General features: G+C 37.9%; 2 protein-coding genes and 1 long non-coding RNA gene across 4 annotated transcripts; 1 reads left to right on the forward strand and 2 right to left on the reverse strand.

Annotated features, from left to right (window-relative positions):
- Positions 1 to 15,896: 15,896 nt before the first annotated feature.
- Positions 15,897 to 66,949, reverse strand: MOSPD2 (motile sperm domain containing 2). Its single transcript, XM_004435136.3, has 15 exons — positions 66,854 to 66,949; positions 66,624 to 66,693; positions 50,002 to 50,157; positions 47,988 to 48,074; positions 46,117 to 46,271; positions 42,859 to 42,919; positions 40,553 to 40,591; positions 35,551 to 35,675; positions 32,238 to 32,414; positions 31,188 to 31,300; positions 28,971 to 29,067; positions 27,741 to 27,837; positions 27,213 to 27,342; positions 18,084 to 18,186; positions 15,897 to 17,463 (listed from the first exon to the last, which is right to left on the reverse strand). Exons 1-15 carry the CDS (start codon positions 66,860 to 66,862, stop codon positions 17,326 to 17,328), a joined length of 1,557 nt encoding a protein of 518 aa, XP_004435193.2. The 5' UTR covers positions 66,863 to 66,949; the 3' UTR covers positions 15,897 to 17,325.
- A 310-nt stretch (positions 66,950 to 67,259) lies between these two features.
- Positions 67,260 to 96,723, forward strand: FANCB (FA complementation group B). 2 transcript variants are annotated; one of them, XM_087426407.1, is made up of 10 exons: positions 67,260 to 67,401; positions 80,185 to 81,187; positions 85,902 to 86,054; positions 87,079 to 87,171; positions 89,788 to 89,934; positions 91,835 to 91,963; positions 94,041 to 94,207; positions 94,863 to 95,299; positions 95,420 to 95,657; positions 96,184 to 96,723. In XM_087426407.1, the coding sequence occupies exons 2-10, from the start codon at positions 80,255 to 80,257 to the stop codon at positions 96,596 to 96,598; spliced, it is 2,712 nt and encodes a 903-aa protein (XP_087282533.1). In that variant the 5' UTR covers positions 67,260 to 67,401; positions 80,185 to 80,254; the 3' UTR covers positions 96,599 to 96,723. The 2 variants fall into 2 exon arrangements, with proteins under 2 accessions (XP_087282533.1, XP_087282534.1); XM_087426408.1 differs by lacking the exon at positions 89,788 to 89,934 and having other exon boundaries at positions 67,265 to 67,401.
- LOC147912013 (uncharacterized) lies at positions 71,361 to 73,243 on the reverse strand. The gene is made up of 2 exons (XR_015550354.1): positions 72,113 to 73,243; positions 71,361 to 71,956 (listed from the first exon to the last, which is right to left on the reverse strand). It is a non-coding gene; the product is annotated as an uncharacterized LOC147912013 (long non-coding RNA).
- Positions 96,724 to 144,179: the final 47,456 nt, after the last annotated feature.

A 144,179-nucleotide genomic window follows, 5' to 3' on the forward strand; every position in this document is an offset into this window, starting at 1 on the left:
CAAATAAGGAGCCCACAGGGAAATTATTTCCCAAAACCATGGCTCCCTGAGCACGGGACAGCAGAGACCTTTAATTTGTGATGGGGAATGAATATTCAAAAGAGAGAGGTAGATATTCACTTGTGCAGGCTCAGTTGGAAAACATGCTTCCACATACATTGCATGTTATAGTAATAAGGCCTAAGCTCCTCTTGGGGTGGCACTCTTAGCAGTAAAATGAGGCAAAGGTCATTCTTGGCCACCTTTTGGCCCATCTGTGCAGGCATTGCTCTTGCAGTGGGGTTTGGACTGGTTCAGGGTGGTTGGTGATTGCATCTTTTAGCATAACAAAAAACAAAAAACAATTTAGAGAAACAGTTAAATGCTTCCAAAACCTCCCTTGAGTTCCTCGGGGCAATTAGTCGGTGACACAAGGAGCTGTATAAAATGGAGGTCTTTTATAGGCAGAAGAGAGTGGAAAAAGAAAGTTTCTAGCAAAGAGTAGATTGTTTCAGGCAAGGTCACCTTCCCTTGGTGAAAGGTGGGGGTCTATCGGGCAGATTACCTCACTGGTACTGACCAGGCAGTTCCAGATTGACTGATTAAAGGTCATATTCCTGGGAGAGGCTGAAACTGCAATTAGGTTAGGTACTAAGTCTTGGTTTGCTGATGTGGGGCTTAGCATAAGTGACTCCATTTGGGGCCTGTTGTTTCCTTTTTAACACTGATTTAAGATTTCATTTCTGGGAGAGTTGAAGCTATAATTGTCTTGGTTTGGTAATGTGGGGCTTAGCATAAGTGACTGCATTTTGGGCCTGTTGTCTTGTTTTTAACAGTTAAAAACCATTCTGATGATTTATGGGAGGTGCCTGGATTTACAGAGACACATATGAATTTCAAAGGTCCCATACTTCCTTACGTGTAAAGAGAAATCCATGACATAATATCCTGACCATCTCACCATCTAATCAAAGGGTTTTTTGAGCCAAGAGCCCTTTCCAGTACAACCCAGCACTTTCCTCATTTGGGAAGAAGGAATCTAATCTTTGTGTTGGCAACAAAGCCTGAGCATTGCTGCTTTTGTTCAGTGGCTATTTGTGGAACCTATTTGTAGATGCAAACTTGTCCTTTCACTCTGGTCTCACGAGTGGCAGGCAGAGTTGCTATACTACACAAAATAACTGTTCTTTCCCCATCTGCCTCCCAGTGACATTTCTTTGGGCCTAATCATAATATAGAAGCCCTGCTCTTCTCTCCCATCCTGGGAATACTTGGTAGCTAGCCCTGGTTTCAGGAATCCTTTTTTTAATAGAAAGAATATAAAAAGAGAAAATTTAGTAGAGTTATGGTTTACCTATAGAAGCTAAACAAGAAACAGCGATTTCACAGATCCAGCAAAGCAAAATCCATTTAATTAACACCCAAATGAAACATCCTTACTTAACAGGAGTGATTGCCAAGAGAGAGTTTGTGTAGTATTTTCTGTTTCCAAGGACCATCTTATATGGTAGAAAGCTGTAAACAGCACCTGTTGAGGTGTCTATGTGCTCTGAAGAGCCTCAGAATGTTGAATAATTGGTCCCCAGAATAAGCTCTGTTTTGCTAATGGGTTTCAAACATTAAATGAATCTGTTAATTCTCAGTGGAGCATTAAACATCTGAATTCGTTTTTGCAAAGCTGAATATCAAAGTGATTTTTGAAATGAGAATAAACATAGAGCCATTTATTACTAGTGATCACACCAGCAGTTCTAACAATTGGACCCTGCCAAATAGAGGTCAGGGCACACCCTGTATTTTTAACTGTGCAAGATGAACCTTGCACAGGGGTATGCTCCCATCAGTGTGGAGGTGGGTTAATCATTAATGTCCTCAACACTAGCACAGGGATGTGTAATGGTTAGTGTTCTAAGCTGTTTGCCCTAAGGCAGATTTGCATTTCTATTCATTCAACAAATATTTATTGAGTGCCTCCCCTGCTTTAGATGCTGCATTTCCAGGATGAGTTTTGTTAGACTAGGGTCAGCTATTTTCCACATAAGCCTCTTAGAAATTTGTCTCTCCTGTCCTTCTGCCTCTGAAAAGCAAAGCCCACACTCTAAACTGTACACTGCATCAGCTAGCTCCTGGCATGACACATCTATGCAAGTGGGAAGGAAAGGGTTAACAGCTGATCTGCAATCTAGCTTTTTGCACCCTGGAAAACACCAGGGAGAAATGACCTGAGCAAATCTTGTAGATTTGCTAGTTGGGCTTCCTGACAGTATTTGCCAATGGAGAATCCTTACCTATAGAATGTTTTTGTCAGGATATACCAGGTTTGTATAGGATTACTTATGGTAAATGCATCTGGAATCTATGGATTTCTGGGGCATGGCCAGCTGGAAAATTTCAGTGTCATCCTTTTAATTATTAGAGTATAAAATGAAGAAGTTTCAAGACAAAAATAGCTCCTTTTGTGAAAGTGACACCCCATGTGTTAAATCTGGGCCAGGGCCACCCCACCCTAAGGCTGTAATTCCCTGAGGATAGAGACCACATCTTATTCTTCTTTGTAACGCTATGCCCAGCACAGTACACGGCACCTAGAGAACACTCAATAAATGTTGAATTCATTTTAAAGAATATACACATATAACATAACCCACTTATAAAAGGCCACAAACTATTTAGCTTGCAAAATCCACAAAAGATCATAACAGCTTCTAACCACAATTGTTGCAGCCAAGGGAATGATGAATAGTCAAATAAAATGGGAAGGCCCTTAGGAAACAGGACTTTGGAGTAAAAGGTAGGAGTCCTTTAGCTCAGTGCTTTTCAAACTTGAATGTGCATATGAACCACCTGGGGACCTGGGATCTTGTCTACATGCAGCTTCTGATGCAGCAGGTCTGGGGTGGGCCCTGAGATGGTCTTTCTAACATTTCTAAAGCCTTGTTAGTCAAAGTGTGGTCCACGCACTGCAGTATCACATGACTTAGGTGCTAGTTAGAAATGCAGAATCTTCGGCCCCACCCCAGTCTTTCTTAATCAGATTCTGGCTCCTTTTTCATTGATTCCTGATTCCTTCGAACACACTTTTTGAAAAGGTCCAAAGACTTTTTATTGATCTCTCTCTAAGGTTACCAGGCCCTACTTTCAGAAGTGATATTTTCTTTGTTGCCTCTATATCTCCATCATAATTGATTGGCTTTTCCAAGCTTATTGTTAAGGGGCAACAAAGCAGATTTCTATCCCTTGTACCTTTCTGAAACCATAGAACTTTGAACTTTCAGTTCATTTGATTCAGGCCATGTTTGTTTAGGAACTGCCTGGCAAACAGTCTAATACTATTACGCATGCTGTTTACTGGAGGGCAGGAAAATATAATATTGAATAATGAGTCCTGTGGGCAAGAAAAGGAATGCGGAAATTTCACCTATAGTAAAGTCAAAGAACATTAGATTCAATACATATAGAAAGATGTACTTGGGGTAAATAAAATCCATTTATATATAGGTAGCTCACAGATCACCTTTTCCCCCTGAACTTTTGATTAAAAAGTATATTGATTTTAAGCCATGAAATGGAAGGATTAATAGGTACAAGTACCAAAGATCAGTGCCAGAACCATTGAAATTCAAAGATGTAAGAGAAGAAGAAAATACTACTGGCATGAAGTGAAGTACTCAGCAGAATTTCTGTCTTCAGAGAAACATCAAGATGGAAAAGAAGACTCAGAAAGAAAATGCCATTAACACAGAAAGAGAGGCAGGCTGAGATGAAAGGATTATATGCAGTTATATCCAACTCTGCCAATTCTTAGAAAATGCTATTAACTTTAAACGTACTTACATTTAGTGTCTATAAGGAAATCTCCTACATTAGGATTCTCATAATGCCCTTGAGGTCTACTTGGATTTGCCCTTAGTGAAGGAAAGCCAACAAAGCCGGGTGTGTTTCCTGGAGGTAATAACTTCCTATGGGCCATGACCTCGGGCCCAAAGCCCTGTGTGGATTGGCTGAAATCCTGCGGAGCAGAGAGCAATAATGGCTGGCTCTCATGATGATCTTCCATCTTATGAGTTGCAAACATATTTCACATATTTAACTGATCCACAGAAAGATAACAGACAAATATTGATCCAGATACTTATTCCCAAAATATATTGCTTGAAAAGAGGATTCCATGGCTTTATAAATTTGGGAAATACATAATATTCTCAGAGATTTGTCATGCACATTAGCATACTAAAGATTCTGAAAAATTCTATGGGGGAAAACTTTAATTTTGTTTAATGCAGCATTTCTCAAAATTATATGATGATGGAAACCTTTTGGCCCAGAGTAAACTATGGAATTAGTGTTCTAATGGATCTCCTTGGGGAAATGCAGGCCTATAGAGATAGAGAACAGCACTTGAGAAACTGCTCTGGTGTGATAGTCGTCTCTGCTGTGATGTGAGTAGAGTAAGAAAGGCTGGGGGAACCCCTTCCAACTCACTCGATATGTGGGTGAGCCCCCACACTATCCTGCTCTAGTGAGTCCATGACCAATGACGGAAGGAATGCCTTTGTGAGGCTTGGAAAGACAATGGCCCTACTGACCTACAATTCCCATTAGGGCTGCAGACCAGCTATTCTAGGTTCTTTGAGAACAGCCACTGTGTCTTTTACTTGTTGTTTTTCCCACAGCACCAAGTTATATGCTTTGCCTAAACCTGTGCTTGGTAAATGTTAATTGATTGACATACCTGGGGGAAAAAGCCAGAAACAAGGAAGGGGAAGGCTAGCCTAGAACTTCAGAATAGTCTATTTCTTAAATCCCAGGAATTAATTCCTTCATCAGGTGGGCTCCACCCATGTGGCAGGTATATGTTGAGTGCTGGGGACTCAATGGTGAACACCACCCCTTCCCTTGTGAAGTTTATCGTCTAATGGGGAGAAAGGCATTAATAAAAATGACACAAATATCTAAATATAAGCTGTAATAAGTGCTATGAAGAAAACATGGTAGTGTCATGAGAACATCTAATAGCAGGACCTGACCACATCCTTGGGATGAGAGATAACTTTTCATTTTTTTGTTGAGGTATAATTGATATGTAACATTATATTAGTTTCAGGTGTACAATGTAATTATATGATATTTGTACATAGTGAGAAATGGTCACCACAATAAGTCTAGTTAACATCTGTCACCATACATAGTTACAAAAATTTTTTTTCTTGGGATGAGCACTTTTAATATCTACTCTCTTGGCAACTTTCAAATACACAGTACATTATTATTAACTGTAGTCACCATGTTCTACACTGCATTCCCATGACTTATCTATTTTATAACTGGAAGTTTGTGCCTTTTGACCCTTTTTACCCATTTTGCCCACCTCCCACCCTCCACCTCTGGCAATCATCAATCTGTTCTTTGTTCTATGAGCCCATTTTTGTTTGTTTGTTTGTTTTTTAGCTTCCACATATAAATGAGATCATATGAGATTTGTCTTTCTCTGCCTGACTTATTTCAGTTAGCATAATGCCCTCAAGGTCCATCCATGTTGTTGCAAATGACAAGATTTCATTCTTTTTTATGGCCAAATAATATTCCATTTGTGTGTGTATATGTGTGTGTGTGTGTGTGTGTGTGTGTGTGTGTATATCACATTTTCGTTATCCATTAATCCATTGACAGACACTTAGGTTGTTTTCATATCTTGGCTATTGTAAATAATGCTGCAGTGAATGTACGGATGCATACATGTTTTCGAGTTAGTGTTTTTGGTTTCTTCAGATAAATACCCAGATGTGGAATTGCTGGGTCATATGGTAATTCTATTTTTAATTTTAGAGGAACCTCCATACTATTTTCCATGGTGGTTGCACTAATTTACATTCACACCAACAGTGCACAAGTGTTCCCTTTTCTCCACATCCTCACCAATGCTGGTTATTTTTTGTCTTTTTTATAATAGCCATTCTAACAGGTGTGAGGTGATATATCATTGTGGTTTCGATTTGTATTTCACTAATGATTAATGATGTCAAGCACCTTTTCGTGTACCTGTTGGCCGTCTGTCTTCTTTGGAAAAATGTCCATTCAAGTCTTCTGCCCGTTTTTTAACTGGATTGTTTGTTTTTTTGCTATTGAGTTGTATGAGTTCTTTATATATTTTGAATATTAGCCTCTTATCAGATATATATATATGATTTGCAAATATTTTCTCCCATTCTATAGATTGCCTTTTCATTTTGTTGATGATCTCCTTTGCTGTGCAGAAGCTTTTTAGTTTGATGTAGTCCCACTTGTTTTTACTTTTTTTGCCTTTGTTTTTGGCATCAGATCTAAAAAATCATTGACAAGACCAATGTCAAAGAGCTTACCACCTATGTTTTCTTCTAGGAGTTTTATGGTTTCAGGTCTTACATTCAAGTCTTTAATCCATTTTGAGTTAATTTTTGTGAATGGTATAAGATAGTGGTCCAGTTTCATTCTTTTGCTTGTGGCTGTACAGTTTTCCCAACACCATTTATTGAAGAGACTGTCCTTTGCCCATTGTATAATCTTGGCTCCTTTGTTGTAAGTTAATTGACCACATATGTGTAGGTTTATTTCTGGGCTCTCAGTTCTGTTCCATTGATCTATGCATCTGTTTTTATGCCAATACCATACTGTTTTGATTACTACAGCTTTCTAACATAGGTTGAAACCAGGGAGCATGATGCCCCCAGCTTTGTTCTTCTTTCTCAAGACTACTTTGGCTATTCAGAGTCTTTTGTGGTTCCATACAAATTTTAGGATTGTTCGTTCTATTTTTGTGAAAAATGTCATTGGAATTTTGATAGGGATTGCATTGAATCTTTAGATTGTTTTGAGTAGTATGGACATTTTAATAATATTAATTCATCCAGTCCATGAGCATGGAATATCTTTCCTTTTATTCATGTCTTCAATTTCTTTCATTAATGTCTTACAGTTTTCACTGTACAAGTCTTTCACCTCCTTGGTTAAGTTTATTCCTAGGCATTTCACCCTTTTTGATACAATTGTAAATGAGATAGTTTTCTTAATTTCTCTGATAGTTCATTATTAATGTGTAGAAATGTAACAGATTATTTTTTGTGTGAGAAAGATAAGACCTGAGCTAACATCTGTTGCCAGTCTTCCTCTTTTTGGTGAAGACGATTAGCCCTGAGCTAACATCTGTGCCCATCTTCGTCTATTTTGTATGTGGGATGCCTGCCACAGCATGGCTTGATGAGTGGTGCATAGGTCCGCACTCAGGATCCGAACCTGCAAACCCCGGGCCGCTGAAGCGAAGCACACAAACTTAACTACTACACCACTGGGCCGGCCCCAACAGATTTTTATACACTGATTTTGTATCCTGCAACTTTACTGAATTCATCTATCAGTTCTAATAGTTTTTTCCTGTGGAGTCTTCAGGGTTTTCTATATATAATATCATATCTGAAAATAGTGACAGTTTTATTTCTTCCTTTCCAATTTATTCCATCCAATTTGGATGCCTTTTAATTCTTTTTCTCACCTAATTGCTCTGGCTAGGACTTTCAATACTATGTTGAATAAAAGTGGCGAGAGTTGGCAGAGAGATACCTTTTCTGAGCAAATGATGAGCTGAAAGCCACCATGAAGAGGCGAAGGTGGAAGGCTGAGATGGAGGACAATTCCAGGCAGACAGATGGGACCAGATCATAAAGAGGGGGAGAGGGGGAAAAATGATGCCAGGAAGGTAGGCAAGGGCCAGATCATTCAGGGGCCTGTAGGCCAAGTTAGGGAATTTAATCATGGGCTAAGAGCTGTGGAAGCCACTTGAAGATTTTAATTTGGGGAATGATATGATAGGTTGAGCATTTTCAATGGGTCCTGAATATTACTGGATGTAATATGGAGAAAGGATTCCAGAGAGTCAAAGGGGATGCCCAGACACTGCCTGAGATTATTGCTCAGGCGAGAGATGCTGTGAATTGAAGAAGGGGATGGCAGTGAAGAGGGAAAGAAGTAGAAAGGAGAGGGGCCGTGAATGAAGGTCAGGTTTCTTTCTGGTATAAATGGATGGAGAACGGTGCCATCCATTAAGATGGGGACTGGAAGACCAGGTCTGGGGGTAGATTATGAGTTGTTTTTGACATTTTGTGATGGACACCTGGAACTGCTGAGTTGATGGTGGGTATATATGTCTAGACTTAGAACAGGAAGTCTGGTTAGAATATCCCAGGGTTAATAGCTTACCAATGCTAATTGCAGCCCTGGGTGTAGAGGAGATCACACAAGGAGAGAAAGGACAGAGCCAAGTTCTAACTTTAACATCTTAAAGACTTGGTGGAGGAAGGTGAGCCAGTAAAGAACACTAAAGAGTGTCAGTGGGAGAAGAAAAGCAGGAGTTGTCTCAGAAACCTAGTGGTTGGTATAGCCAAATGCTACTGCAAAAACTCACTTCAAATTCAGGCTGAAGCAGGTCCACTGGATAAAGTGACAAGGAGATCATTGCTGGACCTTAGCAAGTACTGTTTTGCTGGAGTAATGGGAATAGACACTAGAATGGAGTGAGACAACAGAGAGAGAGATCCAAGTGGAGATGTGGTAAGAAGCCTTCCTCAAGAGGTTTGTCTAAGAGGAAGAGCAGATTTCAGTTCTGAGTTTGGCCTTAACTATGTGAGCAACCTCACTTATATCTGGCCTTCAAATCTTAGAATAAAGAAGGTCTATTCCATTCAATGTGTATAGAATGGTAAATATAATTGTTTTTCCTTTTTTCATTCATTCTCAAATCCCTTGTGCCTCTTAAGAGAATCTTGCTGAGGTGATTCTAGTTTTAAAGATATAATGCATGTATTTATTGTATTACATGACCCTCCCCCCAAAGATAAATAAAAGCAAACCAAATACTTTATTTGGTGTTAAAATGAAGGTTTGGATTCACCAAGATATGGGTGACACTCTATTGTGACACTTTCCTAATGAATTTTCTAGGGAAATTCTGACTATACTCAATTCTACCCTAAGCACAGACTTTAGAAGATAGCTCCTCTATAAGACATACCTCCACCTTTAATGACTAAGATCTTAAGTGCTTTAAGAGATTCCAGAGCAGTAAATACTAGATTTGCAAGGAAGCTTTGCTCTTGACATCAGTTTCCTTTTACCTTTTCTTTTTAGCAACCTATCAGTGCAGCCGCACTAAAAAAAATTATGAAATTTTGCTAGACTGTGTCATACTATTGTTATTGCCCCTAATAATAAAGTCCTCCCCCCGCCCCTGGAAAAAGGAAGTAGCTGGAGTCACAGAGGTAGAATATTGGAAAAGTACCCAAAATGCATTTTTGACACTTACTTTAATACTGAGAACAGTGCTTTGATATTTGACTCAAGTTACTCAAGCACATTTACATGTTAGTGGGCGAAAGCAGTTCAGGGCAAATTTAACGGCAAATACTATGTTCAACTGAGTGAATCGGTATGAAAGTATTAGAGTGAGGTCTTGGTGCAGAAAGGGAGGCGTATTGGACCGGGAAAGACAAATGACTCACTTCTTAGTTTGTTATAGTCCCAGATCCAGCAAAAGGGACAGGCATAATATTAGGAGTTTTTAAGTTTCTTGCAGTCAGAAACAAGAATATGTAAATACATAGAGAGAAGGTAAAATAGTGTCTGAGTTTGTGGGGCAATAGAATAGCAAGTTCATGCAGGACAGTTTTAGACGACTTCCAAAAACTAAGGAGATTTTTCAACACATATATACATGCAGAATTCTGGAATGACCTGAAAATGTGCAGGGGACTTTCTGGAATAATAGAATTCAAGGCACTGGAATTAGATCCAAAGTAAATTGGACAGTATAAATGCTGGGAATCATGATGCAAGTTTCTGTAAGAAAAGGATTTTGTTTGAATAACAAAAGACCCCGAATAGCTAAAGGAATCCTGAGAAAAAAGAACAAAGCTGGAGGTATCACACTCCCTGATTTCAAAATATACTACAAAGCTATAGTAACCAAAACAGCATGGTACTGACACAAAAACAGACACAGAGATCAATGGAATAGAATCGAAAGCCCAGAAATAAACCCACACATCTATGGACAGCTAATCTTTGACAAAGGAGCCAAGAACATACAATGGAGAAAAGAAAGTCTCTTCAACAAATGGTGTTGGAAAAACTGGATAGCCACATGCAAAAAAATGAAAGTAGACCCTTACCTTACACCATACACAAAAATTAACTCAAAATGGATTAAAGACGTGAATGTAAGACCTGAAACTATGAAACTTCTAGAAGAAAACATAGGCAGTACGCTCTTCGACATCGGTCTTAGCAACATATTTTCAAGCACCATGTCTGACCGGGCAAGAGAAACAATAGAAAAAATAAACAAATGGGACTACATCAAACTAAAAAGCTTCTGCACAGAAAAGGAAACCATCAACAAAACGAAAAGACAACCTAACAATTGGGAGAAGATATTTGCAAACCATATATCTGATAAGTGGTTAATCTCAAAAATATATAAAGAACTCATGCATCTCAACAACAAAAAAACTACCAACCCAATTAAAAAATGGGCAAAAGACCTAACAGACATTTCTCCAAAGAAGATATACAGATGGCCAACAGGCACATGAAAAGATGTTCAAAATCACTAACTATCAGGGAAATGCAAATCAAAACTACAATGAGATATCACCTCACGCCCGTCAGAATGGCTACAATTAACAAGACAGGAAACATGTGTTGGAGAGGATGTGGAGAGAAGGGAACTCTCATACACTGCTGGTGGGAGTGCAAACTGGTGCAGCCACTATGGAAAACAGTATGGAGATTCCTCAAAAAATCTAGGATAGAACTACCATATGATCCAGCTATTCCACTGCTGGGTATTTATCCAAAGAACTTGAAAACACCAGTGCGTAAAGATACATGCACCCCTGTGTTCATTGCAGCGTTATTCACAATAGCCAAGACTTGGAAGCAACCTAAGTGCCCATCAAGGGACGAATGGATAAAGAAGATGTGGTATATATACACAATGCAATACTACTCAGCCATGAGAAACGATGAAATCCAGCCATTTGTGACAACATGGATGGACATTGAGGGTATTATGCAAAGTGAAATAAGTCAGAGGTGGAAGGTCAAATACCATATGATTTCCTTCATTAAGTAGTAGATAATAACAACAATAAACAAACACATGGAGACAGAGATTGGATTGGTGGTTACCAGAGGGGAAGTGGGGAGGGAGGAGGGCGAAAGGGATAATTCGGCACATGTGTGTGGTGATGCGTTGTAATTAGTATTTGGGTGGTGAACATGATGTAATCTATGCAGAAATAGAAGTATAATGATGTACACCTGAAATTTATACAATGTTATAAACCAATGTTACTGTAATAAACCAAAAATTTTTTTTAAAAAAAGGAGTTTTTTCCTTTCTTACAGTTTTAACCTTTTCACATAACTACCTTCATAGAACATATTTATGTTCAAGAAAACTAATTTAACTGAAGTAAATGGATTATTCTGAAAGAAAAGGGAAAGTTAAATAAACTAATGGTTTTTCACTAGAGCTTTGTTTACAAAAGCACACAATTACTGGAAGTCCCCTTTGTCCAAGCACATTAACTCATGGTGAGAATGTTTCCAGAATGTTTTTTATGATTGAATAGATGTTTAAAATACTGGTGACATACTTTTCCTTAATAGCGTATTTATAAACGTTTGAATGTTTGAGTGCACTGAAGCTATGAGACTGGAGAAAGTCAAATGGAATAGAGACATACTGTTCCCACACCAGTCGTTCAGTGCCTAACACAGAAGTTCTAGCCTATTTTCTTTTATGTGCAAGACATCTGTGAATTCAAAGCAGTCAATTAGACTGGGTAAGATTGGGTTCAGCTTTCTGACCCTCTGTTTCCTGCTCTGTAAAATGGGGGGACCAGATTGGATGAGCTTGCAGGTCCCACCTAACACACACCCCACATAACACTCTCCCTTTGAGTGGGGCTGGGTCTAGTGAATGTGATGGGATAACACTCATATGATTTAGGTTAGCTTATACAACAGAAGGGATTTTGCAGATGTAATTAAGGTTCCTACATCAGTTACCTTTGAGTTCATCAGAAGGGAGATTGTTCTGGGTGGGCCTGACCTAATCAGGTGAGCCCTGAAACAGAAGTGGGCCCTTCCTGAAAGAAGAGATTTGAAGTGGGAACAGCTATGTTGTGAACTGCCTATGGAGGGGACCACATAGCAAAGACCCAGGAGTGGTGTCTAGGAGCTGACAGCTAATAGCCAGCAAGAAATTGAGGACCTCAGTCCTACCGCCACATGGAAAGGAATTCTGCCAACAACCTGAAGGCACTTGGAAGTGGATCTTTATCCAGTTGAGCCTCCAGGGAGCATGCAGTTGGCTGACAGCTTGATTTTAGTCTTGTGGGGCCTTGAGCAGAGGATCCAGCCATGCTGTGCTGGGTTCAACCCACACAAACTGAGATAATTTGTGTTAAGACACTAAGTTTGCAGTAATTTGTTACATGACAATAGAAACCTTACATACTCTGATTTTATTAAACATATGACTCCTTGAGGTCACTAGACTATGGCTGAGACAACTAGTAGCAACAGACTTTACTAGATGCCCTTCTACAGAGTGATGGATAAACCTCTCAGAAGGGTGATGCTGCACACAAAAACCCTCCATCAAAGTAAACACTACATTAACCCATATGTTTCAAAACTTTTTCAAAGTAAGGTCTGTCTGTAGGTTAGAATATCATGAAACTTACTTTTCCAGCCAACCGTCTTGAGTGCTATTGTGTTTTGCCACCTCTGCTTCTCCTTAAGTATTCTATCTTCTTTTCCTCTCTGCTGTTTAGTGAAGGTAAAGCTCTTAGACCTGTCTTTTCAACATTTTAACCTATTACTCACACATGGCAGTTCTGGGTGGTTGTGACAGACAAGCATTGGACTTGGGAGACTAGTTCAACTCTTGGCTCTGAAACCAACTAGCCACGTGACCTTGGGAAAGAGAATTACTTTTCGGGCCCTCGGTGTTCTCATCTGTAAAACACAAGATCTTATGATGTATTCCCAGACTGTTCAGGTCAAAGGAGTATGAAGAAACCGGTAGAATTTCAACGACCACTCACCATTCAAATTCTCCCTCTAGAAGGACGTGAAAACGGTCACGTATCTTGCCCCTGTGGGTCAGGGAGATGATCCTCTATATTCTTGCCAGTTGAACCAATTGTCTCAAATACTTTAACACATACAAGTGATTAGTCTTACTTTGCATGGCAGGGGACATGAGTGGGGTAGTGAAGGGAAGGGAATCTTTGGACATTACAGGGAGGTAGTTTTATGAAATGTAAGGACAAAATTATTATGAAGATGTGAAAGATCCTATGTAATATTTTATTGAATTGTTACAAATTTAAGGGGAAACTTTTATGGGTGGAATATTGCAAGATTGTGTGTGTGTGTGTATGTGTGTGTATACTGTGTTCTGAAGGAGTGTCCAGGCAGTGGTGGAAGGAAATATCCAGCCAAGTCTTCTTCACACTGGCAGGGATACTCCTTCACAAGACTCAAGGCAGCAGAGCATCACTGGCCTTCTAGGTGCGTCCATTGACCTGGGCACCAGAATTCAGAGTGAGGTGCCAAGAAAGCAAGGGTAGGAGTACAAAGCAGGGAAAAGTTTGGAGAACTGACATTTGGCTTTGAATGAGGTGGGATATTCAGGAAGATCAACCCAAGCGTGAAAAGTTCTAGGAAGCTGGAATGGCAGGTGGTGGAGGCAACATCAGCAAAACAAGGCCAGCCTCTCCAGGGCTGCTTGAAATGCATCATTTCCTCTCACTCGCACACTAACCCTGTGAAGTAGTACTATGATTATCAGACTCACTTAGGAACAAGGAAACTGAGGCTGAAAGAGGTCAATTAAGATTCCCAAGTCACACAGGTAGCAAGTGGCAGAGAGGGCACTTGAACCCAGGCAGGGTTACTTCACAGCCCTCACAGCCGTCACTCCTAACCACCACTGCCTCCTCAAATGGGAGGATTTCCATTCTGTCCTCTTGGGCCAGGGAGAGAAGGGGAGCCCTATGCTTCTAGGGGCCTGTGTTGCTCTGATGTCAGGAAACTTCGAGTTGCTGGTGAAAATTCAGGGGAGCTAGAGCTGAAGATCGATGTAAAGTAACCAATCCTTTCCTGGCTGGAGATTGCCCCACAGGAGCTCTTCTGTTTCCTAGAAAATTGTCTTTTAGGAAAGGAGACCATACACTCAGTCCTGGGTAGCTGTGGTGCTTCTCAGTAGGTTACCCTTTTGTCTTTGTAGTTCTGTTTTGAATTTCTCTGATGATTTTGTATCTCCACCTCTTTTTCAGTTTAGAGGATGGACTTGTCCTATTCGTTCTATTATTATGGAGTGGTAGCTGCCATTTGGGAGTTGTGCCTTCCAGTGACAAGGAGACCACATCAACAATCCCCAGGGCCCCTCCCCAACCACACCCACACCCTGTGCTCCCCTGCCTCCTAGCATGAACGGCCTTCCATGCACCTGGCAGCCAGGTACTACTTCTCATCAGCCTGCTTGCTGCTGGCTTTTGTCAGGCAGGAAGGTGTGTGGGTATTAGGATTGGGGTGGACATGTGGCAGCTGTAGCGATAGGTTCCAAGATGGAGACCCCCAGTCGCGACAGTGAGTCCAACACTAAGTCTGCGGAAAACAGAGAGCTCCACTGAAGAGCAGCCAGACCCTGACCGGGGTCGAGGAGAAATGGGACACACTAAGGACAGGTTCACCTGATAACACAATTGCACCTTTGGAAGCTTTCGGCACTGTCCTTATAAAAATGCAAAGCAGGTCCAAAAGAAATTAATGCGATCTTTAAAAGGTCAGAGTGACCCTGAACATTGATCTTAAGATGCTTTATCAATTAGAGACCAGAGGTTTTTCCTGATGATATTTATTTCATAAACGTAATTATTTTTCTAAAACATTAAAATAGAAAACATGTTCTTTTGATCAATTTATACAAAGAAAATACCAATATAGTAATAAAATACTGAAAATATATGAAAAGCACCAGAACATTAGAGAAATTACACTGGCAACAATTCTAGGAATATATTTTTGCAATTGTACAATAAAGTGCTATTAAATTCAGTCAAAATTAGTGTCAAGATATAAAAACAGTTACGGTATTACTATGAAATTTGAGGCTAGGTTTACCAGTAATTGCATTTTTAGGCTACCTGCAGATCAAGCTAATGATATTTCATTAATATTTTCATGGAAAATCTATTAATTTCCATTCCCAAGTGAAAACAATCTAAATCTAAATGTTGGTCCCTGGTAATTTGGTCATGAACAGGTAATGATATGATTAAAAATAAAATTATTATAGAGTACCAAAAATAATAACCATACAAATGTGATTAAATAGAATCAAATGAAGACAGTAAAATCAAATGTAAATACATGTGATTAATCAAGACAACTACAAAAGTTTAGATGCCTTTGATTTTATAGTTAATTTTCAGTAATTTGTCACATTTAATAGACAAATAAATGTTAACAAAAAATGTTAGTAAATTCAACTGGCCAGACATTGGGGAAGAACATTTTAGTGAGTCAATGTACTTGTCATCTGAAACATTAAAGGGACACCGTTAGGACAATACATTTCCAATTTTGACTATTTCCTTGTTTATTTGCCAAGGAACAAAAAACATACACATCTGCTTTGGGATTAGATTATATTAAAGCCAGGACTCTAACACAGAATGGGAAACCACTGTGCACACACACAGGGAGGTACTATGGACAGTACTTAGGGTGGACTGCAGTCAGTCACTTTCACGGCTGGAGTTGGCAAACTGAAACAGAAAAACCCAAATTAAGACAACATATCAGACCAGTGTCCTTTTAAGGTTTTATTTTCTAGGCCAGTTCTGAAGGGACTCTATTATATCATTCTTCACGACTCAATTTGGAATCATCAACTTCTCAAGATGAAAGCCACCAACAATGAACCTCAGAATAAAAAAAATCTCCAAACATGGCTCAATCAAAACTCAAAATTTATTTTACAGGCAGACTATTTTTTCTTTCATATAAAGTAGATTTACATGTGAACCAACATGGACTGAAACTGGTCATATTAATGAGGAAAACAAACTAATTTCATTAGCGTCTGCTTCTGCAAGGTGTTTCTTTTTAGGAATTTAGGAATCAGCCTCGATGTTACTGTGACAAAGGCAGAGAGTATCAAGCAAGTCACTTAGCCCTGGTCTGAAGGTTTCACAGTCGATCGCGAGTTATATTTTTCACTCTTAAACGGAGAACTGACACTTGAGTTTAGATTTTTCTTTTTTTCACCCTATAGACACTCTGGTCTTTTGTCAAATTTACTTCTCACAGCTGATTTTAACAAGGAATCGAAATGTAAACGAAATATACTGCTATGCATCTCAAAAATTAACTTCTCAAAAAATTTTATCTCCTTTCACTTAGAAAAGAAAGTGAAGATGGTGCAATGGAGGATCAGGCCCTTATAATAAATGAAGCAAAAGGGTCAGTGTCCAGCCATAGTGAGCAACGCGAAACTGTGTAAAAAAGACTTAGAAACAGGGACTGAAGACATTTTCCTTCTGGACATTACTAACAATTCAAAGAAAATCCAATCAAACTTAGTTTCCCAAATTCTACCTAAACGAGAGTGTTCATAAAAAAGTCCGAGATTAAGAAAAGGCAGGCTGTTAAGGAAGACAGATAAGAAACAAAGGCTAAAGGTGGTTTGGCATTAAATAGTTTTACATTCCAAGAGAATATTGACTAGCATCTGGAAGTAATTCTCCAAAATACAAAGTCATTATTACAGAAATTACTCTGTTTTTTTCAACATGTGTATTCTATATACATAGTATAGAAAAGCTAATAAGTTGGCTCAGCTATAATAATTCTGTTATAAAAAAAGCAAATTACATTTTTTGGCTGCAACAAAGCATATTACACTTTTCAGTTCAGCTAATGTTTATACACAATAAAACAAGCTTTAAAAGTATTCAATTCAAAAGGAAAAAAATAAATTATATCTAAACTATTAATTTACACAACAAATATGCCTTTTCTTACTTTACTAACTAGCTATAGTCTCTTATAATCAATTTCTTCAGTGTTTCCTTATTCTAACAGTTTATTTTCAAGACATGTATCTGTTCCATCGCACATTTCCTTTTAGGAAGCACAGATGTGTGACACTTGTAGTAGCGTGGTGGAGAAGTTCTGGGTCTTACTTTTTCCAACTAATGAACGAAAGAGCCATGTTTCCTACCGAGCACCACTTCTTTAACTGTACAACAAATAAAAGAAAGAGATGACAAAAGCAAGCAAGAGCACTGCTAGGGAAAGCAGTAGCTGCTGGAACCAGATACAACGCTGAACTTGGTCTTCAAGCTTCCTATTGCTTTCTAGTAAACGATTGAGCTAAAGAGGGAAAAAAGGATGAAAGATTTGTATCAATAAAACAGTATATTAATCATGTAAATGACGAACAGGAATATTAGAAATCTCACAAACAGGAATATTAGAAATCCAAAAATTCATGGGATGGGGTCCATCTACTCTGAAAGGCGGGGAGCTGGAAATGCAACGAGGAATTAGATTTGTTTGGTGAACAGACGTGTATCTGCTTACTCTCATTTTGAAAAGGTCTAATTTTCTAGTTGAGAAAGGAGCTAAGCAATCACTTCCTGGAGGTACCAAAACCCACTACTCAGAAAGAGAGCCCCTCTGTCTGTTTCCAATTTAAATGTACTACATGGTACCTTTTCTATGAGATCGAATTCTTTGATACTCCCCAATGCATCATGTGCTTTCCTATATGGTCCCTGGTCCAAATTAAAATGGCCAGAGCTGTTAAAAAGTTAGTCGATCTCCAAAAGTAAACTCACCACTTACCATTTCTGATTTTGCTTCCCTTAACAAAGAGAGCGTTTTTGTTGTGTCTATGCCAAAGGTTTTCCTTAAGTCAGTGGGAAAAAATGGATTTCCAACATTAATTAGCATTTACAACTTTGTTTTAGTTAGGAAGAAAGAACACTTACTTGTAGATATAGATCTTCACTGGTTTTATCTGATACATTGAAAGCATTGTCTTTTAATGTAAGAGTGGTTGGTTTACTGCTCTCAACAATATGGCATCTTAACCTAAGACAACCCAAAGGAAACATAACTTTTTAAAATTTTTAATGAATTTTTTTCATACAAGTAAAATATAAAATGAAAAAAGTTAAACATAGAAGTATATGTAACAGAGGTGATAGTACTCTTCCTCTCCCCAGATACACCTAAGGTAGCAGCTCACTGTGTATTTATCTTTGAAGGGGAGCAGCATAAACCACCCCAAAATATGTCTCTTTGGCATAAGGATTATCTTGAGCTGATTATTTTTAAGAAACAGCTGACACAGGAGCAGCTCTGAAAACCAAGTACAAGTTAACCTTTTGTAAGAGATATTTACATTTATAAGGGAAATCTCCATTTGTAAGGGGGTCTCCTTTTCTGTACCAGGAAGAGAATGACTCTAAATTGCTAGAAACTCTTATCAATGGAGAAGGCAGGACTTAAATCTGCATAACAACCTTACTCTTGTTTACTGTGCTTTGCCTGGTCACCTCCCATAACTGCCCCCACCAACACTTTCTTTTGTCTTTAGCTGGAGATGGTATTTAAGGTGGTGACTTGGGCCATTTCGGGGAGTCACTCAGTTTTCCTAGGTATCTCCCATGTATACAGGAGGTATACGTGTTATTAAACTCCTGTTTTTCTCCTGTTAACCTGTCTTTGATGACCAGGGGGTGGGGGTCTCAGTTAAGAACCTAGAAGGGTAAAGGGAAAAATTATTTTTCCTCCCCTACAGTTTCATAACCTACTATGGGACCTGCTAAGACACCATACTTGCTCAGGAACCTGCAGATGGAATCCTACAAAACTTGCAGAAGCCTGCGAAGGGTAAGAACTCTTACCAAAGTCGGTTCTCCTGGACCCTCACTCTACTGCCAGGACAAGAGAAGAAGGTAAAAATTTCACCTTGTCCCTTCCTTTCCAAATCTAGATTAGCAGGAGAAAATATTTATGTGAACTAATTCCTTGGGTATAGTGACTTTGGTAGAAAGTTTTGTTATGAGTATCCTTGTTTTCTATTGATCCTTATTCTTCCCAGAGATGGTCCTTGTTTTCTTTTGTGTCATTTGTCATGCAGAAAACTATAGGCCAGATGAGGTTTTCATTTCCTCTTGTTCTATGTCTTGAGAGCTTAGCTTTATGACCGGTGAGAATATTCTCTGGTCTCTGCCAACTGGAGGATGCATGTATGTCTACATACATCTGGTGGCCAGCCAAATAGGCTGGGGATCTCAGCCACAAAGTGACAAGCAGCATTCTCTTTGACCATACCAGCTTTCATGGGAATTTGTCATAAGCGGTCCCAGTCCATAAGAGGCCTTTGTTGTCTCAACCTTTGTTGTCTTGTTAGTGCTAGAAAAGTCTCTGAATGTAGTGCCTGCCCGGTGTCACAGATTAGCAGGTCTGTGACTGAAGGCATCTCACATTCCTGTGGGTAACTGGAGACAGTTTTCACTACACCATTCTTACTGTCTGTGACAATGAAGGTCTTTGCTTTCTTAGGCTAACTCTCAGAGTAAACTTTCTGGATCTCATGAGGGTTGCATATTTTGCACCCTCTTTTGGGACACCTCTTGCATTCATGGTTAAGCCATAAAAAGGCTTATTGGTTTGAGTTGCTAGTGAGATTAATATAAGATCCTACTTGTCAATGGCCAGATGATGGATCCTTTGAATTGGAAAAATTTCTATGTCTGAAAAATTTTTAAAGAGCTCTCATCCTAAACAATTGTCTTATTGGTATCTATGGAAAGACCAAATTGAGAGGAGGGCACGAAGGAGTATAGTGGCCAGCCTTAGGGACTTCCTTTGCAACAGAAATTACAAAGCCCTTTTTACTTCCACTTTCAGAATATATCTACCAAATTTAGAGAAGAGTTAAAAAGATCAGTGGCCATTCAGGCCCCACTCACAGGGATGCTGACTGGCTGCTAAGGGGTGTTCTTCCCACCCATGATTATACTACAAGCCAGACAGTCCCCTGGGGAAAACCCTCCTCACAGAAGAAACATGACCAGAATTTTTCCCAGGCCCTCCTACAACAGATCAGGAAATGGAGCAGCTCATAGAGGTTTTCTCCCCCTAAGGTGAATTGGTCCAATGTTGAATTGTGCACTCAGAAAAAGGTGAGCGTTTAAAGGCCTTTGTTGAACACTTTATACAGACTTTTTAAAGGCATACTGCATTAAACCCTGAAGCTCCAGAACACAGAAATCATTTGATTTCCATCTTAGTTGGAAATCTTGTCCCTGATATAAAGCAAATTGAAGAGAATGTAGGTGGATGGGTGAATCAGTCCCTTGATATCATTCAGGCTGCAATCCAATTCTTCTGAGGAATTAAAAGCAACTGTTTTTGTCCTGCAAATCTTTACAAAACCAGAAATGCAGCTCTAGAAGCAACTCAAAGTTCACCTATCCTTACTAATCCCAAAACCTCCCCTATTCATCTCAAAATACTTGTAGGTATTGTAAAAGATCAGGACATTGGAAACAGAACTGCCTTGCCCTTAAGAAAAAGAAAAATTTAAATAGTAATTACTCTAGACCTCTGATAATAGGCAAATACATCCTAAAACTCCTAGAAAAAAACCTGGATACTTTCTCTGTGCCCTTGAGATATAAATTTTCTACTCCATCTTCTCTAGAACCTGCTAGCCAGCTCTTTGAAATGCAAACTTTAGGAAATGATTCTCATCAGAAGGAAAACAAGGAGCAATTTGGAAATAGGGCAAATGAAAAAAAATTAAAATACAAATATTAGTAAAAAAGCTTTAGCCATCTGAGCAGGTAAACTTATTCCAATTGGCAGAAACACAATTTGGATCCAACTGGTCTTTTATAAACTAGTGAGCTTTTTGTTATTGTACCTGATTCATGGCTAAAATTTTAGAACTACAGCTATAAGGTCCCTGTTTGTGCCTGTCTGTATGTCTGTGTGTGTCTACAGATGTTACAGATGTGTGATGTTTTTCTACCTCTGCACGGCATTGCCAAAATTAATTTGTAAAACCTCTATTCAACTGGCTTAAAGAAAAATCAGCACTTATCAAATTAAGTATTACCAAAACTCTCAGAACTATAGGAACTAACTCAAATGTTTTTCAAGTTCATGTGATCTGGGATAATCTTTGGTAAATAAAAGGTAGTTAAGTTTGTTGGTTTAATTAACATATGCATGTCTTCAGAGTTATCAACATTAGATATAATCCAGACATGCAACTTTTATTCTACCTGGGTTTACTATTCAAATAAGTTCATGTTATCTCTTTTACAAAATTTGTCAGCAACAAAAATAGATTGGGATGTTGGTTGACTTTGTCGAACGTCTCATGAAGTTTTTGTGAGTAGTCTAAACATAATTTTTGGGAGCAAGTGATTGAGATAAATTTAAGCGGGATAAGAGTTTTTAGGTGAACTTTTCAGCAATGATTATGTGTTATGCTATGTCTACTTAAAAATCGTTTTCCAAATCTCTTTGGTAACTTGAAACTTTAGAGTTTTGCTAAGTTAAATGATGGGAAATTCACTGAATATCTAGATCATTTCCAAATAAGATAAAATACTGAAACATTAATTACTGAACATAGGTTTATCTACTTTTGGCTTCTTATTACAGAGGAACTAAAGTTATTTGGATCTTGTGCCACACTGAAAAACTGTACTATGAGGAAGTATACACTTCTAATTATGAAATGTATTCATAAATTTGCCAATCTAAAGAATGCTGATGTAACAGACCACAATGGCTTACTTTTTACTTTTCACTAGAAATTAAGGTTTCTAAGGGTTAAGAAGCCAGGTCTAGTGCTTAAGATTCGGTGCTTTCACCACCAGGCTCCAGGTTTGTTTCCTGGTCAGGGAACCACACCACCTGTCTGTCAGTTGTCATACTGTGGCAGCTGCATGCGGCTATGATGCTGAAAGCTATCCCACTGGTATTTCAGATACCAGCAGGGTCACCCAGGGTGGATAGGTTTTAGCAGAGCATCCAGACCAAGTCAGACTAGGAAGGAGGACCTGGCCACCCACTTCTGAAAAAATTGGCCATGAAAACCCTGTGAATAGCAGCGCAGCATTGTCTGACATAGTGCCACAAGGTAAGAGGATGGTGCAAAAACACCAGGCAAGGTCCTGCTCTGCTGTACACAGGGTAACTAAGAGTCGGAATTGACTCAATGGCACTAACAACACAGGGTTAAGAATTCTAATTAATATATGTCATTAAAGCTACTAGAAATAATAAGGGAAACAACTCTGTATGCAAGGAAAGTAGGATGTGTTTTTGACCAAGAAAAGGTATGAGGTATGGAGAAGCATTTTTGTTAAGGGAAATAAAAGTAATTTCCTAAAGTAAAGCTGGTTATTTCAGAATAGGAAAGACGAGAATAAAGGACAAACTAAATGGATATAGAAAGTTGGGAAGAGAGAGAAAATTTTACCTTGTGTAGTCAAGCTGGCTAAAATTGAATGAATTTGTTATAAGGGTTTTAAAAATAAGCTTTAATATCAATAGTGTACTTATGTAAAACTAAAACTTAATTTTCTTTCATCTGCTACAAGGACAAAGTTTTATTGGACTATTGGACTGCTCCTGATAAGAGATTATGAAAGTTTTTTACCTTTTAAGTAATCTGCCTAGAAGGCAAAGATTTTACGATTTATCAAAATAATTTCCTGTGCTTCATGTTATCTTTTCATCAGATCTTTGATTACTTAAGAAAACTGAGTCTTCTAAAGATTAAAAAAGGTAAGTTTTGCTCATAACTATGTAACCTTTTGTATTTGCCTTTGAAATCTTTTATTGTCACTCTGGTTACATCAATAATTAAGTATTGTTTCATAATGATCTATGATCCTATTTAGTCAAGTGTCTAAAACCTTTTGATATTTTTGACAAACTTTCCAAAATCAAATTCTAAATGAAGTCTTTTTGATCTCAAACTAACTTTGGGCTTTTCCAGAGGGCCCCTGGAACATCTCAAAAGATTTGTTCTCTCTCCTTATAAAAAAAGAGATATTAAACTAATTAGGCTTATTTGATATATTAAATTACATGGGAAGCCTTGTCAAATAAGAATACTAAACCTTCTTTAGATTATATTTGTATGGATATATGTTATTAATATAAGTGTTCCAGAAATTATATAAAATTCCTAGAAATCTGCTATGTCCTGGTATAATGTTATCACTTGTAATTCTAGTTATTATCTTAAACTGTTGTATGTCACAGAAATAACCAAATTTCCTTGTCAATAGCATTATAATGAACTCTCATCAGATCTTTAACCATGGCCATTTTTAAGTCTTTTTGTCATTTACAGAAGTTATTGTTTCACTCATGCTTTTACAAATGTGTCTCCCTCTTCAGAGAGATTCATGGAAAGGGCTCTGACAAGTATTCTAGAATACAGGGTTCTGATAACTTAAAGATCATAAAACTGAACTGGTTAAGAATTTCCAGAACTAATGGAAAAACTGGATTCAAGCAGAATAAGAATAACATGGGATGGAATGAACTGATTATAACCTTTATGACTTTTTGTTTGAAACAATGCTGCTTCTTTAATGTTTTGTTTTTCACAATTTAAGGAACACTTTTTCTCTTAAGCTACCTATGATTTACCACAATTTGGTAAATTATACCTTTGTAAGCAGAATTGAAATAATTTTTCTCCCTACCTCATCCCTCCAGAATTCAAAAACTCTTAGTGAGTATTCTTATTTTCATGGCAATATAGTTATCTGCATAAGTTCAATAAGAATCTGTTCTCCTTGTAACAGCACACAATTGGAAACATGGATATATTACCAAGGCTTTCACTGGAATGTCATACTTGAGAAAATGATAGGCATAAAATCAGATATGACCAGACAGCTTTAAGGAACTAAGGTTGACTTTATGGAGCCCATAAAGCCTCTTGGAAAAAACTGACCTGGTCTCTTGCTTACAGGGTTCTGGAGAGCCTTACCAGGTGAGTAATGAAAGTCACTTCCTGGCAGGCTCAGGATATTTTGGGGACCTCAAGAAGAGAGGAATACACCTAAAACTGTATAATAACCTTACCCTTGTTTACTGTACTTTTCCTGATAGCCGCCTATAACTGGCTCCCCCCACCAACATCTTTCTTTTGTCTTTAGCTGGAGTTGGTATTTAAGGTGGTGGCGTGGGCCATTTTGGGGAGTTTTACTCAGTTTTCCTGGGTATCTCCCATGTATACAGGAGGTATACATGTTTGAACTTATGTTTGTTCTTCTCTTGTTAATCTGTCTTTGATTACTAGGGGGGTGGGGGTCTCAGCCAAGAACCTAGAAGGGTAGAGGTAAAATTATTTTTCCTTCCCTACATCTTCCAGCTTATTAATGCATGTATAAATAACACAAGCAATTACAGATACTGCTCAATAACCTATGGAAAGTTTTTTATATGGCATTCATAGAATTCATCCGATCTTATGATTTGAAGGAAACCACTCTTTCTAGATGGGAGGCAGTGCTTTACTTGGGCTTTCAGTACCAAACCACCAAGTCTCCCTCTTTCTGTGAGAAAAGTGATTCCCTCTTGACAGTTTATATAAAAAAAAGAACAAAGCAACTTATACATAACCAAACCAAAAAACTCCATAATTTGATGGACTGTTTCATAAGAACTTCAAATTAATCTCTGATATCTTTTATACCAGTCTTCCTGAACCTTTCAATATGTTTCCATAGCCATGCCTTTGACAAAAATAAACTCTTGATAAAAAGTTGAACCTCCTGTAATATAACTTGAAAACTTAAGTATCTAGCTACTCCATCTAAAAACAAGTCAAATCCATCATGAACCTTACCTATGTCTGTGTTCCCTCCTCCCTCCTAAGGCTGATCCCTACCTTGGCTTTAGGTCCTGTCCCTTCCAGCTTTCTCAGGAATTTCGCTGTCAATGATTTATCTTGTATGGTCGGCCTCTCCTTCTCAGATGGCCCTTGCTATGGTTTTAAATAATGCTCAAATATCTCCCATTAAAAAAACCCAAACAAAACAACCCTTTCATCAACACCACATTCTCCCTTCCAAATATGACCCCTGGTCCCTCCCCAACAAGCTAAACCTCCACAACAGTCTTACTACCTCCATTTCTTTGGCATCTGGCTCCTCTCTCATATGTGGCTCTTGCTGCCTGAAAGTGCTCCCCGTGTGGTCATCGATTGATGACCTACATGATGTATGTCACCAGCAATGGCCACTGCTCACACCTCATCTTTCTGGACTAGCATGGCAGCACCTGGTACGTCTGGTCATTTCCTTCTTTGTGAAACATGTTCTTCCCTGGGCTTCCATAATGCACCTCTCCTACTGGTTTCCCTTCTGACTCCCTGCTGAACTGTCTTCCTCTGGCCACTAAAAGTTCCTTTTGGCTAGGTCTAACTTTTACTCTCTTGCTGGGATGAAATAAAGCTTGTCTCCCCAGGCCCACTCTTGTTCTCCTTCCCTCTGTAAAGAATCCCGTAAATGGTAATCTCATCAAAGGCAAATCAGATCAGGTTGACACTCTCCCACTGGTTTTATGATGGTGATCAAGCTTCTCCCCTGGGCCCTGTCTGCCTCTCCAACTTTTTCTTACCATGGATCCTCTCATATTCTGTGTTCCAGCCGTATCTGTATTCTTTCAACTCCTTTTCTGAAGATTTAACTCAGCTGTGACCATTACTAACTAGGTCTCCCAGCTTCTCATCTAAAAAGTAAAAAAAAAATCTACCTCCTAGGGTTGTTTCAATGACTAAATGAATAAATAAGAGTAAAGCGCTCAGAACTGTGCTGGCACATAGTAACCTCTATTTAAGTGTTAACTCAATATTACTCTTTCACCTGTGTCTGCCCATAGTCTTATTTTCCACACAGTTCCTACAATAATCCTTTAAAAAAATAAGCCAGATCACCTCATGGCTTGGCTCAGCACCAATTAATGGTTTCTCCTCTCAAAATCAGAAGTCCTCACCATGGCAATGATTTGGCTCCCTACTATCTCTTTGACTTCATCTCCCACAACGTCCCCCCTTACCAGATTCAAGCTACACTGACCTCCTTGCTAGTCCTCACACAGGCCAAGCACACTCCTTTTTCCATTTGTGTTTCCCTCTATCTGGAAAGCTCTTTTTCCAGTTATCTATGTGGCTTATTCTCTCATTTCCTTCAAGTCCTACTCAAATGTCAGAGTGGCCATCCTTAACTACTTTCAATTGAGATTTCTCAATCTTGGCACTACTGACATTTTGGGCTAGATCATTCTTTGTCATGGGGGGTTGTGCTGTGCATTTTGGGATGTTTAGTAGCATCTCTAGCCTCTACCCACTAGAAGCCCATAGCGCACCCTATCACCCAGTTGTGACAACCAAAAATGTCTCCAAACATTGACAAGTGTCCCCTGGGGGACAAAACTGGGCACACTCCAAAATAAAACCGCAACACAGCCTTCTTCTCTATTCTCCTTTTCATAGGCATACATGTCACAGGTTTTTCCCCTCTTAAACAGGATAACGTCACACACATTTTTCTGAGTAGGTTTTTTTCCCCTAATAAGATATCACAGATGTCTTTCCATATCAGAACAAACAGACTTATCTCACTCTTTTGAATGGCTGCAGAGTACCCCTTAGTGTGGATATACTCAAATGTATCTCACTATTGCTTTATTGGTGATCATTTAGGTTCTTTCTTTTCCATTTTTCATTAGTACAAATGATGCTGCAACAAACATATGCTAGTACATAAGGTGAGCATTCCTATAAAGGGAATTGCTGTGACAGAGAAAGCTGTGTTTGTATCTGACACAACCAGATTCTTGCACTGGCCTGCAAGCAAGTCTCTGTTATTAGCAACCTCCTTGAGAAACTCCAAGTCTCATTCAACCGGGCACCACCCTAGAACCTTGCAGAGCTTGAGGACCACACTAGAAGCCTAAATGTCTCCAAATGCAAGAAGGAAGGGATGCCTGCCTAGCCCATGTAGGCACACTTCTCTGTCTGATTCTTCCCATCACATTTGAGAGCCTGTGAGTAAAAAGCATACCTATGTTCCATCACTTTACTTCTGGGAACTTCTTTCCAGAACTGAGTCAATTCCGCCGGGCCCGTGCCAGATGACTGTTCCATTTCTGCAGCCATTATCAGAAAACGGTCCTGGGCAGAGACTGTTAAACCTGCATTCCAAAAGGGTAAATTATTATATAAACAGGAACCTTTAAAAAGGGTTGGATATGTGGTTTAAGGCATTATTCTAGAAAACAACATTATGGAAAAAGAATAATACGGAACTACCTTTAAAAAAAAAAGTTCTCCTAAAAATGAGGACTTTCTTTGAAATTTAATTTTACTTGTTAAAAAACAATTAAAAATTTTTAATGTGGAAAGGGCAATGTTAATGAGACCCATTTGCCCATCTCATTTTACACGTGAGGAAACAGATGCCTTGAGTAGGGTGAGGTGATTGCTGACACTGCTAATTTCTAGATTCTAGTCCAGCTCTGCTGACTCATCACTCAACCCCAGGTTCCCCCACCCCTCAACACCCCACTGTGGCCATCAGGTGACAACTCACCCCCGTGGGGAGACACAACTATATCAACTGATGCACCAGGGTCACAACTGCTATTGCTTGGCTTGACTCTGTATTTTTCTGGAGCAGTTGTTCTCACCTGTTTATAAAACACAGTAATCACATAATAACCTTTGCTTTTCAGGGGGAAATAGCTTAAAAATGACTTTAAAAAATTAATAATAAACAAAGTCTGTAAAACAATCTTGGTGGTTAAGCACAGAATGTATCTTTCCCCATCAACAGTGAAAAAAGCACCTCAACCGATTTAAAAAAAATATATTCACTCATAAGTCCAATTGTCACTTAGCCTTCCTCTTAATTTTTTTTTTTTGTGAGGAAGATCAGCCCTGAGCTAACATCCATGCCAATCCTCCTCTTTTTTGCTGAGGAAGACTGGCCCTGGGCTAACATCCGTGCCCATCTTCCTCTACTTTATATGGGACGCCACCACAGCATGGCTTGACAAGTGGTGTGTCGGTGTGCGCCTGGGATGTGAACCCCGGGCTGCTGCAGGGGAGTGCGCGCACTTAACCACTACGCCACGGGGCCGGCCCCTTAGCCTTCCTCTTAAATAAAAAAATTAATCCATCTGTTAAATATTTATCTTGTCCGGTAATCACCTGAATTTAATACAAATTCAAAAAACTGAGTGCACATTAGAACACGTGTTTCAACAGCATTCAGAAATTAAAAAACAGTTGATAATCAAAGGACATCCAGAACATCCTAGTGGTTAAATTTAAATTAAATAGACAATTTAAGGAAGTAATACCTACAATATGGGGCGATGGTGGACTCAGTCTTGTTACACTTAACGCTTAGTATCTGGTTAGTATCCAGTATAAACCATACTCCAGAATATACCATACTTGGGGGAAAATGCACTTTCGATTTTATAGTTTTATTTTTCACTGTTAAGATTTAAATTATTCATATAATGGAGAGTGATTTTCCTCGGGTTTTTATTTACTAACAGACATTATGCCCTGGGATTAATTGGACATTAGCCTATTACTATACATTAAAGATTGAGATACAGATCCCAGGAAAAATTTTAGATAAGCTATGCCACGTGGTTAGAACTAGAGGGCAGAATAACATGCTTAAAAATATAATAAATAAAAACATTGTACAAGTTCAAAATTATCAATCTTTCAATTAAAATACATGTAAAATCCCTTTCCATGTCAAATTTTGACACATAATTTATTATATATTTCAGATATTTACCTTAAATGCCACTATGTTTTTAGTTACATTTGTCAACACTATTAAAGTTTTCTTCTCTCCAGATTCTGTACTTCCAAAATACAGTTCTTCCGCTGGGCTAGGTGTTGACAAAAGCATAAGACATTTGTATTACTTAGAATAAATGACAATTTAATCATTAGCTTGAAGAAAAGTATTTGGTTAATATTTTATGCTCATTTGTATGAAGAGATTATATCAAAAAAGAAAAGATTACAAAACAATTACCTAATATATTTTGTATTTTAATCTTACTGATTCAATGCATGCTTTTAAAAAAGTCTTATGGTTTTCCCCAAGATAAAAAGAAAATAGGAAGGAACAGAAAGAGAGAATTAGGAAGATTCTTAATTAGTCCTATAGTAATCAGCATCATCTTAAGGTACATTTATTTAAACTCTTTGGAAGGTTACAGATAATCATCAAAACAAAGAAAGAACTGCTGCTTCAACTGTACCTAATTACAAACAGATTAGAATGGGGCATATTTTTATACACCAACAGAGAAAAGCATAACTTAAAAAGAAAGATCATTAGGGATGTATTTAAGCAACAGAATAATTCCTTACTATAAAGGCTTTTCCTAAGTAATATGGGAGGAGAAAAATAAACACAGAAATAAAATTTGGGGTGGGAACTTCAGGAAGAATTTGTCAAATAGTAAAATCAGTGAACTTCAAAATACAAATTTTACTATTATTGGCCAATGTAATGCCCATGACCTAAAATAAAAACTAAAAGACTCAAGCAAAGTTTGTGTAGTTTAATTATATTAGCCAAATTATATCAGGTGCCTCCAAACAACAGGAAGGACAGTGTTTTTGTTCTAGATAAAAAGGTGAATTCTTCAGATAGCTCTTGACTTTGAGCTACATCTTTAAACAGATTTCATTTTATATCAGGAATGCCTACATATCAGAAATATTTATTCATCTAGCGAACACACATTTTTAAGGAAGCGCTCTCCCAGGAGGACTCTGTCCAGCTTTGGACATCAATTAGCATGGTTGCTGGCTTCCTTTTAGAACCTGATCTGAAATGGGCCACAGAAAAGACAGGAAGGTTATGGTTCTTAGAACTGCTCTAAGATGTTGGATGGGTCCCTGGGCCACGTGTAGGAAAAGGGCCTTGACCCTCCTGGGGGCAGAGGGGCGTGGGGACAGACGGCGTGTAGAGCCCAGAAGTGCAGGCCTAGAAGCCACCCTGTTCCACTATGGCTTTCTCCCTAGCCGGCTCTTCCAGCTAGACCTTGACCTTTATAAGCCAGGACCTACGGTTTTGACAGGCGTCCAGTGAAAAAACAGTGTGTAACTTCCAAACCAGTAGAGGGAAAAGTGGGAAAAAAATAAACAAAAAAACTCCAAAGGGGGAAAATGGCAATGGAAAACAGAACATGCATGCATGTTTCCCTCCCTCCCCCCTCACACACTCATACACACACAGATGGTGGAGATAAATCCAAACATAAGTAATGAAAATATATGTAAACAAACCAATCTTGTCAATTAATAGAAAATCTCAGGTTAGATTTTTTAAAACTCTGGCCGATTGTTCCTAAGAGTCATACCTAAAACAGTTACATGGAAAGGTTTCAAGTAAAGGGATAGAAAATGATATATTAGGTCATCACTAAATAAAGTTGGTATAGCAATATTAACATAAAGCTATATAGATTTACCAACCAAAAGCATCATTAGTGAGAAAGGTCTTTACATAATGATACAAGAAATAATCCTGAATCTTTTGGATCGAATAATCTAAAAACAAAACTACAGATGTGCTAAAATTTGGCTTTGGTAAAAAAATCCATTTTTCTGGTTCAGCTTTAGCTTTTGGAAGGTCAAATAGATAAATGCCTACTTCAATGTTGTTTCTGGCATTCTCAAACTTGTGCAAGTCAAACAGTATTAGTAAAATGAGAAAAATACATGTCATTCAGATTTATTGTTAATATATGAATACTCACTTTTATTACCAGACGTGGGATGAGGGCCCTTTAAACACACTCAATGGACTAAATAACACAAAGATAGCTAAAAATATCCACTATGTCTGGAAACCAAAGTGAGTCTCAGATAACCCTTAATTTTGTATTTCCACAGTTTCAAAACAGTACAGAAGTCTTCTTAATTTTGCAATTCACTTAAGATGATCAAGATATGTTATAAGAGCACAGCTAATAAAATCCTCAACTATTACCTGATGTGTAATAAGGGCCCTTTAAACACACTCAATGGTTTCTTGAAAGCTTTCATTTTGGAATCAACTTTTTCATGTTCCTCCGCTTTGGAAGTAGATTCAGGTAGGTTAATCTAAAAACAAAAAAAAAAAAAAAAGAAAGAAAGAAAAGATAAAGGATTTAGTTTTACACTGACGGGCAGTTCATTAGGTCAAAAAGTAAACATTATAGTGATCCAACCCAAATTATAACCTTTGACGTAGGTTTATTATATTTAAATTATACATTTAACCTACATTAACATGACCGGTACCATATATTTAAGTGCTTACTATAAATAGGTCACCACAGAAAATATAACATGGTCCTTCCCTTAAGAGTCTTTAAATTTGTTCTAAATTATAATTTATTTATCCCTCTATCAAGCCTCTGATGATTCATAAAAAGATAACTAAGTGCTCTTTAAAAAACGAAATAGAGGAGGTAGATCAAGGTAAAATTTTAAATTAATTACTTTTTATTTTAGATAAATAAAAAATATTTTAGATAAAACAATTCCATCCAGGTGCATTTTGCCAATTTTTATACAAAAGCATGGAATGAGCTTTTTTTCTTTAAGATATATATATATATATATATTTTTTTTTTGAGGAAGATTGGCCCTGTGCTAACATCTGTTGCCAATCTTCCTACCTTTTTTTTCCTTTTTTCTCCCCAAAGCCCCAGCACAAAGTTGTGTATCATAGTGGCATAGTTTTAGCTCCTCTATGTGGGGTGCCACCTCCACATGGCTTGATGAGTGGTGAGTAGGTCCCCGCCCAGGATCTGAACTGGCGAACCCCAGGCTGCCAAAGCGGAACGCGCGAGCCACCAGGCCGGCCCCAGAATCAGCCTTTTATATACTATATCAGCCATACTGATCAGCTAGTGCCATCCTTCATCTTTTTACAAACAAAGATGTGGAAGGACAGCAAGTGAAGTGAATCACGCAAAATCACATAGCCAGCTAGTGGTAGGATTGGGACTAGGCCACAGCTTTTGACTTGATTTCATTTTTTTGTTAAAATTACCTTTTTTAGAAGAGGTGTTTGTTCTTCATTAGAAATTGTTTCCAAGGTTTCTTTGCCATCACTTTCTATATCTTCTTTACTTGAAGTTTCATCCTCACTTGCAATAGGACCATTTTCACACAATGGTGTCTGGAAGTCATCATCTACTAGTGGTGGATAACTATATTTGAAAGGATCCTGAAAGAAAAGAATTCTGTATCAGCCTGCTAAGAGATGGGTAGAGAAATACTTCTTTTAGTAAAGTTAAAATCCATTCCTCAGGCCAAGAAAATAGTGAAATTTAAAACAAACAAACAAAAAAAACATTTCAAACCAGAAAGGAAAAGAGCAGTAAGTGGTGTGAGACAACTGGCCAGTTATCTGTAAAAGAAATTCTCAGATGAATAAAAGCTTTAAATTTGTGTGTGTGTATGTGTATGTATGTGTGCGTGTATTTTTTAAAAACCATATAAGCTCTAGAACAACACATAGGAAGATTAAAAAAAAAAAACACAAAACCTAAGTAGGGAAGGCCTTTCTAAGCATAGCAAAAACATAGAAGGCATGAAAATACTGATAAAAATTGAGCACACTAAAATGAAACATTTCTGAATGGCAAGAAACAAAACCCAACCAATCAACCAACCAACCACCAATGCCCTCAACTCCCCCCCAAAAATCTTAAAAACCAAAGTCTTTTTTTTTAAAGACCACAACTGGGAAAACATGTACCGCACACGTTAGAAAGACAGCTTTTGTTAATATATACAAATCAACAAGAAAAGAGCAATAACCCAACAGGATAAGAAATAAAGGAATGACACAGAGTTCATAGAAAAAGAACAGACTGCCTTTTAAATCATAAAAAATATGCTCAACATCACTTACAATAAAAGAAATACAAATTAAAACCACAATATTTTTTACCTGAGACTGGCAAAGATTATAAAAATGAGAATATGTGGTGTTGGCAAGGATGTGGTTCAAGCATTCTCACACATTATTGGTAAATGGGCACAATCTCTTTAGAGGGAAATTGGCAATAGCTATCAAAATTTAAACTAAATATACCCATTGACCTAATGATTTTAATTCTAGGAGTTTATCTTCTATGTATACTGCTGCACCTGTATACCAAGTTATTTACAAGAATATTCACTGCAGCACTATTAGTAATGGCAAAAGATTAAAAAACAACTAATGGTCCTTCAAAAGAGAACTGATTAAAATACACATTATGTTATATCCACACAACAGAATATTCTGCAACAGTTTAAAAAATCAGGTAGACCTCTATGAATCAATGTGGTATGACCTAAAAATAAATGATGTGCAAAAAGAACCACAACAGAACAATAGATATGGTATGTGATTATTATGTAAAAAAAATGATAGAATAAAACTTGGAAGCAGTGAGTGCCTTTAGGGAGTGACAGTGGGCAGTGACCTGGGGAGGGAGATGTACTTTTCACTGTACTGTTGTACTTTTCAGTCTTTGGTATTGTTTGCTTCGAAAAAAATAAATCACGTGTATGTATTACCTTTGGGAAAAAAAATTTATATTAAAGAATAGTAGTCCTACTACAATTTTGACCACAATCCTGAAGAAATATACCACTAACAACAGAGAAGGGAAATAACCTTTTATACCCCCAAAAATAAAAATACCTTGCACTAAATGCTATTAATTTTAAGATACAATAATTCTATAGGCAAATTATTATAAATGATGACTCAATTAAATTGCTATTTTAACTAAGGGTAGTACTTGAAATGAACCATACTCTGTTTTTCTAGGTTAAAATGTGAAATATAAAGCCTCAGAATAGAAAAGCAGCAAATTTCAAATTAAAAATATTGGTTCAAGTTTTTTCTAGTCAAAGAAAACAAACAAAAGGACATAAAACTTTTCATCTTGCTAGTCCCTTGGTTCTGGCTGAATACAATTTTGCCAAGTAGGCAGTATACAAAGTAGATTGTAAAAATCAAATAATTGAAGTATTATCAATAAAGTTAACCCAAAGCATACCAAATTCATAGGTTTCACAGTTTATAAAAAAAAGTGATTACCACAATATGTTTCATTGTTATGTAGTATTAAAAATTTAACACATATCGGCCGGCCCTGTGGCTTAGCGGTTAAGTGCGCGTGCTCCGCTACTGGCAGCCTGGGTTCAGATCCCGGGCACGTACCGACGCACTGCTTCTCCGGCCATGCTGAGGCCACGTCCCACATACAGCAACTAGAAGGCTGTGCAACTGTGACATACAACTATCTACTGGGGCTTTGGGGAAAAAAAAATACTAAAAAAAAAATTTAACACATATCTACTTACTCCTGGTCTCTTATTTGTAAGTAGTAAAATCATTTCAAAAAAATCTTGAGAGTATACATTATCTTTTAAATTAAAGAGACTGTTCAAGAGTAAACAACTGGAAGCAAATTAAAGACATATCAAAAGGAAATTAAATAACTTATGGTTATTAATTAAAAAATTTATAGTTGATCTCTAGACACTGGAATACTATGTAGCCATAAACAAGAGTAAGACAGCTTGTCACATACTGATTTAGAATGATCTCTAAGACATGTTGTGAAGAAAAAAGTACTATGCACGATAGTGTAGAAATACACTATTTGTTTAGAAGAGATGGGAGGGAGAAAGAATGACATATACACTATATTTGCTTATGTATATAACATATACTAAAGTTGCTTATATAGGCAATACAGATTCCTGGAAATAAATATGAGAAATGGAACTGGGGAGGGGAATAGTGTGGTTGGGATAGCAATAGAAAGATTTTTTACTGAATACTTGTTTCTGAATACTTTTCAGTTTAGAACTGTGTAAATACATAACCTATTAAAAAATAAAAATTTAACAACTTGAAAACTTAAATAAAAAATGTAACACTGCTTTGTTTTCTTTTTTTTTTTTTTTGAGGAAGAGTGGCCCTGCACTAATATCTGTTGCCAATCTTCCTCTTTTTCTTTGTTCTCCCCAAAGCCCCAGTACATAGTTGTATATCATAGTTGTAGAGTTATAGCTCCTCTATGTGGGACGCTGCCTGGGCATGGCTTGATGAACGGTGAGTAGGTCTATGCCCAGGATCCAAACCGGTGAACCCGGGGCCGCTGAAGCGGAACGTGTGAACTTAACTGCTACACGGCCGGGCCAGCCCCTGTAACGCTGCTTTCTATTTGGGGGGTATCTATGATCTTTCTTTGGATGTTAAGATTTTGCTTTCCTTTTTCCTTGAGGAAAGAATATAGCCTAATGTGCTGTGATCCAGTCTTATTTTAGAAACAAGTTTCAAGTATTATACTTACAGTTCCACCCATGTGGGGAGGCAGGTATTCTACACTGACATAGTCTTGGATGTCATTTTTACTTGTAAACTTCAACAAACTCACTGCTTCTGGACCAAGCCAGGTTTTCACAATTTTGAAAGCAGCTGAAGAAAAAAAGTCACTTCATTAAATTCTTTTCATTCTCTTTCTCAATTAATTTACTACGTGCTAACCCACGTCTTCTGAAATTAGTCTGTGCTAAAGTTTGTTAATATGTATCTTTCCATGGCATGATAGGTCATTAACATTCTCTAATTCCTGTAGGCATTTACATTGTGATTGTCCCTTATGGGTTTCAAATGTTCCATGAACATTCAGGAAGATTAAATTACCCTGAAGTTCATTAATAAACTTATCAGGGTTTTAGCCTCTGCACAAATCCATCAATGATCCCAACTACTAAGATTTCCAGACACTGAATCAGATAGCATAGTGATTCAGGGAATAACTACACAATAGAGTCATCTGCCTTACAGTTCTGATAAACCCTTCAATCTGAGCCGGACCCAGACTTGCATGCCAACCCTAAACTTCTCTGCCTTTCTCCCAAGCCCTGCAGCTTACGTAACTGTGAGGAACTTATGGAATCTGCAAGAATCAAGTGTTATCAAACACAGCTATTTAGTAATTACAATCTTGTTCTGTCATGCCATTCTGATTTATACTTAATTTTTTAAACCTCATTTCCATCGTGATATTCTAAACACATTTTAAAGAAATTAAAAGAGGATTCCTTCATTAAATATGCAAAAGCGTCAATGAAAAAAAAATCAATAAATAAAACAGCATGATAAACATTAAACAGTAGTTCAGAAAACCGCATTTTTACTGTGGCTAATTATGCTTAAAAATTTTTTACATAACATTTACATTTTCATTAATTTCAATTTAAAAAGTCTGAGAGTTGATGTGTTTTGAAGCTACGCTACATGAATTAACTAAAGTGCTAAATCTGATTTTTTATAACACGTTTATTGAGACATAATTTACATACCATAAAATTCACCCTTTTAAAGTACACACATCAATGGTTTTGAGTATATTCACAGAGTTGTGCAATCATTACCACTGTCTAATTTTAGAACATTTTCATCTCACCAAAAAGAAACCCTCACCCACTAGCAATCTCTCCTTATCTCCCCTTCTCCCATTCCCTGGAAACCACTAATCTACTTTCTGTCTTTATGGATTTGCCTATTTTGGACATTTCATATAAATGGAATTATACAATACGTGCTTTTTTTCTACAAGCTTTATTCACTCAGCATGTTTTCAAGGTTCATCTATGATGTAGCGTGTATCAGTATTCCTTTTTATGGCTGAATAATTTTCCATTTTATGGATATACAATTTAGATTATCTATCAGTTGATGAACATTCTGGTTGTTTCCACTTTTCAATATTATGAATAATGCTGCTATAAACATTTGTGTACAAATTTTTGTGTAGACATATGCTTTCAATTATCTTGAAGATATACCTAGGTGTAGAATTGCTGGGTCATATGGTAATTCTACATTTAACTTTTTGAGCAACTGCCAAACTTTTCCACAGTGGCTGCACCATTTTACATTCTCACCAGTAGCGTATGAGGGTTCCAATTTCTCCACATCCTTGACAACACTTGTTACTGTCTTTTTGATTATCACCATCCTAGTGGATGTGAAGTAGTATCTTATTTGATTTTGACTTGCATTTCTCTAATGACTAATGATGTTGGGCATATTTTTATGTGTTTATTGCCCATTTACACATCTTCTTTGGAGAAATGTCTATTCAAATCTTTTGCCGTTTTTAATAGGTCTAGAATATATAAATAACTTTTAGAATGCAACAATAAAAAGTCAAATGGCCCAAAGTTCCTTATCAGATGTATGATTTGTAAATAGTTTCTTCCATTCTGAGAGTTTTTTCACCTTGACTGTGTCCTTTGAAGTGCAAAAGTTTTAATGAAGCCCAATGTATCTATTTTTTTTCTTTTGTTGCTTGTGCTTTTTTGGTGTTATATCTAAGAAACCACTGCCTAATCCAAGGTCACCAAGATGTACTCCCATGGTTTATTCTAAGCGTTTTATAGTTTCAACTCTTACATTTAGGTCTCTGATCCATTTTGAGTTAATTTTTATATATGATGGGAGGTAGAGGTCCAACTTCATTCACTTGAATGTGGATATTGTCCCAGTACCATTTATTAAAAGGACTAGTCTTTCTCCACTGAATTGTCTTGGCACCATTGTCAAAAAATCTATTAACCATAAATGTTAGGGTTTATTTCTGGACTCTCAATTCTATTTTGTTGATCTATACGCCTATCCTTACGTCCGTACCATGTCTTAATTACTATAGCTTTGTAGTGAGATCTTGAAATCAAGAAGTGTGAGTCCTCCAATTTTATGTTCTTTTTCAAGACTATTTTAACTACTCTGGGCCTCTTGCATTTCCATATGAATTTAAGGAAGAGCTTGTCAATTTCTGTAAAAAAGGCAGCTGGGATTTTAACAAGGACTGCATTGAATCTGTACATCAATTCAGGAAGTACTGCCATCTTAACATTAGGTCTTCCAATCCACAAACAAGAGATGCCTATTTACCTAAGTCTTGAATTTCCTTCAATGGTGTTTTGAGGTTTCCGGGTATGAGTCTTGAACTTCTTTTACTAATTTTATTTCTAAGTATTTTATTCTTTGTGATGCTATTACAAATGGAATTGTTTTCTTATTTTCATTTTTTGGATTACTCATTGCCAGTGTATAGAAATACAATTGATTTTGTGTATTGACTTTGTATCCTGCCACTTCGCTGAACTTGTTTATTAGTTCTAATAGGTTTTTTTTGTGTGTGTATTCCTTAAAATTTTCCATATAGACAACTATGTCACCTGCAAATATAGATAGTATTACATCTTCTTTTCCAATCTGGATGCCTTTTATTTCTATTTCTTGCCTAAGTGCCCTGGCAACATAGGTGGTGAGAAAGACAACCTTGTCTTGTTCCTCATCTCAGAGGGAAAACACTCATTCTTTCACTGCTATTAGTTGCAGGTTTTCATAGATGCAGGTTTTACATAGATTCCCTTTATCAGACTGAGGAAGTTCCCTTCTGTGTAGTGAAGAAAGGTCTAGCCTTTGCCCTCAGCTTCTGGGAGGTAATCTTCATGCCTAATAGGAGTGCCTTTGTTTGCCAGGGGGCCTTGGGTCACACTGGAACAATATGATTTAGGGTGCGGGCTTTGGGTCATGCAGTATCAGTAGACATCTGGAGAGACTGGAGCCTGAGATCAACCATGTGATAAATCAGTCAGGCCTACATAACAAAGCCCCAGTAGAAACTCTGAACACGATTTGGGTGGGCTTCCCTGGTTGACAATACTCTATGGGTACTGTCATCTACTGATGTTGGAAAAGTAATGTGCTCCACATTTGGTACTTCCCTGAATTCCGCCCTATGTTTTTCTTCCCTTGGCTGATTTTAATTTGAATCCTTTCCCTGTAACAAACGGTAACTGAATATAATAGCTTTCAGTGAGTTCTTTGAGTCATTCTAGTGAAACTGAGGGTGGTTTTGGGAACCTCTTGAACTTATAGTTGGTGTCAGAAGTGAGGGTAGTCTTGTGTGGACTACTGTGGTCCCCTAATTTTAAAGCTGTTCCAACTCTTTGCACCTTCTAGTCCTAGTTTCTTGAGTGCTTTTATCATGATAGTACTGAATTTTATCAAATGCTTTTTCTGTGTCTACTGAGATGATCATATGATTTTTTCCTTTAGTCTATTAACATGTTGGATAACACTGGCTGATTTTCATAGGCTGAACCAACTTTGCATTCCTAAGATAAATCCTACTTTGTCATGGTGTATAATCCTTTTTATATGCTGTTAGATTCAGTTTGTTAGTACTTTATTGAGGGTTGGTCCATCTATATTCATAAGTGATACCAGTTTATAGTTTTCTTTTCTTGTGATGTTTGTTATTAGGGATATACTTGCTTCATAAAATGAGTTGGGAAGTGTCCCTTCTATTTTTTGGAAGAGTTTGCAAAGGATTGGTGTTGATTCTTCTTTATATGTTTGGTAGACTTTACCAGTGAAGCCATTTGGGCCTGGGCTTTCCTTTATGAGAAATTTTTGGATTACTAATTCAACTTCTTTTGTTATACTTCTATTCAGATTCTTCTTGAATCCATTTCAGCAGTTTGTGTCTTTCTAGGAATTTGTCCATTTCATCTACGTTATCTAATTTCTTGGCAAACAATTGTTCATAGTATTCCCTTATAATCCTTTTCATTTCTGTAAGGTCAGTAGTGATGTCTCTTCTTTCACTCCTGATTTTAATTATTTGAGTCTTTCTTTTTTTCTTCATCAGTTTAGCTAAAGTTTTGTCAATTTTAATGAACTTTTCAAAGAACCAAGTTTTGGTTTTGTTGGTTTTCTCTATTGCTTTCTATGTAACAACTGACTTTGGCAAACACAAATGAAAATGAACATTCTGAAAATAACACTAAATTTATAATCATGTTTAAGTTGAAAAGGTGTTTTTCAATGTTTTTAAAAATTTTTTTTTTTTACCAAAAATATACAATGACTGTTGTAAGAGTTATGTGACTACAGAGATTTGGAGTAAATTTCAGATTCATCCCACCTTCTTCCTCAATACCTGAAGCCCATGAGAAAACCTACCAAGGCCTGTGTTCTGTGATATATCCCATATGTGGGTGACAAACTGAGGCTTCTGACCATAGTTTTACCTGAATGGTTGAACATCCTGAGGCTGTTTTTAGAGAAGACTAATGGGTGTCCCCAGAGCCTGGGGGTAGAATGTTAGCCCAGTTTGCTTAGGAACAGCCTTTGAGTGTTCTAGCTCCAGTCTCTTAAGAGTACACACCAAGCACAACAGAAACATTTTTTTAAACAACCATAGAAATATGGCTAAGTTGGCAAAGGAAATCAGATATTTTATTTCAGGAAAGTATAAGTAATATACTCACCATTCATTATCCAAGGCATATCAAAGATCACCATTTTTGCTGAAAAATGAAAAAAAAAATTCATTGAATGTGACTTAGTACCACTATAGTAATATCAATTATACCTGGCCTAGAAAATCTGGTGATCTAAATGTTAACTAAAAACTCAGCTAGTTGACTCAGTTCTAATTCAATGAAGTGCGCGTGGTGCTAGAATCAAACTAACTTTTCACAATTGTGAGGGGCCCACCCAGGAGGACAGCTTGTGGGAAATGAACAATGCACTATTACTGTCCTTTTGCAAATTGCCTGTTCTTTTATTCATTTATTGCTTTTGTTGTTTGCAAAAAGGTATAAAAAAATAGTTAAGTGGGTTAGTAGAGTCTTTGGATATGGTATGTCATATTACTGCTGAAGTCCACTGAACTTTAAAACAATTTCAATGCCTAATTTATGGTTTGAATTATAATTTTCTAAAGATTATATTGTTAAACCATTCTCATAGTTGCCCCCCCTATTTTTAATAAATCATTATGTTTAAAGAAACAAAAACTATTTCTACTTTCCTTAATATTATGAGCCCCAGGAAGCCAATAATTCCAAAGTATACACAAGTATTATTTGCATACTTAGATGAAGATATTAAACAGCCATATTAACAAGCGTGAGAAAAGAACCAGAAACCACAAAGAGAATTTTTGATATCCAGTTCATTCTTCTATTCCAGATGAATCAAAATGTAATTTCGTTCTTCTCTGGACGGAGAACCTCCTAGAATAATTATATTAATGTAGGACAAGTAAAGTACATGTAAGGAACAAGTTATGTGCAAAGAGGTACCCTGGCGCTTAACACCTCAGTCTTCATCTGGGATACACCTAAAAGGATTTGGACTCAAGATTTTAAGAAATAATAGTTATATTTTATGACAGATTTTGAAGCATAATTTAAAATTCTACAAAACTCAATGTCTGCAAAACTAGATTATGTAGGTAGACTATATACATTATCTCTAGTTAATTGGAACGAATAATGTTCCAATTCATCTTTATATAGACCCATGAATTTACAATAGTTTTCTCAAAAGAATCTTGGATGTGTTTTATAAGGTAATAATGATATTTATACTATTTATAAACGGCTCTTCACAAACTCTTTTAGATATTTCAATAAACAAGTGGATATTTTATTTTCATTTTGAACATAAGAGAAATAAGCTAATAATACAGGGTAGTGATTCCCTACTGACCACTGACTGGCACTGCTCAGCAAGCCTTAATGAATCAGGGTACATGCTAGATCCAGGAAGAATTCAAAAGGAACAGCAGGTCCTATAGGTTCCCTAAATCAGACATTCTCTACACCTAAAAATGTTCATGAATACTCTTTCTGAAGACGTGAGAGCACACGACTAGGGATGAAACTGATCCTTAATATCCACCATGCTTTTTGTCTGTTCCTCACTTCACACTAATAATAACGTGAAAGCATGCCAAAGTAACATGATTTAGGGATTTTAGCGTTTAGTGTCATCTGAGTCACGAGTCCCAAAGACCCTCACTGTGGTATTTGCCAGGGGTGTGCCCAGGCAAACCTGTGAGTTTCCATTTTCTGATGTCCCTGTTGTCTCCGGTCTGTATTTTCACTTTCAACCCATTGAGGTTAAAAATATTTGACTGTTTATGTGCGATGGCATCTTGATTTCCCCAGGGGGAAACCGTCATATAAATCCAACAAGTCAAAAATGAATACATAAGATTTAAGAGTTCTTTATTCGGGTAATTCATGGAAGAATCACAATTAAAAATAAACTCCAAATGGCAGATTCAAATTTAGTGCACTCTAGTCAAGTGTTTTCTTAATGACAATTTTTAAATAGCAATTAGGAACACAGTGTACATTATGTATGATTATTGCTTATCACACAGTATACTTTATCAATATTGCTTATCTGTTTCTTGTATGTAAGTAGTTGCATATAATAAATATTATTTTAAATGAACTCCTCAATTGAAAGATGAGTAAAAATGGGATAATCTTGGAAATAAATGTGTGTTTTTATGTCCCTGTGCATGTGTTATAGGATGCCATACATATAGTTTAGAACTTAAACTCTTAAAACTAAGTGTAAAGGACAATGATTATTTATGAAAAATTTCCCCTGTACCTACTAGGATATGTACTTAAACTTCTATGAACACATTTAAGGTCTTCATCAGAAAACAATGTTTGAGGTATTAGAGTCTATAACAACATAAAGCTCCACGATTCTCAGACACTGTCTAGTTTCTTTATATTATATTTTTATAAAGAGGTAAGTTACTTACAGAGGTATTTAGGGTAATAAACCTTAAAGCAGTTGATGATAAAGCGTACAAAGTCCATGTCCTAAAATAAAGATTATACATTTAAATCTTTAAGACTGTCCACATTAGAGAGTTTTAAATTGCACATTTCTAAAGGTGATATAAATTATTAAATACAAATGAGACAATTATTAAATTCTTTAAAAAATAAGCTCATATATAAATATCTGTATTCCCAGGGATTAAGGTTTTAAGTAATTAAGCTACTTACAGTAATCAGTCCTAAAATTGAGTTAAAGAAATCAGATGCTTAAACATGATTCATGTTACTTCAAACTAGTTGGATACTTCAGGCTGCAAAGGTAACAGGGCATTATAAAATGGATCTAAAAACAATCCCCATAGAGAAATTCTAAAAATATGCTGAAAAATTAAAGAATTACTAAAACAAATATACAGTTTACAACCTGACTACTTGGAATGATAATACATATGCATATAAATTCTATTTTCTTTTTAAATCTAATTTCTATTCCTCATAATACCTTCAATAAAATATATTTTATTAATCTTTTACACAATAGTTAATCTGATCATATTGGCCTGCTGTATCTACTTCACTTCTAGCTTCTTTCCCCTTATTTAGGGACCTAGAAGTAGAATTAGAATTTTTTAGTTTATATTCAAGTGTTGTTCATTGACTCCAATTTCTGGGAGACTTTATAAACATAGCTGTCTGTTGGTTCTACTGCCTTGAACACACAGTAACATGAAATTAGGTTATTAGGGTTACTATTCACATGGATCATTTCATTCCATGCTATTCCATGGCCACAGGCTGACTTACTAATCTGGATCAGCCATCTTGTAAGGACTGTAGGATGAAAGCTATAACCAGGAAAACTTACATCCATCAATTACTGAAAGGGAGATTGTCCTATAGATGAGAGTCTATAAAGTCATTCCTGGCATGTGAGTTGCAGCATCTTTAACTCTAGTAAATGTATTTATTATCAGATAAATACTGGCATATAACAATACCTTTATAACTAACCATTACATCTACTGCACATACAGTTTAATAATTTGGAGTTAAGTAAGAGTCAAAGAAATACCTCAAAATAACTAGTTATATAAAAATTTGGTTACCTAGTATACGATCTGTGGCCCCCAGAGACTTTGTCTAAAAAAGTCTTTACCTAATATTCTTATTTTCATCTTTTATTTAATTGAAGAGCCTTGCTTGTAAAATCCCAAGTTACTGCTAATTCAAGTGGATCTGACAGGATGCCAGTGGGGTATGTATATTGTGTACTACATAAAAAAGCTCCATGAAACTTACTGCTCTACACTTCGTGAGGATGTTTTCAAGGATGCTGTTTATTATCTTGTAAAATGTCCTCCCTTCGAGGACCTATGAAAGACTTTTCTCTCTAGTTCAAGTATCAGGAATGGATACACTTCTCCTAAGACACTGGTTTTAAAGTATGGCCACTGAATAATTTTAAATGATTCCATTTCTTTCAGGCATGCAGCTGAAAGCTTAGAGCCAAATTAGTGGCCCAACTCTAACAAATAATTTAAAAAATGTTTTGCCTTGCAATTCTGTATACATCTTTATAAGACAACTTAAATCCTTTGTGAATCATGAAAGGGTCATATATAAAAATAATTCAGTAAGATTCGGGTATTTTAAAACATTAATAATGATTAATGCAAATAAACTTTATTTATAAATTAAAGATACTGTGATAGCACATAAGTAGCTTGAAAAGAATCAGCTCAAGTCAATTCCTAGCCTCTATATTTGGCAATAAAAAATATTAACATTTATTTTGCATGATTCTGGATTAATAATTAGAAAACTATCATACACAAAGGATAACAGAATTATGATTTATTCTTATGGAATGTTTATTTATCTAGGCATTTTGATTTAGATTTTGGGTATAAAAGGATTTACTCTGTAATCTAAAACTCACTGACATGGAAACTAGATTGAAAAAATCCAGGGCAATGGACTCTTAAAATATAGAGATACAGAAAGATGAAAAAAAAATCTATGGTTCCACCATCCAAAAATACTCTTGTTGTCTCTAGCAGCTCTCCCTAGCCTGTTTTTTGTGTTTTTTTTAATGTCTAAGGTTTCCTTTTTTGGGGGCTAGGTATCACTATGATGTAATCCTGTCGCCTTTTTCATTATTCATTAAAAAAAAAGGTATTCTCCAATATAACTACAAATTCTTTATAAATATCATTTTACATAGCTACACATACTCCATCAATTAGATACACTATAATTTACTATTTCCCTGTGTTGACATTTACATTTTTTCTAATTTTTCATTATTTTAAATGACACCCTGAAAAAACATTCTGGTGTACAATGCTGTTTCTGACTCAGGATTATTCCTTTAGAATAGATTTCCAGAAGTTAGTTACCAAACAAAGAGTATGAATACGAACACTTTAAGGTTCTTAACATGCTTTGCCAAGTGAATTTTCGAAAAGGTTTCAACACTGTCCCAGGCAGGTGTGTGAATGCCACTTCACTGCTGTCAGAATTAGCCAAGGTTTGCATATAAGAGACAATAGTTCTAATAGATGTGCCAACAGACCCCCATGCTGCTGAAGGGTTTGTAGTTACCACTAAGGTCACAAGGGCCCAAATTAAAGACTAGCAGGTTTTACTTATTTTTTAAGCTTGGCAAAATCACCTGAAGGAAACTAGTTTCCAAAGCTAACCAAATTAAACAAAAAAACAAATTCAAACAAGCAAACAAAAAAAAACCAACAAAATCACAAAGTTGCTGATGATGCAAAACTCAAGTGAACATCTCTCAATCACAAAACGTGGTATGAATCTAATGGTACAACAGAGAGCACACATTACTTTACTCAACGTTTATTGAGTGTATTACTCTGCCAGGCACAGGGTTAGGTGCTATAGGATATTGGTTCTGACAGAAAAGTTCACTGTTACCACTCTACCTGACCCTGCCAGCCTCAACTTCCTATCTCTATATCCTGTGTATTAGACAAGGAACATTTCTAGGGAATCTACAGGTTCGATGCCAAATACTGAAATAAATTTATTTCCTTGCAAATCCCACCCCATGTTTGGCTTCACTCACAATGCAGGGGGTAAAAAAATAAACCCCAAACATAACTTGGTTAGCTCAATTTTATAGCAATATTTGGTTGGGGGGAGGGGTGGCAGGGAGGACAGGAGAGAGGGAAAACACCATGACAAACAATGATACAAAGAAAAATGCTTACTATGCTATTTATTCCAGTTTCTGACAGGTCAAACATCACTGTTACAGGTTTCCCATTTTCTCTTTTAGCATAACGTTCCAACCAGAATGCAATAAGCTTCTTTTTGTCCAATATGGTTTTATGGTCTTTTACATGATACTTCACCCTGATCCAGACTTATCCAAAAATAAGAAAAATATTTATAGCATTATAATATTATTTTATACATATATTATATCATTCCTTTCCCTTCACATTTTTCTTCATTTACAATTCACTTTGTTTCTCAGATTAAAAACATCTCTTCCTTCTTTGAAATAAGAAATGGCGTGTACTTGGGAACCTTAAAGAGTAGCAGAAAGGTAAACTATGATTTTCCCCCTTAGGAAATAAACAAACTTCACTAATAAGTAAGGGGGAAAAGAAAAGACAGGTGAACAGACAATATTTGGCAATTACCTCAAAAGTACTCTTCACTGTGCTTAACAAAAACAAAAGCCACTGATCTGTGAAGCACTAGAGAAAATGTGCCATCCAGAGGAACAGCCCAGACAGAGGCATGACGGAGGCCTGAGCGGTTGTCATGTATGTGGGTGGAGCACGGCAAACTGTTCAAAGTGGCGGTAGCAAAGACAAAATGAGACAAGTGGTGAGAGGAGAAGCTAAATAGAGAGATAGGGCTGGGCTTGAAGGACTCTGAGTGAAATGCTAAGGTGTTTGATTTTCCTATTTAAAACATCTCTTGGCAGCAGCACAGAGGGGAGACTGGAAGAAGCAGGGCAGAGAAGGAAACCCGACAGGCTATGTCCTGGGAAGGCTCTCGGGGCACGGGGGTAGTTAGGGACTGAACCGAGGAAGTGCAGGTGAAAACAGAGAAGGGGCTAAAGTGAAGCTATGTCAGAGGAATGAGCCGATGGTTGTGGGCCTGAGCCAGGCAGTATGGGAGGGCAGGCGGAGGGACATGGTTCAGCTGTGTGTTGTGTTGAAGGCAGCTGGCAATCAGTCCAGTGGCACCACTCAGTGAGTAGCTGGGTATGTATGTGCACGTGGTCTGAGGATGATGTGGGGTCACCACTGTTTGTGGGGGGGATCTGAAGGTACCAAGGTACTTGAGATCACCCAAGGAGACTGTATCAGCTGGAAAGCAAGAGTCCAAGAAAGGAATGAAGCCTGGAAAGCCCATGAAAAGGACAGATGGAATAAGAGAAACAAGAAAAGATTATTGAGAAGGAGGAGCCGGCAATAAGAGGAAAATTCTGAGAGAGTACTGTTAGGACAGGAACAGACCACAGGCCACACAGAGGGCAGCAAGGCAGGCACTGACAGTGCAGGAAACTGCCTCGGCAGGATATCTGCTCAGGACCGGGCTCTGACACTCCTGCCAAGTCCCAGCCCTGGTACAAACCAAGCTGGATTTGGGGCAAGGGGGAGGAGTAACCAGGGCGTCCCCGGGACAGCAGGGATGATTGTGACTGTTCCTCCTGCTATCACACAGATTAAGGAAGAAACTAACAGGAGACGACTGTGGGAAACTTGAAAAGAAAAAAGTCCATTTAGCAACCGTGAGCAACTGTCAAAAAGATTTTCCATAAAAATACTAGGTTGAATTTTAATATCAGTAAATTAGAAAGATGACGATGACTCTGAATTACATTATTTTGGCTGTATTACAGGATGTGGCATTTGCCTTTACTGCCTACTTCATTATAATGCAAGCAGTATGTACAACTAAGTATCTGACACTCGGTCAAGATGGCCCTAACAATTCTCAATTGTTGGAAACTTGATGTGTGGTACATATGGAGAAAGCTCTGCCTATCATTAATTCAGTAGCGATAGATAACTACATCTCAAAATCTTGAAAAGCCAGTACATAAAGTAAATATACTTACACAACTTGTTGCCTTCTTTGTCATAACCATGGAGATAAATACCACCAATTTCCAATAACCATCTGGGAATGGATGATTCAGTCAGGTCTAAAAAGTGATAAACTTTGATGAGTAATTGTAACTTAGGGGCCTTTTAAAAAGAAAACTTAACAATGTAAAGATTAATGTCATATAGTATTTCTGATAGAAAAAAAGATACAGCTTATTCAAACATCTGGAAAGAACCTCTGGCAATAAAAATGGTGTTTCTTACTAAGTAAACAAACTACATAAAGACATGGATGAGAGAAATGGAAAAAACCCACTTCTCTTTACATGTCAGCCATTACTATGTGGACACATTTCCATGTTCTAGTTGTGTTTCACATAACCACTTGCAAACAAATATTATCACTATTGGACAATTTCAAGAGAACATGCCAGTAAAGACCCATATTACAGCCTCAGAATTGATGAAAAAAATCACTATGGTTTCTCTAGTAAAATACGATTTTTCTACAAAGTTTGACATTCAGTAGAGTCTAATACATTTTATAATCTTGGGGCAAGCGGAAAATATTTCAAGAAAAATGCTAGATCCTTTAGCAGGAGGAACAGAAAAGGGCCTGCCCAGTCTCTAGTGAGGCCGAGAACCAACAGAGCAAGGCAGCAAATGCCAAGGCTTCTTGTTTCACTCACGTAGTTCTCTGAGAACTTGCAAAGATTTATCTTTTCCCACCTACCTTTTATCATATCTCTGCTTGTTCGCCACTATAAACCAGCAATTTTATGTAAGAAAAACCTATTGTTGAGTTTATAAGTTTATTCTGTACTTAAATGATTTAGAAATATCAGATTTATATTTCTTTGCTTGATTAATAAATGCATCACTGTTTGCTGAAATTACCTACAGATTTTACATTTCCAATCAAATTATTATTATTATTTTTTGTGTGTGAGGAAGATTAGCCCTGAGCTAACATCCGTTGCCAATCCTCTTCTTGCTGAGGAATACTGGCCCTGGGCTAACATCTGTGCCCATCCTCCTCCACTTTACATGGGACGCCACCACAGCACGGCTTGACAAGCGGTGCGTCAGTCCATGCCTGGGATCCGAACCCGAGAACCCTGGGCCACCGAAGCAGAGCACGCGAACTTAACTGCTATGCCACCAGGCCGGCCCCATCAAATTATTTTTTAAATACTCTCCTTCTGATGGATTCCTTCTACAAGTATGAAGACTGGGGAAGAGTATCTTCCCTCAATTTATTTGTTGACTATTTTGTAATAAGTCTCCAGACTCAGTCACTCCAGAGTTTTAATCCTCAAGGTCAGGAAATCCTTCTTTATACTTCATCAAAACCAGTAGTTATGACAGTTTCTTCCCGTTAAACCTTTAGGAGGAGAGAGATAATGGGTAACCTTTCCTATGAAGGCTTCTTCATACACTTGAAGACTATTACAAAACCTCCTCTAAGATTTAAAACTCTCATTTTGGGGGGAAATTTCAATCTAGAATTTGGCCTTGAAATCAAGAAGTTAAGAGAAGACTGTCATAGGCATCCTTGGGGATAAGACTGCTTTTTTTAGGGATCCCCATTCATTTAGTAATTCTATATGGAGCAGCTATTAGCACAAGGAACTCTGGGGATAGAGAACGACATAAGGCACCAACTGAGAAAAACAGGCAAATAATATCATCTCCTTATCTCCAGGCCTAGTAGTGAAGATGCTATGTTGCTATTGTTTAATGGTACCAAACTAAACAAGCACAGATTAGGAGACTCTGCTGTGAGTGAAGAATCTGAGTGTGATTCTGCTCCCTGGTGATCTGATTTCCTTATGAATTATACCACTTTCAAGACTTATTCATAAGATGCTTCTTTCAAAGTGTAACTGGGTCTTTATAAAACATTATATTCTGGTGTTTATGATGATTGCCAAGAATATTTGCAAATATACTATTAGATAAATGCAAAACAGTAACTTTTACGCAGAGGATAGTATACTGTCAAGGTTAAACTCAAAAGCTTACCGTTGACAGCCATTTCTTTCCTCCACTGAAAACTCTCATCAAGCATCTTCAGTGTTTCATCTATAAGATTATGTCTCCAAGATAAGTAACTTTCAACCCAGTTATCATCTTGTTGTAGCCTTTCAACATCACGTGGATCATATTTATCTGATTTATCTAGGGGAAAAACAATAACAAATATCCAAGTCAGACAAATTCTGTAGTGAATAATAACAAACACTAATGCCAAAAGAGAAGAAAGACCTGGAAAACAAAGCTAAGCTATTTAAAGACAGACACAGGGATCCAGTTCAGATGAAAGTGCAATTTAAAGGATTGGAATTTCTAAGTGTGAGGAGAATAAAGTTATCTAAAGATTGCAGGTTTACTTTAAACAAGCCACCGTAAATATAAGCATAATGATGTACACCTGAAATTTATACAATGTCATAAACCAATGTTACTGCAATAAACAAAAATAAATAAATAAATAAGCAACCGTAGATTTAAAAAATAAGACCATAGTAAAATATTTTGCATGACCCTCTCTAAAACTACAAACCAGCATCTGGGAAGATCAATTATGTTATCTGAAATTGAAATCCATACCCTAGTCAATGAAAAATGAAATTTTACATGTAAAGAAAGAACTAAATTGTACTTAAAAAGACATTTGTTTGGCAAGTATCACTTAAAAAAATGAACTAAATACAAAGTGAAAAACTGACCATGTATGCAGCAGTTAACATTTCCCATAATTTATTGGAATAATTGTTTCCAATAATAATTTCTCATTATCCACCTATACACATGCTATGTTCTTGCCAACCTCTATACCTGATATTCCTCCTTCCACATCTTGCTCTCACTATTTTTCTGTAACTGAACTTTGCTTGTCTCCTCAACAACCACCTCTGCACGCACATCCAAATTCTACCATTCTGCAAGATTCCTTTCAAATTCTTCCTCTTCCATAAAATTTTCCCTGAGCCCAGAAGTAATTCCTTCCCTCCTGTGAACAGCTATAGGACTTGAACTAAGCCTCTCTTAAGGCACTTAGCACTTTCCCCCTTGAATCAAAGTAACCGGCATGCATGCTATATTTTCCCATATAGAGACCGTAACAGCACAGTCTATCCCCCAAAGCAAATTATAGTAGTGCCAATGAAAAGGCCTTTGGGAAACATTTGCTGACTAAATCTGTTCTTTCTCTATTTTTATTTTCTCGGTTAATGGTACTCTCCACCCTCTCAGGGGCCCACACAAAAAACTTGAGGAAATTCCCTGGCTCCTTCATCTCTAATTTTTTTTTTTTTTTGCATCTAGGTAGCTGCCAAGTTTTATAGATTCTCTCTCCTCTCCATTTTCTCTGCCTTATTTCAGGCCCTCAGAGATAACAGCTGAAAGGGCAGGAAAATATAAAGTGCATTCAGAGAGTGATCTTCCTTGAGTCTCAATTTCCTTATCTTTAAGCTGCTTTAGATAATCACAGGGTTGTGTGAGGATCAGATAAAAATGTATATATGAAACTACTTGCAAGTTTAAAGCACTATAAAATATAAGATTGGCCATAAATCATGCATTTGTAGGGTGTTACCATGGATATGGCTTTCAATATCTGGGCTCTATTTTTTCTAATTTATACATGTATGAGTGGTTCTGTAGTAGGTAAACTTTGGAAAGTTTTTTTATATCTGCTATTTGAAAATTCATTAGTATTCAAAGTACAATTTTTCTTTAATTATAATTTATAAACACAAGTCGGATATAAAAGAGTTTATACTGTTTAGCATCAAGAGGACCCCTTGGAGCACCTGTCTCAAGAAGCACCATCCAGTTTGGCCACTGGACAGTCCTCTCCACTGGACCAATACAGTGTTTTCCTTGAAAGTATAGGCTGACTTCATTTCCAGAACAATTTCTGCCAAACACCCAGTCGGAATAACCATAGTTTACCTGCCAGCTGTTCTTTCAAATAAAAAGGGTGGTCCATGAAAATGAGACTAATTCAGCTGGCAACTCAAACAGGCAGAAGTGTTTAATGCATCCTTTCCAATTTTGTCACACAAAACACTAAAAAGACACATACTCAAGGGTCAAGATTTAATAAAATTTGCTGCTTCATCAGGGGCTTTCTAAAATAAAATTGGCTTGTGGGTTTTTTTGTTTATTGAGAGTGCCGACAGTGAAGACCACAATTACCACTAGCCTTGATTCGGGCTGAGGAGCCAGCAGTTCTACCCACAATTGCTTCTGTGTAATCAGTGCAAATGTCAACACAGTGAAAAAGGCAAATGGCTTCTTAGTATTATTATGAAAATAGTTTTGACCTCACAGACTTCTGAAAAGAGTCCTGGGCATCCTCAAGGGTCAGCAGACTAAACTCTTGAGAACCGCTTACCTAGAACAATATGTAACAAGTGGTAAAAACTCGATAAAGATTAGCCATAATAATAATAAAACATTAATTGTTATTATCATTATTACTACCACTGCTGGTATTACCACTAGGAATACCATAAAAAAGACAGTGCCCATTACTAAGAAATTTAAAGCCAACTACTCTTAGATAGCTCTTATGGATGCAGATCTTTGAAATCAGAAATCTCCATTTATATTAAAATGATTAATTATTGTTATTAATAGAACATGTACTTACATATGAAATGCCTGTTGTTAAACATTTGCCCCATGACAGATAGAAATGAAAAAAGAGAGGGTGGAAAAGACAGAGAAGGAGCGGATTGGGGAGGGGGTCATGTAGGGGAGGAGGGGCAGAGGCAGGAGAAAAGTGAGGGCAGAAGAGGACAAAGAGGACTGAAGAGTGTAGAGGTGGAGAGAGAGACAAGACAGAGAGAGAAACAGAAACTCAACTGAGCATTCAAGGTAAGGAAAACTTGGCCTGGGACCACAAGGCCAAGGGCAACAATAACTGTGCTGCTTTCAGACACAGCCCCCAGACAACTGCACTCTCAAGTGTTAGGGAGTTTTCAGGAAACCAGTCCTTTGGTAAGTCCAGATGTTACAGGAAGAAGCTAAAGATGTACACTCAAAAGGTATCTGAAGATAGCAAAACACGTATGTGCACACGCATCCCCCCCCCCACCACACACACTGACTCAGGACATCATTTTGAAAAACTTGACCTCTCAATGATTAAAGCACAGAGACAATAGATTAGTTTTATACACAGATATGTATGCATATGTATACACTCTATAGTACATTGTCCTTATTACATTCATCTTGCTGTGGACCAGTGGAAATGTCATCACAAACCAACATGAATCCCAAGTGGTGGACTGATTGATTTCTTTACTTCTTTCTTTCTTTCCTTATGTTGTTGTTGAAGAAGATTCGCCTTGGGCTAACATCTGTTGTCAATCTTCCTCTTTTTGTATGTGAGCCACCGCCACAGCATGGCCACTGACAGACAAGTGATGTAGGTCTGTGCCCAGGAACTGAACCCAGGCCACCAAAGTGGAGCGTGCCGAACTTGATCCCTAGGCTACGGGGGCTGGCCCTCAAGTGGTGGATTTTTAAGTCTCATCCTTACATTTCTTCAAAATAGCTCAAAGCTCATTTCAGCCACTGCTTCATTAAGAAACAATGAACTATCAGCACACTTATGGTTCATTGCCTCTTTCTGCTATTTACCTCTTCTTATATGAATTTTGCTCAGTAAATTGGTCTTATATTTATAGATTGTATTGCCACCAAACAAATTATAAATTTCATAATTTGGCAGAGAAAGAACTAAAGATAAATGGCAATAGTGATTCACCTCTGAGACAGACAGTACTGAACGCTCCAGGGTAAAGATGACTTCTCTCTCTCAGCTTTTCAACTCTCACAACCTTCACACTGTCTTTCACATATACACTTTTTAAAAATTTCAAATGTTGCAAGATAAAGAGAATACAGTTCTTACTCATAAAACAGTGAATTCCACTTTCTTTTTCTCTCCTGTACTTGTTGGCTGGTGAAATTACCAACAGGTGAGAAACTGTATTTTAAGGTTAACAAATATGAAAAAATTTCTAGCCAAATTCAGGATACAGGTCAGAATGATGGAATCAGAAGACCCATGCTACTAACTATGTATAGGGAGACTGAGCAAGTCACTCTGGGCCTGATTTTCTTTTCTGTAAAAATGAAGATAAGGTCTCCCTACCCACAGTCTTATGAAGATCAAAGACACTGAAAATTCTAAACATTATACAAATGAATTTTTATTAACATAAGGTAGAATGCTACCCATGAACAGAAGACTAAATTCTAACTGACCTATTAATCAATCAGTTGAGAAAATCTTGGAAGTATATTATAGTTATTATAAATGTGCCTAAAATTCAGATAAAAATTGAAAAAATACAAAAGTATTCTGATAAAGAAAACTAGAGAATAGTCATTAACTGGGTGTTATAATGTTCAAAAGCAGCAAATATACAACCGTAAAACATTATAGTAGTTTAAAACCTCTTAGGATCTCTTACATCTCCAGGACTCTGAGCATTGATCCACTTCAAATCCTAGTAGGGCCCGGGAAGAGCATTTGTACTGGATGAACCACTGCTATTGGCTGGACTGTGTAAATGTCAACAATGGGAGTGATCATGCTGAGGTAACAAAGTATTCCCTTAAGGGCATCCTCTGCTAGTTGGCCACAACCTATCCTGAATCTCCACTTTCCTGTGAAGTTGTTCGGTGATCGATTGAGAGGCAGGTGATCTTTTACAATGGATTAAGCCATTGGCCTACAGCAGTGATTCTCAAACTTCAGCACCTATCAGAATCACTAGGAGGGCTTGTTAAAACAGGGATTACTGGGCCTTACCTCTAGGGTGTCTAATTCATGGGTGGGATCCGAGAATCTGAATTTGTAACAAGTTCCCACAAGATGCTGACGCTGTTGGTCCAGGGACCACACTTTGAGAACCACTGGTCTATTATAGGGGTTGGCAAACTTTTTCTATAAAGGGCCAGATGGTAAATATCTAAATGTTAGACTTTGAAGGCCACATAGGACCTCCGTTGCTGACTCTTCTTTATTTTGTTGTTTGTTTTTTTAGCAACCCTTTAAAAATACAAAAACCATTCTTGGATCAAGGGCTGTACAGAAACAGGACTTCGCTGACCTCTGGTCTGTTGTAGAGAGGGGAGGTGCTGTCTGCCTCACCTCCTATCCTTCAAGAGCTGGATTCATATGTTGGCTATGTGAGGGATATAACATCTTAGATAATATATCTCTCCATTTATCTATTCAGGTCTTCTCTCCACGTTCTCTAATGACATTTTATAATTTTCTCCATAAAAGAAAAAAAGTCATACATTTCTTTTATTAGATTATTAGGCAGTTTAGAGATTTCTGTGTTGCTATCATGAGCCAATAATGACAAGATTGGCAAACCTTATACCTCTTGTTTTCCTTGCCAAATTGATAACTGGGTTATTTTATGTACTGTAGAATTACAGAAATAATAGTAGAGATCATTGTCTTTTTCCTGACTTTATGGGAATTATTTTGAAGTTTCACAATTAAACACATGACATTTACTGTAGGTTTTTAGAAGATACACTTAGAGTTAAGAAAGTTTTCCTTGTTTGCTAAAAGTTTTGTTTGCTTTTCATGAAGTTGAATTATAGCCAGTGTGGTTTCTGTCTCTATTGAAATAAACATTTCCCCTCATTTAATTTTGTTAATGCATATATTTGTATTTGTTTAAACAAATATAGAAAAAGAAACAGAAAACAAATATGGTTACCTAAAGAGGGAAGAGGAGAAGGGAGTAAGAGGCATAAGAGACAAAAGACACTCGTCAATGTTTACCTTTTTATGTAGTTTTGATCGCTGAACTACTGTACCTATTCAAAAATTTCATTGAGAAGCATTTTGTTAATGTGGTAAATTCCTTTGCTGCATTTTCTGATTATGAATCATCTTTGCATTCCTGGGCCTTATGTGTTCATGTGTGTCCTTGTGACGGCAAGGCAGGGAGAGTGGTAGAGATCTATGACCACCAATTCAATTTCTTTAATAGTCATTGATTTATTTAGGTTTTTTACTTTTCATTTAGACAATTTGGGATTACTTTCCTTTTCTCCAGAAAGTTTTCCACTTAATCTGTTTTCTAACTTACTGTGATAAAGCTGATCATTGTATTCTCTTATGATTTTTAAATCTCTACCACATGTATAATTATATCTGCTTTTTGTTCCTAGTGTCTTTGTCTTCTCCCTTTCTTATTAACCACTCATCCTAGATTTGTCTATTTTAACCAGCCCTTTCAAAAACCAGCTTATGTTTATTATATCTACTATCTTTTTTCCCTATACCATGAATATCTGCTCTTATTTCCTTCCTTCTACTTTCTCTGTATTTACTTGTGTTCATTTTGTAGCTCCTTGAATTGAATCTTTAGCTGATTATTTGGGCCTTGTTTTCTCATGAACGAATGTAAGACCATAGATATGTTGTTGCTCAGCTTTAAGTATTTTGTAATTTCCATTGTGATATCCTCTTTAACCCAAGGGTTTTTTAGCAGAAGTAAGAACTGCACACATTGCTGGGAAGTTGTGAACCCCTGGGTTATTTAGAAATGTGTTATTTTAGTTTCCTAACATTTGATTCATTTTTAAGTACCTTGTTTATGTGACTTCTAAGTTAGTTGCTTAATGGTGTGAGAACATGGTCTGTATGATCCAGCTGCTTTGGAATTTCTGAGACTTCCTCTATGACTTAATATGCAGTGAATGTTTGCAAAAGCTCCAAGAGCACAAATAACATATTCTACAGTGTATATTCTCTATTTGTTGGGTAGAAAAGTCTACATACTCATACGTACACACACGGACGTGTATATCTATGATCAACTTCGTTCATTGTGTTAAAAACCTAAAATCTTAAGGATTTCTTGCCTGCTTGTTCTGTGTATTTCTGAAAGAGGTTTGTTAAAATCATTCAACATGTTTGTGGATTTCTCGAGTTTCCCTTGTAATTCTGGGAGCTTTTGCTTTATGTATTTTAAGGTTAGATACTTTTAGATACTTTTTTATGTTGTTAGTTCCTAACTGTTATTCCTTTTTAGGATTCCTTTTATCACTAGTAGTATCACTTTTTAAATGTATTAATGTTTTTTCACGCTAAATAATATTTTGTCTAACAAAAGTGTAGCCATCACAGGATTACTTTTGGTTAGTATTTGTCTTGTATACCTTTTTCCATCTCTTTATTTTTAACCTTTCTACATTAATTTATTTTAGGTTAGTCTCTTGTAGGCAGTATGCAATTAAAATTTTTAAAATCTACTCTGATAATAAATATAAATCTATTCATATTTGTGGTAACTATTGATCAAGTTGGGATTATTTCTGCTGTCTTATTCTGTGTTTTCTAGTTACTATGCTGTTATTTTCCTCCTTTCCTGTTTCCTGCTGGAGAGATGACATTTTCTCATTCCCCTTTTCATTCCTCCACTGGTTTGGAAATTAATTATTTTATTTCTGTCTCTCAGTGGTTACCCTTATTTTAAATATTCACACTTAATCAACAAAATCTACAGTTAATATCTCTATCCTCCTTCTAAACAATACAAGTCCTTATAATGTTTTACCTCCAATTTCCCCATTCCTATTATCATTGTTATTTTTTTTTTTACTATCATCATTAATTTTTTCTTTACTAATTTGCCTATTCTTTCTTTGCTTTTAATTGTTTCTTGATCCTTCTGCTTCCTTCCGGGTTCTATTTATTTATTAGTGAAGTAGTCTAGTAGCTTTTCTTATTAGCGACGGACTGTCAATCTTTACATGCCTGAAAAAATTTTACTTGCACTTTTGACTAAATATTCTAAATGGGCAGTTATTTTCCTTAGCGCTTTTAGAAAATTAATTCACTGTTTCCTGGCATTAACTGTTGCTGATAAGAAATGAAGTATCAATCTGATTTTTGTCCCTTTGTAGATAATCTGTCACTTCTCTCTGGTTGTTAGATTTTTTGTCCTTGGTGTTTTCAGTTTCACTGTGATATGCCTAGGGATTGATTTCTTTTCCTTTATGATGCTCAGATCTTGTTATGCTTCTTTAATCTAAGGATTTGATGTCTTTTATAAATTCCGAAAAACTGTCAACTATTATATCTTCAAATAGCATCGTCTCTATTTTTTCATTCTGGAAGTCCTATTAAATGTATATAGGGTTTCTCATGTCTTTTATTTTCTCTGACGTATTTTTATCTGCTTTTTTTCCTCAAATGATCTGGGTATAGAGTAACTGCTTATGTAAAAACTTAAAAATTGTCTATGAATGTCCTATGTCAGTTGTAAATATATAGCAGTACAAAGGGAAAAGAAAACCTCTGTAAATCATGGCCCAACTAGTAAATACAAAGTAACTAATATCAAAAAAGTTCTATACATATATGCCAAATCTCTATAGTCAACACAAATTCAGCTAAAAATTGTTTGGAGTGAAATGTAGCAATTTTTTTGTCCTCCCATTCCTTACAAAACGGCTGCAGGGGAAAAAAAAACATTTAGTAATTTCTGTGAATTCTACTCCATCTCCTAGCGATCTAATCAAACCAAAATTCTTGTTAGAGATTAAATTTTCAGTAATGAAAAAATCATTCATGTTCTCTACTATCAAGAGGACACAGGGCCGGCCCCGTGGCGTAGCTGTTAAGTGTGCACACTCCACTGCTGGCGGCCCGGGTTCGGATCCCGGGCCCACACCGATGCACTGCTTGTCAGGCCATGCTGTGGTGGTGTCCCATATAAAGCGGAGGAAGATGGGCACAGATGTTAGCTCAGGGCTGGTCTTCCTCAGCAAAAAGAGGAGAATTGGCATGGATGTTAGCTCAGGGTTGATCTTCCTCACAAAAAAAAAAAAAGAAGAAAAGAAAGAGGACACAGATTTGGTAAACAGACCACCCTTCTCATGCAAGCTTTTCAAATGACAATTGATTAAAAACAAATTGACATCCTAGAAGGGACAGTATTCTAGTAACAGACTCTTTAAAGTTGCATATCTCACTAAACATTCAGGATGAGTATATATGAAGGATACGTATCAACAACTTAAAGAGATAAGTCAAAAAAAAATATTTGCCAGGTACTGATAAAAGTTATTACTCAGAATAAAGATTCAAACTAAGCAGGTCTACCAATTCTCTATCCCATCACAAATTCACTATGCGAGTCTCCATGTAAAGTACAATCTTATATTCTCTATAGCAAAGGCTTGATATTTTTAGATATGTAATAAAGACAAAAATTGATAAACTCTTAAGATTTTTTCCTCTTATTCTGATCGCGACAACTTTAAAAGGTTGATCTTGAGAACATTAAAGATGGAGCAGAATTTAAGAAAATGCAAGTGTCTACCTACCTACCTATCTATCTTTTAAAGGCTTCCTCTCTTGGAGATAATACATGACTCATTAGTTATGAGGACTAATTTATGATCACCCACCATATGCTAGCTCAAAAGAGAGCTAGTATTGCAGATGCAAAGATGAATAAAGCCTGAGCTGATCCCTTGGGTGGTTCATAATCTAGAGAGCTTACGTAAAATATCCAACAGTATAGGTACACTTTAAATGTCATTTTCCTTCCACCGTTCCTTTCCAGAGAGGGCAGTTGATAAGGACAAGCCCTGTTTTATGTACCCTTTACCTACAGAGGTTCCTTCCATTAACTGCTGATCTTCTTGTCCTTGAAATTCTCCTCTTTGAGATCATCTAAGATACTAAAGTTTCCTGGTTCTTCTACTTCTCTAACTACTTTGTCTCCTTCAGCCTAATAAAATAAAGGCATTCCTCAAGGCTAATGGCTTAATTAAAAAAAAGAAGACAACAAAATAAAGATTGTCAAAACTAAGAGTTTATCACCAAGACTCCACCAAGGGAAAATCTAAAGGTTATACTTAAGATGAAATGATAATGATCCCAGATACAAGATCTGAAACTCAAAAAGGAATGGTAAAGAGACACTAGTAAATATATGGTAAGTAAACAAACACTAATATCTAAAACAACAACAAATTGAAGGTGGGGTGAATATGGGGAACCAGGCTAGAACTACACAATGACCATTTCTTTCAGGGAATAGAAAAGAGGAAACACTCTTAACTCATTTTATGAAGGCTGCACAATCTTGATGTCAAAAACAAACAAAAAAAGTACAAGAAAGGAAAATTACAGGCTAATTTGTGAATATAGATTCAAAACTCCTAAACAAAATATCAGCTAACTGAATACAGCAATATATTTTAAAAACCTGATTAATATAATCTGCCATATTAACAGATTAAAAGAGAAAAACCAAGTGAACATCTCATCAGATACAATAAATGTGTTCAATAGATGAAGAAAATGTATTTAGTAAAATTCAACCACCAATTTTGCTAGGAACAAAACAACAAACAAAAACCAAAACTAGCAAGAACAGAAGGAAATTTCTTCATTTTGATAAAGGGTATCCTCAGAGATCATACTTAATGGCGACATGTTCAGAGCTATCTTTCTAAGCCCAGGAATAAGTCAAGTAGGCTTTTATCACTGCTTTGATTCAACAGTGTTTAAGGTTCCAGCCAGAGTAAAGTAAAAAGCATTTAAAGTGGTAAGAATTGGAAAATTAGAAAGAAAACTGTCTATTTTAAGGTGATATTATTGTCTACACAGAAATCTCAAACTAATTTAGAGATAAATTATCAAAATTAAAAAGAGTTAGTAAGGTTCCTGGGTTCAATATTAATGTAAAAAAGTCAATTGTACTTTCTATAAACCAGCAACAATCATTTAGAAAAATTCTTCAAAGATATCATTTAAACCACAAAAATAAAACACGTAAAGTGTCTGAGAATAAATTTAACAAAGGTGGGTTAACCTTTATGGAGACAATTATAAATCTTTCAATAAGGAAGAGTTTAGCAGATAGATATACCAGGTTCTCGGATAGGAAGACTCAACCATGACAATGTCAAGTCTCCTAAAATTGATTTTCTGATTTAACACAACTCCACTCAAAATCCCAACAAAGGTTGTTTTCGGTTTCTTTGCAGAAACACGATAAGCTGATCCTATAATTTATGCAGAGGAACAAAGGGCCAAGAACAGCTTGAGGAAGTGATTTTCACAGAATTAGAAACCAAATGGCCCATAAAGATATGAGGAAATGCTTAATCTCACTGGTAATCAGAGAAATGCAAATTAAAACCACAATGAGATATCCCAACACCCCCATCAGATGGGCAAAAATTAAAAAACAAAAACTAACAATGCCAAATTTTAGGGTGTAGAAAAACAAGGACACTCAAAAACTGCTGGTTAAAATGAAAACTGGTACAATCACTTGGGGAAATAGTTTGGGATTACCTAGTAAATTTGAACATGTGCCTATTTTAGAATCCACCCATTTCACTGTTGGGTACAAACTCTAGAGCAGCAGTTCTCAAACTTCTTGGTCTCAGGACCCCTTTTATACTCTTAAAAATAACTGAGGCCTCTAAATAGTTTTTTTGCTTATATGGGTTATATTTATCAATAGTTACTGTGTTAGGTATTAAAACTGAGAATTTTTTTTTTTTTGTGAGGACGATGGGCCCTGAGCTAACATCTGCCAATCCTCCTCTTTTTTTTGCTGAGGAAGACTGGCCCTGGGCTAACATCCACGCCCATTTTCCTCTACTTTTTATGGGACGCCGCCACAGCATGGCAGTGCGTCGGTGAGCCCCCGGGGAACGGAACTGGGGAACCCGGCACCGCCAAGGTGGAGCGCGCACACTTAACCGCCTGTGCCACCGGGCCGGCCCCAAAACTGAGAAAAATTTTGAAACACGAGAACACACAAGCACACATTCTATCAGCCATCAGAGCAATGACATTATCACTCGCCATGTAACCTCTGGAAAATGCCACTGTATGCTTGTGACAGAATGACAGCGAAAAGAAAAATGATGTTTTAGTGTTATTATGCAAACAGTTTTGACCTCTCAAGCTCCTTGAAATGGTTTCAAGGAACTACAGTTCCTGGACAAACTTTGAGAACCACTGCCCTAGAGAAAGTCCAGGCACCAGATACGTATAAGAATGTTAATACCAGCACTGTACATAATAGCAAAACCTAAAAAACAACCCCAAATCCATCAACTGGTATTTTCATTCCATTAACTACTACAGAGCTATAAAAAGGAATCAATTACAGTTATATTTGACAATATGAATGACAGGGAATTCTATTTCTTTGGATGAGTAGTGAGTACATGCGTGTTTATTTTATTCATGTTTTATATATTTTGTACATAAAAGATATTTCAAAATTAAAAAATAAACCAAAACAAAAATTAAAAGACTAGAAAAAATTATTGGATGAGAGAAAATTAATTTAACTTAACAGCAGTGGAAGAAACCACAAAGGGTAATTTTGAATACATTCAAAAAATGAAAAAAGGGAAAGTGACATAAATAAGAAAAGCCCAAACCAATTTTAAAAGCCTACTAATGAAAAAAAATTTTTTTTTACTACAAATGGATATAAACAAATGAAAACAAGTTTACTGTCACTAGTAATCAAATGCAAACTAAAACAACCATCAGTTAAGAAATCATGACACTAAATATGGGTAAGGCTCTGGTGAGACTAACACTTTCATACATGCTGGTGGGAATGAATCTCCGTGCGACTTCTGTAGAGGAAAGTTTAGCACACGTGAAGTGTCTCAAAAATATTCACGCTTAAAAACCAATAATTCTTCTAGACATGAATCTTAAGGAAATAATCTGAACTATTGCACAAAAAAATGTATTAACAAAAAACTGGAATGTCCAAAAAGGGACTATTTAAAATAAAAGAAAATTATCTTTTATTTATAGAACTGAATATTAAATTGTAATGCAAAACGTTGCTTACTTCATAAATATGAAATAAGATGTCAATAAAAAATGTAACACAAAATTACATACAGAATTGTCTTTTAAATGTTTTTTTAAATGTATAGAACAAAAGACCAGAAAAAATGCATCCACTGTTAGCAGAGCTATCTCTGGATGGTGAGTGTATGGAAGATTCTTCAGACTTTTTGGGTATCATCCAAATTCATTTAAATGAATTCATATACTTCTAAAGTCAGAAAACAAACCTAAAATAACAAGACCCACAAACCTCCCAATAGCTTACCCTCCTTAAGGCTCATCAAAGGAGACTTCCTATGGTTTCCTGAACATGCCCCACACCTTCTCACTTCAGTGCCTCAGCTCAGACCGTTTGATCCACCTGGATCACATTCTCTATCTGGCCGAGTTTTACTATCTTCCAAAGTTCATGAGAAACACCACCTTTTCTATGAAGTTTTTTCTAACTCCATGCTAACCCAGTCACCCCAACCAGATGTGATTTTTCCTTGTCTTTGACTCCTACAGAAATGATTTAACAATCTTATTACTCCTGATACAACTTGCCTTAATTTTAATAGTTAGCTCTGTTTTAACGTTTCTCTAGATTCCAGTAGTTAGGAAGGGGCTCTATCCTTCTTCAGCTCTTCTCTAAAATTGACACACTGCTTCCCAGAATTAAGCACATAATGAGTATTTGAGGAACTGAATAAATTATTGTCACAAGGGATTAACCTCTTGCCTTGGGCACAAGAAGGAAGAAGAGATAATGGGAAATGTTTCTCATTTGAGACTCAGTATGGAATTTCTCACAGAAACAATGAGGAAAAAAACACCATTAGTAATGCATAAAACAATTATGGACTTGTATTTTATCCTTTTTGCCAGCTACGAATCTGTCTATAATTCCTACGGAAACAAAAATGTGCTTGGAATTCCCAAGAACCTACCTCCAAAAGAGTTTTTGGAGTACAGCAAGTGCTTAAAGTGATATACTTGCAGATAATAGTATTTTCCTTTAAAAAAATCATGTTTGCTTAAGTCTGCCTTAAGCTTCTTCTGAAACAAAATACTGTTAATGACAATAGAAAGGGTGAAATGAAAGAAGAAAGTGGGTGTTCCTGAGTTAATTTCTAAATACCTGAGTTAACTTCTAAAAAGTAAACTTGAAAGAGAGAACACAGGCAAATCAAAAAACCCTTTTTACCACTTTCCTACTCTACCCTTACCTGAGGCTATATTTCAGGAAACAACTGAAACTTTAAGGGGAGAAAGTCTTCAAAGGTTTTTATTTTCCTTTCCCATGCACGGCGTTAAATTAATATTTACAACAGCTGTGCAGATAACCCACCCATGTGCGTTCACACATACCCAAGTGTGTATATTTAAGGACAAAACCCTCCCTATACTTAATACCATACAGTGCTTTACTTTGAAATAACTCTTGTCCTTATGAAACAGTCTGAGGGCTGTTCTTTGCCAGATTTTGGTGGGGGAGGGGAGCCAGTTAGGACAGCTTTTACTACAGACTTGGACTAATCTCCCTAGGTATGTATTTAAGCATTGCTATATTCATTCAATGAGTATGTACTGAGAACTGTGGTAGATATACTGAGGCAAGTCAGACTCTGCCCTCAATGTCCACAGGTTGCCCCAGACCCCTAAACATTCTACTGGAGTTATGAACAATAAGCAAGTAAACAAATGAACGAGATAATTACAGGTTATGGTAAGAGCTGAAAAGGAGACAAAACAAAGAAGACAGGGAGGCTATTTAATAATCAGCAAAGGCTTCTCAGATACATTTAAACCAAGATGAAAAAGAAAATAAGGACCTAGCCATGCACACTACCTGGGCAAGAGCCTTCCAGGCAGAGATAGTGGAAAGGTCCCGAGATGGAAACAGACTCAGTCTGTTTGAAGAACATAAAAGAGGCAGTGTGGCTGGTTATGTTTTTCAAACTGGGTCACGTTTGTAGGTTGTGATGCCAATTTTGCGGGTCACTGCATCAGGGAGTCATAGTTTTCAGAATAAGTATTCTTTAATGAACTATGTGTGTGCACATGAGTGTGTACTAAATTGCAACGTATAATACGTTTCTTACTGTAGGCAATAGTAAAATCTGTACTAAGCAAGGAGAGTAATAAAAGATGAGGATGGAGTGGTGAGCAAGAGCTAGGGTATGCGTGGCCTTGCACTGTAGGCTACCATGAAGAATTGGGATTTTTATTCTAAACACAGTGGGAAGGTGCTGAAGGATTTCAAGCTGGGGAGTGACGTGATCTAATTCGACATGATGGTGTTGCCAAAAGATTACTATGGTGAAATTCAGAAGACCTGAGCACCAGTCCTGGCCTAGCCACTAACACCAGGGATATTGAGCAAACCACTTAATCTCTCTAGACCTTACTTTCTTCATTTTAAAAATGAGAAGGTTGGACCAAGATGACCTCTAAGATCTTGTCTATTGCTAAATTTCTATGACTATATTCTGCTTCCTCCCTTAGGCATAAGTAAATGACTACTGGGGAGACATTAGCTCATTAGGTCAAGTTCTGGGTTACTTTTTAAAATATTATAAACCATGTAGCTATAAGAGCTACATTTCTACAGAAAGTAATTTTAGAATTATCTCTTTACTGGAACCAGTTGTATTATTAGAAATGAAATCTCTGGGCTAAAAGTGAATTAAGTGCTTTTGCAACTCTCTGGTGCAAAGTCTGGGATGTGAAGAAAATTGACAGGGAGGGATGAAAAGATTTACTGACCAGGTTATTTGGAATAGATTTCCTTACTCGTTCTGGGTCATCAACTGACATATAATCTAGGGCAGTCTAAAGTTGCAGGGAACCTCTGCTTAGCACCGAAGTCAAGACATGGAAGCTTAACTCCTTTCACAGCAAGCAAAATGACTATTAAGGCAAAATATTCATTGAGAGCCTAGTATATGCTAACCCCATGCCAGACAGTGTGACATATGCTCTTTCATTTAATCCTAATTGTCTCATTTCACAATTATGGAAACAGAGCTCAGAAAACACAAGTAAGCTATTAAGTGGCAGGGCCAGGATTAGAATATTTATTCCATATTCATGATAAGTTATCCTCCATGTTTTAAAAACCTACTGTACAAGGATTAAATCATGAGTTAAATGTCGGACAAGTCAAGTATCTGTGACATTTGGACACAAAATATTCAACCAATAAATCGATTCTGGACTCACAGGTACTTTGCTAGGTACAGTGTGGGACGAAAAGACAAAAACTTGTTCCAGCACTGGAGGGCCTACTCCGTGGGTGGCATGCTGGGTTGTATGAAGTGGAATTAGGCAAAATATCCAAGGAATTTGGATCCCCAATTAAGTACACGTGAATAGTATTACGGCAGTTTCTAGGTTCATTTTCTCCATTGTTGCTGGTGAAAGGTCAGTAGAGAAACCGTGGCCTGGACAGTGTCACCTGTGCCGTGGGCCTAACAAGTGCCCCAAGTTCCATAAACTCGAGATGCTAGAAACTCACCGATTTCCAACTTACATTAACCCTTTAAAGGAAGCAACGGCCGCATCACCTGCCCAATCGGAGCAGCGTGCATGGCAGGTTACGGAGAAGAAAACCTTGGAAATGTGCAGGGCACCGTCCCTGTGAGGGTCGAAATGGTCCCTAAAGCCTCCCACAGAGACACCCGCAAACACCCCAGCAAAGTTGGGGACACTCACCGCATACCCGCCTCAACGCCGAGAACGCGGTACCCACCTGTCACATACTCAGCTTCGAACCTCCGTCGGATCTCAGAAATGAGCCTGGCTTTATTCTGGGAGTGATACTGGAAAGGAGACACGAAGAGACGCTTAGACACCAAGCGCACCATCCCGCTTCCCCTCAGACCAGCCCGCCTGCACCTAGGCGCGCGGCCCCTGGGCCTCAGAGGCGACTTCCAGGTCCAGGAGCGGGGGCTGCCGGTAGCGGTGCGGTCGGCTTCTCACCTCGGCCATGGTCACCGTTGCCACTTCCACAGCTGCCGTCCAAACACCTCACTCAACACCGGCCCGGCCGGCCCCAAGGTAGAAAAGGAAGGGCGGGAGGTGGAGGCGGTCGCGTGACACCGGAAGGCGGGCGGAAGCGTCGCCACGCTGCCCAATCCGATGCGGCCGCCTGGGCCTGGAGGCGGGACCAGGCCATCAGCCTGGCCTCCCATTCGCTTCTCGTTTGTGCCCCGCCTCCCGACGTCCCCTGCACTGCAGACCCGTCCCCGTCCCGGCCCCACCCGCCAAGGGATCGCGGGTGCGTGAGAGAGCTCCGCCTGCTTTTCGCTTTCACAACGTTCCCTGGTGGCCCCGCCTTCTCAGCCTCTCTTGGCAACCGTCTCCTGGCAGGCTCGGCGGGCTCCGCCTTCTCTGCGCTCTTTGCCGCCTCCGGCCCCGGCCTCCCAGGATGCAGCGCGCAGGCGGGAGGTTTGGAGCCGCGGGACGCTGCGCGTGCGTGGGACGTCGGAAGTTTGGCGGCTATCGGACGCAGAGCCCCGCGTGCTAAGGTAGGGTCGGCGCGTCTTCTCTTCCCTGGCTTTCGCGGAGGGAGCGGCGGGACTGGGTTTGCTCTCCTTGCCCCCCCCCCCTCATTGAGGGAAAACGGGAAGGAAGCGGGCTTCCCGGGGCTTGTGTCCGTTATTCTATGGAATGATAACTAGACTTTAGGTGCTTACTATATTCGGGGATTTCGCTAGAAAGGTTCCTCACCCCTGCAGCCTCTTTCCCACTTCCAGTGTGAGATACTTAACCAGGAATGTCTTTGAAATCTTTAAACTAAAAGTTATATAAAGTTGAGATGTAAAGCATCTTGCAGTTTAATTCAAGTGGTTGTTCTCTAATGGGGGGTAGTGGGTGGGCGATTTTGCCTCCCAGGGGACATTTGGCAATGTCTGGAGACATTTTTGGTTGTCACAACTTGGAGGGGGCCTGCTCCTGGCATCTAGTGAATAGAAGCCAAGGATACTGTTAAATACCCTGCAATGCGCAGGACAGTGCCCACGACCATTCTCTAGTGCAAAAGGTCAATAAGTGCCGAAGTCGAGAAAGATTTAGATTTATAACGTACTAGAACAAATTTCATGGTTGTCGGTTAAAAAATTGAAAGGAAGTAGTTTTGCATTCAATAGTACTCCTTTTTTTAAAAATTGAAAGATACTGAAAACTACAAAGAAATTGTAAGAACAGTCCCCATATTCCCACCATCCGTAGTCAACCATGATTGACACTTTAGCGTCTTTCTCCCCAGACTTTTCTTTATGTTTACATTTTTTGTGGGGGAAAATGAACACATTGTTTAAAAATTATTTGAATAAAAATTATTGAATTATTTGTATTAAAAAAAGTAACATTTCAGGTATAGCTAGAGTCTCCCTCTGGCTCCACTCCCTTGCCCTGATATCTATCCCCTTCTCCAGAGTAAACAGTCATGAGGGATTTGGCATGAATCTTTACAGCTTTCCTTTTTTTATTTTGGACCAGACTGCCTAGGTTTGAATCCTTGCCCTGTCACTTCCTATCTGTAGGTCTTTGAGAAGATCCCTAGGCTCCATGCCTCAGTTTCCTCATCTGTAGAATGAGATAATAGTGCCTATGGCATAAGGATGTCATGAGGAATAAATGAGTTAGTCCAAAGTGCTTAGAACAATACCTGGTGCGGAGAAAGCCCTCAAATGTAGCCATTGTAGGTAAACAGAAAATGTATAATGCTGTTTTATGTGTTTTGATTTAGATAAATAACATACTGCAGTATACATTTTTCTGCAACTTAATTTTTTTCATTTTATTTTTGAAATCTAGCCATGACGATATACATAGGTCTAATTCATTCCTTTTAACTATAGTATGATATTCCATCAGTATTTATTCATTCCTCTATTGGTGGTCAATGAAGTTTTTACCAATTTTTTTATTACAAATAGCACAGTGAACATTCTAGACAATGTCTTTGTGCGTTGTGTAGGGTTATTTCTCTGGGTTTATATCTAGAAATGAAATTGCTGGATATATGCATTTCTGCTTACTGCCAGTTGCCTTCCAAAGTCACCTCTCCCTTTAATTAAGTACTCATAATTATCTCTTAATTGACGGCTCTGCCTCCAATCTCACCTCACCCCCATCTTCAACACTGTCACCAAGATCTTTATAATTCAGAAGAAATCCTGTGATTCTATTTTTGAAATCTTTCGGTGGTTTATCATTGCTTAGAGAAAGTTAGAAGTCCTTAGGATGACATAGAAAACCTTATTTACCTTAATTTTTCCTGATTTCTCTTAGTGGGGCGCCATTCCCCCACGTTCGCCTACATTTCAGTTACACTAGGTATTGTCGGGAAAGGGAAAGGGGAGATTGATTCTGGGTAGGCCCCAACAAATGACTTCTAGTTATATAGGTAGAAAAAAGTTTTTAAAAAGCAGACCTATTCTGTAGTTGTTTACTTAGGTAAACAATGTCCTATATGTTGAAAAAAGGACATCTATTGGTATTATGCTCATAGGATTATGTTTAATATTATTAGGTGAAATTTTCAGTTGGGTGTCTGAGTCTACTTTTTTTCCAAAGATGCTTTCTGTTGGTCACAGTTGATATGGTTTCTTAGAGACTGTTTTAAGATTTCATCTGCAGATAGTATAGTGCTCTTTTAGGATCTTCCTGAACCAGACCAGCAGTTTATTTAAAGAGTTCTGAAATTTATAATGCCCAAATTAATTTATTAGCATTTAAAGGGAGCATTGCTTATTTGGTCAGAGGCTGGTAGAGAAGGGTGGATGAGGGTTATGATTTATTGCCAACCTACTGTATTTACGTTAGCATATATTATTGTTTTTCTGGTATACTCACATTATCTGTTTTCATTTTATGTATAAAATATATACAGTCAACTTTGGTGTATGGTATTACAGATCAGGAAAAGCTCAGATTAATTATATAGTGTTTTATAAATAATCTGCTTCCAAATTTCTCACCCCCACAGCTGCAACAGGAGGCAATACTTAACTAGTTTGAGTTACCTGTTGTTTTCTGCAGCCACTGTTGTAAGGATACTAAGTAATAAGTCAAATGACCAATAGGCTGGAATAGTAAGCCTGGTGTCCTGATAATCAGGGTTTGATTAATCAGGGCTTGTTTATATTGGTTTAAGAACCCCTAAATTGAACCTTAGTTTCACTTGTTTCCATATTATTTCTACCTAAAAAAAGAAAATTACTACTTATTCCATGGGCGTAAAGGTTTGTTTTATGAATATGTCGGGGGAAGAGGGAGAATCTCCCTCTGCCCTTTCCCTTAAGGTTCTTCTGGCTGGCCAAATAATCAACAAGACAGGTTAGCAGGAGAAAATAATACCAAGTTTAATAACATGTATACATGGGAGAAAGCAGGGACACTGCGTTTCTCAACACAATAGCAGAAATTCTCCTCTTAAATATCATTTTCAGCCAATGACAAAGGAGGATTTTGGGGGTGGGGGGAGTCAGTTACAGGAGATTACCACTAAAGCACAGTAAACAAGAGTAAGGTTATTATGCAGCTCAAGGCCTCACCTTCCACATTGATAAGTCACTAGAAATGAGCTCATCCCCCTCTCTTCTCCAAACAGAGAGGGAGATACCTTTACAAATGGAGATTTCCCTTATAAATGTAAATGATTGTCTGGCAACTCTTCGCAGGGTCATCCAGAGAATGTGGCCAGAGAGACAGAACTTCTGATAAGAGGGGCTTGTTGGTGCCTTTCCTATTGTAACATTTACCCTATGTTATCTTTACAGCCATCATGATAGATCTGTTCCAGGAAGGAGCTACCATGTCAAATTCTTTAGGCAGTTAGTGGGGGAGGTCAAATGTCCCTAGAGAAAACAACCAAGGTAAAGAGATAGATTTCAGGGTGGCCAAATCTTGATCTCCCACAGTCCCGCCTTTGAAACTAAAAGTTTCACAGTCTTTTTGAAACTTAAAGAAGTTTCATAGTCCAGAAGCTGAGTTGGTAGATTGTTTCATCTCACTGAACACATTTCTTAGTCCTGATAATAGATCAGTTTAATTAAGTTCATTTTAGAAGGTGGTGATGCAGGTGGGCTCTCAAGGTTAAACCTATATTGTGGAAGTAAGCAATCAAGTATTTAATAAGAAGCATTTCTGTGTAAACGAAAGAAAAACAAGGTTAATGGTTAGAGCAAGTTGTAAAGCAGTTTTTGAGTTCAGAGGACAGCCAGTGAAGAATTTTAGATGTCAGCGTCAAAGCATCTTTTGCAGTTTAAAATGTCTCTGATGATGTCATCAAGTAATCTCTTAAGTTTGTATCAAGTCCATCAGCTTCAGTTTGTAAGGCTTCAGGAAAAAGGGCAGGTTCAGTTTTCAGTGATTTCAAATGAAAATGATGGAAAAAATCAAAAACGTTAGTTTGGACATCTGTAGCCAGATATTTTAGGAGACTAGAAGAAATCAGGATCCAGTCCCGTCAACAGATATAAAACAAAAACCTCAAAATACAATTAACAAAACTGGGATCTAATATCCGCAAATGTATACTATAGTTTTTACTGAAACATAATTTTTCTCTCTAAAATCACCCTCATTTTTATCAAAGATAGCCAAATTAAAACTAACTAGTTTGCAAAATAAGTCTAGTTCCAATAGAGTTGGCCCAATTATTTACATAAGTACAGCAAGAATAGCAATTGATCACATAGGCTCTTTTAAATCTGCTTTGTTGGAACTTTTTATAAGGAATCTCAGATTGAACTTTAAAGGTCTCTCGAGGCCAGGAAAGCCAAGCCAAGGATTTTGTCATCAGAGTTTGCCTGCAATACCTATAGATTTGGGTGAATTCCTCTCTTCCGAGGTTTCCCCAAAATATTTCGAGGTTCCTTGTACCTGCCAGATAAGTGACATTCTTTACTTATCCTGGTAAGTGCTGCTTGGAACATAAAGGTACCAGGCCAATATTTCCACGTGGCTTTATTCCATAAAGTCCAATCTTCATTCCTCAAAAGCTGTATGGTTATATTGCAAATATGATGTTCCAGTCACAACCTTGGTAATAGACACAGTGTTTCCAATTGTGTCCTGTTATAAGGAGAATAGATTCTTATTGAACTTATGCAAATAACTATATTGCCATGAAAACAACAATACTCACTTACTAAGAGTTTTTAAATTCGAGGGATCAGGTAGAGAGAAAAAGATAAATATTTTAATTTTACTTACAAAAATATCATTTACCAAATTGCTATAAGTCATAGCTAGCTCAGGAGAAAAGAGAAAAAGTTTTCCTTAAATCTGAAAAAACAAAACATTAAAAATTCAGCAATACTTTAAATGAAAAATCATAAAAATTATAATCAGTTCATTCAGTCCTGTGTAATCCATTCTTGATCCCAATCTTTTTGTTAGCAGCTTCATGAACTTATCAGTTTCTCCATCGGATTTCTGTAATTTTTTTTTTCCCAGTTCAGTTTTATGATCAGAAAGTTTATCAGAAGCCTGTACTTCAGTGTAAATGTCAGAGTCCTTTCCATGAATTTTTCTGAAGTTGAAACATTTTGCAAAGCATTAGAGCAAAGAAATAAGTCTGTAAACAAGACCTCAAAATGGCAATTGACAAAGAAATTTGGTTAATTTTGTGACATACAACACTTTAAAATAATAATAACCAGAATTATGGCTGATAACCAGGACAGATCAGAATTTAGTAATATTATACAATTTTAAAACACCTATATCAATAACATTTACCCACATAATACCACCTAAGCAGGCTTATCATCACTTGTCTGACAATGTTTTCTATGTAATTTAACATACTAAATCAGCCTAATAAGTTTAGTATCTTCTTCCTTATAGGAAGAGAGCAAATTTTTTTTGTCTTCCTCCTTATAGGAAGAGAGCAAATTTCGTTGAGAAGTTTCAGGGCCCTTTGAAAATTCTCGAAGAAAAAAGTAAAAATAAAGACTTTATTTAAGATACGAATTTTGGGGAGCTTGTTAAAAATATAAAAAGTCAAAGCAAACAGAGCATTAATAGTCCAAAAAGCCTTAATAGAGAGACCTCAGTCTCTTGAACACAGGAAATTATTTTAACAGTTTTTTGGTTTTTTTTTAGGTAGACTTACTCAAAGGTAAAGAAAAATCTTTTATAACCTCTTTATCAAGTTTAAGCAAATTATCCTTTTACGAGAAATTTCAATTTTGCACCAGCTTACTTCTGCTATTAAAACTCATTTACTTAATTAAATTCATTTCAATCTTAGCCAACTTGACCATACAAAAACTCTTTTTCCAGAATTCCTCTTCCACAAACCTTCTATAACTTTTTTTTTACATTCAGAATTTGTCCCATGTCTTTTTTTTTTTTCTTTTAGTACTTGAGGACAAATTTATCTTTCTTAACCAAACAAAATATTTCCATTCTTTGCACCTTCTTTATACATCTTACTTTCCTTGTACACAGACATATTTTTCTTAATATTTAGTAGCTTCAATCACATATATTAATTAGAAATTTTAACCCTTAGAAACCTTAATTTGTAAGTAAAAACTAAACAATTATAAACTTTCTTTTACATTAGTATCTTGTGGCTTGGAAAATTTATAAACACTTCATAACTTCTAGAAACATGTTACTTTATAGTACAATCTTTTAATAAAACACATGTTTACCAATAGACCCAAAACACCTTTTAGTTTTCCTGTAATGAAAAGCCAAAAGTAGACAAACGTACATTTAGCAATGTCTAATATCTTATCTTATTTGGAAATGATGATACTCAGAGAATTTTTTATCATAAATTTTAGCAAAACTCTAAAAGTCACCACAAAGAGTTTGGAAGCTGTAACCACCATAACACATAATTATTGTTTAAAGTTCATCCAACGTTTATCTTTTTCACAACTATTTACTTGTTCCCAATAATTATTTAGATTGCCTGTAAGACTTCATAAGACATTAGATAAAATTAGCCATCATTTAAATTACTATTTTTGTTAACCAGTTCTGTAATAGAAATAACATCAATTTTTTGTACAAAAGTTTATGTAAATTTCATCACCTCTTATACCTTTAAACATAGTTATCATTAAAATTTTTATCAATAGGTCTTGGTCTTATAATTTTGGACAAGGGAAGCATTCCCAGTCAGACATTTTAAAAGATACTCAGGCAAAGTTGATGTAACCTCTATATAAAATTAGCTCAAACATGCCAACCTTTATAATCTTATTAACACTTACACTTTTACATGTTCTCAATTCAATTGTAACCTGAGTCAAGGTCTTAAGGCTAGTCAAATTTTTTCCTTCCTTTTTCTGGCCTTTTCTTAGGTACCAAATAAATAATTATGTGAGAGCTCTCAAAAAAAATTTTTTTCCCCCAATTTAGAAGTTTTCCCAATTCAAAGGATCCGTCGTCTGGCCGTTGGCGAGTAGGATCTTCATTTGTATATTTATTCCAATAGTGACTCGAACCAATAAGGCTTTTTAAGGAAAGACCCGGAGGTAACTTTCCACGCTTAGAATAAATCTACCATGGACGCAAGAGGCGTCCCTGGTGAGGGCGCAGATTATGTAGCCCCCCTGATCCACAGAATTCACTCCCAAAGATATTCAGAGAAAGTAAAGACCTTCGTTGCACAGGCGGTAAGGATGGTGTCTCCGGTCTCCCACAATAGTGTGGGACGCCTCCAGTCACAGACCCGCTAATCTGTGACACCGGGCAGGCGATACAGGAATGGGATTTTTCCAGCACTAACAAGCAACGAAGGTAAAGAAGACAAAAGCCCTTATGGACTGGGCCTTTTATGACAAACTCCCCTGAGAACTTGGCACAGCCGGACAGAGACAGTTCGGAACCCCAGTCTACTCGACTGGCCACCAAGGTGCACCCCGGTAAATGCACCTTCCATATGGTGGAGACCAAGGAGAATATTCTCACTGGTCACAAAGCCAAGTTCTCAGGACACAGAACAAGACAGAGACTACTCTGGGAGGAAAAGGGATCAAGATCAAAACCAAGAATACGCTACCAAATTTAAACCAAGAGTCACTAAAAGCCCAAGAAACTAGTTTCCCCAATATTTTCTCCTGCCAATCTAAATTTAGAAAGAGAGAAAATTCTCACCACTTCCTTCTGCCGGACTCCGCAGATAGAGATTCCGGGAGGCTGACGTGGTAAGAAGTCTTACCTTTTGCCGGCTTTCGTCAGGCGTTCCCGTATCTCATCGTATGCAGTAGTCCAGGGAGAAGGCAGGTCTTCAAGCCAGAGAAGGCAACTTGCCAGCCAGTGTGGCTCCTGGCGACTACGGCAAAACTGTAGGGGGAAGAGGGAGAATCTCCCTCTGCACTTTCCCTTAAGGTTCTTCTGGCTGGCCAAATAATCAACAAGACAGGTTAGCAGGAGAAAATAATACCAAGTTTAATAACATGTATACATGGGAGAAAGCAGGGACACTGCGTTTCTCAACACAATAGCAGAAAGTCTCATCTTAAATATCCTTTTCAGCCAATGACAAAGGAGGATTTTGGGGGTGGGGGGAGTCAGTTACAGGAGATTACCACTAAAGCACAGTAAACAAGAATAAGGTTATTATGCAGCTCAAGGCCTCACCTTCCACATTGATAAGTCACTAGAAATGAGCTCATCCCCCTCTCTTCTCCAAACAGAGAGGGAGATACCTTTACAAATGGAGATTTCCCTTATAAATGTAAATGATTGTCTGGCAACTCTTCGCAGGGTCATCCAGAGAATGTGGCCAGAGAGACAGAACTTCTGATAAGAGGGGCTTGTTGGTGCCTTTCCTATTGTAACATTTACCCTATGTTATCTTTACAGCCATCATGATAGATCTGTTCCAGGAAGGAGCTACCATGTCAAATTCTTTAGGCAGTTAGTGGGGGAGGTCAAATGTCCCTAGAGAAAACAACCAAGGTAAAGAGATAGATTTCAGGGTGGCCAAATCTTGATCTCCCACAAATATATGCTAAGAACTTTTACTGTTAAAACAGATGTTGCATCAATATAAAATAAAACAAATATACAAAGATATGTGAATTCAGTAAGCCTTGAGATTATAGAAAGTTTGAGGAAAAAAATTTATCTTCATAAATAAATTAATTAATATTAATAGCTTCTAATTTTTAACTCTGAAGGTGGTCCATTAAAATAATATTGAAAATGTGCATGTTTTTGCAATAGTATTTAAAAATGAAAAATAATGACCTTTCAAAGAACAGTCATTTATGTTTTTAAATCTATTTGAGTCTAAGTCCCTGAGAATAAATTTACTTTTTGCCTAGAGCTCATGCTAAAAGCATGTTGGATTAGGATTATAACAGAGCTTTGAATGCTATGCTAAGCCTTATAGCAATGATTTGCAACCTTTTATCTCTACGTCATTCATATGTTCAATACATGGTGTTTGACATCTATCTTTCCAGGTAGTAATTCAAGGATCGTAGATCTATTGAGAAGGTGTGGGGGGCGGGGAGGGGAAGGTGCATGCAAAGATTTTGAATTAGGGGACAGTTTGTGTTTTAGAACAGTATACTGAGGTAGCATAAATAAATTGATATATTGGAGGGAAGAGAGACTAAAGTAAGGAAGACCAATTGAGTTTTTATCTCAGCCTAAGTGAGAGATGAAAGCCTGAACTATGGTAGTGGCAATTGGAACGGAGAGTTGGAAAATAGATGTTTCTAATTTAGGAACTTGGTGATAGCATTAAAAGAACAGAATGTAGGGGGCCTGATTTTCTGAAATCATAACTTTGTCAAGGTGCAACACTACATACTCTTAAGTTTTAGTAAAGGGTGAGATTCTATTGACCTTTTAGCAATCAGATTCTCCTTGCTCCTATCACACTCGAATATTGGTGAACCAGAATATTGTGTTTATTAAACGTTAGTTGTGACATTTAATATTAAAATAACAAAATCCTTTTCTGTACAGAAGTTATTTTTGGTTGTGTTTAGTATTAAGAAATCTGAAAAACTTTAAGTGAGCAGGTAGTAAAAGACAATGAGTTCTTAGATCTTTACCTCAGAATATATCATTTTAATGGTTTTCCTTTTTTAGAAATCTTCTAAGAGACCTGACATGTCTGTGGGAAATTTGAAATAAATTATTATTCATACATTTTGATGTAATAAACTAATATGTGTCCTTTAAAGTAAAAGATAGTTGCATAAGTAAAAGCCACACCTTTGATTTACCTACCTTCTTTGCTAATGAAGCTGAAACTGCTCTGTGATACCTATTGTCCCAGATCTTTGCATTAAATTAATTGCCTAGCAACAAACCGGTAAGCCAGTGACTTTTGCTAGTTTGTATTATGATACAGTATCTCCAGTTGCTTCAGGTAATAGATTTCATGAAATTCTGAAAACAATATCATCAATTTAATTGAAAAAAATAAATGCCATAGAGGAGTGTATTTATCTGTTGCTGTATAATAAGTTACTCCCAAACTTAGCAGTTTATAACAACAAACATTTATTATCTCAAAATGTCTGAGGATTAGGAATTTGGGAGCAGCTTAGCTGGATGGTTCTGGCTGAGGATCTCTCCAAGGGGCTGAGTCATCCAAAGGCTTAACTGGAGCTGGAAGATCTGATCCCAAGAAGGCTCACTCACATGGCTGTGGGTAAAAGTCTTCAGTCCCTTGCTGACTCTTGGCAGAAAGCCATAGCTCCTTGTGTGTACGTCTTCATGGGGCTGCCTGAGTGTCTTGATGATATGGCAGGTGGCTTTCTCCAGTGTAAGTGATCCAAAGAAGAGGTCAGTGAGGAAGCCACAGTGCTCTATGACCCAGTCTTGGAAATCACACACTATCACTTCTGCTGTATTCTATTGGCTATGTGGGAGATCAAGATTTGGCCACCCTGAAATATATCTCTTTACCTTGATTGTTTTCTCTGAGGGACATTTGACCTCCCCCACTAACTGGCTAAAGAATTTGACATGGTGGCTCCTTCCTGGAACAGATCTTCTATCATGATGGCTGTAAAGATAATGTAAAATAGATGCTACAATGGGAGGGGCACCAAGCCCCTTTTATCAAAAACTCTGTCTCTCCCTGACCACATTATCTATAGATGACCCCGAAAAGAATTGTCCTCCTGCCCTCTGAAGTCCCAGGCCACTACCCACCCCCAACACGCTCCTCGCCTTTAGCTGCAATACTTAAGCAAGCAGCTTAGACAGAGGGACGAGTTGCTCATTTCTGAGCTTCTCCCATGTATACATGTTATTAAACTTGGTATTATTTTCTACTGCTAACCTGTCTTGTTGATTATTTGGCCAGCCATAAGAACCTTAAGGAAAAGGGCAGAGGAAGATTCTCCCTCTTCCCCCTACAGCTAGAAGCAAGTCATAATGACCAGCCCTCACTCAAGGAGAGGAGAATTAAGTGCCACTTATTGATGGAAGGAGTTTTAAAGAATTTGTGAACGTAATTTTAAAACCACAAGTGATATATTTGGAAATTAGACAATAAGGTGTGGCATCTCCAATTTGAAAGTAAATGCTGACTAATCTAGTCTGCTTTTAAGTAGAATTGCCTCTAAATCAAAGTCATTTCTATAAAATGCAAGCTACATTAAGTTAAATTTGTAGATTATGGTTCAGTGATACTTTTTTCTAATTGGACTATTGGAGTAGACTTATAATGAAAGAACAAAACCTAAGCCTTTGGAGTTTGCTTCTCATTCAGCAGAGGAAAACAGTATTACTCATAAATGACCTAGTTTTCATTTATTTCTGAAATAGTTGAATTCCTGGTGTAAATGATCCACAAGTAGGAGAAAAGAGAAAGAATGAGTTAGAGTTATTTATAGTGGAGAGGGACCTTTCAGCATTCACAAACCATTAAGTATGCAACTATTCTTCTGAACTTTGTAAGGGTAGGTACTATGTAAACCAGAGCTGGCCATGATGATGATAGTAGCTCACCTTTATTGAGCACTTTCTATGTACCATGTTTTATTTCAAGTGGGTTATATTAGTTAATTCCAATACTTTGTGAGGTAGATACTGTTACTACACCCCATTATATAGATGTAGATGTGAGGCACAAAGGGGTTAAGTAGCTTGCCCAAAGTCACACATCTAGTAAAAGGCGGGCCCAGCATTCACATGGCTCTCTAACCATGTGCAATTCTGCTTAGCATGTGCTAAGCATTCAGTAACTGTTAAAAGGAGTGTCTCAGCATATATAGCCACTGAATAAAGAGAGCTCAACATCTTTTTCTTATATGTATGTGTTCAATGTAGGGTTTGTTCCTTTGTTCTTTATTTTACCGTATTAATTTTCTAAAGTTGCCTTTCTTATAACCAATGTTTAGAGTAAGAGAAAGCATGCCAGGACAGTGTGGTAGTTAAAAATGTAGGCTCAGGAATCAGAGGGCCCCTCTTCCCAATCAAGTGCCATTGCTCATTAGTGTTGTAACCTTGCAAAATTTTCTGACCTCCGTTAAAATAAGGTTTTCTCATTTAAAAGATGACATAATAAGAATACTTACTTTAAAAGAATAATTATAAGCATTAAATGAAATAACATATATTGTACTTGGCATATAATAAGCATGAATAATTGACAGCAGTATTACTAATCCTCTATTTTTTTCTACTTTGAATAAGAATAGTGACTTCCTTAGGTCATAAAACTGCATGGTTTTTGCCAAGTGAGGTTTAAGATTTATTTCTATTACTCCTATGGAGATTTTTTTAAACCATGTTATAGCATCTCCTGTTTTTCTTTCTGGGCTTTCATTTTGGCTATAGAGTCTTTGTGACCCCCTGTCTCAGGGAAGCAGGAGCCCAAGCGCCCGGGCTGTGGGAGCAGTCTAATTTGAATCATTGACTGACTGAATTGTCATTGTAAAGGGGCTAAGCCGAGAGGAAGAAACCCAGTTTGAGGCAACGGGTCAGAAAATCAGGAAACCAGATTAGGTTGGTAGATTTGAAAGAGAGACAGAAATGGAACCCTTAAGAAATTCCCTGAGCCAGAAAGATGTCTACAGTCACTGAATAGAGCACTACAGCTTTTAATAGATGCTGCTAACATATTTAGTTATCTTTTTGATGTGGTTCTTTGCATTCTTTGCAAACTGTGTTTTTTAAGGCTGTACAGAAATAACATTTGGGATATGTTTTTTGATAAGCGTGACATTGCTAAGATAACATAAAAAGCTGAAAAATGTGAACTTAATAATATTTATCATTATGATACTTGTTTAACAGAAACGTGTGTTTTCTTTTCAACGCTGCCTACTTGATGGCACTTTTTCTCATTTTAATTTTAGGTTTAAAAGCATCCACTGGAATCAATTTGCATTCGAAAATTGTACCAACACAAAGACTTCGTATTGTGGAATGACTAGCAAACAAGCAATGTCATCTAACGAACAAGAAAGGCTCTTGTGTTATAATGGGGAAGTCCTTGTTTTTCGATTGTCTAAAGGAAATTTTGCAGATAAAGGACCTGCAAAAATACCCATATTACATGTCAGAAGAATGGTATTTGACAGAGGTACAAGAGCATTTGTTCAGAAATCCACTGGATTCTTTAGCATAAAAGAAGAAAACTCTGATTTAAAAATTGTGTGTTGCGACTGTGTGTCAGATTTCAGAAATGGAATTAACCTCCCTCATATTGTGATACAATGCAATAAAAAGAATAACGTTTTCAAATATCTTCTACTATTTCTTCACAGTACCAATACATTTGAAAAGCGTTTGAGTTTTCAACTAGGCCACGAGTTGCTGGATGGTGTAAGGGTCCTTAATGGCCCTTTAATTTTATGGAGATATGACAAAACATTCTTCTATATCTCTTCCAAAACTCACCAAGTTGTTACTGTGTCTGTTAACTTTTCCTCTATTGAGTGGGCAGGGGAAATTGAAAATCTAGGTATGGTTTTATTAGGACCAAGATGTTCTTCAAACCAAAAGCCTTCAAAATCAGATTATGCATTTCGGAATACCAAGTTTTGTGTATACTCCCTTGAAAATGAAGAAGTAATAAGTGATACATACATTATCCCTCCTGCTTATAGCAGTGTGTTAACTTGTGTGCGTGTGTATGCAACTGAGATGGTCAACAACCAGTTAAGAATGTCTCTGATTGCCCTTACTCAAAAGAATCAGCTGATTTCATTCCGAAATGGGACTCCTGAAAGTGTGTGCCAGCTTCCATTTGGAGATCCTTGTGCAGTTCAACTGATGGATTCAGGTGGAGGAGGCTTCCTTTTCGTTGTATCCTTTAGGTCCAATGATGCATGTGCTGTTTGGAAAAAGAACTTTCAGGTACAGTACTTATATCATTCAGTTGGTGTGATCTTAGACCTATTAAGCTTTCTTACAGTTCTTCCAGTTTATCCTGTAGTCTTATTATCCAAATCAATTGTTAGTGCTGCATTTAAAAGAAAATCATATATTACATCATTCTTTTTTCTTCAAGTTATCTAAATACTACCTGATAAAGGTTTTTCCTTGCCATTTTGAGTCATAAAACCTTTGAGTGGTTTGGAAATATATTTTGTTTAATATAATTGTCTTTTAGTATAACTATTTCTAATTTTTATTAATGTGATAATAATTGGATGTGTATTTTTACTTAGAGTAAGATTATTAGTAATTTGACTTGTTAAGCCTTCCTAGAAAACTCAAATCAGTTGTTTAACTTTTTAACAATTGGCAATTATCTATTTAAACTTGAAATCTAAAGGAATTGCTTGAAATGTATCATTATCCCTTTAGAGACAAATAATTGTTCTCCAGAACAGTGATGTGTTAATTTTTCTAAAAACTGTTGCTCAGAGAATTTTATGTCATATTTTGAAACTCAGACTTGTCCTTTAAGCAAGCATTCACATTTTATCTACATGGAGTCGTGTCTTTTAATGTAAGGTTTGGAAATTGCTTTAAAATACTCACTGGTATTAAGTGTTCAATAACAGGTAAAAAGGCACAGAAAATGAATAGGCAGTTGGAGGTTTGTAACTGGCTGTCTCCACCAATAGTATTTCTCTGATTCTGATTTTTTGGAAACATTGCATCCTCCTGCCTTAAGATATATATCAGCTCATTCAATTATGTGATATGAAGTGTTTTTAATTCAAGATAAATAATCAGGGCCGGCCCCATGGCTTAGTGGTTAAGTGCGCACGCTCCACTACTGGCGGCCCGAGTTCGGATTCCGGGCGCGCACCGATGCACCGCTTCTCCGGCCATGCTGAGGCCGCGTCCCACGTACAGCAAGTAGAAGGATGTGCAACTATGACATACAACTATCTACTGGGGCTTTGGGGAAGAAAAAAATAAAAGGAGGAGGATTGGCAATAGATGTTAGCTCAGAGCCGGTCTTTCTCAGCAAAAAGAGGAGGATTAGCACGGATGTTAGCTCAGGGCTGATCTCCCTCACCAAAAAAAAAAAAAAAAAAAAAAGCTGACTTAAAAAAAAAAAAGATAAATAATCATTTCTAGTCAGAAATGTCTCTTCCAAAAGTAGTTTTTTTAGTATGTTATGCAACTTTTTCAGTTCTTGTGCTACTTTGGAAAAAAGCAGATACTGCTTTACTTTGTGCACCCTGTTCGTTTAATTAGAAGCTCAACTAAAATTTCTATCATTGTATTACCACCTTGATATTGATAAATATTTTGGGAAGTTCAAAAGGCATTTTTTTTATGTGAATCATTACTTCGTGTGTATTTGTGTTGATGTGTATGGAAATGTCAGGTTGAAATTGTGTTTTATCAGGCTTTGCCTTGTGAATTACCTTTGTGTTATTAGGGATTATGTAGTCATATTCAACCTCTGTAACACATAGAGGACTTAAATTCTCAAAAGGAAAATAATTTGCAAGCTATCCTATTTTTTTTCCAAAGCAATCTTTTAAAAGCACGTTGTACTTTTACTTTTATTTGAAGGTTACTTTTATTTGAAGGTTATTTGGAAGGTGACATTTTCTGTCTCTTTCTACTCTCTTTTACTTTCAAGAAATGGTAGGGGGAAACATCTAGTATAGCCTGTAATCCTTATTGGGGTCAGGGTAATGGAAAGAATACACTTAACCTGGGTTTGAACCCCCTGAGCCCCTTTCTAGTGTTACCTTAAGGAATATACTTAATTTTTGTGAACCTGTTTTCCATCTTTATGAAATTGGGATTATCCGGCCTCTGAGAGGGGAGAATTAAATAAAATGACATTGTAAAGTGTCTTGCACAGTGCTTGGCACATAGGAGAAGCTCAGTAAGTGGTAGGTCTTATTATGTTAGACAAGGGCTAGGGCTGTCATCAGTGACTTGTAGCTACCCAGGGTCCCTTATTCACCTGGGTAAGGAAAAACAATTCCCTCACGCTTCGTTAATTCAGTGAAATATTGTCCTTATTCACATGAAGTGGGTCCCCTGCTTGGAAACTATAGAGCTCTGCCGCTAACATGTTATCCAAAGCAGACTAGGGTACTCACTCCCTGTAAGTGGGCCTGTAACTGTTGGCCTCCCTGCCTTGAGATTGCGTTCTAGGGTTATTTGTCTACAGTGGACCACCATCCTTTCCACAAGTTACTTCCCTGAGTCCCCACTGACGTGCTCCTCAGGCTACCTCTTCAGGGATGCTGTACTTCTAAGCTGTTCTCAAATGCCCTGTGTTGAAAGCTCTGGAGTTAGACCCTGATATCTAAATGCTTCTAAATTGTCTCAGTAACCTTGCCACTCTGGGAGTTTTGCAGCTCCTGACTCTTTCTTGGTGTTACATTTATACTCACTTACTTTAAAAAAAATTGGATATAGCTTAGGGTAAAATATTCAGTTACTTTAAAAACAAGAATAAAGGTTAAGAATCTACAAATAAAGGGGAAGAGGAGGTAAGCATGCAGAAAACATGGGTTAACGGAAGTAATTGCATTTGAGCAATTATGCTTAGTTTAGCAGTTAAGACCAAAAAAGTAAATGCAGCAGGTTTTACAAGTGAATGGAACATACTATAAAGGGAAAAAAATTTTGAATATTGAGTTCTGAGAGGAATTTCCTGTTTGTGGTATTATGTAACAGGTTTTGAATAATAAAATGAATACATTATTGAATAATAAAATGGTGTCTTTAGTAGCAGTTTTCCCCCAAAATGGAAGAAAACAAAAGAAGCGGTCTTCTTTTGGGTTGGCTATGGATTCATCCATGCATCCATCCATCCTTTTACTACCTCATTCCATAAAGGAATTAAGACAGCTTACAAAGATAGGTAAAATACAAACAAGCATAAATTAGGATAAAAAATGAAAATCAAGGTTAGTATATTCTCAGATCAGCCCTTCGTAAAATCCCCGGGTGTAATGTTTAATCCAGAGAACTGGGTCTAGAGAAATACATGATTAGCTCTTCTCTTCTTAGGCTTTCTCTCTTGAGTAGAAATTGTCTCTGCCAGTTTTGAGAAGAATCTACATAGCAGGCATTTCAAAATTGAGATCATTGTCAAGTACACCTGAAACATATTGGTGTGTTGTCGATATAAAGAGGTTAATATGCTCTAGAGGTGTGCTGTCTAGTATGGTAGTCAGTAGCCACATGTGGTTATTCAACATTTGAAATGTGGCTAGTCTGAGTTAGAATGTGCTATAAATGTCAAATACACACCCGATTTCAAAGACTTAGTAAAAAATGGAAGTAAAATGTCTCGTTAATAATTTTTATTGATTGTATCGAAGTGAAATAATATTTTGGGTATATTGGATTAAATAAAAATATAATAAAATTAGTTTCACCTTTTTCTTTTCACTGCTAGAGAATTTTCTTTTATTGGCTACTGGAAAGTTTAAAATTATATATGTGCCTTGCATTTGTGGCTTACCTATATTTCTTTTGGACAGCACTATTCTAGAGCTATAGATTGCAAATGTGTGTGTGCATGCATGATGCACAGCTCTGTGGTGTTTGCATGCCGAGCACATTCTTATTACTAATGTCTCTTCACATAGTTCATTATGCTCCATGATACTCATGGCGGGGGTGGGAGGAAGGGAGGATATGGGTTTAGAAATAAGCTTCCTTCCTACTTACGTGAAAAAAATCACTGCTTTGGATATTAGCCTTTTAGGGGAAAGATTGATATTTGGTTATAGAGATTGAAGAGTCTTATATTCTTGCTCTAATGCAAGCCACCCTCAATCATCTAGATGATGTATCTGTGCTCCTGGGATTCTGAGTGGGAGTTTAAGCTTTTCTGCCTGAGGGAGAAGGGGTATCGGATCTCCATGGTGTTAGTTTTCCAGGGGACCAATCTGGAGGTTTTCAGCTTTATGGACCTTTATGAAGTTGTCTTCTATTTTAAACTTGGAGTTTCACATTCAGGTATAAACTGATCAAATCATTGCATTAGGCTAGGATGGTTCTAGGTGCCCCATTATTAGGATCCCTCCCCTTCTGTGCCCCTGATAATGGCTATGTTCTCCCCCACCAGGATTTAGGGCATTAAGTTCATCTTGACTCTTAAAGGTTATTCTGCTTTGAGAGCCTTTAAAGTGTCTACTAGTATCTTCTAGTTAACCTACTGCAACTGAATTCCTTGTGTAATTAGTCTTATCATGGATATATATCCACCAAGGCTTTTGGTAGTGAGGGTCGTCCTTAAATTAACCGTGTTAGAGAAAGAATCTTCACTAAAGTTATTCATGAGAAATATTAGAATTTCCAAAATATTTAGTCATGAGAAGTGTTAGAATTTATAAATTATAATAAAATTTAATATAGAAATCAGGAACGTGACAGTCCCATGATAAACGTTGATGAAATATTAAATTTAAGTACTTTGCTATTTATAAAGTTGTTATAACTACTTATGTTTTCTAATCCCCCAATATCTTTATTTTATTTTAGTTTTTAGTGTTTACACTACCATTTTCATTACTTTGTTTGTAAGATTGAAGATGACAAATTACAACTACATGCAACAAAAGGGTTTAGTTTATTTCACATCTGATTTTTTTTCTTCTCTATTCCTCCTTTACCACCCTCTTTCTCTCAGGTTGCTGCTAAGTGGGAAAAAGTTAGCTTAGTACTGATAGATGACTTTATTGGAATTGGAACTGAACAAGTACTGCTACTTTTTAAGGACTCCTTGAATTCAGATTGTCTGAGTTCATTTAAAATAACAGATCTGGACAACATAGACTATTCAGTAAGTTCTGTTTACTTTTTATACATTACTTTAAGAACCATTTTAGAAAATTTGAGTGCTTTAAAGCTTTCGACCCACCATTTAAATATTTGTGATTTCATACTTAAAAACTCTTTAAACTTTAAAAATACATACATTGAGGGGCCGGCCCGGTGGCGCAAGCAGTTAAATGTGCGCGCTCCACTGCGGCGGCCCTGGGTTCGTGGGTTCGGATCCGGGCGTGCACCGATGTGCCACTTGTTAAGCCATGCTGCGGCAGCGTCCCATTGTGAAGTGGAGGAAGATGGGCACGGATGTTAGCCCAGGGCCAGTCTTCCTCAGCAAAAAAGAGGAGGACTGGCATCGGATGTTAGCTCAGGGCTGACCTTCCTCACCAAAAAAAAAAAAAAAGAAAGAAATACTCAGATTGAATCTTTTAAATATATACAATGACTCTCCTTTCAACAAATGTTATACCAATTGGCTATACTTCTGATATAAATTTGGAATATATTGTGGTCACTCAAGTGACAATAATACTGCAAGTTAACCTTTTGCTTCTGAAAACCACATTTTATACCAATAAACATGATAGTTTTGGATTAATTAAGGAATAAAATGAAGTGAAACTGCTATATTAAAAGAAGTAACAGTTCATAATATCTTAAGGTCTTGGACATAAGGAAAATAATACTCCTGAAGTTTCAGATCTATATAAAATAGCTCTGAGCCTTGGTTTTTTTCATTAGTAAAATGAGGATAATTCTTATTTTCTTTATTTACTGGGATTTTATAAAAATCTAGTAAGCTGATACTTTTCAAAGCAGTATAAAAAATGTTAAGTGGGTGGTAATAGTGGTAATAATAGTAATTTTTTTCTAGTTACAAGAAGATGTTGGGGAAAATATATATTTTGTCTTTTATGTAATAGTGTGTAACATGGAAAACTGCCCTTTGGGTAAACTTTAATTGTATTTTGTTAATCTTATGGATTTTCAGTTTTTTTTCAAAATTTCAGTTTTAGTGTATTTTTTTTATTTATTAGACTGAAACACTAGATTGCAATGAAGATGACTTGTTCGAAGAAATACAAGAGAATCGTTATTTGGTGATCCCACCTCTGGAAAGAAGATTGAAAGTTAGTGTCAATGTTTGCTTTTTTTGCTTTTGCTTTTTTGGATTAGTGCTATTCTAAATGAAGGAAAGAACGTTGAAAGAAATATCCTTAAAGTATAAGCAACTCAATGATTGGGAAAAAATAGTATTTCAAAGGATCTTTAAACTATTATGACATTGCTTATAAATGTACCGTCCAAAAATGATACCTTTTTATAGTATGTGTAAATTTAATAAGCCTCATAAGATAAAATATAAGTAGCTCACTTTTGAAAACATTCTTTTTGGTCTTTAGGATCAGTATACCATAGTGTCTCTTTTAAAGGAGCAGCAAATATGATGAATCATATCTGTTCCAAACATGAACAGGTTTACCCTTTAGTTTTCCATACAAAGCTCTCTAAAAACGAGTTTTTGTTTTTTTCCAAATGTACAAAGATAATGCACATTACCTGTAAAATACTCAGACTATGCAAAGAAATTATAAAAAGGAACTAACAATTACCTATGATTCTGCTGCTGAGATATAATCAGTTTTAACACTTTGGCATGTGTATTCTTGTAGATTTTTTAATGAATACATGCAAATTTACATGGAAGTGTATTATAAGATGCATGGTCTTTTGCAACCTGCCTTTTTTCATTCATAATATTTTCAAATATACAGAAAAGTTCAAAGAATAGTACAGTGATTATCTCTGTAGCCCCCATGTGAATTCAACTATTGTTACTTTTTAAAAAATTATATTTGCCTCATCTGTTTATGCTTGTGTGTGTAGAGTACAAGTATGTGTGCATTTTTGCAGAACCACTTGAAAGTTTCAGATATTATAATACTTCACTCCTATGTGTTTTAGCAAGAGTCCCCTAAAAATAAGGACATTCTCCTATGTAACCACAATACCATTTTGCACTTAGAAAATTAATAATGACCCCTTAATCTTATTTCCATATTCAGATGCCTTCAATTGCCATGAAAATATTTATAGCTGTTTTTTTCAGGATCCAATTGAAGTTTACACTTGCACTTGATTATTATATGTCTCATTTTATCTAGAATAATGCCCCATCCCCCCCTTTTTTTTAAATGACACTAATGAAGAGGTCAGGCCAGTTGTCTCTCCTTTTGGATTTGTCTGTTTCCTTGTGTTGTCATTTAACTTTTTCCTCTATCTTTGGCAAATTTTTTTTTAATAAAGGGCCAGATAGTAAATATTTGTACTTTGCAGGCTCTTTTAAAAATTTTTTGCAACTATTTTTAATTATTAAAGTGAATTCCCTAAATGCTTATGAACGTGTTAGATATTAATGTGAACAATAGATAAATAAAACGTCATAGAGGACATAGAACCGTAAAGGAAAAGATCAATTACATTAAAAACTTCTGTGCTCTGAACAAAGTAAAATAAATAAAAATACAAATTATGTAAAAAGAAATTGTAACGTGACAAAGGATTAATTACCTTAATGTAAATATGCATTCTGAAACAGTATTGTTGAGAATGTAAAGTGGCCCAGCCTCCTCAGGGGGAAACTTGTTATAGCTATTAAAATGTGAATCACGTATATCTTTTTACTCTCACAGTTTTACTTCTAGAAATCTGTTCTAAGGATATACTTGTACATGTAAGCAAAGATGATTTTATAGGAATGTTTATGTGGTATTTATAAACAACAAAATTCAGTCAAAATCTAAATATCCATCATTTGGAGTATGGTAAATAAATTATGATATACCTGTACCATGCAATACTATGCAGCTGTCAAAATGAATAAGGTAGATCTTTATACTGACTTAGAAATGATGCCTAAATAATTAAATTTATGAAAACATGACTTTCAGAAATTCCACTTCTGGTAATAAGTCACCTAATTTATTTGGACCAACTTTCCTGATAAAAACAACTTAAAATGATAGCTGAAATATGTTTTTAAAAGCTTCGAAAAGCTGAAAATATAAGAATAAATGATCAGGCCAAACTCTGAAAGCTGGAACCCAGAATGATAAACAGAACACTGATGCTACTTTTGCTCTGGGACCATTTGTATTTCACCTAAAGCAGTAGTGCCCTAGGCACCTGGCAGAAACAAACATAGAATCTTCTCTCGAAAAACAGATTTATTCTAGGCCTCTTATAAATCTCACAAGTAATTTTTCAGAGAAAATGAGCCACCTACAGAATAACTAAGCACATTCACAGAAAATAACCAAATAGCATTTCTATAAACTAAAAATACATTGAAATAAAAAAACATCTCAACAGATGAGTTTAACAGTTGACTTAAAGAGATGCAGAGCAAATAAGTGAACCAGGCTATGTTAGAAAAATTATCCAGAAGGTAGCACAGAGACAAAGAAGGAAAATGTGAAAGAACCGTAGAGGGAAGTCAGGGATATATGGAGGTGGGGAAGAGATAGTTGAGTGTCCATTTTGTTTCAGGTATCCCCATCTTATCACTAGCTCTCAATGTGGATAGAAACATTTCCAAGTATTAGAAGGCCTTTTAGAGATTAACAAGTCTACCCTCTCCCCCATTTTTCATAAGAGTAAGCAAATGAGAGCCAGAAAGTTTTACTTGCAGAGCTAGAACTAGATTCTGTTTCACGGTTCTTTCTCCTATGAAATTTGTTTTCCAGCCAGTTGTCGGAGGGGAAATGGGGAGACCAGGACCTCGGAGAAACTTGTGCACATGTACAGGAATGTTCACAGCAGCATTCTTTGTAATACTCCACAAAGGGACGTACCGCAGAGGTCTATCAGCAGGAGAATGGAAAAGTAAATTGGTATAGTCATATGATAAAATACTATAGAGCAATGAAAGGTGCAAACTACAGCTACTAGTGACAAATGGAAAACTCTAAAACCTAATACATACAGAATGATTCCATTTATAAAAGGTACAGAAGCAAAACACACAAAAAACAAAGTATTCTTTAGGAATTCATACAATGGTGGTAAAATTATGAAGACAGACAAGGAAGTTACCTTAAAAGGCCAGGGTAGTGTTGCCTCCAGTGGAGAAAGAGAGGGTCATGATTGGGGAGGGCCCACGGGCCGCTCCTGGAGTGCTACTTTTTGATTTGGGTGTTGTTACTTGGGTATTGACTTCATTAATAGTCTGTAAACTATTTTTTGTATTATGCACTCTTCTGCGTGTATGAGAGAGAAAAAGAACAAAAAAGCAAGGTCTGGCGTCATGCGGTGCAGAATGCTCCTGTATTCGGTTTTGGGTGGGTTTTGTTAGTTTGTGGGGAGGAGAAAGAAAGCATTCCTTAACATATACATGGAAAAGTTCTGGAAAGGTAAACAGTCTGTTGGTTGTGCAAATGGGATTGAGGGTCTAGGAAGGGAAGGTGAGATATATTTTTATGTTGTTTGAATTTTTTGCCATGTGCTTATTTTCATAGTTTTATGACGAAACTTCACAACATAGAATATTTAAGTAGTCTAGTGATTCACCATTTAGTCCTGGAGTGGGGGGTATGTTGAGGAGAGTAGGGAAGAGAGAACAGGGATAATTTCTGAGGGTGCCCTCATTTACAATCTGCCCACATGGTCCTCTCTTCCACTCTGTACCCCTTGCACAGTCTCAGGTTTGACTATCTATCTCTGATGGGTACCTTTCCCTTCCCCTAAGTCACAAATTACTCAGCAAATGAGTGATGGAGTGTGAATGATTTGGAGCCCACAGAACTAAGTCAACATAAGGAGTTTTAAAATATTAGCTGGATACTTTACATACTTTGTGCAATGAGGTAAGATATAATTCAATCTTCACTCTCCAACTTTTATTCATTGGTAAAAAGAAAAAAAATTTACCTGCCTTAAAAGGTAATTTAAAAGAAAGGAATTCAAAAATAGGATGCATATTGTTTTTTCAATCTAGAAAAACATGTTATATTAAAAGCTGGATTAATATTTAACCAGTCTCAGATATCCATCTGAAATGAAACAGCTTCTATCATAGGTTCAATGATGCGACTCTTTTAAAATTTTAAGTAGCAAAATATATTTCATGAATGTTTCATCCTTAGTGCTGAAATCTTATTTATCCTGTGTAATAGAAGGAATGGATTGCTCTATCCCCAGTTCAGAGCCACATTTTTTTCCCCAGTAGTTAAGAGTTGACTCTAGCACTGAATTTATTAGCACAAAAATAAACTTGTGGCAGGTTGGAGGCTGTTACCGTGCTATCTTTAAAATTTTGCTATAAAGGTTATATGAACAGAGAATTTCAAACAGTATCAAATTAAAAGTGACCATTTCTATTCATAATGATATCTTTTGCTTTTTGAAGCAGAGATTATTTCAACAAGAAAAACAGTTTTCTTGTGGGGGCAGAAGTGTTGGTAGGCCTTGATTTTTATTCATACTGATTGGACTTACTCATATTGATTGATTACTTAACTCAGTGATGAAACAGATACTAATACATTGGCATGCTCTCAGTTTGTATCTTGCAGTTACTTGCTGTGTTATATTCCTTTGTAATTAGAGTCTTAAAATGTATAAATTAGTTTTGCTCTGAGAAGTATTCTCTGCTTTTCTATAGAAAAATGAATTAATAAGCAAATTTGGAGAATTAATAAGCAAATTAATTAAGGAGTACTTCCTGAATTAATAGTATGTCAGGTTTCATTTGAAATTATGTCTCTGGCAATGATTTTTCTTTCTACTTTACAGGTTGATTTCATTTCTATTCAGGAATTACAGCGGCATCTCTTGCTTAAGGAAAAAATGATTTCAAAATCTTACAAAGCTTTAATAAACCTGGTTCAAGGGAAAGATGGTAGTACATCAAGTGCAGAGGAGGTAAAATTAATCCTGTGACCATTTTATCATTTTATGAATTGAAAATCTACAAGCTATTGAAGAGTTATTTAGATTGGCATATTGGAATGTATTAGAAAATGCTGCTCAATGGATCAAGAAGCAAAGTGGCAGAAATTATAATGGTGGGCTTTTATGACATTGAAAAATACTTGATTAAGAAGCCAGTATTTTACCAATTTGCGAATTATTCTGTAGGATATTAAAGTCTCAGTTATCAGGAACTTTGGGGGATAAGACCTTTTGTTTAAAAAATATTTAACTATTAAACTTTTTTATTTGTATAGTTTGAATAGAAATTACTCCTAAGTGAATTATATATTCTCTGATTTCTTAAACAGACTATACTGAGCATTATTTAACTGTGTATTGGTGATGACATTATTTCATCATTAGTATAATCGTTCTTTTAGTCTGTTGCATGGTTCATTTCTAAGGATATTTGTTTTTCTAGTTAATGGCCCTAAATTGCTATGCTGTTTTAGTCTTATCTCTGCTTTTTATAATTTTACTCTCATTTTCCTTGTGGTTGACCATCATAAGAACTGCTTCAGGTACCTTGCAGTTACTTATGCCAGTACGGTAATGTAGAAAGTTAGAGAAAACTGCTTTTAACTTCATAAAAAATAGTATTTATGCACATTAGTTTCACCCGGAGAAAGCATAGCAAAATTACAAATCAATCAAGAAAAGCTGGACATAGAGAAACTTGATGTTGCATTTTACTCCCTCAAGTCACTTTAGTACCTAGCTCTGACTTCCTTTAAGATGGACCATTTTTGTAATGGTCTATGCCTTGTGTCTGTATTTCAGTCTTAGCAATATGAGGATTTTGGTCCAAAATATGATTCCATTAATGTAAAGAACATAACAAAAGCACATCATGTTGCATTTCTGTATTACTCTTCTAATCTCCTGGGAAACCTCATGAAAGTCATTGTTGGAAGTCTCCCCGGTTCCCTTTCCCACGTCACCCCAACGATTTTGCAAGTATCAGAAAAGGGGAAGAAATGTTCAGAAATTAATGCATTGAGACCACTGTGTGCAAGACACCGTTTTTGACACTTGATATGGTTAATTTTAAAAGCAATTCTGGCAAGTAGTAAAAATTTCCACAGGTTTCAGATGAATAGCCTGCCTCAAATCTCACAGCTACTGGCAGAAACATCAGATTCCTAGGAACTTGTTTAGTCCACTATAATGTAAGTGCCCATATCTTTTTTCAGTAATTACCACAAAGAGGGGCAGTATAGAGTAACGGTTAAGATAGAGCAAGGGCTCTGGAACCAGTCTGCTTTGGTTCACATCCCAGCTCTGCCACTTGCTAGCTGTGTGATCTTGGGCAAGGTACTTAACCTCCCTGTGCCTCGTTTTCCTTATCTGGAAAATGTAGATAATAATACTACTGACATAGGATACTAGTGTTATTGTGAAGGGTAAACAAATTGATACATGAATGGCATTTAGAATAGTGTCTGATATATAGTATGCATTCAATAAGTGTTGTATATTATTATTATCAATACTCCCCCTCCTCTTACTACTACTACTATTTCTATTGTTATTATAAATCCATATGTGTGTGGAAATGAGTGAGTAGGGCCTAGAATTTAAGAATAAAATTTTAGCAATAATCGATCAGCAGTCCAAAGATAGTTTAATCAATTTTGTTCATACAAAAGTTTACATTTATAGGTTTAGAACAAGTCACTGATAAAATAAAGACTGGATTGTTTTCAGCATGCCTGGGGCGCATATTGTCAGATTATTTTTCAAAAGGGACTCCAGGTTTATATCCCTGCTGACTCTGTATTGGATACCCCATCTTGGTTCAATCAGGTCGTGCTTCTTGATCTGAATAGATAGTTAGTTATATGTGTTTTATAAATTTTATTTTAGTGAAATATGTATAATCTATAATGTAATATATTATAAATGATAATTTGTTTTAAAATATGTAAGCCATAAGACCTGGCCAACAGCTGATTCACCTTTTTTTAGTTTTGCTACATTTGGTAGTTTTTTTGTAATTGGTTATTTGAACATGTTTTTCTATAAGGAATGTCTTGTTACTCTTTGTGGTAAAGAAGAAAATCCTGTCCATACCTTGGATGAAAAGTTATCAGACAATTTTCAAGATTCGGAACAGCTAGTAGAGAAGATATGGTATCGTGTAATAGATGATAGCTTGGTTGTTGGAGTGAAAATCACATCTTCTTTGAAGTTGTAAGTAAATTCTAACATGATAACATTATCTTGATGCTCCAGAACAGCACTATCTAGCAGAAATATAATGCAAGCCACATATGTAATTTTAAATGTTCTATAGCCATATTAAATAAAGCAAATAGAAACAGGTGAAATTAATTTTAATAATATTATTTCCAAAACATTATCATTGCTGAGGAACAAACAATATTCTGAATTAAAAAGCAGATTTCATTCAAGTCATTTAGGGGAGTATAAAATGCAATTTTTACTTTAGAGGTGTTTGCATTCTAAATTATTACCAAAATAAACTCTTTAAAAAAATGAGTAGTTTTTTTCTTGTTTAAAAAGAAAGAGTGAAATAAACCTACCTTAAAAATAAAATCCAGGTATTATTTTGCCATTCCTTTCTGTTAAAAAAATTACTTTCTTAAAGTCCAGCATATTTACAATATTTTTGATTTCCTATTTGAAGAGAAATGCTATTACAGGATCTTTAAAAATGTGTTTGGCTTTTATGCTTAATTTTCTAATACATTTTACATTTGAAATGATGTTTCCTAGGAAAAGAGAGAATAAAATTTTGTTGTTGTTTGCATGGCATTGAATCATCTATTTATTTGATTTTAAAGAATGAACTTTTGGACTAAACCGAACTCTGGATTTTTTATAGGTCCCTGAATCAGGTGACTTTATCGCTGTTAATGGATCAAGCCCATAGCTCCAGCTTTCAGCTTATTAAGTGTCAAAATAGGGTGATCAAGTTGAGTAGGGATTCCGTCCCAGCACCAAGCTCAGTGCCGTATGAAAGAGGATCAGAGGCAAAAAGGATCAAGTTGACTGGTCATAGTGAGGAAGAGGAAGAGGAAAGCTTTGTTTGCAAGCAACCATCTGAGAAAGAGTGTGTACAGATAATTACTGCTATAACATCTCTTTCACCACTTCTAGCATTCAATAATTTTTATTGTATTGTGCTGCTACAAATCAGGAAGAGAAAAAGTGGTAACTATTTTGAAGATCATTATATTCCGTGTGGTAGACTTTTTATAAGTCTAGAAGATCTTTCAAGTGGGAAATACCTAGTGAAATTGCCAAAGAAGAAAACTATCGGTAATTTTTTGTTGGTACTTTTTAATCATATACCTAATTGAGTCAGAAAATTTTAAGAACTCTCTTTTTTTGATAATGCACAGAGTTTAATGACAGAGCTTGTGACATGTTTTCTTGTAGAACACGTGGAAGATCTCTTTGCACTTCTCACAGCATTGCGCAAAACTTGTTTTCAAATCACATCACCCAACTGTGCCCTGACTTCAATGAAGGTGTGGCTCTTAGAACGCATGAACTGTGAAGTAATCAAAGAATTTCCAGAAATTTGCTTTTGTAAAACGCCAGGAAGTTTCTGTGGGACACTCTTCAATTGGAAACAGAGAACACCTTTTGAAGGGATTTTAGTAGTCTATTCCAGGTAATGCACATCAAATTGGAATTAGTCCACAGAAGTTAGGGTGTATGTATGTGGTGAATATGTGGTCCAACAGCGGTCGCTACAGTAGAGTTTTGTGCCATTGTGGGACATGTTCAGGTCATTGCTTGGTATAGCATGAATGGACAGGTGGCCTCATTTAGAAACTGAAGCTGTTTAAATTTTGTGTTTGTTTTTTGCTTTTTTTTTTTTTGTCGATCAGGGCCTAATAATTATTTTAAGATTTCCCCTTCTCCCTCACAATGAAATTTAAAAAATACTGATCTTATTACTCAGAGAAAAAAATTAATCAGGAAGCAACCTGATTAATATTAACTGACTTGGTGTAGGATATGTATATTTGATTGCTACAGTCTGAATTATATTAATGATCACATGCATGCATTATTGGTTCTGTTCATCACTAGAATGTTTATAAATGAATATTAATTGATTACTACAATACGTTGTACACGACCGCTTGTGCTGACCTGAGTTTTCTAATATTGTGTTTGGTTTTTTGTTCCAGGAATCAAACAGTTTTGTTCCAGTGCCTTCATAATCTCATCAGAGTTCTCCCTGTAAACTGTTTCTTCAAAAATCTAAAATTAGGAAGTGAAGATTTGCTAATTGATCATTTGGCATTAAGTTTGGAGCAGGAATTGGTTACCCTTGGTTCTCTTTCTTCTGCCTTCGTTAAAGTTGAAAACAACTTCGTGCAGAGGTGTGAAGCAAGCAAAGAAAAGAGTAGTGATGTTGTGGCTGCTTTATCAGACAGAAAGGAAATCATCCATACCTACAGAAAAGAACTTCAGAGAGAAAAGAAGGAAGCATTAGGGACGAACCTAAAAGTGAGTGGTGCCCTTTACAGAGAAATGACTTTGAAATTAGCTGAGGTTCAGCTGAAATCAGACCTTGCTGCACAGAAACTGAGTGGTTTATAATTACAATCTCATTTTGATTATATTTTAAAATATGTTTTCCCTGTCAGAACGTTTTGGTTCTGCTTGTTTTCATTTTACATTATATGCCTCCTTTGTAAAAATAAAGATTGAGTCTTGTTGTAGAATCTTTGGTTTTGATGATGCGCAAAATAGCATGCTTTAAGCACGCAGTTCTCAACTGGAGCCATTTTGCATCCCCCCCACCCCCGGGGCATTTGTCTATGTCTGGAAACATCTTTGATTGTCGGAAGTAGTGAAGGATGGGGAGAGTGAGGCAGGGGTGCTCTTCACATGTAATAGGTAGAAGACAGGGATGCTGCTAAACATCCTACTTTGCACAGGACAGCCACACAACAAAGGATGATCCAACCCAAAATGTCAGTAATGCCAAGGTTGAGAAATCCTGCCTTAGGGTTACCACTCAAGTGAAGACAGAAGTGATATAACAATATTTTGGTCTAAATCTTCAAAAAACTTAAATATAGTCCTTTTATTGTATTCTGCTTATTAAAACCTAGCATATAAAAATCAACTTCAAATGGATAAACAAGATTGTCAGGATTCACAAGTTTCTGTAAACATCAAGCTCCTGTGGAAATTTAAATGGTGGAGTGTCTGGGTGAGACCATGAAGATGAAAGTGTTTGAAACCCTTGTTAATTTAAATTTTATTAGAAAGCTTCTCTGAAATTGTATGGGAAATTTTAGGACATTTCTCAAAAGTATATCCCTTTCAAAACACTAAGCATACCCCACAGGCCGCTCTTTAAAACAAATTGAAAATGCCTTTAAGCCATCTGAAATTCCAACTCTAGGCAAAGCTAAAATATAAAATTCAAACTAAAATAACTTAAAGAATATGGTGCTCCTCAGGGACTGAGAAATTTATTTATTATTATTTTTTTTTGAGATATATATTTTATTTTATTTTTTTGTTTATTGCAGTAACATTGGTTTATAACATTGTATAAATTTCAGGTGTACATCATTATACTTCTATTTCTGCATAGATTACATCATGTTCACCACTCAGATACTAATCACAACCCATCACCACACACATGTGCCGAATTATCCCTTTCACCCTCCTCCCTCCCCTCTTCCCCTCTGGGAACCACCAATCCAATCTCTGTCTCTATGTGTTTGTTTATTGTTGTTATTATCTTCTACTTAATGAAGGAAATCATACAGTATTTGACCTTCTCCCTCTGACTTATTTCACTTTGCATAATACCCTCAATGTCCATCCATGTTGTCACAAATGGTTGGATTTCATCGTTTCTTATGTCTGAGTAGTATTCCATTGTGCATATATACCACATCTTCTTTATCCATTCGTCCCTTGATGGGCACTTAGGTTGCTTCTAAGTCTTGGATATTGTGAATAATGCTGCAATGAACACAGGGTTGCATGTATCTTTACGCATTGGTGTTTTCAAGTTCTTTGGGTAAATACCCAGCAGTGGAATAGCTGGATCATATGGTAGTTCTATCCTAGATTTTTTGAGGAATCTCCATACTGTTTTCCATAGTGGCTGCACCAGTTTGCACTCCCACCAGCAGTGTATGAGAGTTCCCTTCTCTCCACATCCTCTCCAACACATGTTGTTTCCTGTCTTGTTAATTATAGCCATTCTGACGGGCGTGAGGTGATATCTCATTGTAGTTTTGATTTGCATTTCCCTGATAGTTAATGATTTTGAACATCTTTTCATGTGTCTGTTGGCCATCTGTGTATCTTCTTTGCAGAAATGTCTGTTCAGGTCTTTTGCCCATTTTTTAATTGGGTTGGTAGTTTTTTTGTTGTTGAGATGCATGAGTTCTTTATATATTTTGGAGATTAAGCCCTTATCAGATGTATGGTTTGCAAATATCTTCTCCCAATTGTTAGGTTGTCTTTTCGTTTTGTTGATGGTTTCCCTTGCTGTGCAGAAGATTTTTAGTTTGATGTAGTCCCATTTGTTTATTTTTTCTATTGTTTCTCTTGCCCGGTCAGACATGGTGCTTGAAAATATGTTGCTAAGACCGATGTCGAAGAGCGTACTGCCTATGTTTTCTTCTAGAAGTTTCATAGTTTCAGGTCTTACATTCAAGTCTTTAATCCATTTGGAGTTAATTTTTGTGTATGGTGTAAGGTAAGGGTCTACTTTCATTTTTTTGCATGTGGCTATCCAGTTTTCCCAACACCATTTATTGAAGAGACTTTCTTTTCTCCATTGTATGTTCTTGGCTCCTTTGTCAAAGATTAGCTGTCCATAGATGTGTGGGTTTATTTCTGGGCTTTCGATTCTATTCCATTGATCTCTGTGTCTGTTTTTGTGTCAGTACCATGCTGTTTTGGTTACTATAGCTTTGTAGTATATTTTGAAATCAGGGAGTGTGATACCTCCAGCTTTGTTCTTTTTTCTCAGGATTCCTTTAGCTATTCGAGGTCTTTTGTTGTTCCATATGAATTTTAGGATTCTTTGTTCTTTGTCTGTGAAAAATGTTGTTGGAACTTTGATAGGGATTGCATTGAATCTATAGATTGCTTTAGGAAATACGGACATCTTAACTATGTTAATTCTTCCAATCCAAGAGCACGGAATATCTTCCATTTCTTTGTGTCTTCTTCAATTTCTTTCAGCAATGTTTTATAGTTTTCAGTGTATAGATCTTTCACCTCTTTGGTTAAGTTTATTCCTAGGTATTTTATTCTTTTATTCTTTTTGTTGCAGTTGTAAATGGGATTGTGTTCTTAATTTCTCTTTCTGCTACTTCGTTGTTAGTGTATAGAAATGCAACTGATTTTTGTATGTTGATTTTGTATCCTGCAACTTTACCGTATTCATTTACTACTTCTAAAAGTTTTCTGGTGGATTCTTTAGGGTTTTCTATATATAAAATCATGTCATCTGCAAATGGTGAGAGTTTCACTTGTTCCTTTCCAATTTGGATCCATTTTATTTCTTTTTCTTGCCTGATTGCTAGGACTTCCAGTACTATGTTAAATAGGAGTGGTGACAGTGGGCATCCTTGTCTTGTTCCTGTTCTTAAAGGGATAGGTTTCAGTTTTTCAAAATTGAGGATGATATTAGCTGTGGGTTTGTTGTATGTGGCCTTTATTGTGTTGAGGTACTTTCCTTCTATACCCATTTTATTCAGGGTTTTTATCATGAACGAATGCTGTATCTTGTCAAATGCTTTCTCTGCATCTATTGAGATGATCATGTGATTTTTATTCTTCATTTTATTAATGTGGTGTATTACATTGATTGATTTGCAAATGATAAACCATCCCTGCGTACCTGGAATAAGTCCTACTTGATCATGGTGTATAATCTTTTTAATGTATTGTTGTACGCGACTTGCTAGCATTTTGTTGAGGATTTTTGCATTGATGTTCATCAGTGATATTTGCCTGTAATTTTCTTTTTTTGTGTTGTCCTTGTGTGGTTTTGGTATCAGGGTAATGTTGGCTTCGTAGAATGAGTTAGGGAGCTTTCCTCCCTCCTCAGTTTTTTGGAAGAGTTTGAGAAGGATAGGTATTAAGTCTTCTTTGAATGTTTGGTAGAATTCACCAGGGAAGCCGTCTGGTCCTGGACTTTTATTTTTGGGGAGGTTTTTGGTTACTGTTTCGATGTCCTTACTGGTGATTGGTCTATTCAAATTCTCTACTTCTTCTTGATCCAGTTTTGGAAGGTTGTATGATTCTAGGAATTTATCCCTTGTTTCCAGATTGTCTAATTGGTTGGCATATAGCTTTTCATAGTATTCTCTTATAACCTTTTGTATTTTTGAGGTCTTGTTGTAATTTTTCCTCTTTCATTTCTGATTTTACTCGTTTGTGCCTTCTCTCTTCTCTTTTTTTCTTGCTGAGTCTAGCTAAAGGTTGTCAATTTTGTTTATCTTTTCAAAGAACCAGGTCTTGGTTTCATTAATTTTTTCTATTGTTTTTTAGTCTCTATTTCATTTATTTCTGTTCTGATTTTTATTATTTCCCTTCTTCTACTGATTTGGGGCTTTGTTCTTCTTTTTCCAGTTCCTTTAGTTGCATTGTTAGATTGTTTGTTTGAGATTTTTCTTGTTTGTTGAGCTAGGCCTGTATTGCTATAAACTTCCCTCTTAGAACCGCTTTTGCTGTATCCCATAAATTCTGGTATCATGTCGTATTTTCATTTTCATTTGACTCCAGGTATTTTTTGATTTCTTTTTTGATTTCTTCGTGGACCCAGTCATTGTTCAGTAGCATTTTGTTTAATCTTCACGTATTTGTGGCTTTTCTGATTTTCTTCCTATAGTTGATTTCCCGTTTCATACCATTGTGGTCAGATAAGATGCTTGGTATTATTTCAATCTCCTTGAATTTATGTAGACTTGTTTTGTGGCCTAATATGTGATCAATCCTGGAGAATGTTCCATGTGCATTTGAAAAGAACGTGTATTCTTCGGTTTTTGGATGGAATGCTCTGTATAAATCTACTAGGTCCATCTGTTCTAGTGTGTCATTTAAGGACAATGTTTCCTTATTGATATGTTTGGATGATCTATCCGTTGGTGTAAGTGGAGTGTTCAAGTCCCCTACTATTATTGTGTTACTGTCTATTTCTCTTTTTATGTCTCTTAATAATTGCTTTATATATTTAGGGGCACCTACGTTGGGTGCGTAGATATTTACAAGTGTTATGTCCTCTTGTTGGATTGTTCCCTTGATCATTATGTAATGCCCTTCTTTGTCTCTTTTTACAGTTTTTGTTTTCAAGTCTATTTTGTCTGATATGAGTACTGCTACCCCAGCTTTCTTTTCATTGCCATTTGCGTGGAGTATCTTTTTCCATCCCTTCACTTTCAGTTTGTGAGTGTCTTTAGGTCTGAAGTGTGTCTCTTGTATGCAGCATATATATGGGTCTTGTTGTTTTATCCAGTCAGCCACCCTATGCCATTTTTTTTTTTTTTTTAATTGCAGTAACATTGGTTTATAACATTGCAAAAATTTCAGGTGTACATCATTGTACTTCTATTTCTGCATGGACTACATCATGTTCACCACCAAAATACTAATTACAACCCATCACCACACACATGTACCGAATTATCCCTTTCACCCTCCACCCTCCCCCCTTCCCCTCTGGTAACCACCAATCCAATCTCTGTCCCTATGTGTTTGTTTATTGTTGTTATTATCTACTACTTAATGAAGGAAATCATACGGTATTTGACCTTCTCCCTCTGACTTATTTCACTTTGCATTATACCCTCAATGTCCATCCATGTTGTCACAAATGGCTGGATTTAATCGTTTCTTATGGCTGAGTAGTATTCCATTGTGTATATATACCACAGCTTCTTTATCCATTCGTCCCTTGATGGGCACTTAGGTTGCTTCAAGTCTTGGCTATTGTGAATAAGGCTGCAATGAACACAGGGGTGCATGTACCTTTGCAAATTGGTGTTTTCAAGTTCTTTGGATAAATACCCAACAGTGGAATAGCTGGATCATATGGTAGTTCTATCGTTGATTTTTGAGGAATCTCCATACTGTTTTCCATAGTGGCTGCACCAGTTTGCACTCCCACCAGCAGTGTATGAGAGTTCCCTTCTCTCCACATCCTCTCCAACACATGTTGTTTCCTGTCTTGTTAATTATAGCCATTCTGACAGGCGGGAGGTGATATCTCATTGTAGTTTTGATTTGCATTTGCCTGATAGTTAGTGATTTTGAACATCTTTTCATGTGTCTGTTGGCCATCTGTATATCTTCTTTGGAGAAATGTCTGTTCAGGTCTTTTGCCCATTTTTTAATTGGGTTGGTAGTTTTTGTTGTTGAGATGCATGAGTTCTTTATATATTTTGGAGATTAAGCCCTTATCAGATGTATGGTTTGCAAATATCTTCTCCCAATTGTTAGGTTGTCTTTTCGTTTTGTTGATGGTTTCCTTTGCTGTGCAGAAGCTTTTTAGTTTGATGTAGTCCCATTTGTTTATTTTTTCTATTGTTTCTCTTGCCCGGTCAGATGTGGTGTTTGAAAAGATGTTGCTAAGACCGATGTCGAAGAGCGTACTGCCTATGTTTTCTTCTAGAACTTTCACAGTTTCAGGTCTTACATTCAAGTCTTTAATCCATTTGGAGTTAATTTTTGTGTATGGTGTAAGGTAAGGATCTACTTTCATTTTTTTGCATATGGCTATCCAGTTTTCCCAACACCATTTGTTGAAGAGACTTTCTTTTCCCATTGTATGTTCTTGGCTCCTTTGTCAAAGATTAGCTGTCCATAGATGTGTGGGTTTATTTCTGGGCTTTCGATTCTATTCCATTGATCTGTGTGTCTGTTTTTGTGCCAGTACCATGCTGTTTTGGTTATTATAGCTTTGTAGTATATTTTGATATCAGGGAGTGTGATACCTCCAGCTTTGTTCTTTTTCTCAGGATTCCTTTAGCTATTCGGGTCTTTTGTTGTTCCATATGAATTTTAGGATTCTTTGTTCTATTTCTGTGAAAAATGTTGTTGGAACTTTGATAGGGATTGCATTGAATCTATAGATGGCTTTAGGAAGTATGGACATCTTAACTATGTTAATTCTTCCAATCCAAGAGCACGGAATATCTTTCCATTTCTTTGTGTCTTCTTCAATTTCTTTCAGAAATGTTTTATAGTTTTCGGTGTACAGATCTTTCACCTCTTTGGTTAAATTTATTCCTAGGTATTTAATTCTTTTTGTTGCAATTGTAAATGGGATGGTATTCTTAATTTCTCTTTCTGCTACTTCGTTGTTAGTGTACAGAAATGCAACTGATTTTTGTATGTTGATTTTGTATCCTGCAACTTTACCATATTCGTTTATTACTTCTAAAAGTTTTCTGGTGGATTCTTTAGGGTTTTCTATATATAAAATCATGTCATCTGCAAATAGTGACAGTTTCACTTCTTCCTTTCCAATTTGGATCCCTTTTATTTCTTTCTCTTGCCTGATTGCTCTGGCTAGGACTTCCAATACTATGTTAAATAGGAGTGGTGACAGTGGGCATCCTTGTCTGGTTCCTGTTCTTAGAGGGATAGCTTTCAGTTTTTCAAAATTGAGGATGATATTAGCTGTGGGTTTCTCATATATGGTCTTTATTATGTTGAGGTACTTTCCTTCTATACCCATTTTATTCAGAGTTTTTATCATAAATGGATGCTGTATCTTGTCAAATGCTTTCTCTGCATCTATTGAGATGATCATGTGATTTTTGTTCTTCATTTTATTAATGTGGTGTATTACGTTGATTGATTTGCGAATGTTAAACCATCCCTGCATACCTGGAATAAATCCCACTTGATCATGGTGTATAATCTTTTTAACGTATTGTTGTATGCGATTTGCTAGTATTTTGTTGAGGATTTTGCATCAATGTTCATCAGTGATATTGGCCTGTAATTTTCTTTTTTGTGTTGTCCTTGTCTGGTTTTGGTATCAGGGTAATGTCAGCTTCGTAGAATGAGTTAGGAGCTTCCCTCCCTCCTCAATTTTTGGAAGAGTTTCAGGAGGATAGTTTTTAAGTGTTTTTTGATTGTTTGTTAGATTTCCGCAGGAACGCCGTCTGGTCCTGGACTTTTATTTTTGGGGAGGTTTTTGATTACTGTTTCGATCTCCTTACTGGTGATTGGTCTATTCAAATTCTCCACTTCTTCTTGATCCAGTTTTGGAAGGTTGTATGATTCTAAGAATTTATCCATTTCTTCCAGATTGTCGAATTGGTTGGCATATAGTTTTTCATAGTATTCTCTTATAATCTTTTGTATTTCTGAGGTGTCTGTTGTAACCTCTCCTCTTTCATTTCTGATTTTACTTATTTGTGCCTTCTCTCTTTTTACTTGGTGAGTCTAGCTAAAGGTTTGTCTATTTTGTTGATCTTTTCAAAGAACCAGCTCTTGGTTTTATTAATTTTTCTATTAGTTTTTTTTGGTCTCTATTTCATTTATTTCTGCTCTGATTTTTATTATTTCCCTTCTTCTACTGATTTTGGGCTTTGTTTGTTCTTCTTTTTCCAGTTCCTTTAGGTGCATTTTTAGATTGTTTATTTGAGATTTTTCTTGTTTGTTGAGATAGGCCTGTATCGCTATAAACTTCCCTCTTAGAACCGCTTTTGCTGTATCCCATAAATTCTGGCATGTCGTATTTTCATTTTCATTTGTCTCCAGGTATTTTTGATTTCTTCTTTGATTTCTTCGTTAACCCAGTCGTTGTTCAGTAGCATTTTGTTTAATCTCCATGTATTTGTGGCTTTTCTGATTTTCTTCCTATAGTTGATTTCTAGTTTCATACCGTTGTGGTCAGAAAAGATGCTTGGTATTATTTCAATCTTCTTAAATTTATGGAGACTTGTTTTGTGGCCTAATATGTGATCAATCTTGGAGAATGTTCCATGTGCATTTGAAAAGAACGTGTATTCTTCGGTTTTTGGATGGAATGCTCTGTATATATCTACTAGGTCCATCTGTTCTAAGGTGTCGTTTAAGGCCAATGTTTCCTTATTGATCTTCTGTTTGGATGATCTATCCGTTGGTGTAAGTGGAGTGTTAAAGTCCCCTACTATTATTGTGTTACTGTCTATTTCTGTTTTTATGTCTGTTAATAATTGCTTTATATATTTAGGTGCACCTACATTGGGTGCGTAGATATTTACAAGTGTTATATCCTCTTGTTGGATTGTTCCCTTGATCATTATGTAATGCCCTTCTTTGTCTCTTTGCAGTTTTTGTTTTAAAGTCTATTTTGTCTGATATGAGTACTGCTACCCCAGCTTTCTTTTTCATTGCCATTTGCGTGGAGTATCTTTTTCCATCCCTTCACTTTCAGTTTGTGAGTGTCTTTAGGTCTGAAGTGTGTCTCTTGTATGCAGCATATATATGGGTCTTGTTTTTATCCAGTCAGCCACCCTATGCCTTTTAATTGGGGCATTTAGTCCATTGACGTTTAAAGTAGCTATTGATAAGTATGTACTTACTGCCATTTTTTAACTTTTTATTTTTTTCCTCAGTGTTTAAGTAGTCCTTCTCTGTTCCTTACTTCTTCTATACAGAATTGATGGTCACTTTAGTTTGACCTCTGTCTGAAAGCTGTACTCTTTAACTACCCTCCTCCCTCCTTTTATGTTTTTGATATCATATCTAACTTCTTTTTTGTGCATTTGTATCCATTATGTTCTAATCGTGGAAATAGATAATTTTTCCTATTTGTGGTCTTCTCTTTCCCCTTAAATCAGTCCCTTTAACATTTCTTGTAACACTGGTTTCTTGGTGACAAACTCCTTTAATTTTTGCTTATCTGGGAAAATTTTGATCTCTCCTTCCATTTTGAACGATAACCTTGCCGGGTAGAGTATTCTTGGCTGTAAGTTTTCCTTTTAGCACTTTAAATATATCGTGCCATTCTCTTCTAGCCTGTAAGGTTTCTGCAGAGAAGTCAGCTGATAGCCTTATGGGGTTTCCTTTGTATGTAACTTGACATTCTCTTGCGGCTTTTAGGATTCTCTCTTTATCTTTAATTCTGGACATTTTGATTATGATGTGTCTTGGTGTGGGCCTCTTTGGGTTTATCTTGTTTGGGGCTCTCTGTGCCTCCTGTACCTGGATGTCTGTTTCCTTCCTTAGGTTAGGGAAGTTTTCATCTATTATTTCTTGAAATAGATTCTCTGCCCCTTGTCTCGCTCTTCTCCTTCCGGGACACCTATAACACGGATGTTAGTGCGCTTGATGTTGTCCCAGAGGTCCCTTAGACTGTCCTCACTCTTTTTAATTCTTTTCTCTTTTACCTGTTCACCTTGGGTAATTTCTTCTAGTCTTTCTTCCAGCTCACTGATCCGTTCTTCTGTATCCTCTACTCTTCTTTTTGAGTCCCTCTAATGAGTTTTTCATTTCCAGTATTGTATTCTTCATTTCTGATTGGTTCTTTTTTATATCTTCCATTTCTTTGTTGACATTCTCACTGAGTTCATCTATTCTTCTCCCCAGATCAGTGAGCATCCTTAACACTCTTAGTTTGAACTCTCTGTCAGGTAGGTTGCTCATTTCTGTTTCACTTAGTTCCTTTTCTGGGGTTTTGTCCTGTTCCCTTACTTGGAATGTATTCTTTTGCCTCCTCATTTTGCCTCTTTCCCTGTGCTTGTGTCTACGTATTAGGTAGGTCAGCTACGTCTCCTGCTCTTGGATAGGTGACCTTATGTAAGTGATGGCTTAGGAGGCTTCCAGTGTGCTTCCTCAGTTCTCAATGTTCCAGGGTGGCCCCTATGTGGGCTACGTGTGTCCTTCTATTGTGGCCTGTTAGCTCTCCCTATAGGCGCCCAGGGAGGCTGAGTTATGCTCCTGGCCAGCTGTTGTAATGCTCAGCTGCTTGTAGTTGTTGTGGGCCCTTCAGTCTCTTTATCAGGTGTGGGGAGCCCCAGCACAGTTGGCTGTAAGTTCTAATACCACATTTGTGTTGCAGTATTTCTTTTAAGTGAGTAGGCCCCCAGTGTGGCAGGTTGTTAGGCTCAGGGCCTTAGAATTGCTGTAAACCTCTAGCCTATTAGGTCTCTTGTCAGCTCTCTGAGGATTGCAGCTGGGTGGGGTTGGCCTCAGGCACAGGAGCACCCAATTGTTTCAGGCTTTGGAAGGTGGGGCAAACCTCCTATGTGGGTCTTTGAGAAGCACAAGTCTTCTGCAGCTGACAAGCCCTGCCGCCCAGAGGTCCACACACACAGTCAACACAGTCCTGCCCCGTGTGAGTGCCCCGACCTCCCCAAGCAGACCCAGTCTCTCCACGGCGGGAGCCCCACACACTCCACCACCACCCCACACTCTCCACCCGCTCCTTGTGCACACCCTGCCCCGCTCAAGTCAGCTCAGTTGCCAGGCTGCAGAAAATCCAGTCACCAATCTATGCAGGCCCACACGTTGCCTGAGGGCTTGTTGTTAGGTGGGGCCAGTCTCTAGGGTGGGCTGCCTGCCTTGGCTGAGCTGGATTAAATCGGTGCTCTAGCGGGTGGGGCAGACCCTGGGCTAGCAGGTCTCAGGGAAAACTCCAATGGCGTCTGTGTCAGCGCGCTCACACCAGGCCACAACAATGGCCGCCGCCAATGTCCCAGTCCCTGGAGAGGTCTCACCCCTCACCGAGATGCACTCAGGGCCTATTAGGTGAGTCTCTTATCACCAAAGCAGTGTGCACCTTTCTTTCTGGTGATTTTAGGATGCTTTCTGGAACAGGTGAGTTTGTGCGCGGGCCCTTTAAGAGCCAGTTTTAGTTTCTTTGTGAACCGGGTTTTCTGGGGGTGCTCCCCAATGCTTTAGTAGCAGGCAAAGTCAGATATTATGCCGCTGGTGTCGATTGTGCTGGGTCCACAAAATGCCCACAGCGGGGGCGCTCCCCGGCTCAGGGCCCCGCTCCTCCAGGGAGGCTGTGTACCTGTGAGCTGCTCCCGGCGGCCGGCCGTGACGCTGGCGGCTTGTGAAGGCGGCGTTTTCCTCTCCGGAAGGGAGTCTCTGCCTCCTCCACCCCAGTTAGGATTGTCCGTTGTTGCAGGAGTTCCTCTCATCCAGTTTTCAGTTCTGTCTCAGGGGTAATTTTTCCACGAGTAGTTGTAAATTGGCTGTGTCCACGGGAGGAGGTGAGTTCAGAGTCTGCCTACGCCGCCATCTTGACTCCCGACCCCTATGCCTTTTAATTGGAGCATTTAGTCCATTGACGTTTAAAGTAGCTATTGAGGGCCGGCCCTGTGGCTTGGTGGTTAAGTGCGCGCACTGCAATGCTAGTGGCCCGGGTTCGGATCCCGGGTGCGCATCGAGGCACCACTTCTCCGTTCATCCTGAGGCCGAGTCCCACATACAGCAACTAGAAGGATGTGCAGCTACGACACACAACTATCCACTGGGGCTTTGGGGGGAAAAAATAAAATAAACAAAATCTAAAAAATAACAAAATAAAAAAAATAAAAAAATAAAGTAGCTATTGATAAGTATGTACTTACTGCCATTTTTTAACTTTTTTTCCTCAGTGTTTTAGTAGTCCTTCTCTGTTCCTTTCTCCTTCTATACAGAATTGATGGTCTATTTAGTTTGACCTCTGTCTGAAAGCTCTACTCTTTAACCCTCCTCCTCCCTCATTTTATGTTTTTGATATCATATCTAACTTCTTTTTTGTGCATTTGTATCCATTACCCTCTTATCATGGAAATAGATAATTTTTCCTATTTGTAGTCTTCTCCTTTCCCCTTAAATCAGTCCCTTTAACATTTCTTGTAGCACTGGCTTCTTGGTGACAAACTCCTTTAATTTTTGCTTGTCTGGGAAATTTTTTCTCTCTCCTTCCATTATGAATGATAACCTTGCTGGGTAAAGTATTTTTGGCTGTAAGTTTTTGCCTTGTAGCACTTTAAATATATCGTGCCATTCTCTTCTAGCCTGTAAGGTTTCTGCTGAGAAGTCAGCTGATAGCCTTATGGGGTTTCCTTTGTATGTAACTTGTCTTTCTCTTGCGGCTTTTAGGATTCTCTCTTTATCTTTAATTCTAGACATTTTGATTATGATGGGTCTTGGTGTGGGCCTCTTTGGGTTTATCTTGTTTGGGGCTCTCTGTGATTCCTGTACCTGGATGTCTGTTTCCTTCCTTAGGTTAGGGAAGTTTTCATCTATTATTTCTTGAAATAGATTCTCTGCCCCTTTGTCTCGCTCTTCTCCTTCCGGGACACCTATAACACGGATGTTAGTGTGCTTGATGTTGTCCCAGAGGTCCCTTAGACTATCCTCACTCTTTTTAATTCTTTTCTCTTTTACCTGTTCAGCTTGGGTAATTTCTTCTAGTCTTTCGTGCAGCTCACAGATCCATTCTTCTGTATCCTCTACTCTGCTTTTGAGTCCCTCTAGTGAATTTTTCATTTCCAGTATTGTATTCTTCATTTCTGATTGGTTCTTTTTTATATCTTCCATTTCTTTGTTGTCGTTCTCACTGAGTTCATCTATTCTTCTCCCCAGATCAGTGAGCATCCTTAACACTCTTTGTTTGAACTCTCTGTCGGGTAGGTTGCTCATTTCTGTTTCACTCAGTTCCTTTTCTGGGGTTTTGTCCTGTTCCCTTACTTGGAATGTATTCCTTTGCCTTCTCATTTTGCCTCTTTCCCTGTGCTTGTGTCTGTGTATTAGGTAGGTCAGCTACGTCTCCTGCTCTTGGATAGGTGACCTTATATAAGTGATACCTTAGGAGGCCTGCAGTGTGCTTCCCTCAGTTCTCCATGTTCCAGGGGTGACCCCTATGTGGGCTACGTGTGTCCTTCTATTCTGGCCTGTTTGCTCTCCCTGTAGGCGCCCAGGGAGGCCGAGTTATGCTCCTGGCCAGCTGTTGTAATGCTCAGCTGCTTGTAGTTGTTGTGGGCCCTTCAGTCTCTTTATCAGGTGTGGGGAGCCCCAGCACAGTTGGCTGCAAGTTCTAATACCACATTTGTGTTTCAGTATTTCTTTTAAGTGAGTTGGCCCCCAGCGTGGGAGGTTGTTAGGCTCAGGGTCTTACAATTGCTATAAGCCTTCAGCCTTTAGGTCTTTTTTCAGCTGTGTGAGGATTGCCGCTCGGTGGGGCTGGCCTCAGGCACAGGAGCACCCTGTTGTTTCAGGCTTTGGAAGGTGGGAGCAAACCCCCTATGTGGGTCTTTGAGAAGCACAAGTCTTCTGCCGCTTACAAGCCCTGCCACACACAGGTCCACATGCACAGTCAACACAGTCCTGCCCCATGTGCGCGCCCCAGCGTCCTGAAGTGGACCCAGTCTCTCCACGGCGGGAGCCCCACACACTTCACCACCGCCCCACACTCTCCACCTGCTCCTTGTGCATGCCCTGCCCCACTGAAGTGGGCTCAGTTGCCAGGCTGCAGAGAATCAAGTCACCAATCTACGCAGGCCCACAAGTTGCCTGAGGGCTTGTTGTTGGGTGGGGACAGTTTCTAGGGTGGGCTCCCTGCCCTGGTTGAGCTGGATTTAATCGGTGCTCTAGTGTGTGGGGCAGACCCTGGGCTAGCAGGCCCCAGGGAGAACTCCAGTGGCGTCTGTGTCAGCAGGCCCACACCAGGCCACAACAGTGGCCGCCGCCAATGTCCCAGTCCCTGGAGAGGTCTCACCTCTCACTGAGATGCACTCAGGGCCTATCAGGTGATTCTCTTTTTACCAAAGGACTGTACACCTTTCTGGTGACTTTAGGTTGCTTTCTGAAACGGGTGAGTTTGCGCGTGGGCCTTTTGAGAGCCAGTTTTAATTTCTTTGTGAACCAGCTTTTCTGGGGGTACTCCCCAACGTTTTAGTGGCAGGCAGAGTCAGATATTATGCCACTCGTCTCGATTGTGCTGGGTCCACAAAATGCCCACAGCGGGGGCGCTCCCCGGCTCAGAGCCCTGCTCCTCCAGGGAGGACTGGGTACCTTTGGGCTGCTTCCGGGTGGCCGTGAGGCGCTGCGGCTTGTGAAGACGGTGTTTTTTCTCCAGAAGGGAGTTTCTGCCTCTTCCACCTCAGTTAGGATTGTCCTTTGTTGCAGGAGTTCCTCTTATCCAGTTTTCACTTCTGTCTCAGGGATAATTTTTCCACAAGTAGTTGTAAATTGGCTGTATCCACGGGAGGAGGTGAGTTCAGAGTCTGCTTATGCCGCCATCTTGACTTCCCTCGCACTCGCCATATTTCGTGTGCTCAGTAGTCACATGTAGCTGGTGGCTACCATTTGGACAGTACAGACTAGAACATTTCCATAGTCACAGAAAGTTCTATTAGACAATGCTGCTATAAGGTGTGTACTATTAACTTGTTTATAGATCAAGAAACTGAGACCCAAATGGGTTAAATAACATAGCCAAGGTCACATAGCTAGTAAGGAACAGAGCCAACCTTCAAATCCAGTGTAGCTCCAGAACCTTTGCTCTTTCACTACTATGCTATTTGGCTTATGAAGTCAGCTTGTAGTAAAAACAGTGCCATGTCCTCTGAAAGTTTTATATTAAAATGCACTTATTGTAAAAAAAAAAAAAAAAAAAAAGGAAGTTTACAAGAAATATACAATTCAATAAAAGTATACATTTGTTAATATAATTGAAATATTGGGAAAAATATGGGCCATGTTATCTTAAATCTTGAATGGGCAAGTTCTTAGTGTTGATTGATGGCCCTATCTGAGTTTTATCTCTTGCCTACTACCCTCCAACTCTATCTAAATACCTGAGTCCCTCTTCCCTGCTTCCTTTCAATTGTCTCTGTTAGAACCATCACTCTCCAGAATTATTGCATTTACCGTTGCTCCTTCATACTTTGGGGCTTCTTAAATGAAAGTGTCAGTTCTTTAAATAACCCTTAAGTAACTTCTCTTTGAGATATCTCTAGGAGGTCTTGAAATTCTCTGAAGTGTTTGTCATTGGCTAGGAATCACTGTGGTAGAGCTTGGAATTCCCAGAAAAGTTGTGAGCTGTCTAGCCTCAAACACTTCCATCTTTATTCCATATGAGTCCTACATCACTTGAGAAGAAAAGGAGTGGAATTCTGTTTTCTTTTTTTTTACCGTTTGTGTGCTCTAATCCTTCTAAATGATGTGCCTATAGAAAACATTTCATCTCTTTCCAAATATCAATGGTGTATTAAGTGGAAGGAGATACAGAGATCTTTCATTCAGTCGTGTGTTTATTAACGTTCTGTTGAATACATTGTTGCACCCAGGCATATAATTAGGTGCTGGAGATATAAAGATAGATATGACTCTGCTTGTCTTTCAAAAAGCTTGCAGTCTTAGTGGGAGAGACAGTGGCACAGAGTTGTATGCTACTCTGAGATAATCCATAAAAGTATTCCTGGGGTTCCATGGGAATACCCTTATAGGGCACTGTACCCAGTAGGGCTACCATCTGGGAGCAGGAGTTATTAATTTTGGTCTTTGAGGATCTGATAAAAGCCAAGGATATTCATGTTGGGGGTGGTTGTGGGTTAAAGTGGCATAATATAATAGAATTTTGCCTAATGATTCAGGGATCATCTGCCAGACCTGTTGCTGCCCCATGAAGAAAGGCCCAGTAAGAAATGTAAACAGAAAGAAAGAAGTTCAAACCAGAGCACTTGGGACAGTAAAAAGGTTTTTAAATTATTTAAATCACGTGATTTGGAAATACTGATTGATGGAAAAATTGGTTCTACTCTATTGATGAACCCATAAAAGAATTATATTCAAAACCCTTTTAGAAACAAAATTTGTTCTAAAAATTAAAATGGTATCCATGTACGTTAAAGCAAATAATTTCTTTAAATTGATTCTGTGAATTATTTTACCTATTTATTTTGTTGTGGTAAATGCGTAACATTAAGTTTATCATCTTAATCATTTTTAAGTGTACAGTTCAGTAGTGTTAAGTATATTTTCATGGCTGTGCAACAAACCTCTAGAACTTTTTCATCTTGCAAAACTGAAACTGTGTATGTGTTACACGCTAATTCTCCCTCCCCCTCCTCCCAACCCTTGCTCTACACTGGTAATTCTCAGCCATGGATGTACATAAGAATCACCTGAGGACTTCTTAAAGCAATTTGCTGATCCTAAGCCCCACCTCAAAGATTCTGATCTAGTTGGTCTAGGTTCTGCCTTGGGCTTTGGCATCAGTTTAAAAACTCCCTAGGTGATTCTGATGTACAGTCAGGGTTGAGAGCCACCTCTTTACATCAAGCTTCACCATTTCAGAGGGCATGGCTTCACAGATTTTTCTTTGTCAATGGCATCTTTTTCTTGACAATGTAATGTGTCATTGTTTTTCAAACTTTCATGTACATACAAATCACCTGGGGATCTTGTTCAACTCTACATTCTGATTCAGTAGGTCTAGAGTGGGGCCTGAGAGTGCATGTGTAACAAGCTTGCAGGTGATGTTGATGCTGCAGGTTCATGGACCACACTGAGAGGCAAGGTGATGAGCAGCCCTATGGTATTGTAAAAGTCAAAGCTTTTGTGTTGGGGAAAATTCAAGTTCTCAAATATAGTGTTGTCATTCCGTCAAGTCCTCACAGCCTGATATGTTTTCTGAATGGATAAATACAAGGTAATCCATCTCTGCTGGCATTGTGCTTCCATTGATACAAATTCTGCACAAAAGTATTGCCCTGCATCATCTGTGATCCAACATTTTTGGTGATGAAAGGAAAACCAAAGGATACATAAGCTTGATCTTACTTTCTTCTTTGACATTTTCCAGTTTAGGTTATCTTCTATGCCTTATGTCCATAATCATTGTGGAAGGATATCTTTTATTTAATTCCTAACAATGAAAAGTTACTCTGAACACTGAAACAATGGAACGATGATGATTTTACAATGCCTAATGACAGCCTTTATCCATTAGGACTTATATTGAAAGAACACCCAACTCAAAACAAATTTACCAGTGAAGAAGATGTCATGGTTATTGTAACTGGTGGGAGGTGTGCAAGCTTGAGTTGGTTTGATTCAGCAGCTCAGCAGAATATCAAGGATGTTCTCAACTTCATTCTAAGGTTGGCTCCCCACATGGGACAGATGGGCTGTAACACTTTCAGGGTACACGTCTGCACACCACTCCATCCAGAAGGAGAAAGCTTATGGAAGAGCAAGGAACATTCTTTTCCAAAGGAAAATCTCTCCTCATGTCTTACTGTCACACATTCAGTCCTGAAATGGCCTGTGGATATTTGAATACCCTGTGTTGATTGGCTTAGGCCTAGGTTACAAGAGGCAGACTTTTCACGTTTACTATTTACTCCTCCTTAAGTGTTTTTTTTTACGTAGGCATTTGTTATGGGTTGAATTGTAACCTCCCAAAAAGGTATGTTGTGGTGCTAAGCCCCAGTGCCTCAGAATGAGTGATTTTGTTTGGAAATAGTCATTGCAGATATTAGTTAAGTTGAGATGAGGTCATACTGGAGTAGGGTGGGCCCCTAGTCCAACATGACTGGTGTTCTTATAAGATGTGAAGACCGAGACAGGGAGAACCCGGTGTAACAATGTAGGCAGAGACTGGAGTTAGGTAGCTGGAAGCCAAGGAATGCCAGACTTCCAGCAAACCACCAGAAGTTAGGAAGAGGCGAGGAAGGAGTCCTCTACAGATTTCAGAGGGAGCATGACCCTGCCTACATCTCAGTTTCAGACTTCTAACCTGCATCACTGTGAAACAATAAATTTCTGTTGTTTATAAGCCACTCGGTTTGTGGCATTTTGTTTCGGCAGTCCTAGAAAACTAATACAACACTTATTATCCATTACATTAGTTTCAAAAATTAAAAAATCAAGAGTGTTTTGGAGGAAGAAGGTAGGTCATTGTAAAAGCAATGAAAAATAAAACAGCATAATGTTTGCATAGGACTATAAGCAGATGGTTGTTAGTATTAAAGTATAAGATTCTGTCAATCCATCCTCTTAAATATCTTAATTTTATCAAGTTTTCCATTTTCATTGCTACCTTCCTGTTTGATGCTACCATTATTTCTCACCTGGACTATTTCAGCAGCTTCCCAATTTGTCTCCATGTTTTTACTCTTGCTTCCTTCCAGTCCTGTTCTCCAAAAGCACAGATCTGACTGCTGAAAAGCCATTCATCATCTTTCCATTGTTTCAGTGTTTACTCAGTGGCTTCCCATTACTTTTAGAATAAAGATCAAAATTCATATGTGGCATATAAGGTATCCTGTCATATAGCCTACCTCATGAGCCTAGCTAGGATTCTGCTCCTGTCCTTGTGGGCACTAGTCACTGACATCCCATCAAGCACAGCATTTTGCTTCCTACCTCAAACTCTGCACATGCTGTTCCCGTTACCTTTGCTACTCTCTCTCCAGTCCTACTCTCCCATTCACCTAGTTTCATGCCCATTCATCCTTCAAATCTTGGTTCTTCACTTCCTCATGGAAACCTCTGACCCTCCAAGACCAGGTCAAATCCCCTCAGTATACACTTCTGTAGTACACCATACATTTTTTTTTTTCCATGTGTCAGGAAGATTAGCCCTGAGCTAACACCTGTTGCCAATCCTCCTCTTTTTTGCTGAGGAAGATTGGCCCTAGGCTAACATCCGTGCCCATCTTCCTCTACTTTATGTGGGACGCCTGCCATAGCGTGGCTTGATGAGCGGTACGTAGGTCCACGCCCGGGATCCAAACCTGCGAACCCCAGGACGCCAGAAGTGGAGCGTGCAAACTTAACCACTACGCCACAGGGCCAGCCCCCATACTTCTTTTTAGTGACTATAATTATAATCTAATAGCTAACTAATTATAGGCAGGTACTATAGTTAGCTCCAATTTGAAATCGAGGCTGTTGACTCCAAAATGTAAACCCCCTGTACTCTTAACTACCTTATGGGCAGGGCCTATTTTCTGTCTTGATCACCTGTATCCCATCCAGCATAGTACTTTGCACATAATTGGTGCTTAACTAATATTAGTGTAATTTTTAAAAAAAGAAAAACATTAATGAATGAAATGTAGTTTTAAGGAATTCAAGTAAAGAGCTAACCTTGGTGTGTTTATGTGTGTGTGTGGGGGGAGGATTTCCATATTATGTGTCACATTATGGAGCTTATATTTAATTCTTCAATCAGTGGTTCCCAGACTGATCATGTGGGTGGGTGTAATTTTACAGATTGGGGAGACCAGCATAGATTTGACAACTTTTTGTTTTGCCAGGTAAGGATGTTAAAAAGTGGCACCCATGCCACCATCACTTTATAAAACAATATATTGATACTATATAATCATAGAATACAGATAGTTTAAACTGAGTAAATTTAGTTTCATGAAAAACATCACATTTTCTCTAGTTTTCTCAGTCTCATTGTGCAACACACCACTGGAAACTTATGGACTTGCACTAGTCAGTGGATCAGTGTTTAGGAATCATAGATGGGAAGTTTTGAAGGAATTTATGTTGGCAAGTGGTGGCATGGTCTGATTTTTATTTTACATAGATGACCTTGTTAGCTGTTTGGAGGCTGGATCATAAGGAACAAAGAGACTCAGGAATAGCAATGAGATTGCTAGAGTCTAGGTGAGAGATGATGAAGTATTGATTTAAATTGGCAAAGGCAAAAGTGGAGAAATATATTGCAGATATGTTTAGGATATATAGTCAGCAGAACTTAATTTTTATTTTATTAGTGATTCTTACAAGGTAGGGAATCGGAATCATTGGAGTTGAATGTGTGTGTTGTACACACAGAAACATACATATATGCCTAGACTTGCTCTAGACCTGAACCAGAATGGCCAAGGGTAGAGCCTGGCTATCTGTATATATATATTTTTTCTTTTGGTGAGGAAGATTATCCCTGAACTAACATCTATGCCAGTCTTCCTCTATTTTGTACATGGGACGCTGCCGCAGCATAGCTTGATGAGCAGTGTGTAGGTCCGTGCCCAGGATCCAAACCCATGAACCCTGGGCCGCCGAAGTGGAGCGTGCATTATTATTATTATATTAACCACTATGCCATTGGGCATTCCCCCAGGCTATATATATTTTTAAAAGCTATAGATGTAACTCTGAGTTAAAAACCATGGATAGATGGTCAGCGGAAGGAAAGGGAGTAGTTAAAGAGGACTCTCAGGTTTTTATTTTGGGTTAATGATATAGAGAATTTAGGGAAAAGAGTAGTTTGAACTCCTTTGATGAATCTATACCATTTTATGAAAACAGTGTTTTGTTAATTGGGATGAACTTAATGAAAGCAATCTTCTTTCCCTACTCTCGAAAAGTATTTCTGGCACATCCCTGTAGCTTCTCTGTCACTTTTAGGTGCTTAAGAGCAATCTGATTTTCAGGTATTGAAAAGTTCAGTCCAGTCTATTATCTTCAAAATGAGACGATAAGAAAGCAAATATATCATAATTACAGTAACAACAAAAAGTACCCATAACAAGAAATGTGCAAGACCTAAATGAAGAAAACATTTAAATATTACTAAAGGATCCAAAAAAATGACTTTAAAAATAGCAATACATATCATATCATGGAGGGGAAGGCTCAATGTCTTTAAGATATCAATTCTCTCTCTATTAGATTATAGATTTAACCCAATCCCAATAAAAATACCAATAGACTTTCTTTGGAGCAAGTCAAGCTGATTCTCAAGTTCTTGTGGAAAAATCTGCAGGCCAGAAAAGCCATGAAAACTCTGAAAAGAAAAGCATGGTGGGGAATAAATAGAGATTCACCCTACCAGATATTAAGGTATATAGTAAAATATCAATAAGTAAAAGTGTGTTTCAAATGCACAAATAGCCACATATCACAATGGAATAGAAAGTTCAGAAATAGGACCAAATAGGTATGAGAATTTAGTCCGTTATAATGATGACATTCCACTTCAGTGAGGAAAAGAGGGTCTTACGAAATTCAAATAGCCATCTGTGGGAGAAAGGGAAGAATGTGCCCATTGCCAAGATCAATTTGATGTGGATCAAAGTTTCAAGTATAAAAAACGGAAACAAAAAAAATTAGGGGAAAACTTCCATGTTATCTTGGAATGGAGGAGATTTATCAATCTATTTCACAAAATCCAGAAGCCATAAAAAATATCTTCATTAAAAAAAAAAGTAGGGCCGGCCCCGTGGCTTAGCGGTTAAGTGTGGGCTCCGCTACTGGGGGCCCGGGTTCGGATCCCAGGCGCGCACCGACGCACCACTTCTCTGGCCATGCTGAGGCCGCGTCCCACATACAGCAACTAGAAGGATGGGCAACTATGACATACAACTATGTACTGGGGCTTTGGGGGGAAAAAAAGGAGGAGGATTGGCAATAAATTTTAGCTCAGAGCTGGTCTTCCTCAGCAAAAAGAGGAGGATTAGCACGGATGTTAGCTCAGGGCTGATCTCCCTCACACAAAAAAAACGTAAGTCAAAAGAGAAGATAACACTAGGAAAACATTTTTTGTGACTTATATCTCCAAATAAGGACTAATCTCCACAATACAGAGGAAATGTTTTGAAAATGATAAAGGGAAAGAATCAATAGAAAACGAGGCAAAGAAACTAAAAAAAATTAATGGAAAAGGAAAAGCAAATAAACATTTAACAACATGTGAAACTTCACATAATAAGCAAATAAAATTAAAACTACATTGAAAAAGACTCATTTAACAGTGAAGTGAAGTAGGTTGCCACAGGCCCATTCTCCCACTAGACAAAACTGGATACATTATAAAAATCACGTTTTAAAGGATTCAGAGAGCTAAGGAAACAGGACTAGGTGGATTAAAATTACAGAAAAGGGAAAATTGTTCCAAAGTGACTTGATAATTGCCAGCCCTTTATTTATCTGGGGGTAGGCTGTGATCAGGTGTGGTCCAGGCAAAGGGCTTCTGCTTAGGCTCAGAGAAGTCAGCAGCCTTTTAGCAGTTGCATAGTGGTGTAGTGACAAATTGAAACATTAAGGGGCCTTAAAGGTACAGTTTTCACATTGGGATATTTTCATAGTTCTGTGGCTGCACAAGAAATAGGGGAGCTAGCACAAAAACTTCTAAAAGCCAGACGGAAATCTCTTTCAACTGTATGGTGCTTCCAGGGAGGAGCTCTGCGTCAAACACGTGGTTGATTTCCTCTTCAAGACATTTGCCAAGTTTTGAATCTGAATGAAGTAGGAGGCTACAGGGCTGAGCTGAAAACTTCTGAAGGTCAGAACTATCTCTCTGTTAGCTTCTAGGGCCGAGGAGATCTGTACTTCCAGAACTTAGGAATAAGAACATACCAGAAGTAGATTTAGTCTTACTAAACTCGGCAATGAATCCTTGATCAAGCTCAATTTCTGATTGGATTGAGTTGATTAGCTACTCACCCTCGTTGCCTAATGAAATAAAAGGGAAATGCTCTTTTCCATGGAACCTCTATGATTCTTCTATACACACTATCTGCAACATAATAAAATAATTTCTAGATACGCAAAGAGGCAAGACTGTGACTAGTAATTAAAAGAAAAAAATAGATACAAATCTACAGGTGTTGCTGATATTGAAGTTAGCAGATAACTCTAAAATATGTTGTATAATATATTCAAAATAGAAGAAAAGGACAAAACAGAAGAAAGGATGGAAAATTTTAAACAATTGGAATCTTTAAACAATAATCAAACAGGAAGTATAGAACTGAACAATGCAGTATCTGAAATTAAAAACTCAATATATGAGTTTAGCAGCAGAGGGGACAGCAGAATGTAGGATTAGTTAACTGGGATATGGGTCAATAGAAAACACTCAAACTGAAGCAGAGAGCAAAAAGGTGGAAGAAAAGATTAGAGTATAAGAGACGTTCAGACATACTCAAATAGTTTAACATTCATGTAATTGAAAATCTGGAGGAAAAGGAGAAAGAGAATGAGGCAAAAGCAATGTTTGAAGAGGTAATTGTTGAGAATTTGTTCAAAACTGATGAAAGACATCAACCTAGAGATTCAAGAAGCTCAGAAAACTCCAAGTAACAACAAAAAAAAGGAAACCACACATGCACATTATGGAAAAATAGCTGTTTTTTCTATTTGGAGTTTTCTGAGCTTGAATCTCTGGGTTGATGTCTTTCATCAGCAAACTCAATTAGAAAATCTTAAAAGTGGTTAGAGAAGAAAGATACATTACCTTCAAAAGAGCAGCAGTGTAACTGACAGCCAGTGTCCTATCAGAAAAAAACGAAACCAGAAAGCAATGAATTTCATCTTTAAACTGCTTATACAAAATTACTGAGCCTAGAATTCTATGTGTAGCAAAAATATGCTTCAGAAATGAAGATAAAATAAAGACATTTTTAGACAAAGAGTAAGGGAATTCATGACCAGCAGGCCTGCTCTAAAAGAAATATTAAAAGGATTTCTTCAGGTAGGAACAAAATGATGCTGTATGGAAACATGAAAATACAGGAGGGAGTGAAGAACATATGAGAAAATATAGTGAGTAAATATACATGAATAAATATTGTACAAAACAATAATTTTCATGTCTTGAGTTTAAATTGTTTCTAGAACTAAAATGCATGGCAACGGGAGTGACATCATCAAGATGGTGGAGCAGGAGACCCAAGCCTCCTTCCCCCAACAAAGAACAACAATTAGACAGCTATCCACAAACAAAAATAGCTCTGGGAGAGCTCAGAAGTTCACTTAAAAAGCTTCTGTAACACAGTGGACCAAAAACCTGAGAATAATTGCACAAAAATGGGTAGGAAGAACAGTTTCATTTTGCCTGCATCATCCTAGTGCCAAGTCACCACTGCTCAGTGCCAAGAGGGAGCTCCCTGGCCTGAGATATTTTCCCTTGCTGGGGAAAGGAGAATGGGGTGAGCAACCAGCTTCTCCAGCCTTTTGGGGCACTGCACAGAAGACTTGCTTTGGTGTCACTCCACCCAGAGACTGGCATAGATGAGACATCTGAGAGATGGCTAGGAACAAGGAAGAAGGGCAGAGGCTACCAGTCTCAGCCGTGCGCTGGGAATGAACGTGGTTGCCAATAGCCTGTTCTGCAAAGGACCCTAGCAGCCTTTGCCACTGAGGACCTTAAAAGGCCTTTTGGACTCTGTGGACCCCTGCAGCTTTCATCACTGAAGACCTCATCGCAGACCCAGCGACTGCTCCACGGAGGATCCCAGCAGCTTTTGCTGCTGAGGAAACTAATGGCCAGCACAGCCACTGTGGACTCCCTGCAGCTTTTGCCACTGAGGGCCGCACGGGTTTTTGCATTCGCAGACACCAGCTGCCTGAGTCCCTCCCCACACCCCTCTCCCTCCCCTGGGCCACCTTGCCACAGGATGCCCAGGACCCAGGCTCTGCACTGGAAACCAGCCATGGCCTCTGAGACTGTGCAGGTGCATAATGCCAGCTTAGGTCCACGCAGCCAACTTCCACCACCATGCAAATACCTGCAGCTAGCAACTGTAGATGCATGAGTGCATGGCAAATGTCCAGGCCTCAACAGCTGCTTATACGCCTGGATACAGCCTGACTCCTGTCACAGGGCTCCACTGCCAAGCACGTGCTCACAGCTAGCCCCTACAGCCATGTGCCTGCATGCCCCTGGCCTTGACTCCTGTCACCAGCCTTTACCTCCACGTACAGGCCCACAGCTGGCTCCTGCAGCTGCATGAGTGCATGCAGACTGCCCAGGCCCCCACAACTGCTCATGGGCCCAGATCTGGCCCTGACTCCTGTCACTGGCCTGCACTGCCGCATGTGCCAACAGCCAACCCCTGCAGCCATGCACCTTTATGCCCCAAATCCCAACTCCTGTCACTGGCCTTCACTGCTGTGCACGTGCCTATGAAGCTGCATGAATGCACACCGATAGCTGAGGTCCCCACAGCTCCTTGTGGGCCCAGATCTTTCCCTGACTCCCGTCACTGGCCTGCACTGCTGGATGCACCTGCAGCTAGCACTTGCTGCCCTACACCTGCACACTGACAGCCCAACTCCTGTAATCAACCTCCACTGCTGTTCACGTGCCCGCGGCTAACCCCTGCAGCCGTATGAGTGCACACTGACAGCAAAGGCTCCCACAGCTGCTTATACACCAGGAGCTGGTCCTGACCCCTGTGGCAGGCCTGAACCACTGCATGCACTAGCGACTAGCCCCTGCAGCTACACACCTATATGCTGTTGTCCCCAACTCCCATTGTTGATTCCCACCTCTGCGTGTGTGTTCTGGGCTAGTCACTATAGCTGCATGAGTGCACACTAAAAGCCCAGGCCCCACAGCTGCTTGGGTGCCTGAAACTGGTCCTGACTCCTTTCACAGGCCTATACTACCAGTGTGCCCACAGCTAGCCCCTGCAGATGTGTGCCTGCACACCGGTGACCCTGACTCTTTACTGGACCCTACTGCCATGCATGTGCCTATGGCTTGCCCCTGCAGCTACACAAGGGTACACTAAACAGCTTGGGACCCCACAGATAATTGTGTGTCCACAGTTGGTCCTGGCCCCTGACATTGGCCTTGGCCCTCGCTACTGCATGTGTGCCTTCAGCTGGCCCCTGCCACCACACAGGCACCTACAGGCAGTGCCCAGAGCTAAGCATGTGCACAACACCAGCTCTGGCCAGAAATACCACCAGCCCTGGTCCCTCACCTCTGGACCAAGAGGCACTGCTAAGGACCCCAACATCCATTGCAGCCACCACAGACACCCTGCAGCTCTCACCACAGAGGATCAGACAGTTGTCAATGTGGAAAACAGCTGCCTATGCCAATGAGACACCACACACACTCCCCACAGACCCAGAGGCACATCAGGCTCCCACACTTGGGGCCTCCCACCACTAGCCCAAGGTGAAGGATTGGTCTATGTCCTGACCCATAGGTGAAGGATTTTTCTTAATAAGTCAGTCCATAAAGTCTGGAAGAGTGACTGCTTCTTCAAATGCACAGACACGTACGCAAGGCTATATGGATCTTGATGAGTCAAGGAAACAAGACGCCAGCAAAGGAACATGATAAACTTCCAGTAACTGATCTCAAACAAATGGAGATCCACAAATTGCCTGACAAAGAATTCAAAATAAAGGTCAGAGAGTTACAAGAGAACACAGATGAACAATGTAACAAAATAAGGAAAATACAAGGACAAAATTCAAAGTTCAACAAAGAGGAAAACGTTAAAAAGACCAAACAAATTTTGGAACTGAGGAATGAGGAATACAATGACTGAAATAAAAAATTGCAATAGATCGCTTTAATATCAGACTCAATCATGCAGAAGAAAGACTCAGTGAACTAGAAGACAGGTCATTTGAAATTATCCATTCAGAGGAGAAAAGAAAAAAGAATGAAAGAGAATAAAGAAAGCCTACGAGACTATGGAACAACATCAAGTGACACAATATTGGCATTATAGGAATCCTAGAAGGAAAAGAGAGAAAAGAGCAGAAAGGTTGTTTAAAGAAATAATGGCTGGAGCCAGCCCTGATGGCCTAGTGATTAAAGTTCAGCGTGCTCTGCTTTGGTGGCCTGGGTTCAGTTCCCAGTCACGGAACCACACCACTCATCTGTCAGTAGCCAAGTTGTGGCGGCGGCTCACATAGAAGAACTAGAAGGACCTACGACTAGAATGTAAAACTATGTACCAGGGCTTTGGGGAAGGAAAAAAAGAGAGAAGAAGATTGGCAACAGATATTAGCTCAGAGCAAATTTTTCCCAGCAACAACAACAAAAATAATGGCTGAAAACTTCCCAAATCTGAGGAAAGATATGGACATCAAGGTACATGAAGCTCAAAGGTGCCCAATCAAGTTCAACCCAATGAAGTCACTGAGACATATTATAATAAAACTGTAAAAATCAAAGACAAAAAACATCTTGAAAGCAACAAGAGAAAAGATCATCACATACAGAGGAATCCCTCCCTTAAGGCTATCAGCAGATTTCTCAGCAGAAACCTTGCAGGCCAGGAAACAGTGGGATGATACAGTCAAAGTGCCAAAAGAAAAAACTGCCTGCTGAGAATACTTTACCTGGCAAAGTTGTCCTTCAGAAATGAAGGAGAGAAAATTACATTCCCAAACAAACAAAAGCTGAAGGAATTTGTCACTACTAGACCTACCTTACAAGAAATGGTAAAGCGAGTTCTTCAAGTTGAAAAGAAAGGATGCTAACTAGTAACAGGAAATCATATGAAAGTATAAAACTTACTGGTAAAGGTAACTATATAATCAAATTCAGAATATACTAATATTGTAATGGTGATGTATAAATCACTTATAACTTTAGTGTAAAGGTTAAATGATAAAAGTATTAAAAATAACTATAACTAAAATAATTTGTTAATGGATACACAATATAAAAAGATGTAAATTGTGACACCAAAAATGTAAATTGGGAGGGGAGAGTAAAAGTGTTGAGCTTTTGTATGCAAAGTTAAGTTGTTATCAGCTTAAAATAGACTGTTATAAATATAAGATGTTTTATGTAAGCCTCATGGTAACCAAAAAGCAAAAACTATATAGTAGACACAGAAAAAGATAAATAGAAGGGAACCAAAACATACTATAATAGAAAATCATTAAATCGCAAAGGAAGAAAGCAAGAGAGGAAAAAAGGAACATAGGATCTACAAAACTCCCATAAAACTATTAACAAAATTGCAATAGTAAGTCCTTACCTATCAATGATTACTTTAAATATAAACGGACTAAATTCTCCAATCAGAAGATATAGAATGGTTGAATGGGTTAAAAAGAAAACAAGACCCATCTATATTCTGCCTACAAGAGACTCACTTCAGCTAAGGACACACCTAGGCTGAAAGTGAAGGGTTGGAAAAAGATATTCCTTGCAAATGGAAACCAAAAGAGAATAGGGATAGCTAAACTTATGACAGAGAAAATATAATTTAAGACAAAAAGTAATAAGAGACAAGGAAGGTCATTATATAATGATAAAGGAGTCAATTCATCAAGAGGAAATAACAATAGTAAATATATATGCACCCAACATCAGAGCATCTAAATATATAAAACAATTATTACAGATCTAAAGGGAGAAATAGCAATACAATAATAGTAGAGGACTTCAGTACCCCCACTTTCAACAATGGATAGATCATCCAGACAGAAAATCAATAAGAAAACATTGAACCTGAACTACATTTTAGACCAAATGGACCTAACAGACATGTACAGAACATTCCATCTAACACGAGCAGAATAAACATTCTTCACAAATGTTCATGGAACATTCTCCAGGATAGGTCATGTTAGGCCACAAAACAAGTCTTAACACTTTTTTTGTGTGTGCTGAAGATTAGCCCTGAGCTAACATCCAATGCCATTCCTCCTCTTTTTTTGCTGAGGAAGATTGGCCCTGGGCTAACATCTGTACCCATCTTCCTGTACTTTATATGGGACACCGCCACAGCATGGCTTGACAAGCGGTACGTTGGTGCATGCCCAGGATCCAAACCTGTGAACCCTGGGCCACTGAAGTGGAGCATGCGAACTTAACCACTATGCCACTGGGCTGGCCCCAAGTCTTAATATTTTTAAGAAGACTTAAATCATATCAAGTATCTTTTCTGACCACAATGCTATGAGACTAGAAATCAATAACAGGAGGAAATCTGGAAAATTCACAAATATGTGGAGATTGAACAACTTGCTCCTGAACAACCAATGGGTCAAAGAAGAAATCAAAAAGCAAATCAGAAAATATCTTGAGACAAACAAAAATGGAAACACAACATACAAAAACTTACAGGATACAGCAAAAGCAGTGCTGAGAGGGAAGTTTATAGCAATAAATGCCTACATGAAGAAAAAATAAAGATCTCAAATAAATAACTTTACACCTCAAGCAATTAGTATAACAAGAACAATCTAAGCCCAAAGGTAGTAGAAGGAAGGAAATAACAAAGATCCGAGAAGAAATAAATGAAATAGACTAGAAAGACAATAGAAAAGATCAATGAAACTAAAAGTTAGTTTTTTGAAAAGATAAACAAAATTGACAAACCTTTAGGTAGACTAGGGAAAAAATAGAGCAGATTGCATGGAATGGCTCATTGTAGGCTTAATTACTCTCAGCTAATCATGTATGCTATAATTATTTTAGAAAACAGCCCGGGTTCAAATCTGGGATCTGCCACTTACTAGCTAGGAACATTAGGCTAGTTACTTAACCTCCACGGGCCTCAGTTTCTGTCCACAACTCAGCTGAGCTGGAGAGAGCTGAGATGCCAGGTGTCAGAGTAGCTGATTAGGACAACAAGTCAAAATAAAAGTATCATTCATGCATTTACTCACTTACTGTGATAGTATAAGCAAGAGGCTGAACTGGAGAAAGCACTGGCTCCCACTGTTCTATTTTCCATAATGGAAGGGTGCATTGGTTGAGGATCAGATCAATAGGCACAGACTTGGGGGTCATCTCCCTGCTGAGGGAGCCCCAAACAAGAGGCTCCTGCAGTTTTATTGACCTAGGAGCCAGGGTGAAGGAGAGGGGAAAGATTAGGAGTGGAAAAGAACTGAGTCAGAGTGGAGAAAAGTGTCTTCAAGGCTTTCCTCTTCTACCCCCTGATAAAGAGGTCTCCATGGAGGCACCTGAGGAAGGTGCCAGATACTGAGGCCTCTGAATGAAGGCACCTGGGCTAGGAATGCAGACATGAGTTAAGAGCTTGGCTGACCAGGGGAACCTGAGTCCTAGGGTGCAACTCCCTTCAGAGAGGTGCAACGGATTGGTTGTACACTGTCTGGTGTAGGGAGGCAGCTTTCCTTTCCCTGGTGAGGCCTGCCAGGTAAAGCCTTTGTAATTGCCTATTGCTTAAGCCTGAAAAATCACACATAGGTTTTGGCCAGAAGCTGGACTCCTCAGTTTCAACTGTAAAATGGGAATCATAAATGACAATGCATAAAGAATGTTAAGGAAAACACCTGGCACATAATAAACTCCAAATAAGTGTATTATTATTTTAATGTTATTGTTGTTATTATTAATATTATCCCTAAGTTAAAACTCCTTACTTGCTGTGATATTGTGATATATAATAAGAAATATATATATATATATATATATATATATATATATATATATTTGGTCTTCCTCCTCATTTCTGGCACAGAGTTCCTAAAACCCTCGGAATTTCTTGTGATGAGAGTGATAAAGGTGTCTTTTGTTATGTTAATGAGGTTACATTTGGAAAGCACCTAAGGATGGGGGCTGGTTGCCAGCAGAGCCAACCATGTAATTAGATGGTTAGAACGTCCTCTAGGGAGGAGAGAGGGGCTGGAGATTGAGTTCAATAACCAATAGCCAATGATTTAATCAATCATGCCTATGCAATGAAGCCTGCATAGAAATCCAAAAGGACTGGGTTTGGAGAGCTTCCAGGTTGGTGAACACCTGGGGATTTGGGGAGAATGGCATGGCTGGAGAGGGCATGGAAGCCCTGTGCTCCTTGCCACATACCTTGCCCTATGCATCTCTTCCATCTGGCTGTTCCTGAGTTGTATCCTTTTATAATAAATCAGTAATCTAGTGAGTAAACGGGTTTCCTGAGTTCTGTGAGTCACTCTAGCAAATTAATTGAACCAAAGGAGGGGGTCAAGGGAGCCTCTGATTTATAGACTGTTGGTCAGAAGTACAGGTAACAATCTGGGCTTGCAAGTGCGTAGGGGGCTGTCTTGTAGGACTGAACCCTTAACCTGTGAGATCTGACACTATCTCCAGGTAGATAGGTGTCAGAATTGAGTAAGCAAGGTAGAGGACAGTGTATGGTAAATTACATTTTGTGTTAGAAAGTGAAAAAAGGTGAGTATATTTTCCTATGTGCTTGTATTTGCATATGTATAGAGTGATGCATAGGAAACTGTGGTAGGCTAAATAATGGCCCCTAAAGATGTATCCACTTCCTAATCTCTGGAACCTGTGACCGTTACCTTATGGCAAAAGATGTAATTAAGTTAAGGAGATTATTCTGGATTATGCAGGTGGGTTCTAAATGCCATCACAAGTATCCTTATAAGTGAGAGGCAGAGAGTGATTACACACACAGAAGAGGAGAAGGCAATGTGACCATGAAGGCAGAGAATGGAGTGATGCAGCTACAAGTCAAGGGATGCCAGCAGCCACCAGAAGCTGGAAGGCAAGGAGCAGAGTCTCCCTAGAGCATCTGGAATGAGCATGGCCCTGCCAACACCTGGATTTCCTCTCACTGACAGAGTTCAAACTTCTGGCCTCCAGAAGTTTGAGAGAATAAACTTCTGTTGTTTTAAGCCACCAAGTTTGTGGTAATTTGTTACAGTAGCCATAAGAAACTAATTCAGAAACTAATAAAAATAATGACCTCTTAGGAGAATTAGGTGATTGAAATACAGAGGTGGGAGCAAGATTTTTCGCTGATGATATTTTTAAACCCAGAGAGACCTATTTAAAAAATTAGAAGAGAGAGAATTTCTCAAAGTGAGAAGAAATGAGAGCATCCTGGAATTTTTGGTTTTTTCCTCATGGGGACAGTCTCTCCTCCTTCGAATTACATCAAGAGGGTCAAGGAGGCAGCAAGAAACTGCTTTGGGGAGACTAGAGGATAGGAGTAGGAAGGAAGGAAAGGGACTGGTGAGTGGTGGGAGAGGCAGGGAAGATGACATGTAGAGCTGGAGAAGTAAGTAGGCGCCAGATCAGGAAGGTCTTGTAAAATTATGTTAAGGGGTTCCCTAGGGGGACAATGGGAAGCATCTGACTTGTTTTAAACAAGGAGGTGACATGATCTGATTTGTGTTTGGAAAGAGTACTCTAGCTACCATTTGGAGAGTAGATTGGAGCAGAGCAATACAAAGCAGGCAGCGTTAGGAAGCTGCCACAAAAATCCAGGTGAAAGATGTGGCCTGAACAAGGTGGTAGCAAGGGAAACGAGTGGAATTGAGAAATATTTTGGCACTCAAAATGGCAGAACTTTGTGATTGCTTGTGTAATAGATTGCCTGTTAAGGCAGATATTGAATGGAGTGCTCATGGCGAGTGGTGTCCTTGAAAGTGATCTTCATTGTTCTGTAACATCTACTGAACTCCTTTGATTATGTATATATAAGAGGAGAGGGCACCCATTATTCAGTATGGGAAAAGATACTGGAACTCCATACCTGCTTCCCAAGATTAAAAGGGTAGGAGTTAAAGGGAAGTCATAAGAAGTAATTTCTCACCTTGGTCGTGGAGTGTGGCAGTGCCAAGGCCTCCAAGAGGATCTCCAAAAAACTCATACAAACAAGCCATGAGATAAAGAGCCTGCAATTGGGCACCTGCTGCTGTGATGGAGGTACCAACAGCTAGACTGTACCAGAGCCAATCCGAAGGGATTGCTCTTTGCCTCTAGTCTCCATGCCAGGAGCCAGGCAGGACAGCTGAGCGAGTCGAGGTCCAGAATACAGGCTAGTCCCCTTCCTTACTGCTGGTCTGCAAAAATGGGGGCCAGGTCTGAGCTGAGAAGAGGGAGAAAGTTTTGAGTTGAATGAGAGATTAATTTTTTAACAGTTTACATTTTAAAACATGAATGTATTCATTTTGTTAAAAAAATAAACACTATAAAAAGATCATCAGTGAAAAATCTTGCTCTATATTTCAATCACCTAATTCTCCTAAGACGTCATTATTTTTATTAGTTTCTGAATTAGTTTCTTATGGCTACTGTAACAAATTACCACAAACTAGCAGAGGTTGGTTCATGAGGCTTAAGGAAGGAAACCATTTTAATAACATAAGTGTACAAGGTGAAGCAGAAGTTGCCAACGTAGAAGCTGCAGCAAGTTATCCAGAAGATCTAGCTAAGATAATTAATGAAGATTGCTACACTAAACAACAGATTTTCAATGTAGATTAAACAGCCTTATATTGGAAGAAGATGCCATCTGGGACACTCATAGCTAAAGAGAAGTCAATGCCTGGCTTCAAAGCTTCAAAGGACAGGCTGACTCTCTTATTAGGGGCTAATGCAGCTGGTGACTTTAAGTTTAACCCAATGCCCATTTACCATTCTGAAAATCCTAGGGCCCTTAAAAATTATGCTAAATCTACCCTGCTTGTGCTCTATAAATGAAACAACAAAGCCCGTATGACAGCACATCTGTTTACAACGTGGTTTATTGAATATTTTAAGCCCACAGTTGAGACCTACTGCTCAGTAAAAAAGATTCTTTTCAAAATATTACTGCTCATTGACAATGTACCTGTTCACCCAAGAGTTCTGATGGAGATGTATAATGAGATTAATGTTGTTTTCATGCCTGCTAACCCAACATCCGTTCTGCAGCCCATGGATCAAAGAGTAATTTTGACTTTCAAGTGTTATTATTTAAGAAATACATTTCTTAAGGCTATAGCTGCCATAAATAGTGATTCCTCTGATGGATCAGGGCAAAGTAAATTGAAAACTTTCTTGAAAGGATTCACCATTCTAGATGCCATTAAGAACGTTTGTGATTCATGGGAAGAGGTCAAGATATCAACATTAACGGGAGTTTGGAAGAAGTTGATTCCAACCCTCATGGATGACTTTGAGGAGTTTAAGACTTCAGTGGAGGAAGTAACTGCAGATGTGTAGGAAATAGCAAGAGAACTAGAATTAGAAGTGGAGCCTGGAAATGTGACTGAATTGCTGCAATGTCACGACAAAACTTTAATGGATGAGGAGTTGCTTCTTATAGATGAGCAAAGAAAGTGCTTTCTTGAGATAGAATCTATTTGTGGTGAAGATGCTGTGAAGATTGTTGAAATGGCAACAAAGGATTTAGAATATTACATAAACTTAGTTGATAAAGCAGCAGCAGGGTTTGAGAGGATTGACTCCAATTTTGAAAGAAGTTCTACTGTGGGTAAAATGCTATCGAACAGCATTGCATGCTGCAGAGAAATCGTTCATGAAAAGAACAGTTAATCAATGTGGCAGACTTCATTGTTGTCTTATTTTAAGAAATTGCCACAGCCACCCCAACCTTCAGCAACCACCAACCTGATCAGTCAGCAGCCATCAACATCGAAGCAAGACCCTTCGCCAGCAAAAAGATTATGATTCACTTAAGGCTCAGATGATGGTTAGCATTTTTTAGCATGAAGTATTATTAAATTAAGATATATATATATTTTTTTTAGACATGATGCTATTGCACACTTAATAATACTGCACTACAGTATAGTGTAAACATAACTTTTATATGCACTAGGAAAACAAAAAATTCATTTGACTCACTTTATTGTTATATTCACTTTATCATGGTGGTCTGGAACTGAACCTGCAATATCTCCAAGGTATGCCTGTATAGCTAATAAGAATTTCAGCTCTGGATAGATTCCCAGTAATAGGATAGCTGGATCATAGGGTACTTCTATTTTTAATTCTTTGAGGAATCTCCATACCGTTTTCCATAGAGACTGCACCAGTTTGCATTCCCACCAGCTGTGTATGAGGGTTCCTGTTTATCCACATCCTCTCCAACATTTATTGTTTTTTGTCTTGGTGATTATAGCCATTCTAACGGGCGTGAAGTAGTATCTTAGTGTTGTTTTGATTTGCATTTCCCTGATGATTAGTGATGTTGAACATCTTTTCATGTGCCTATTGGCCATCTGTATAATTTCTTTGGAGAAGTGTCTGTTCATTTCCTCTGCCCATTTTTTGATTGGGTCATTTGTTTTTTTGTTGTTCAGGTGTGTGAGTTCTTTATATATTAGGGAGATTAACCCCTTGTCAGATATATGTTTTGCAAATATTTTCTCCCAGCTGGTGAACCTGAAATCAACAATCCAAAGAGGCTTATGCACCCCTATGTTCATTGCAGCATTATTCACTATAGCCAAGAAGTGGGAGCAACCTAAATGTCCCTCGATTGATGATTGGATCAAGAAGATGTGGTATATATACATACAATGGAATACTACTCAGCCATAAAAAAAGACAAAATCGTCCCATTTGCAACAACATGGATGGGACCGGAGGTATTATGTTAAGCAAAATAAGCCAGAAAGAGAAAGACAAACACTGTGTGATCTCACTCATATGTGGAATATAAACCAACACGTGGACAGAGAAAACTGTATTGTGGTTACCAGGGGCAATGGGGGTAGGGAGTTGGCACAAGCGGTGAAGGGAGACATATGTGATGGACAAACAAAAATGTACAACCCAAAATTTCACAGTTATAATCTATTAAAACATCAACAGAAAAAAAGCATTTCAGCTCTGAATCCAGAGCTAAAATAATAATTCAGTCATTCACTTGTTCATTTATATACCCATTCTTTATTTCTCAAATATTTATTGGGTGCTTCCTAGACCAGTTACTGCACTAATCTCCAGAGGTACAATGATGTGCATGACATGGTTCTTCCTTGAAGGACTAGCACAGACAGATGTGTTCACATGTAAGAAAAATACAAGCAGATTTCTCCAAGAGAGTAGAGGTGTTGTAAGGGCACAGAGAAGTCCACATGAGCCAGCTGTGTTTTCTCAGAGGTGATGTTTCAACTGGCACATGAATGATGCATAGATGTCAGGTGGAGGGGGAAGAAAGACAATCCAGGCAATTGCTTTTCCTTCTTGCATGATCCATGGTTTTCTGATTTCAGAATCCTGAATGTCACTGAGAGAAGTGTAAAGTTAATGAGACTGAGTTCTACGTTTTATGAAAAATTTGGAAAGAAAGAAGTAAGGAATTGAGGGAGAGCATCGTTTTATGCAAATAGTTAGATTTAATGAATAAATTCTTCCCTTAAAGGTTTTTTTTTTAAGTCAACTATGCAATAAAAGGAATTATGCTTCTAAGATGGGTAATTTTCTCTATTGTATTTCACAGTTTGAACCCAGAATACTAAATATTCTTCCAAATTACAAAGCAGGGGAAATAGAAGTTTCGTAACTAACAAATGTAAAATTGCCAATTGTCACCGGGGTAGCATAAAAATCTGTTGTTAGAGCAGGTGAAAATATGGTGGTCCTTTTGATCCTTAATGGAAAATATTGTGACATTTCTATAGAAAGAGAAGTTACAAAGTTAGACCTCTCTATCCCATTTCGATTTGAGCACTACTGCTTTCAAAAGTTAAATGGTATAATGTGACATCAGTTCATACTGAACTGAATATCCTCTGAATTTTCTTGTATCATAATTTATGTTTTTTCTTATACCTCCACACCCATCTCATTGCAGCAGCAAATGGATGGGAGACCAACACCAACTTCCCTCCCCAAAGCCCTGCTCTGCCTCCAGCACCATCACTACTATAAATGGGAAGATTTCTCCATCATCCCAACTCTACACAGCCCCATCTTTTCTTTTCCTTTTAAGATATGAGTCTAATTACTTTGTTGTTAGAAAAAGTAAGATCTTCCTTGAAGAACATTTTTAAAAATGGTGAATGAAACTTCAACAGAATACAATTTAGACTGATCTACCTCCAAGGCCAGAACCCTGCCAGTGACACTGTGCATAACTCTACTCCATGTGGTGTAGGACAGAGACCCTGCTGCAGGCAGAGACCATCTTGAGTTCAGTCCTGGCTGCGACCCTAGCAGTGCACTCTTCCAGGACGGCCCACTTCGCTTGTATGTAGAATACAAGCGAACACCTAGGCCTTTGTCTCGATAAATGTTGGTTGAGTGAATGAGACCGTGGAGCAAACACCTAACCTGTCTGGTTCAGTCTCTTTGCACATTGGAAGCATTAATTTGAAGGCTTCCCTGTCCCTAAAAATGTACTGTCCTTGGGGCGGCCCCTGTCTTCTCACTCTACATATCTCCCTGGGTGATCTCACTCACTCAAATGGTTTGATCTATCATCTATTTATTGGTAAATCCTAAATTTAAAATTTATAGTCTATCTTCCCCACCTCCTCCTCCTTCCCCGCCCCTACTCTCCTCTCCTCTTGTTTTCCATGATAATAGGCCCTTTACATTCCCAGGAGTTCAAGAGTTACCCCAAGAATCCATGAGCACCTGAAAACCACTATGGAATATAATTTTCCTTGTAAAATGTATGTAGAAGAGAGAATAGAGAAAAAACAAACACAAAACAAAAACCCAAACAAAACACAAAACAAGCAAACAAAAACCAGGTCCCTCTGAGGTCTTCAACTGGGGGCTCTTCTTCTGAGTCCCATCTATTCTTCAGTCTTGTCAGTTCTTCCATCCAACCAACAGCCTCTCAGATCATTGACTCCCCTCTCATTCCTCCTTCCCACCTCCAGTTCCAGTCCTCGTTATTTCACATTTTATTTAATACAATAAACTGTTTGTTGGTCTTCCTTTGTTTTTTCTTTTTTGTTTTCTCTATTCTGGTGCGATTAGTCTCCCTAAGAATCTGTTTTTGTCTTGATATCTCCTTCCTTCTTGGTGGGTAGTATGGAGTGGCTCCGTCTTGTGCACTAGCTCATATTCACAGTCTCCCTCCAGATACTCTGAGTCTGCCATCCAAGGGCCTTATGTCACCTGCAACCCTGCTTCCCACCCCTAAAACCCACCTCTAGACCTGTGCAGCCTAACACGTAGCTACTAGCCACATGTGTGATTGAAACCTTGAAATTTTTCCTGTGGGCCTGAGGGATTTAATTTTAATTTATTTAATTTTAGTTGACTAGCATTTAAATTTAAAAACTGAAACAGTTTTGTCAATGTGGATGTGAACATTAACAGAAAATGATTTTGGGTATTTGATTCAGTTACTGGAAAACTTTTACGTATGTTTGGAACAACTTGGGTATTTGAATTCATCTTTTTAATTATAAATTTTACAATATCTAAATGCAGATAAAATATTTCTTGATGAATTTGACATCCAAATTGAGATATGCTGTAAGTGTAAAATGCACATTAGATTTCAGAGACTTAGTATGAGTAAAAGAATGTAAAACATCTCATTAATTTTTGTATATTGAGTACATATTGAAATAATAACAGTTTGGATATATTGAGTTAGATAAGATGTATTTTTAAAATGAATTTAATCTGTTGCTTTTTGCTTCTTTTAATGGGGCTACTAGAAAATTTTACATTATATTGTAGCACGCATTATATTTCTATCAGACAGCGCTATTCTAGAACAATCGGGCCATTTTCCTTATTCACTCTTTCCTTCAACTTAGATTTTCCAAGGCAGGCTAAATTTTTAATATTTCCTGTAACCACCCCTCATCTTCATAAATAACTCATACTTGTTAGATAACCTGTTCAAATGAATGGTTTAGAAAATGTGATCCAGGCTTCCACCCCCTTCTAGTGTTTTCTAATGTTGTTCTTCACATCTAGAACATCTTTGTTTTCTTTTCCAAAGTCAACATATTCTGTGAGTCCAACTCAGGTGACCTGTCCCACCGCACCCCTGTGCTGTACTTGACGGCTTGCCATGGGTTAATGTTTCCTATCTCTCGATTCCCAGAGCAACCAGAGTTAGTTTCCATACACTCAGACTCATTGCCACACTCCACACTGCTTTGCATTTTCCTGACTTTTTACATGTAAATCTTCCCTTCCTTTCTAGAAAGTTGTCACTTGAGTCAAGCATCGTGCTTTCTCCCTCCTTTAACACACCTACCATATCTAAACTATTATTTTTGTCAGCAACACAAAGGCTCAATAAGGACCAGTTGATTAATAACTCAGTGCAGGAAAATTCCATATAGTTGAAGTGTACCCTTATTGAGCTGCCAAATATTAAATTTGGAAATTTTAATTAATTAAAGAAATATATTTTTGAAGATGTGCTATAGTGGAAAAAGAACTTGCCATGGAGTCAGCAAACTAAGGCTTTAGTTCCAATTCTGCCTCTCTGGGCACCTGACCTTGGACAAGTACACTTCACCTTTCTGGGACTGACTTTCTTCATCTAGAAAACAGTTAGATTAGGTAATCTCTAAGGTATATTTCAAATCACATATTTTATTAGTCTGTGATGGAAATCTTTCTCAAATACCTTACACACTACTCTGGGTTTTTAAAAATAGAACATGCTGAACAGAAATTAGCATTTTTTTAAATGTCAGAGTCATTATTAGGGATGTCAATTGTTATGCACTGACACTGTAATGCAGCTAAGGGGTTATTGTGATGTGTATGGCTGCTTACTCTCCAGAGCATGTGGTTTTTATTTTTAAATTAATGTTTGCCCTTTAATTTCCTCTTTTAATGTCAGACTGTCACCTGTCACTTATTGCTGATGCTGGTACTGCCTGTATTAATACCTTCCCTGTCCTCATCCCACCTAATTTGGGACTTCTAACCTAAGGTGGCATGGGGAAACCCAGTATTGATAATCTTGTTTGACTTATGTCTGAAGTTGTACATTTAGACCTTCAGCAACCACTTATTGGGTGCCTGTACCTGTGTGTGAGGCACAAGATGGTATAGGGGCTGAAGAAAAAATAGTTTATAACCTTGGGGAACTTCACAGTGAGAAAAGTATCTGAACTTTAGTACAGAGCTTCTGCAGGCCTTTTTCTTCGCTTCTCAGTTTCCAGCCTCTTTCCTGATGGCAGAGTTTCCCAGACAAGTCACCTGTAGATAATAGAGGGATTAATAATAAGAATGGTTAATCAACACAGTGAGGAACTCTCACAGGAATACGCAAAGACAAGTAGAACAGAATAGAAAGTCCAGAAATACACTCCATGTGTATATAGGAACTTGGTGTGTACAGAAGTAGTTTCCCAAAACAGAGAGAAAATAATGGGTTATTTAGTGTCTCATTTAATTCTTTCAATGAACTTGTGAGCCAGGTAACGTTATTCTCCCTATTTTATAGATAAGGTAAAGAGAGGTTCGGAGACTTGCTCAAAGTCCCAGTGGTAGATCTGGGAGAAAGTGTATTATCTTTGTTCTATTTCTACCCGTCATCAATATTGGGTCATTTCATGTGTTAGATGATCTGAACCCTTCCCGGTGGTCAAAGGCAGCAAATGGAAAAGCAGTTCTCAACCAGGAATAATTTTACCCCCCAGGGACATTTAATAATGTCTGGAGACATTTTTGGTTGTCACAACTGGAGTGAGAGGCATGCTATTGGCATCTAGTGAGTAGAGACCAGGGATGCTGCTTGATATCCTGCAACACAGGACAGTCCCCAAGAATGATCTGGCCCAAAATGTCAATAATGCCAAGTTTGAAAAACCTGACAATACATAAAAGAAAGCTCTTAGTTCTTCACTAGTAATGTGGATTGGATTAAAATAAATAATGTATTCGAAGTCTATTTTTTATTCCTTTTTTTTTTCTTGGTCACACCATTCTAAAGCAAGGAACAAGTGGGAGGAAGGTGGGAAAAAGCTTCTGATACTTGAAAATACCTGGAAATATTTTCACTTTATCTTTCCTGTAGGAATACAAGTAAAATCTAAAGATCTGCTACATAACTGTAGTAGACATTACTAATATTTGCCACCAAGTTTTCTGATCCTCCTTTTTTGGGGAGGTGGGGGGCACATGCCCTCTTGAAGTTAGGTGTAGTCATGTGACTGAAATGTGAATTACTGATACAAGTCAGTTCATGATTTTCCAGGCTCTGTTCCTAGACCACAGCAACCGTGGGAGTGTATGTTGGTATGGAGAAACCATAAAATCTAAGTGATGTGAAAAACTGCACCAGTACATGGAAAAAAGCAATCCTGCCCAGTCTCCCAGATCTGCCACAGACTTTGTATGAGTAAGAAATAATCTTTTGTTGTGCTACACCACTGAGAATTTTGGAATTATTACTGTAGCATATTCTAACTCATCCTGACTAATATATCCAAGTTAATTAACAAGTACTCTGGAGTTCTTGAACCCCCAAATTTCTGGGGTGTTGCTTCTGCCTTAGGAATCAGGATATATTAATATTTCACATGCGTATTCATTAACACTGCTTTCTCAAATTCTGATTAGCATTGAAGTCCTAGAGAGATGTTAGTCTTTATAAAACTCCAGTGACTCTGCAGGAAGCACCAAATGTTCTCACATATAGTTGTTGGGGCTGTGTGTGAAGGAATTTTTTTTAAGCTTTGGAAATACATTTTATGTCTGAAATGATTTCTGTTGGTACTAAAATATGTCCTGAATTGTGACATCCCAAACTTGATGACTTTTACCTGCTTATTATTATAAATTCTATTTTGTAAGATATAATGTACATTTTATTTAGTTTCCTAAATTTCTAGATTAGAAATTGTGAAAATTGTAGTATAATGGTAATCAATCTCTCCCTCTTCTCTTCCATACACTTCACTCTCTCTTTCTCCCTAATTTGAATCAAAACCATGTCATTATTTCTCTGACCTATTGGAAACAATATACCTTTTTTTGTAAGTTAAGGATCCAGAGAGTGAAGACCAATCTCTTCTTTTTAAGGTATCATCGGTATTCTTGTAACGTTACTTTATATCTACCATCCAATGTGATTTTTACCATCCCTCTCTATAAGTATATCCATTTTAACTTATATCTAACATATTTATTATTGCATTTATTTACTTACTCAAAAGTATTTATTTACTTCATAGCAATTCTATAACTTTATTTTATGAGCTATAACTGTAACCCAAGAGTCAGCTGCTTGGAAATCCCCAGTTCTTTCTGCCATATGAGTCGCGTCTCCTTTCTCTCTGATGTAAGGAAACTGCCCGGAGATGCAATCCCTCAGGTGGTAGAAAATCTAACATGCCCAGCTAGATGCCTGGCCAGTTCTGTGCATCTGACTTTCTTGTGGTCAGTCCACACTGCAGCCTGTTTCCCTGTAACACCTGGACACTGGCGGCTGCTGTCTTCTCTCCACACCAGCTGTGCTCTCTCCGTGACTGCATCACCTCTGGCTTGGAGCACTGCTCAGCTCTAGCACAGAGTGCTGTTTGAACAGATTTTTATGGAAGGTTTAGGGGTAATAGAGGGGGATCACAACTCAGAATAGTCAAGATAAGCCATATAAAATTGAATCACAGACACTCCAGTTCTCAAGAATCCCGTGGTCATCCTCATCACTAGGAATTTCTTAGTGGACATCTTCTCAGACCACAGCATGTCACCATGATACTGGCTCTCTTTCATTTTCACATTCTCCTCACATATCCCCTTCCCTCCTTTCTCAGAGCCCTCACCACTCCATCTCTATAAAACTTTCTTCATCCCACTCCTTTGAAACCCAAAATTCCCCTTACTCTAGTATGTACGACAATTTGACTTTCCCAATCTTGAACTCAACCTGGTCCTGCTTTTTCATTTTACAAACTTCAGCCAGACATTCTGCCAAACAAAGGCCATCTACTCTGGGTAGACATCCTTTAGAAACATGCTTTCAGGTTAGTGTTTTCTTTAATCTATCACATTGTTAGGAATGGGAGTTCCTAATTTCTAGAATGAGGAGAAAGTGATGTAAAGTGTCAAGGCATTTGAGAAGCATAAGGAGTAGACAACTTTGTGGGCAGGAAGGGTAGCATTTGAGAGTACAGGAGAGTTGTTGAGTTATAGTTGATGGGATCGGAGTGATCAGAATGGGCCATGTAATGGAGGTTCTTGGGAAGTATCTTGTGGGCAGAAGGAAGCTTTTTAAAGATGTAAAAGAGCAGAATGTCATGCTCAAAACTACATTCTAGAAAGATCACTCAGGCTTTGGTCAGAGAGTCACAGTCAGAGTGGAGTCAGGGAGAACAGTTATAAGACTTTTACTCCAAAAGGAAATATAAAATGCCTGGGGTAAGGCAGGGCAAGGGTAATGGAGCAAAATGGATTTGAGAGCTATTGAGAAGGTGGGATTGAAGGGGCTTGGCAGCTGGATGGGCAGATGAGTCAGTGAGAGGATGAACCTGGCTTGAGCAATTTAAGGGGTAATGGTGCACTCTCCGAGATAAGGGAACAAGGAAGGAGAGGCACTTTGTAGTGGGGGTAGAGGAAACCATGGATTCAGTTATGCCCATGATTAGTTTGAGGTATCAATGACACCCCCTTGAAGCTGTCAAGTAGGCAGCTGTAGACCCACAGACACCAGCACCCACAGATTTAGCACGATTGGTTTTGAGTGTTCTTGAGGGTCATGACATCACTAAAGGACAAATATAAATCAAGAGGTGAAAAATTGGTGTTTAAGAGTGAATCATGGGCCGGCCCCGTGGCTTGGTGGTTAAGTGAGCGCGCTCCACTGCTGGCGACCCGGGTTCGGATCCCGGGCTCGCACCGACGCGCTGCTTCTCCGGCCATGCTGAGGCCGCGTCCCACACACAGCAACTAGAAGGATGTGCAGCTATGACACACAACTATCTACTGGGGCTTTGGGGGAAAAATAAATAAATAAAATCTTTAAAAAAAAAAAAAAAAAGAGTGAATCATGTAGCCTATGAGTGAGACTCACACGTCTACTTTTTTGGGGATCAGGAGAATTCACGAAGGGTGGACTCAGAGACAAAAGGGAGAAGTGGCAGCTAGTAGGGTGAGAAGGAGGAGATGATAAATACAATTTAAGCATGTGGAGTTTGAGTGGGCAGAGTGACATAGAAAAGCCACTAAAAAGTCAGTACTGGAGCTTGGGTGGTGTCAGGACTGGAGCTATAGATTAGGGAAACACAAATCTAGTCCCTTTTGCCAAACTGTAGCCTTTGATTTCTTAGCTCTGTTAAATGGAGTGGAGATGAGAAGCAGCCCTAGCATTTTGAGTTTGCTCTACTTTTACAAGGTACCCTGTCAAAATTGGCAGAGGCAGGAAGCTCTTTAACAATCTGCAAAGAGATTGAGGTGAGTAATGAGCTTGGAAAAGAAGATGATATCTAACTGACATTAGCAGAATTATATCTTTGTTATCTCTACATGATGTGGATGAAAAACAAGTGTGGTATTTGAAGCCAGAAACGTGCTAAATTTTCACTTCTGACACTTTAATTTTTCTTATTTTAATTTTACTGATGTCTATGCAATCTCCACCCTCAAAAAAAAACTTGGCACGAGTTTCCTCTCCTCCCTAACACTCTTCCACCCACTCCTGCCCCTGCCCAAAGTACACACACCCCAAGAGTTATTACTAGGTAATTTAACTCAGAAAGGCATTTCAAAATGTAATTTCTTCATTAGTGAAGAAACACATGGTGATCATTTTAAAATATTGAGTGGTGAAAGGAATTCCTGAGATCTTTAAGACATAGATTAAACTGGAGTATTATCCTGCAATAATATTTGCTGGCACCAAGTTTATTGCTGAAATCCGAGTAGCATTTCTGCTTCACCCCAGCACCATACATGCCTGTGGTTAATTGACAGACAGGTCTTGAAATCTTTGGGTGACCTGCACACCTTGTCCCTAGGAATAAAAGTCACTCCCTTTAGGAGAGCTTGAGCCTGAATGGTTCATAACCAAGTCTTTTTGGTGTATACAAAACAGTAGGTTTCTTGGAGTCAGAGACAAATTTGTGAGATCAGGGCATGGCATGGCCTGACTGAGTCTTTTCCACCATTGCAAACATCTTGGCTCTCAAAATGAAGCTTGGTTGTCATATACTGGAATGAATAGCATTTATTCAAGTCTCACCAGTACCTATACCTGAAGATACCAGCATCGGTGTCCTACTTTTTCCAAAATTTCTTGTATTTGGTGCATACTGAGTCTTTTCTTCTTCTGAATACTTTTGCAAGGACCGTGGTAGAAACTACTACCTGGTAAAGGAAAGAGTTGATTGACTGAAGGCCTGTACATTTCTTGGGTTGTTTGATTGCACTTCAGCTTAGAAAACAAAAGAAAGAGGGTACCAGATCCAATTATCTAACATCCTAATTCACTCGGCTGTCCTACAGGCACATTAATTCAATTTGGCCCAAACTGAACTAATTCTCTCCCACAGAGTTGCTTCTCCTCCCACGTTCCTGTCCTGATGGATAGTACCACCACTCACCTAGACACCCAATTGAGAAGGATGGGAGTTATCTAAGACTTCTCCTGCTTCTTCACCAGTCTCCAAATTTTCTTGATTCTATCTCTTCAATCTCTTATTTCCGTTCTCTCTTCTGCTTTCCTACCATTTTAATTAAGGTCCCCACCATGTCTTATCTGGTCTATGGGAATAGTATTCTATTGAACTTTCCCGCCTCCAAACAGCTTACCACCCCCGATCTCAGCAATTGGCCTTATCCTCCTTACAAAATGACCCTCTGTGTTGCAAGTCTGGTTTTCTTTTTACAACTTAAGACTGCTCTGTGGTTTCCCATGACTAGAGGATGATGTCTGAACTCTTTAGTATAGCCCCCAAGGCTTTCTGTCTATGACCTGATCTCTGCCTTCTCTCCTTACCCCATGGTCCACCATTCTGCCATATGACCCATTGTTTCAGCTGCATCATATGATGCCATGCCATCCTATAATATACCAAGTTCCATGGATCTGCCATTCCTTTTATGTACCCTGCATATTTCATTCTCTCTGCCTGGAGTGTCCTTCCTCCTCTCCTCTGACTGGGAAACTCCTAGTTATCTTTTAAGAACATCTTATTCTTGGTAGCAGCTACCCTGGTTTTCTTAATCCCACCTTCGCCAAAGCACTTACAACATTGCCTTGCAATGATATTATCTTCTTTTTTTTTGCAAGGAAGGATTCATCCTGAGCTAACATCTGTTGCCAATCTCCTTCTTTTTGTTTTTCTCTCCCCAGAGCCCCCGTGCTTGCTTTTATATTCTAGTTGTAAGTCTTTCTAGTTCTTCTATGTGAGCCACCACCACAGCATGGCAACTGACAGACAGGTGGTATGGTTCCGCAACTAGGAAACAAACCCGGGTCGCCGAAGCAGTGAGAGTGCCGAACTTTAACCACTAGGTCATCAGGGTTGGCTCACAATGATATTATCTGAAATGTTCCTCTTTGCTATCAGTCTGAGAGCAGGACTCTTAAGGAGGACCCATGATCCATTTATCTTTGACCCTAGCACCTAAATACACCCCAACAGAGAAAGGAAGACAAGTTATGTGGCCAGATTCCCTAGATTTCAAGGAAATCACAGGGCTCTTAAAGGAGAGCAAACCACAAAGATCTTCTTATTGTCCATTTTGCCCTTTTCTTTGTGTTTCCTAGGGACTGGAGTCTTTGGAATTCATTTTTTTCTAGCAGGTGCCAGTGCTGTTGGCCTGAGGACATGGTGTTAATAAAAAGAAGTGGAGGAGCAATGGCTGTGTTAACTGTGCAAGGGGCCAGTGGTCATTTTTAGACTGAAGGGAATTCAGAAATCATGATCACGCCCTAGAACTATGTTTTTCAAACTTTTAAAAACATGACCCCCAGAAGGAGATACAGTTTTGTTATGATCACATAAACACATACGTAAACGTATGTGAAAACGACAAGTAAAAAAAAGGTTCATGAAATAGTTACCTTTACTACATGGCAAGCATTCTGATATTTTCTATTCTAATTAGTATATCCTGTCCTATTTTGCTTTTTAAAAAATTCTGGTTATGACTCATCAAATGATTTCACAATTCACCAATGGGTCATGACTCGTAGTCTGAGGAATCCTATTGCCAAAGCTGCCTCCTTTTCATTCAGGTATATGCTTGTATGTAGATGAAGATAGGCCACATTTCCAAAGGCCCTACCAAGAAACAGCTGTTTGTGGGAGGGAGCCATGCATGGTTAATAGGATCTGATGAATAGAATTCCTTGCATTTTAAAGAACTGAAAGAAAGTGGGCAATGCAACTCAATTCTGACTCTTCCAAGAGCTGAATAAAGTTGCCTGATTAACAGAGCACAAACTCAGAGACTGGAATGGCTGATGACCTTTAAGTTCCAGTGACTTTGGTCACAGGGATTTGGAAGCCTGTGCTATGGCTCCACCATTTGAGAACACTTCCAGCAGCCACACTGGGGGTCAGTCTAATCAATGTGGTGCTTCTACTCTGGTAATTTCCACCACTGTGGTTGTTCACTGTGCATATCAAACTGACTGACAATTAGCAGCTGAATGTGTAAACAGAGCCCGTGCAGAATTTAAATCCCTTACTAATGAGCAGTGATGTTTGTCAAGAGAACACTGTTGTTTATTCCATTGGATTTCACATGCAAAAATATTGTTTGGCATTTTTGCAACCATGCAAGAGGGAAAGGGAGGAAATTAGAGATCAAGGAAGATAGAAACAGGCCAAAATGACACGTAATATAACTTTCAAATATGTCTTAAACCAAGTT

The sequence above is a fragment of the Ceratotherium simum genome, chromosome X (genome assembly GCF_057802395.1).
Source record: "Ceratotherium simum simum isolate JZ-2026a chromosome X, ASM5780239v1, whole genome shotgun sequence".
NCBI lineage: Eukaryota > Metazoa > Chordata > Mammalia > Perissodactyla > Rhinocerotidae > Ceratotherium > Ceratotherium simum.

Bases quoted from the DNA above. Each gene is read 5' to 3' on its own strand.
- FANCB (XM_087426407.1), top strand. From the start codon at position 80,255: ATGACTAGCAAACAAGCAATGTCATCTAACGAACAAGAAAGGCTCTTG. The intron at 87,172-89,787 runs GTTAGTGTCAAT...TTTGTTTTCCAG, and splicing joins CTCTGGAAAGAAGATTGAAA to CCAGTTGTCGGAGGGGAAAT. The intron at 94,208-94,862 runs GTAAGTAAATTC...GATTTTTTATAG, and splicing joins ATCACATCTTCTTTGAAGTT to GTCCCTGAATCAGGTGACTT.
- MOSPD2 (XM_004435136.3), bottom strand. The intron at 46,272-47,987 runs GTAAGTATATTT...TTTTTGGATAAG, and splicing joins CAAAGAAGGCAACAAGTTGT to TCTGGATCAGGGTGAAGTAT. The intron at 29,068-31,187 runs GTAATAGTTGAG...GTCAACACCTAG, and splicing joins GGGCCCTTATTACACATCAG to CCCAGCGGAAGAACTGTATT.